Source organism: Artibeus jamaicensis, unplaced genomic scaffold (genome assembly GCF_021234435.1).
Source record: "Artibeus jamaicensis isolate MK-2021 breed Jamaican fruit bat unplaced genomic scaffold, CSHL_Jam_final contig_65, whole genome shotgun sequence".
NCBI lineage: Eukaryota > Metazoa > Chordata > Mammalia > Chiroptera > Phyllostomidae > Artibeus > Artibeus jamaicensis.
The window spans coordinates 1,283,294-1,427,472 of record NW_026521913.1 but is presented as its reverse complement, the minus strand read 5'-3'; the positions used below and the strand labels follow the sequence as shown (position 1 = coordinate 1,427,472).

General features: G+C 39.7%; 2 protein-coding genes, 1 non-coding gene and 5 pseudogenes across 6 annotated transcripts; 4 read left to right on the top strand and 4 right to left on the bottom strand.

Annotated features, from left to right (window-relative positions):
* Positions 1-11,464: 11,464 nt before the first annotated feature.
* On the top strand, positions 11,465-12,191 carry LOC119038512 (L-xylulose reductase-like; annotated as a pseudogene).
* Positions 12,192-64,649: 52,458 nt separating this feature from the next.
* Positions 64,650-64,954, top strand: LOC119038519 (cytochrome c oxidase subunit 7A-related protein, mitochondrial-like; annotated as a pseudogene).
* Positions 64,955-66,883: 1,929 nt separating this feature from the next.
* KAT14 (lysine acetyltransferase 14) lies at positions 66,884-122,424 on the bottom strand. Of its 4 annotated transcripts, none has more exons than XM_037131045.2 (10): positions 122,159-122,424; positions 119,628-119,746; positions 116,245-116,366; positions 109,848-110,029; positions 96,115-96,534; positions 95,427-95,992; positions 72,799-72,935; positions 71,707-71,882; positions 70,204-70,394; positions 66,884-67,627 (listed from the first exon to the last, which is right to left on the bottom strand). In XM_037131045.2, the coding sequence occupies exons 1-10, from the start codon at positions 122,415-122,417 to the stop codon at positions 67,454-67,456; spliced, it is 2,346 nt and encodes a 781-aa protein (XP_036986940.1). In that variant the 5' UTR covers positions 122,418-122,424; the 3' UTR covers positions 66,884-67,453. The 4 variants fall into 4 exon arrangements, with proteins under 4 accessions (XP_036986940.1, XP_053526908.1, XP_036986941.1 ...); XM_053670933.1 differs by having other exon boundaries at positions 96,115-96,531; XM_037131046.2 differs by lacking the exon at positions 122,159-122,424 and adding an exon at positions 117,869-118,035 and having other exon boundaries at positions 119,628-119,716.
* LOC119038517 (elongation factor 1-alpha 1-like) lies at positions 76,093-78,033 on the bottom strand (annotated as a pseudogene).
* On the bottom strand, positions 91,732-91,838 carry LOC119038530 (U6 spliceosomal RNA). The gene has a single exon (XR_005080434.1). It is a non-coding gene; the product is annotated as a U6 spliceosomal RNA (small nuclear RNA).
* Positions 100,975-101,092, top strand: LOC119038529 (uncharacterized; annotated as a pseudogene).
* Positions 122,425-122,709: 285 nt separating the features above from the next.
* Positions 122,710-126,306, bottom strand: LOC119038518 (protein PET117 homolog, mitochondrial). The gene is made up of 2 exons (XM_037131048.2): positions 126,125-126,306; positions 122,710-122,878 (listed from the first exon to the last, which is right to left on the bottom strand). The coding sequence occupies exons 1-2, from the start codon at positions 126,218-126,220 to the stop codon at positions 122,720-122,722; spliced, it is 255 nt and encodes an 84-aa protein (XP_036986943.2). The 5' UTR covers positions 126,221-126,306; the 3' UTR covers positions 122,710-122,719.
* Positions 126,307-136,257: 9,951 nt separating this feature from the next.
* On the top strand, positions 136,258-137,256 carry LOC119038521 (glyceraldehyde-3-phosphate dehydrogenase-like; annotated as a pseudogene).
* Positions 137,257-144,179: the final 6,923 nt, after the last annotated feature.

Sequence of the window (144,179 nt, the reverse complement as noted above, 5' to 3'; positions counted from 1 at the left end):
GTAGATTTATTCTCATCCTCAGTGGCCAGGAGAGCTCTGCTTGATGGAGTTCACCCATAGATTCCTCCTCTACATACAACTCCACAACAGCGAAATAGGTTGCTCTATCCTGGCAAATACCTAAGGCTCAGTTCCTTACAATGTAACAGGTGTGCTGAGATGAAGAAATATGGCCCAAATGAAAGAGCAGATCAAAGCTCCAGAAAAAGAACTAAGTGATGAGGAGATAGACAACCTATCAGATGCAGAGTTCATAATATTGCTTATCAGGATGTTCACAGAAATAAGTATGTTCACAAAATAGAGGAAGAAACAAAGGCTATGCAAAATGAAATGAAGGAAAATGTACAAGGAACCAACAGTGAAGGGAAAGAAACCAGGACTCAAAGCAATGATTTGGGACAAAAGGAAGAAATAAACATCCAACCAGAACAGAATGAAACAAGAATTCAAAAACGTGAGCAGAGGCTGAGGAAACTCTGGAATAACTTTAAGCGTTCCAACGTATGAATCATAGGGGTGCCAGAAGAAAAAGAGGAAGACCAAGAAATTGAAAACTTATTTGAACCCGAATGAATAATGAATGAAAACTTTCCCAATTTGGTGAAGGAAATAAACTTCCAGGAAGCCCAAAGAGTCCCAAAGAAATTAGATCCAAGGTGGAACACACCAAGACACATCATAATTAAGTTACCTAAGATTAAACATAAAGAGAGAATCTTAAAAGCAGCAAGAGAAAAGGAGACAGTTACTTACAAAGGAGTTCCCATTAGACTATCAGCTGATTTCTCAAAAGAAACCTTGCAGGCAAGAAGGGGCTGGAAAGAAATATTCCAGGTTATGAAAGGCAAGGACCTTCACCCAAGATTACTCTATCCAACAAAGCTATCATTTAGAATTGAAGGGCAGATAAAATGCTTCCCAGATAAGGTCAAGTTAAAGGAGTTCATCGTCACCAAGTGCTTATTATATAAAATGTTGAAGGAACATATCTAAGAAATTGAAGAAGATCAAAAACTATGAACAGTAAAATGACAGCAAACTCACAACCATCAACAACTGAACCTAAAAAACAAAAACTATAACTAAGCAAACAGAACAGGAACACAATCACAAAAAATGGAGATCATGTGGAAGGTTAACAGTGGGGAGAGGAAGGGGAAAATTGGGGGGAAGATAAAGGGAATAAGAAGCATAATTAGTAGGCATAAAATAGATAGGGGGAAGTTAAGAATAGTATAGGAAATGTAGAAGCCAAAGAAGTTATATGTGCAGCCCACGGACATGAACTAAGTGTGGGAGGAATGCTGGAGAGAGACATGGTGCAGAACAGAGGGGTAATATAGGGGAAAAATGGGATAACAGTAATGGCATAATCAATAAAATATATATTTAAAATAAATTATACTACAAAGCTACAATAATCAAAACATCATGGAAATGTCAGAAAAACAGGCACACTGACCAGTGGAACAGAACTGAAAGCCCAGAAAACAAAACCACACATATATAGGCAAGTAATTTTTAAAATTTTATTTATTTATAGACAAATAGGAAGGGAGTGAGAAAAAGAGGGTGAGGAACATCAGTGTGAAGTTCTGGCCAAGATGAAGATGTAGGTAGAAACCCTTCACTCCCTCACAAAACCAAAAGGAGGATTACAACCAATACAAAATCAATAAACAACCAGAAGTGCCAGAAAATCAAACTTCAGGGAACTCCGACAACCACAGAATTAAAGAAATGGTCAAACAGAACAACCAGACCAGTAAGGCAGTGGACGGAGAGAAATCACGGTGTGACTATGGAACTTGCAGGCAGGGCTGGCTGAACAGGAAACTGAGGCTCAGAGGTAGCTGTGGACTATGACAGTTACTGCAGTGGGAGAAACTCCCAGTCTCACACAAGAGTTCGTTGTAAAGTGGGCTAGAGATGGGTAGGCAAGCTGCATTGTTTCCTCTCTGGTCCTTCCCCCACAGTCATTGCCCCAGTGAAGCAAGGAGGTTTACCCAGCCTGGGTGAATACCCAAGGCCCCACCCCTTTACAATTTACAAGGACCCCAAAAAAAGAAATAGGGCCAAAATGAAAGAACAGTGCAAAACCTCAGAAAGACAGCTAAGTGATGAGGGTATAACCAACTTATCTGATGGAGAATTTAAAGCCCTGGTCATCAAAATGTTCACAGAACTGATTGAGCTTGGTGGAAAAATGAAAGACACACAAAATGAAATAAAGCAAAATATTCAGGGAATCAACAGTGACAGGAAGGAAAACAGGACTCAAAACAACAATTTGCAACAAAAGAAAAAAATAAACATCAGAGCAGAACAGAATGAAGAAACAAGAGTTCCAAAAAAATGAGCAACCTGGCTGGTGTAGCTCAGTGGATTAAGTGCGGGCCTGAGAACCAAAGGATTGCTATTCAGTTCCCAGTCAGGGCACATGCCTGGGTTGCAGGCCAGTTCCCAGCAGGGGACACAGCAGAGGCAACCATACTTTAATATTTCTCTCCCTCTCTCCTTCCCTTCCCCTCTAAAGATAAATAAATAAAATATTTTTAAAAACAAATTTAAAAAAGTGAGCAGAGGCTGAGGAAACTCTAGGATAGCTTTAAGCATTCCAACATATGAACCATAGGGGTGCCAGAAGGAGAAGAGGAAGATCAAGAAATTGAAAACTTATTTGAAGATATAATGATGGAGAACTTCCCCAATCTGGCAAGGGAAATAGACTTCCAGGAAGTCCAGGAAGTTCGGAGAGTCCCAAAAAGGTTGGACCCAAGGAAGCACACACCAAGGCACATCATAATTACATTACCCAAGATGAAAGATAAGGAGAGAATCCTAGAAGCAGCAAGAAAAAAGGAGATAGTTACTTACAAAGGAGTTCCCATAAGGCTATCAGCTGATTTCTCAAAAGACACCTTGCAGGCAAGAAGGGGCTGGAAAGAAGTATTCCAAGTCATGAAATCCAAAGACCCACATCCAAGATTGCTCTATACAGCAAAGCTTTCGTTTAGAATGGAGGGACAAATAAAGTGCTTCTCAGATAAGATCAAGATCAAGGAGTTCATCATCATCAAGTCCTTATTGTATGAAACATTAAAGGGACTTATCTAAGAAAAAGAAGATAAAAAAAGATGAACAGTGAAAGGACAGCAAACTCATAGTTATTAAGAACCACACCTAAAACAAAAGCAAACCAAGAGAACAGCTAGATCGAGAGTAGAACCATAGAAATGGAGATCACATAGAGGGTTAGCAACAGAAGAGTGGGAGGAGGAGAAGCAGAGAGAAGTTACAGAGAATAATTAGCATAGATGGTAGATAGAAAATAGATAGGGGGGAGGGCAAGAATAGTTTGGGAAATGTAGAAGCTAGAGAACTTGTGACACATGGACATGAACTAAAGAGGGGGAAGGGGGGAGGGGGCGTGCAGGGGGGAGGGGAATGAAGAGGGGGAAATGGGACAATTGTAATGGCATAATCAATAAAATATATTTTAAAAAGAGACTAAAATATTCCCATAAGAAAAAAAAAGAAAAAAATTGCTAGAAGCCACGGGGAGAATTGACATGTGAACCCAACAGTACATGAAAAGCAGGTTTTTCTAGACTCTGCCATACCTTTTGGGGGACTTACTAGGAAAAAAATTCTCTGAGTCCATGTAAACTTTTATTTATTATTTATTTTGGAATAGTAAACCTTTACTTGTGGTTTACTTTTTGGTAAAAAAATTATCATCAGAATTTAATATATCAACCTAATTGTCAGAGCTTCCAGGCACTGCATCTAATTTGTTTAATTATTTGGTGATTTTTCGAATCCATGCAATGCACTGATGAGTCCCCTCCAAAGTGCTTGATAATGTGCTCAGGTTTGAATCAATATAATGGAATCTTCTTGAATGTTTTTTTTTTTCAACTTAAAGTTTTCCTGTATGTAAACCTTAAATGCTTGGTCTAAGAACATGAGCAAGACTTTTCAGCATCCATTTAGTATAATATATGAACAAAATGAGGTAGTGAAAGTTAGTGATTTCAAAAGTTTTTTAATGTATAATGTTCCTTGCTGGTCTCACAATGTTTTATTTCTTCCCCCAGTGCCTGAGCTAACAACCTTTCAGGCACTTTGCCTATATCTCTTCTGAGGATAATAACAAATGCAGATTCTGGGCCCAGCCCCTCTAACTGTATCCCAGCTTCTAGGGATGGAGCTGGGTTCAACTATGTTAAGAATTTTCCCAGGTACTTCTAAAGGCAGGGTTGAGAACCACTCACACAAAGGTCTTCAGTGTTTCATTCACTGGGTTTCTCATCTTTCTAAATTTTCTCTTGAAAATCACAGTCCCAATGGGAGTGGTAACACTCCCTAGCCTTGATAAAAGAAAATCCTAAATTTAAATCCATTGGTCGATTCATACTTGAGTTAACATGTTTGAAGATTAATCTTGCCCAAAGGGAAGAAATGAGTTTCTTTTTTCCAAAAAAGCAAACTCTTATCTTATGTGAGAAAACAGCAGGAAATGGCATTTTGCCCTTTTAAAATTCTGTGCCCCCAGCCTGAATCAGCAATTCGCATGTGATCACAGTCACCTTCCATGTTTACAAATCAAAGCTTTTACCTGCCTGGGGTAGAGGCATATCTTTGTCTCAGATCGCTTTGTTACCTCCTATAAACCCTCCTATTATGCTTTTTGAGTGGAGCACTAGGTGGGCCCCACAGCCCTTACTCATCTTCAGGCTGGTTGCCATTAGGGAGTACTTGCCCTGAACAACTTTATCCTGCAGACCTCCAGTGACCCATCAAAAACTTGCTTAACATTCATTTTTTTTTTTTTTCACTAATGGGTTCCATACATAGTTGCTGCCTTTTGATTAAATGGAGTCACACTGATTATATTTTCTACATCATAAATACTTCCTAAGCCCCTTTCTTCTCCATCCCACACACCTGGTTCTCTGCGATGCTCATTGGCTCTTACCTGGACATCTGCAGTAGCTCTCTAATCAGGCTTAACTGCCTAAACTCTCATCCCCTTCAAACTCAGCCCACACATTGATTGGCAAGAATCAACTACCATATTTTGCTATGTATAATGTGCACTTTTTTGCTCAAATGTTTGAGGGAAAAATAAGGATGAGCATTATACATGGGTAGTACAAATTTTGTATCTATATAAATGCTTTTATTTCTTTTACTTATGCTTGTGTGTTAAAAATGTAACGCTAGAAAGCAATAATGATATCTGTGTGCAAAATAATACCCTGGAATATGATAATCAGTTTTATATATAAATAAAAAATTGAATTAAAAGTTAAAATGAAAGTTTTTTTCCTGAAAGTTTGGGCCCAAAGTGTGGGTGTGCAGTATACATGGGAGGGAATTATACACAGCAAAATACAGCATTTAAAACTCAGATATGGTCAGTTCTTATCCCTGCTTAACACCCTCCAGAGGCTCCTGCTACTATTATCCCCACTGCTCAGTTAAGTCACTAGGACTTTTATGACCTGGTCTCAGCCCACTTCCTTAGCAGCCATCCCATTGCTCTGGCCTCACCAAATCCCCTAGCAAAGTTGATTTACGGCTCTCCATGCACCCTATGGGTCCCTATGGGTATTGTTTTCATCACTTCCTGTCATCCTGATGCTGAGGAAGGGATAGTGTCCTCTGGTTATGAGCAGCCAAGTATATACATGGCCCTGGACAGATGAGACTGATAGCAGTTAACTGGTCACATATACTCACTGCCCAGTGAGGAGGACACCAACACTATGCAGGGCTACACAAAGGCTGCACTTGGAAACAGAGCAAACATGTTTCCCGAGGAGGTTGATTTTATAGTATCAAAAGAATGGGGTGACCTCTGGTTTATGGAGGAGCCAGTGATTGGCTTCTTTGAACAATTCTAGGGGCTGACTGGAAACTGAAACGCGTTTCTGAGAGATAAGTAGGAACTGTGATTGGTCCCCTTGACAAGAAGGGTTGTTTTGCAAGGGGACCTTTTCCCTAGGAGCAGGATGTGGAAGGGAACTTGTGGTTAGGGCATTTGAGTCTTTCCCAGTTTTACCAGGTATCAAAAGCAGCACCTAACATTGGGCCTTATATTCACAGGCATGAGGGCTTCTGCCCCCTATACTTTTCCATCTTCTCATTCCTAATGACTCTCCAGGCTAACTACTGGTCGCCCTTTATTTGTCAGCTCAGACAGCCTCACCAGCAGACACTTCTCCTGACCTCTCTCCTCCAGCTAGGTCACTTATCCATCCTAAATAGCCCTCATTGCAACCTCTTGCTAAAAAATTACATTACATTTTCTGTCTTTCCTCTGTACTATAATCTTGAGGAGTGGGACCCTGAAGAACTTACTTGTTTTCGAGTCCTCAGTGCCTGTCCAAGAAAAGATAGACATTTTAAGAATATAACTCAAAAATTTGCTTTTACAAAGAAGTTCCAATTTGCTTTTACTAAATTTTACACTGTCAGATAAAGCAACCCTCAGAGAAAACAAGCAATGACAAAAAATGTTAAACTGTAGTAGAAAACTGTGAAGGGAAATTATTTAAAAATTGTTCTGCTAATATATCCTGTCCCTCCTCTTTTTCACAATGTTTCATTTGGCCCCATTGAACTGTCTTCCTTCAGACTGCCTTGGAGATTGTGCTGTCCTCCTCTTTAACTGTTAAGTACAGGTTCAAAGAGAATTTTTAATCCCAAAACACCATTTCAAAACAGTGTATTGGTAACCAGTTCCTATGGCGAGGATCTGAGCTAACCTTTATATCCTATAGAGGGTATTCCAAACAGCAATAAATGTCATACCTGGACCAGTGAATCTAGGGCTTCTGGCCTGAGGTATTTGGGATCACTACCTCCAAAAACTTTCAGGTAAGAAACTAACACACGCACACGCACACACACACAAAGCTTTTATAATCCCCAACCTACCCACAGAAGTACCCAATATCTCATGACTGGTAAGAAGCAGAGCCAGATTCAAACCCAGGTGTGCACAACCACTGAGACTGTGAAGAGCTAGGCTCCGCCGGGAAGTGATTCTAGTGAGCAGGCTGATGTGGAGGATCATGTACAGCAAGGAGGACACACCAGCAGCCTGGGGATCTGCTGAGCCCTAACACGTTTTGTTGGGCCTGCACTGTATTTAAATATTTTCCAATTTTTATACTGTTGTAGAATACCCATAATAGAAAATTTACATCTTAACTGCTTTAAGTGTATAGTTCAATGGTATTAAGTACATTTATGTTGTTGTGCAATCATCATGACCATCCATCTCACAGAATTCTTCACCTTGTTAAACTGAAATTCTTTCCCCTTTAACACTCACTCCCCACTCTCCCCTCTACTAGTGCCTGGCAACCACTATACTTTCTGTAGAATTTCTACACATTAGACAATGCTAAGTACCTCAAATAAGCAGAATCATATAGTACTTGTCTTTCTATGACTGGCTTGTTTTTCATAGCATAATGTCCTCATGGTTGTCCATGTTGTCGCATGTGCTAAAATAATCCTTCCTATTAAGGCTGAATAATATTTCATTGTATGTGTATGCCACACTTTGTTTACCGATTCACCCACCACTGGACACCTGGGTTGCTCCCATGTTTTAGCTATTGTAGATAATGATGTTATAAAGTTGTATGTGCAAATAACTCTGAAACCATTTTCCATTCTTTTGAATATATACCCCAAAATGGAATTGCTGAGTCATAGGTAATTCTATTTTCAATTTTTTGATAAATAACCACACTGTTTTCCACAGCAGTTGTACTATTTGGGTGTCCCATCAATAATGCATAAGTGCCCCAATTTGTCCACATTGTCACCAACACTTTTTACAAAATAACAATTATCCTAATGGGTATGAGATGGTATTCCATTGTAACTCAATTTGCATTTCTCTAATGATTAGTGATGTTAAGCATCTTTTCATACCCGTATACAATGTTTTTCTAAAAATAGTTACCAACATGAAAAATCTGGAAGTTGCACAACTCAAAATTCCTGGTCTCTTTTGACAAATCAGAAGACCTGGCAGAGCTGGACACTTATTCACACAATGCAACAGCTGGAGAGGCAAGCATTCTCCCGCTCACCACACTCACCAATACTCCCTGTTTCCTGACCTGTGGGAATGTTCAGCATTGCCCTCAACTTGTCCATGTGTCCAAATGTTTAGGTAAATGATTCACCCCCAATCAGTCTCATATGCCCCAAGTCCTCTGGTCAGGCTTCTGGAATACTGCAGGAGCAGCTCTGGGGACCACATGTGACTGGAGCCTCCACTTTGAGCCACCACTTCTTTTTTTTAAAATATATTTTATTAATCATGCCATTACAGTTGTTCTGTTTCCCCCCTTCATTCCCCTCCACCCTGCACACCCCCTCCCCCACCATTCCCCCCTTTAGTTTATGACCATGTGTCTCAAGTTCTTTAGATTCTATATTTCCATACTATTCTTGCCCTCTCCCCATCTATTTTCTACCTACCATCTATGCTACTTATGTACCTTCTCCCCCCTTCTCCTTCTCCCACTCCCCTGTTGCTAACCCTCCATGTGATCTTCATTTCTATGGTTCTGCTCCCGATCTAGCTGTCCTCTTAGTTTGCTTTTGTTTTAGGTGTGGTTGTTAATAACTGTGAGTTTGCTGTCCTTTCACTGCTCATCTTTTTTATCTTCTTTTTCTTAGGTAAGTCCCTTTAACATTTCATATAATAAGGGCTTGGTGATGATGAACTCCTTGAATTTGATCTTATTTGAGAAGCACTTTATCTGTCCTTCCATTCTAAATGAAAGCTTTGCTGTATAGAGCAATCTTGGATTTGGGTCTTTGGATTTCATGACTTGGAATACCTCTTTCCAGCCCCTTCTTGACTGTAAGGTCTCTTTTGAGAAATCCACTGACATTCTCATTGGAACTCCTTTGTAGGTGACTGTCCCCTTATGTGTTGCTGCTTCTAGGATTCTCTCCTTCATTTTAATCTTGGCTAATGTAATGATGATGTGCCTTGGTGTGTTTCTTTTTGGGTCCAACTTCTTTGGGACTCTCTGAGCTTCCTGGATTTCCTGGAAGTCTATTTCCTTTGCCAGATTGGGGAAGTTCTCCTTTATTATTTGTTCAAATAAGTTTTCCACTTGTGGCTGTTCCTCTTCCCCTTCTGGTACCCCTATAATTCAGATGTTGGGACATTAAAAGATGTCCTGAAGGTTCCTAAGCCTCTCCTCATTTTTTTGAATTTTTGTTTCTTCATCCTTTTCTGTTTGGTCATTTTTTCCTTCCTTCTGGTCCACTCCCTTACTTTGTGTCCCAGTTTCCTTTCCATTAGTATTGGTTTCCTGTGTATTTCCCTTCATTTCAATTAGTTTAGCCTTCATATGTTCCTCTAATTTGTGACTAAAATCAACCAGTTCTGTGAGCATCACAATCACCAGTGTTTTGAACTGTGCATCTGAAAGTTTGGCTATTTCTTCATTGCTTAGATTTATGGGCTCTGGGGCTCTGAGTTGTTCTTGAGCCATGTTTTGATCTGTTAGCGCCTGTTATGTATGAGGAGCGGAGCCTTAGTTGTTCGCCAGGGCGGGGCCACCCAGGTCTCTAGTTTGTGTTGCTGTATGTTGGGGAGAGGTCAGAGAGGGACAATAGCTGTTCCCTCTGCTGCTTCCTGCCCTGGGGCCTGCTAGGTCCGTCTCACTGCTCGCTCCTTCACTGGTTTATCTGCTCGCAAATGTGTGACTGTGATCTGCCCTCAGTGGGTCCACCCACTTCTCCACACCTGGGATTTGCCTACAGCTGCTGGTGCAGGGTCTAGTGCCTGGGTTGGTCCGGTGGATCTTTCCTGCCCCACCCTGCTCTGCTGCTGGCTCTGCCCCTCTTACTGGTTTGGCTGAAGGATTCATTGTTGTCAGACTTCCGTGTAGTTCAATTTTCTGTGGTTTGGCTGTATTTTTGTTGCTAAAACTTTGTTGTTTTTAAACTTGGTTGTGCGAGAAGGCACAGTGCTTCCGCCTACACCTCCATCTTGGCAGAAGTCTCGAGCCACCACTTCTTCTCCACATACCTCTTGTCATCATCTCTGAACAGGAGCCAAGCAAGTAATAGAGTAAAACCTTTCCCTATAAAACTTAATAAATCAGTCAAGAATCTGGGCATGACCAGGGAGTGACAACCTGAGCCTGAACGATTTTGGGAGGGCTCTGAAATAAAGAGCAGTCTGAGTGTGGCAGAACCAGGCATGCAGCCCAAGTTCCTGGCATTGTGCTTTGACGAGCACTGTACTTTTGGGTAAATGGCAACTACTCATTTAGGCTTTCTGGAGATGACAGAGTTTGGAATACCAAAGAAATTGCCAGCATAGAATATTTCTGTTGCTACATTAACTAAATAAATGCTCAAGGGCTCTCCTAGGTGACTAATGTGCTATCAGCGCCCCATGGGAAGGAGCTGGTGAGTACCCTGCTCTCTCAGGGTTTGCAGCCAGAACCCAGGAATTTTGGCTGAGGACACCAAGACTTGGAGAGTGAAACCTGAGATCTTGCATGTCTGGGAAGAAAGGCAGAACCTTCAGTGCTGCTCCCAGATGAGCCTGGTGAATCATCCAGTACCTTGCAGTGAGAAAGGCAGGAGCAGAAGTTTCTGGGGCACACCCAAAAAGGAGAATTATTCAGGGACAGCTTCCTGGGACCTCTTATCAAGGACCTATTCATACTAACACCAGAGTGGCATCTTCTTCCTACCACTATGAGGATGTGTACCCATTTCACAGAAGAGGAAATGGAGGTTTGTGTTACAGTGGCCCATCACCTTGGATGTGAACCATGAAAGCACTATTAATGGTCTGTTTGGCCATTTTGAAATTCTAAGTTCCTAGCTAAGTTGATTAGGTGCAGCCTGAATCAAAAAAAATATGCTCAAGCTATCCATGGCACAATCTTGCCATTTTGCAAATGAAGGCCTTGCCCCAGAAATACTTAAGGAGGCCATACACATAACACATATAAGGCTCAGTTGCAGGCATACACTGGGGTGTTGGAACCTGTCCCCCATGGATAAGGGACGCACTATTGTACTATAATATTAGGGTTCTGTATGCTTCTCTAAAAACCTTTCCAGAGGGAAGGGGGTTTGGGAGGGCTGGGTGAAAGAATAAAGGGATTAAGAAGTACAAATTGGTAGTCATAAAATAGTCACAGGAATGTAAAGTACAGCATAAGGAATATAGTCAATAATATTGTAATAACCATTGAAGTGCCAGGTGGATACTGGAAATATTAGGAGAGCCACTTTATAAAGTATATGATTGTTTAACTACTATGCTCTGAACCTGAAACTAATACAAAATAATATTGAATGTAAACTGTCATTGAAAAATAAAAGTTAGCCCTCCCGACCCCGCTGGCAGTGAGGTGACCAGGTCACAGTGTCAGGCCGCGCCACCATGGAGCTGGGGCTTTCTGGCCGGGTGCTTGTCACTGGGGCAAAGGCATAGTGCGCAGCATGGTCCAGGCGCTGCACGCAGCAGGTGTGGAGGTCGTGGCCGTGAGCCGGACCCAAGATAATCCGGACAGCCTGGTCCGAGAGTGCCCCAGGGTGAAGCCTGTGTGTGTGGACCTGGGTGACTTGGAGGCCACAGAGCAGGGGCTGGGCGGCGTGGGCCCCGTGGACCTGCTGGTGAACAATGCCGCTGTGGCGGTGCTGCAGCCCTTCCTGGAGGTCACCAAGGAGGCGTGTGACATCTCCTTCGATGTGAACCTGAGGGCTGTTATACAGGTGTCCCAGATTGTGGCTAGGAGCCTGATTGCGTGGGGAGCCCCAGGGTCCATCGTGAACGTGTCTAGCCCCGCCTGCCAGCGCGTGATCCGCAACCACACCACCACTGTGCCTCCAAGGGCGCCATGGACATGCTGACCAAAGTGATGGCTCTGGAGCTGGGGCCACACAAGATCCGTGTGAATGCAATGAACCCCACCGTGGTGATGACAGCCATGGGCAAGGCCAACTGGAGCGATCCCCAGAAGTCCAAGAGCATGCTGGACCGCATCCCGCTGGGCAGGTTTGCTGAGGTGGAGAATGTGGTGGGTGTCATCCTCTTCCTGCTGAGTGACCGGAGCAGCATGACCACGGGCTCCATGGTGCCAGTGGATGGGGGCTTCCTGACCCCCTGACTCTGACGCTCACACGCAGCCATACTCCATGCTGAGCCCTGCCCTCCCCCTCCCCCAGACCCCTGCAATAAACACGATTCTGCTGCTCAAAAAAAAAAAAGAAAGAAAGAGAAAAATAAAAGTTAATAAATAAGTAAGTAAACAAATTGCCTTTGTTTGCCCTGCCTGCTCAGAGTATCGTTCCAAAAGCAAATCTATCCCTATGCCCTTTGTGGTTTCCTACATGAAGGAAAAGCACCTTCATCCATTATTCTCTTTATTCTTCATAATACAGTGAATGGTACCTGGAGAACATTAGCAACATGGTCACAGCTGTGTGGTAGAAGCAGGGCGACCCTCTGTGGCCAGTGCCTGGGTCTCCGATGATTCACGAACAGTTATTTACTCACAAAGCTCAGATGGAGGAATAACCTCCTGGAAGAGTTCTTCTCTGCTGCTGATGACTTTACCCACTACTCCTCCATACAGCAAAAACTACCTAAATAATATTTCAGACTAACATTTTCTTGTAAAATACATTACTTTTTCCACATTCATCTTTCTTCTCCTTCCTTTCTTTCCTTCCTTCCTTCCTTTCTCCCTTTTCTTTTTCTCAAAGCAATTGTGATGGGAAAAAATGTAAAATACATTACATATTTTCTTTTTTCTTTTGGAGCAGCTGTGTTTTTAAAAAAATGTTATCATTGTCACATTACAATTGTCCCCATTTCCCCCCATTACTCTTCCTTGTCCTATCCCCAGCTTATCATTGTCCATGGGTCCCTTATACAGGTTCCTTGACTTAATCCTTCCCCATCTTTCCCCATTATCCCCCTTCCCCCTCCCCTCTGGTCACTGTCAGTTTGTTCTTTATTTCCATATCTCTGGCTCTCTTTTGCTTGCTTGTTTGTTTTGTTGATTAGGTTCCACTTATAAGTGAGATCTTATGGTATTTGTATTTTACTGCCTGGATTATTTCACTTAGCATAATATTTTCCAGTAGCAGAAAGAAGGAGGGAACTCCTACCCTTCACAAGAGCATGGATAGAACAGCATGGATAGCAGCTTCTTAAAAATCAGTTTTATGCCCTGGCTGGTGTGTCTTAGTGGATTGAGTGCTGGCCTGTGAACTGAAATGCTGCCAGTTCAATTCCCAGTCAGGGCACATTCCTGGGTTGTAGGCCAGGTCCCCAAATGGGGGCATATGAGAGGCAACTGATCAATGTGTCTCTTACATTGCACATTGATGTTTCTCTTCCTTTCTTTCTCCCTCCCTTCACCTTTTTCTGAATATAAATAAGTAAAATATTTAAAAAATCTGTTATATGGACTTCCAGCCAAGATGGAGGCGTAGGTGGAAACATTGTGCCTCCTCGTACAACCAAGTTTAAAGACAACAAAGTTTCAGTAACAAAAATGCAACCAAAACAGAAAATTGAACTGTACCGATGTCCGACAGCAATGAACCATTCAGCCAGACTGGTAAGAGGGGCGGAGTCGGTGGCTGGCGGAGCGGGGTTGTGCAGAAAAAAGCGGCTGGACCGACCAGCAATGCAGGCAGTGATTGGCAGATCCCAGGTGTGGGGTGGTAACGGGCAGACCCAGTGGAGGCACAGGGTGGCTGGCTGACCACAGTCACATGTTCACACTCAGATAAACCGGGCAAAGGAGTGAGCAGTGGGGCAGACCGCAAAAACTATGGCCCCAGTGACAGGAATTAAAGCCTAAAAGCCCCAACTGGAAAAACTTTTGGGGTCAAGGTGCCGGGAAAGGCTCCCAGGCTCACAGAGAGTTCATTGGGGAGACCCAGAGGGGCCTGGAGGGTGCACAGGCCCACACACCTGGGAACCAGCACCAGAAGGGCCCAATTTGCTTGTGGGAAGCAACAGAGGGGACCAAAATCTGAGAGAGAGCAGAACAGATGCCCTTGCCCCTCTCTGACCCTGCCCCCACATACAGCATCACAACCCAGAGACTTGGGTTGCCCTGCCCTGGTGAACACCTAAGGCTCCACCCCTCATATATAACAGGCACAAACAGACCAGAACATTATGGCTCAAGAAGAAGAACAGCTCAAAGCCCCAGAGCCAATACTTCTAAGTGACCAAGAGATAGCCAACCTATCAGATGCACAGTTCAAAACACTGGTGATCAGGATGCTCACAGAACTGGTTGATTTTAGTCACAAATTAGATGAAAAAATGAAGGCTACACTAAGTGAAATGAAGGGAAATGCACAGGGAAACAATAGTGATGGAAAGGAAACTGGGACTCAAATCAATAGAGTGGACCAGAAGGAAGAAAGAAACAACCAAACAGAAAAGAATGAAGAAACAAGAATTTTTAAAAAATGAGGAGAGACTTAGGAACCTCCAGGCCATCTTTAAATGTTCCAACATCCGAATTATAGGGGTACCAGAAGGGGAAGAGGAACAGCAACAAGTGGAATATTTATTTGAACAAATAATAAAGGAGAACTTCCTCAATCTGGCAAAGGCAATAGACTTCCAGGAAATCCAGGAAGCTCAGAGAGTCCCAAAGAAGTTGGACCTAAAGAGAATACACTAAGCCAGATGATAATTACATTAGCCAAGATTCAAATGAAGGAAAGAATCCCAGAAGCAGCAAGAGAAAAGGAGACAGTAACCTACAAAGGAATGCCCATAAGACTGTCAGCTGATTTCTCAAAAGACACCATATAGGCAAGAAGGGGCTGGACAGAAGTATTCCAAGTTATGAAATCCACAGACCTACATCCAAGATTGCTCTATTCAGCAAAGCTTTCATTTAGAATGGAAGAGCAGATAAAGTGCTTCTCAGATAAAGTAAAATTGAAGGAGTTCGTCATCACCAAGCCCTTATTTTATGAAATGTTAAAGGGATTTATCTAAGAAAAAGAAGATAAAAAACATGTATACTAAAATGACAGCAAACTCACAATTATCACACCTAAAATACAAACAAACTAAGGAAACAACTAGAACAGGAACAGAACTACAGAAATGGAGATCACATGGAGGGTTAGCAACAGGGGAGTGGGAGGAGGAGAGAGGGGAAAAAGTACGGAAAATAAGTAGCATAGATAGTAGGCAGAAAACAGGGAGAGGGCAAGAATAGTATGGGAAGTGTAAAAGCTAAAGAACTTAAGGTACATGGACATGAACTAAAGGCGGGGAATGTGGGAGGGAGAGGATGTGCAGGGTGGTGGGGAATGAAAGGGGGCAATGAGACAACTGTAATAACATAATCAATAAAATATATTTGGGAAAAATAAATAAAAAATAAAAGGCTTTGTGGGCAAAGGGGCAAGATAGAGGTAATTATCTGGGTACTACTTTAAAACTATTTTCTGCTCAGGTACCAAAACAGGCTAGAATATCCACACCATGAAATGCTATTCAGGGTAGATATAAATATTGTTTTTGTGGGAAAAACAACATACAGTTGTTTTTAAAAGCAAGAGATAAAGCGGGATACAAAGTCAATATACAAATACTAGTTGCTTTAATGCACCAGCAATGAATAATCTGAAAAGGAAATTAAGAAAATAACTTTATTTACAGTAGCATCAGAAAGGATAAAATACTTAGAAATCAACAAATGAGGTGAAAGATTTACACACAGAAAAGCATGAAACATCAGTAAAAGAAATTAAAGAACACATAAATGAAAAGATGTTTTGTGTTCATGGATTAGAAGACAATATTTTCAAAGTATTAATATTACCCAGAGTGATCTACAGAGTTAATGTAATCTCTTTCAAAACCCCAATGATACTTCTTGCAGAAATACAAAAATTCATCCTTAAATTTATATAGAGAATCTCAAGGGACCCCAAATAGCTAAAACAATCTTGAGAAAGGAAAAAAAACCAAGTTGAAATATTTATGTTTCATGATTTCAAATGTACAACAAAGCTACAGTAATCCAAACTGTATGGTGCCGACATAAAGACACAAAAACCACTGAAATAGAATAGAGAGCCCAGAAATAAACCTCATGTATAGTGTTAAATGACTTTGACAAGGGTTCTAAGACCCTGCAATGGGAAAAGGACAGTGTTTTCAACAAATGGTGCTAGGAGAACATTTCTCCAGAGAAGATATACAAATGGCTAATAAGCACATGAAACCATGTTCAACATCCCTGATCATCAGGGAAATGCAAATCAAAACTACAATGAGATACAACCTCACATCTATTAGGATGGCTACTATTAAAAAAACAGAAAATAACAAGTATTGGTGAGGATGTGGAGACATTGGAATCCTTGTGCACCATTGGTAGGAGTGTAAAGTGGTACACACCCATTGAGGAAAACAGTATGGCAGTTCCTAAAAAACTTAAAAATAAAATATCATCCACTTCTAGGTATACACCCAAAAGAATTGAAAGCAGGGTCTCAAAGAGATATTTGTACACCCATTTTCATAGCAGGATTATTCACAGTAGCCAAAAGGTTGAAATGTTCATTGACAGATGAATGGCTAAATTAGAGTGATATAAAGATATATATAATATATTTATATATTATATTCTGATAATATATTATATTTTATATAACATATAGGTATATTATAATGTATAGATATATAGATATATAATATACAGATCTATAATATATAAATTTATATATACATATATCTATGTATCAGATATATAGATATCTACAGATATATCATATATAATATCTATAGATATATAGGTAGGTGCCTATATGTTAGACCCCTATATGTATATTTGATATATAGATATATAGATAGATATAGATATATAAATATCAGAGTATTATTCAGTATGAAAAAATGCTATTTTGATATATACTTTGACACAGATGGACCTTGAAGACATTATGCTAAGTGAAATAAGACACACAGAAGGACAATTGTATGATTTAATCCATATAATGTACCTAGGATAGTCAAATTTATTGAGACAAAGTAGAATTGTGGTTGCCAGAAGCTGGGGAAGGAAGTATGGGCAGTTACTGTATAATGTGTGTAGTATCATTTGGAATGATGAAAGAAAACATAGATATTGGTTATGGTTGTACAACAACATAAGGTACTTAATGCCATTGAAGGGTATACTTAAAAATGGTTTAAATGGTAAATTTTATATTATGCATACTTTATTAGAATAATAAAAATATTATTAAAGTTGTTCAAAAGCAAAGGTTATAATATTAAGCTGTCATTTGGATAAATTAATATGTGTGTACACAAGTATATATTTGTATGTGTATAGGAAATTTCTGAAGGACACATGAGGAGTGATAGTGAGTTTCTGGGAAGACAGAGGCTTACTTTTTCAATAAAAAGACTAGATTTAGAAAGGAATATGTGCCTTAAAATGGTAAAGAGTTTTCAGTAGTCATAGGTCATCAATATCACTTTTGCCAGGCCAAACTTAGATTTACAAATCTGCTTCCCCCGCAAGTCGCACAGGCACATCATACCTACTGTTGGAGCCAACATGAGCGCAATCAACATCTTTTTGTAATTAGAAAAAAGCAGCCATTCCTTTGGGAGGATGTAATCCCCTAGGCATACAGCTTGGGAGTGGAGAGGAGGATGGGTTTCACCCCCATTCCCTGGGTACCTTTCAACAGCGCACCTGTTTGTGGTAGCTCTAGCTGGAGCCACATTTTTCCTATACAACCAGTGCTATTATTTATAGACCAAGAAAGACACGTAGAACCTGTTTACTTTAAACACAATTTTCCTAAAAATAAAGGTTTCTTGGAAAAGCACACAAAAGGTAGAAGTAGGGGATATCTCACTCTTTTCAGTTGTTTCATTGATACAATACAAAAGCACTGTCCAAATTTCTTGCTGTTTTTTGCTGTGACTTTAATAACCACAATGACCTGCCCACAAAACTTTCTGGTCAGTACTTGAAATTTGATTTTTTTCCCCTTAGAAGGTTCTAATTGTTTTGATCATAGAGAAAAATCCTTTGCTCTTTATTTTCCTTTCCATAAATTGGGTCCTGTAACCAAAGCATTGTATTAAAGAATGTAGTCTTTCACTCTGACTGGTGTGATTCAGTGGATTGAGCACTGGCCTGTGAACAGAAAGCTCACTGGTTCAATTCCTAGTCAGGGTATGTGCCTGGGTTGTGGGCCAGGTCTCCAGCTGGGGGCATGTGAGAGGCAACCGATCAATGTATCTCTTACACATTGACATTTGTCTCCCTCTTTTCCTCCCTTCCTTCCCCTAGCTCTAAAAGCAAATATATAAAATCTTAAAAAAAAAAAAAGAATGTGGTCTTCCTAGATCTGGTCTGAGTACATCAATGCACCAATGTGAGGCCAGAAGTTATAGGGTCAACATGACAGGTGATTTCAGGTAAACAAAATTCACATCAATTGGTTTTTGTGTTATCTTATTTTTTAGAACAAAGTATTCTAATAACCCAAATCACTCCATGCAAAAAAAATAAGTAATAAGTTTCTTGGGGGAGATACATGAGATTGCAAATATTCTGTTTTTTTCCCCTCAAACTTTTGCTAGCTACTTTTATCATTCATCAATCTGACCATTATTATTATGGTTTCCTCAAGGTGAGTTTCTATTTTCCTCCTTTCTACAATCATTAATTAGAATTCTTCTAGAAGGAAGAGGTCCTTTATCCCTCATTTATTTACTTACTGATTAGTATGTATTCATAGATACTTATTCTATGGTATGGGTTACAATCCAACATTATTGTTATTTATTTTGTTGCTTTAATGCCTCCAGGTTAGGCCATTAGGAGTTCTTTCAGGTTGATATTTGTGCCTCTTGACATGTCTCCATCTTTTTCAAGTATTTCCTTCCTTACTGGCACCACAAAATGCTTCAGGCTCATCTTGTATTTTCTCTGCTTCTTCCCTGGAAGAGAAATGCAAATGATATTGCTGTTTAATTAACTATCAATAAAACAAAATATTATTACTGATATCTGCATGATATAACTAAAATAATATCCCAGGCCTTTATATCACTACCACTTAGAGACTCTGTAATTAATTTAAATGCTCTGGTTTTATTTTGCTTTTTAAAAATTTATATTATTTTTTAGAGAAAGGGGTAGGGAGGGAGAAAGAGAGGGAGAGAAACATCAATGTGTGGTTGCCTCTCATGCACCCCCTACTGGGGACCTGGCCCACAACCCAGGCTTGTGCCCTGACTGGGAGTTGAACCAGTAACCCTTTGGTTCACAGGTGGGCACTCAATCCACTAAGCCACACCCACCAGGGCTTATTTTACTTTTTTGTTTACTTAATTAACATCTAAAACAGTACATGACAGAGCTATAACATAACAACTCTGAGGATGCATGTTCCACGCTAGAATTCTTTGTCCTTATCCTCAGATGACTTACCCAGAAAACTGAATTTGGGTTTCTCTTCTTCGGGATACTGGAAAGATGATTAGAGCACATCTCTGCCGACCTCAGGGCTTATGCTCAGAACAGCCCTCAATTCTGAACCTGAATTGTAGAAACAGGGTGGGAAAGGTGAAGGGAGAGAGGGCAGGACGCAGGAGGGGTTTGAGTAGGAGTCCAAAGTCACCACCTCTGGAGGGCTTGTGAGCCTGCCGGCCCAGCCAGTGGGCCTCGCCAGCTTATTTCCACGTGGTTGTTGTTATCACTGTTTTTCTGTGGATCTGCTCATCCTCAACCTCAGCACTTCTTAATTTTGATGAGAACGAATAAGGAAGCAAAGCAAACAAGCACAGGGATTTTTCTCTGCAAGTGTTACCTGGATGTTCCTTGTCTGTGCCACCCAGCCAAGAAAAATGTGGATGATGCAAAAGTAATCACACTGCAGGACCTACCACCCTTCAACTTGAAGGTTTCCTTCTAGAGTCTGGGGTGAAGAAGTTAGAGGCTGGTTTATTCTCTACTGAGGTTCCTCAGCCTGCTGCTGTGCCTCCATGCACTATAAGCTTGTCAGGGATGTGAGACAGGGTGCTGAGGGCATGTTTCCTATAGGAGCCCACAGAAAAGCCAGGTGGTGTTCAACTTAGAAGGAAAGCAAAGTAAAAACAAACAGAAAACTGAGGTTAAAGAGTCATCCCCATGAGTTAAGGTAGGGCTAAGAGAGTGTACAAAGCCAGGGTGATGCAAAGATACCGCCTACTTTCTTGGTTCCTGAAGCTGATTTGGGGGTACCTGTTAGCCAATAGGAACTACCAAAAATAGGAATTCCTAGTCAGGTCAGGTTTAAAATGAACTTAAACTTGGGGCTTTTGGCATAGACACTATTTTCCTAGCCAGTGAGAGAGCTTGCTGCAAAGAAAGTATTACTTCAATTCTTAAAAGAAGAGTATAAGAGAACCCTCATGTTTCTTTACATCTTTATAGACTTTTATGTCTTCATTTCTGGGAAACTGGGACCTTGTGAAAAAAATTTGCTGAAATCATTGAAAGTGTGGACAGCTGTTACAGACTGAATTGTGTCTCCCCATCCCTGTTGCCCTGAAAAATGTGTTAGAGGCCTAATCCCTGATACCTCAGAATATGACCTTATTTGGAGATAGGGTCTTTGCAGATTTAACCAGATTAAGATGAGGTCACAGATGCCCTTATAATAAGGGAAAATTCGGACACAGACACACCAGGAGAGTGTCATGTAAGGCTGAAGGACTGGAGCAATGCATCTACAAGCCTAAGAACACCTGAAGCTATTAGGAGCTAGGAGAAAGGAATGAAAAAAATCCTGCCTTAGAATTTCACAGTGAGCATGCCCCTGCTGACGTCTTGATTTCAGATTTCTTGCCTCCAGAACTCTGGGATGATAAATTTTCATTGTTTTAAGCCACACAGTTTATGGTGTTTAGTAACAGCAGCTTTAGGGAACACATATAGCAGAACTGAATGGCTGTGAGTTCACTGTTGGAAGATTATGTTGATAAGACAGGCTCCAGGCTCTTTGAGGGTTTCTAACAATCATCTATTGCCCAAGCAAATCCTCAGGAAGCAGCTACGGAGACAGACACATGGCTGTGTGATCTTGGGAAGCTCCAAAATCTCTCTGAAGCTCTTTCTACATCCTCCTCCTTAAAAGGAGGCTAATAAAACTTTCTTCCCTAGGGTAGCTTAATGACTAAACAGGATAATGGTTTTTTTTTAAATTACCTATTGTGGGCCTCACACATGGTGACCTTTCAACATATATTGGTTCCTTTTCTAAAAAATATCAAGGAAGGCCCCACCCTGAAGCAGCCAAGCTGGTAATGGTGTTAGCTGAGAGCCTCATGTCTATGTCTATTTATCCTAATAGATACTAGTAAGTTTAGTAGACCTTGTCAGGGCTCTGTCCAGATCCCCTTGAACCCTTGTAACTGTTTTGGCTATCCCACCTTGAGTATGCTTCCTGTGGTTCACTCTTGAGATTATTAATTGGTGAACTGTTCTCAGGCTACTAGGGCTACTTCTTCCACACTCAGGTTGATAAAAGTGAGAATTAATATTCTTAACCCAGGGTAGCCCATGACCAAGGCCTGGAGGATGTCAGAGTTTCTTTTCTTTGAGTCAGACAAACTCTGAGGCACAATTTACACTCTTGGATTCTCCTAGGATGAAGTCACAAGACTTAACTTGAAGATCAGAGTTGCTTACCCTTTCCTGTGCTGCTTCTACTCCCACACCAGCATTTTGAGTGAGTATATCCTTAATAAATTACTTACACACAAGTCCTCAATCCAGAGGCTGCTTTGGGGGCACCTGATAAAAGACAATAAGCTTTTGAATAACTTGTACAGAAATACAGCATAATATTTAAGTTGTTATGGTCAGAGCTAAATAACCGATCAGATTATACACTTAAATCATTCATTATTTTAGCAGATATAATAATCATACTAGTAACTACTTATTCATGTGCCGAATCCATGCATTATGTTCAACTCTTATCCTCATAACCCACCTACAAAATAGGCAGTTTTATCCCTGTGGCTGTTTTTTTAAAAAGTGGCAATCAACAATCAATCAATCACTAAAACTAGAAAGCAGAAATTTAAAATGGCCATTAATTCTTTCCATTAAGTTCTATGTCCTCTCCTCTTTAATCTTGTTATTTTTAGAGACAACTTCTCTATTTTGATAACTTTTCCCTCTATTGCCAAGACCTGGCAACCCTAAGATACCTTTGCCAAGTGAGGACATCCAGCCATGTGAGTTGATTAAACTTAAATTGTACATCTAATAGTCTGGATATAGTTAAGTCTTGCTTTTAAATTTAGTCTGATAATGTCTGTCTTTTGATTGAAGTATGTGGTCCATTTATATTTAATGTAATTATTAATATAGTTAGATTTGGGTTTACTATTTTGCTATTTGTTTCTTTTTTATTTGTTTCATCTGGTTTTTGTTCTTTAGATCTCTTTTCTTGCCTTTTTTTTTAGTTAAATAAAATATTTGATTAAACTGAGACTTTAGAATCTCAGATTTTCAAATCACACAAACCTCCTCCCAGGACTAATCTGGAATTACAACTAAATTGTAGAGAAATCACCAGGAACAAAAAATGAATAATAGTGAGAGAGAAGCCTTATAACCTTGGACAGACAGAAGAATCAACTTCAGCACAACCTGACTGCTAAGGAGTGTGGTGGAGACTGGAGAAGGCTCACTGGGTGCCCACAGGTATCAGGGAAAAACTGGAGGGATTTTTAAGTGGCCAGTTGGATCCCCTGAGAAGAGTAGGGTCTAAACCCTAAGCTGGGATCCCCAGCCTAGTGCACCACAGCCCAAAAAGTACACAAATAACATGCAGTGGTAAAAAGTAGTAGGGTTGCTTTCTGCCAGAGATGAATGGCTAGAGACACAAAGAGCCGTCTAAAGAGCCAAAGCATAAATTTTCATTTGCAGCCACTTACTCTAGGCACCATCAAGGAGCAGAGGACAGAGTGGACTACAGACTCTTGAGGAGAGACTGGGTACAGAAGATTTGGGGAAAGAACTGAGAGAGTAGCTGCCAGGATCCTGGCATTGAGTTGTTCCCCATATAGAAGCAGCCATTGTGCTTAGCAGCCCACTCCCCTTCCACCCTTTTCCTAGGAGGGATTCTGCCCCTCCCTGTGGTGCTTAAGCCTGACTGCTTAGTGCAGAGTGACTAAATTAACAACTGAAGGAGTCAGCCACAGACAGTAGATCCCTGGAAGTCTTGAACAGACTGCCTAAGGTTAAACAGGGTCAACATCATGTCAACATGTGACATCATCAGAGGTGAATCCAGAAAGAAAAAACAGTGGTAAATGCTAGATGCTACAGAGATAAACTCCACCACGGTCTTCTCCATGATTTGTGATGTTTTTTAATGTTCGTTTCTTGTCCATCAAGCCTGTGCATATTAAGGCACTAGATTTTACACTATAATTTGTTTCAATTCACATATTTTGCCACCCCCTTCTCTTACCCCATTTTACCTTCTTCTCTCCCCTTATTATTTTCATATTAAATGTTGTTTTCTGTCGTGTTACAGATTGTTTCCATTCCACACTTGTACTATTTCTTCCCTGTCCAACCTCTAGAAACCAATTTTCCTGTCAATGGTCATCTCATATTCTTTTTCTGGTTCTTTTTTTGAGGTATATTTTATTTTTTTAAGATTTTATTTCTTTATTTTTAGACAGAGGGGAAGGGAGGGATCAAGAGAGGGAGAGAAATAGCAACATGGACAGATAAATCAATTGGTTGTCACTCACAACCCTATCACTGCATTTTACCAGTGAGTTGGAGGACAAGGTAGAAAGAATTCCCAGAATGAGCAAGAAAACAAAACAAAACAAAAAAGACTCAGAAAGAATGAAGAGAGGTTAACGGAGCTGCAGGACAATGTGAAACATAATAATATCCATTAATAGAGATACCAGAAAGACAAGAAGAGGAGTGATGTATAGAAAACCTGTTCGAAAAAGTAATGATGGAAAATTTCCAAAATATGATGAAACAAAAAGTCACACAAGTCCCAGAAGCACAGAGGATCCCAATCAAGATGAACCCAAAGAAGCCCATTCTAAAACGCATCATAATTAAAATGGCAAAAAACAAAGACAAAGAGAGAATCTTAAAGGCAGCAACAGAGAAAAAGGAAGTCACATACACGGGCACTCCAATAAGACTAGCAGCTGACTTATCAACAGAAACACTACAAGCAAGAAGGGAATGGTAAGAAATATTTCAAGTAATGACAAGCAAAGATTGGTTTCTTTAAACCAAGACTACTCTACCCAGCAAGGTTCTCATTTAAAATGAAAGGCAAAATAAGGAGTTTCCCCAACAAAGGAAGGCTAAAAGAATACACCTACACCAAATCAGTATTGCAAGATATGCTAAAGGGACTGTTTTAAGAAGATGAACAAAAAGAGTGAGAGAGAGATGGGCACAGGTAAAAGGACAAAACGGCAATGAATACGTATCTCTCAATAATAACCTTAAATGTAAGTGGAGTAAATTCTCCAATTAAAAGCCACTGGGGAGCTGAATGAATAAGAAAGCAATGACCCACACATATGCTGCCTACAGGAGACCCACCTCAGAACAAAAGACCTACACAGATTGAAAGTGAAGTGTTGGAAAACAATATTTCAAACTAATGGACAAGGAAAAATTAGCTGGGATAGCAATACTTACATCAGACAAAAAGGATTTCAAAACAAAAGACATAAAAAGAGACAAAGAAGGACACCACATAATACTCAAAGGAAGTATCCATCACCAAGATATAAATATGGTAAGCTTATAGGTACCCCACATATGAGCACCCAAATATATAAGGAAAATCTTGGAGTACTACAAGAAAGATATAGACAACAACAACAACAGTAGAGGATTTTAACACTCCACTGTCAACAATGGGTGGATATTCTGAGCAAAATACCAACAAGGAAATTGTGGAACTGAATGAATCACTAGATCAAATGAACTTAACTGACATATATAGAACTTTTCATCCCAAAGAGATAAAATACACATTCTTTTCAAATATGCATAGAACATTTTCAAAGATAAGACCCCATGATAGAACACAAAACAAGGCTCAAAAATTTAAGAAAATTGAAATTGTATCAAGCATGTTTTTAGACCACATGGGCTTGAAACTAGAAACCAACCTCAAGGAAAAAACTCAAAAATATTCAAACTCATGGAGACTGAATACCATGCTATTAAACAATGAATGGTTCAATAATGAGATCAAGGAAGAAATTTAAAAGTTTCTGGAAACAAATGAAAATGAACACACAACAGCCAAAATCCTATGGGACACAGTGAAGGCAGTCCTGAGAAGGAAGTTCATAGCAATACAAGCCTACCTAAGAAAAGATAGAAACATTTCAAATAAACAACCTAACCCTACATCTACAAGAACTGGAGGAACAACAACAAACAAAGCCCAGAGCAAGCAGAAGCAAGGAAATAGTCAATATCAGAGCAGAATTAAATGACATAAAAACTAAAAAAAAAATTTCAAAGGATCAATAAATCCAGGAGCTGATTCTTTGAAATATGAACAAAATTGACAAGCCTTTAAGCAGACTCATCAAGATAAAAAGAGAAAGAAGACTGAAATAAATAAGATTAGAAATGAAAGAGGAGAAATTACAACTGATACCACAGAAATACAAACGTTTGTAAGAAATTACTTTGAGCAACTATATTACTATAGCTGAAATTGACACATTTCTAGAAACATATAATCTTGCAAAACTGAGTCAAGAAGCAGAAAGCCTGAACAGACCAATAATAGCTAGTGAAATTGAAGAAGTAATGAAAAACTCATGGCACAGAAAAGCACTGGCCCAGACCATTTTACAGGAGAATTTTACAAAACATTTAAGAAAGAGCTAACCTGTATTTTTCTCAAATTATTCCAAAAAATCCAAAAAGAGGGAATACTCCCAAACTCTTTTTATGAGGATGGTATCACCCTAATCCCAAAACCAGATAAAGACACAACAAAAAAGAAAACTTCAGGTCAATATTGCTGATGAACATAGATGCTAAATTCCTCAACAAAATATTGGGAAAGCACATCAAGTAATATGTTAAAAAGATCACACACTATGACCAAATGGGATCCACACTGGGATGCAAAGATGGTACAGTATTCTCAAATCAATAAAAGTAATATGTCACATAAACAAAAGTAAAGAGAAAAATCACATGATCATATCAATAGATGCAGAAAAACCATTTGATAAGATACAGTGCCTATTTATGATAAAAACACTCAGCAAAGTGAGAGTAGTGGGAGCATACCTCAACATAATAAACACCATGTACAAGAAACCTATAGCCAACATCATATTCAACAGACAAAAACTAAAAGCTGTCCCACTAAGATCAGGAACAAAACAAAGTTGTCCACTTTCACCACTTCTATTCAACATAGTAATGGAAATCCTAGCCACAGAGATCAGACAAAAAAAAAAAAGAAATAAAAGGCATCCAACTGAAAAGGAAGAAGTAAAATTGTCATTGTTTGCAGTTGAAAGATGAAGTACATAGAAAACCCTATAGACTCTACCAAAAAACTACTCAACCTAATACGTGAATTTGACAAAACAGAGGGATACAAAGTCAATATTCAGAAGTTAAAGGTATTTTGTACACCAACAATGAAATATCAGAAGTAGAAATTAGAAAAAAACCCATTTGCTATACCAACAAGAAAAATGAAGTACCCAGGAATAAACTTGACCAAGAAAGTAAAAGACCTGTACTCAGAAAACTACATAACATTGAATAAAGAAATGAAAGAAGACAAAAATAACGGAATCATATACCACATTTATAAATTGGATGAATTAACATAATCAAAATGTCCACAATACTCAAAGTAATTTTTAGATTCATTGCAATCCTTATTAAAATACCAATGACATATTTCACAGACATAGAACAATCATTTCACAAACTTATATGGAATCATAAATGACCCTGAATAGCCTCAGCAATTTTGAGAAAGAAAGACAGAGTAGAAAGGATCACAATACATGATATCAAACTATAGTACAAGGCCACTTTAATCAAAAGAGTGTAGTACTGGCACAAGAAAAGACACATAGATCAATAGAACAGAATAGAGATCCCAGAAATAAACCCATGTTTCTATGGTCAATTAATATTTGACAAAGGGAACAGAAACATGAAATGAAGTAAAAATAGCCTCTTCAACAAATGATGTTGGGAGACCTGGACAGCTGTATGCAAGAAAATTAAACTTGGCCATCAACTTACACCAAACATAAAATAAACTCAAGATGGATAAAAGACTTAAATATAAGTTGTGACACCATAAAAGCCCTAGAGGAGAACATAGGTAGGAACAATTCAGATATTCCATGCAACAATATTTTCATCGATATCTCCACTATAGCAAGGTTATATAAAGGAAAGAATAAACAAATAGACTATACCAAATTAAAAAGCTTCTACACAGATGAAGAAAACATCAACAAAATGAAAAAGGAACAAACAGTATGGGAAAATATATTTCCCAGTGATATATTGGACAAGTGTTTGATCTCCAAAATATACAATGAACTCGCATGACTCAACACTAGGAAGACAAACTATCCAATTAAAAAATGGGCAAAGGACTTGAACAGCCACTTCTCCAAGGAGGACATGCAGAAGGCACATAGACATTTTAAAGAATGCTCAACATCACCAGCCATCAGAGAGATGCAAATTAAAACCAAAATGAGGATACACTTCACACTGGTCAGAATGGCCATCATTAACAATTCAACAAACACAAATGCCGGCAAGGTTGTGGAGAAAAGGGAATCTTTGTGCATTGTTGGTGGGAATGCAGACTAGTGCAGCCACTGTGGAAAACTATGGAAATTCCTCAAAAAACTAAAAGTGGAACTGTCTTTTGACCCTGTAATTCCACTGCTGGGATTATACTCTAAAAATCCTGAAATACTAAATCAAACCTGTGCACCCCAATGTTCATAGCAGTGCAATTTACAATAGCCAAGTGCTGTAATAGCTAGTGCAGCCTAGGTGCCCACCAGTAAATGAATGGCTCAAAAAACTGTGGTACATTTACAAAATGGAATACTACACAGCAGAAAGAAAGAAGGAGTTCCTACCCTTCACAACAGCATAGATGAACTGGTGCATATTATGTTACGTGAAATAAGCCAAGTGGTGAATTATAAATACCTTATGATCTCACATATAAGTGGAACCTAATGAACAAAACAAACAAATGAACAAACTAGAACCAGAGACATGGAAATAAAGAACAAATTGACCGTGACCAGAGGGAAGGGGGAGGGGCATAATGGAGGAAATAAGGGGAAGTTTCAAGTCAAGGAACATGTATAAAGGATCCATGGACGAAGACATCAGGGGAGAGAATTGAAAGTGAAAGGTGGGGAGTGCGTAGGACAGCGGAGAGTAATGATGGGGGTAATGGAAACAACTATAATTGAACAACAATAAAAAAAAGATTATTTTACAAAAAATGTTAAGAAAAAAAATTAAACGTACAGAAAATTTTTCCAAAACAAGCTCAGTATTTCTAGGTAATTCCTCGGGTCATTGTGTCCCAAACCCAGTGTTATGAACTCTTTTTATTTTTTTAATAATAACACTTTTTCTTTACTATCCAGTATAATGTTTATAAATTCAACAGCAGGCTGTATTCAAATGTCAAACATGATAAGTAAAATTTTCAGAAGTTCTTCATCTGGGAGTTGACTAAAACAGTAATTTGTGTGTTATTGCTATATAGAAGTATTTCTAAAAGATTTATATATCCTGACCCAGGTGGCTCAGATAGTTGGAGTGTCTTCCCATACACCAAAATGTTGAGGGTTCAATTCCTGATCAGGACACATACCTATGTTGCAGATACAATCCTTGGTTGGGGTGCATATGGGTGACAACCAACTGATTTTCATCTCTCACATTGATCTGTGTGTGTGTGTCAAATTAATAAGCATATCCTTGGGAATGTGTAAAATTCATAAACACATCCTTGAGAATTTTTCAAAATGATTTATATACAGGAGAAGATACATAGCATAAGATAAAAATTAGAGAAACCAGCTTGCTGGCAAGAAAAAAAATGATCAAGAACAAATATTATCATCCACCCAGGTGGCACTATATATTCAGGTTTATTAGTGCTCCCCACAACCAGATGGCATGTCTGTAATACATCTAGTTTGGGGAAAGATTGGCAAAAAAAATTGCTGACTTTTTTTTTTACCTATTTGCTTTATGTAAAATAAGTCAAACTTGAGGCTACATCTCTTGATATCCCCTCTTATTTGGTGACTGGGGTGTGGTCACAGAGTCTATAAGTGTCTAACAAATACTAATTGATTAATATTTGCAGCTTTAGTGTTATTGAACAAAAAGTGAAAATATGTCAAGATTAATTTTTGCAACTTGGTGATTGGATAAACATGGGAAAGAAGACAAGCTGAACTGGACAATTAACATCCCTTATGTCCTGATATTTTCCCAGTAAGGTGTTATGAGTATTTATAAGATGAGGATAGATCCACGGGCCCTTATGTGGAGTTTGGGCATATCAAGTGAGGAAATGCACATGAAACCTCCTTGAAAATTATCAGTGGAGTAAATGCTATCTTTGTCTGAGTTTTCCTGAGCAGAGATTGACTCAGGAACTCAAGGTACACAGGGTAGACTGAGGTGGTGTGCTCAGAAGAGAGGGAGGGAAATTCTATATCTTCATCTCTTCGTTTGCACTTTGGAAATAAGTATCAGAATTTATTCACTTATTCAACAACTGTTTTTGAGCACATGCTACCGGGTATAGTTCTTGGTACTGGATATAACACAAACAAAAGAAACCAAGGCACTTCCTCTTGGAGCTGACACTCTTGTGCAGTCCATTACTTTCAGGTCCCCTTAAACCCTTACTGGGAGTGCACTGATTAAAGTACCTTGTTCCAAGGTAATCATCCTAGAGTCAGTAGTAGGTGGCCTGGACTGGCATCTTCTGAGAGGCCCGGGGTTCTTGGTTGACCTATGTCCTCCTCATGGATCCCCAGGGAGCTAGAGGTGGGGTGGGTATTATTTCCATGTTATGAACATGGGAATGGTGGTCCCAGAAGCACTTCACAGTCACTCTTGGAATCCATGGCACTACAGATTAAAAGTGATGTTTACTGCTTTCTAACTGCTTCCTTCAGTCTGTCAGCAACCAGCATTTGAAGTGAAGATGAATTCATATTGACTGTGAAGATGAGCTCATCTGATGCAGACACCAGCCCACAGTGTCCAAGTCATTATGGATGAAACGAAACATTCACATGAACTACTGAGTCTGGTGGAGGAAAAGGGACAGGATGGCTTTTTTCTCCTAAGGAGAGCAAAAGCTGTGACCAGCCTTTATTGGGTTTCTTGGCATGTTACATGATGGTCCTCATTTACTATGCACAGGTTGCTTAGGTGGTTACCTTTTACAGAAAATAAAGGAGCCAATGCTACTAATCACATCACAGAAGAAGGATATTTGCAAATGAAAAGGCAAAAGTGGTTGAAATAGTTACACTCATCCTTGGAAGGTTTAGCATGGATTTTAGGAAGTTGCTTTGCAGTAAATGTTTGCTACAAATCTGGGTGAGGGAGTTTTTAGCAAAAAGCAAGACTCAAAGTGGCCTAGGTACACTGCAGGCCTGATTCCCCCCAGGAGAACCTATCCATGGGTGTGGGTCCTATGCAACTCTGTGTGGGAGCTGGGCCCACACCATACAGAATGGCCTCCTACACTAATCAAAATTCTTCTGTAACATTTCAGATTCCTAGTGATGAATACCTGGGGCCACAAGATCCATGTTAGATGTGGATATTTGTGCTGCTTGCTATTGAAGACCTTGAGCATATGCCATACTACCAAGGCATGGAGTCAAAGCAGGTGCACCTAATACATAGAAACAAACACAGGGAGGCTGTCAAGATGAGGAGACAAGGAAACATGGCCCAAACAAAAGAAAGACCAAAACTTCAGAAAAAGAATTAAATGAAATGGAAATAAGCAATCTATCAGATGCAGAGTTCAAGACACTATTTATAAGGATGCTCAAGGAACCTAGTGAGGACCTCAACAGCATAAAAAAGTTCCAGTCAGAAATTAAGTAATCACTAATTGAGATAAAGTACAATTTACAGGGAAACACCAGTAGAGTGGGTGAAGCCTAGAATCAAATAAATGATTTGGAGCATAAGAAAGTAAAACAAAGCAAACAGACAAACAAACAAACAAAAAAACCCCAGAACAACAAGAAAAAAGAATCCGAAAAAAATGAGGGTAGTGTAAGTGGACTGTGGGATAAATTCAAGCAATCCAACATTTATATCATGGGGGTTCCAGATGGAAAAGAGAAAGGGCAAGAAATTGGAAATTATCTGAAAGAATAGTGAAAGAAAACTTCCCTAATTTGGTGAAGGAAATAGACTTGCAAGGTAGTCCGGGAAGCACAGACAGTCCGAAACAAGACTGATCCAAAAAGGCCCACTCCAAGACACATTATAATTAAAATGCCAAAGGTAAAAGATAAAGAGAGAATCTTAAAATCTGCAAGAGAAAAGCAGTTAGTTACCTATAGGGGAGTTCCCATAAGACTATCAGCTGATTTCTCAAAAGAAACTTTGCAGGCTAGAAGAAATTGGGAAGATATATTCAAAGTAATGAAAAGTAGGGTCCTACAGCCAAGATTGCTGTACCTAGCAAAATAATCATTTAGAATTGAAGGGCAGGTAAAGAACTTCCCAGACAAGAAAAAGCTAAAGGAGTTCATCATCACCAAACCATTATTATATGAAATGTCAATGGGACTTATTTAAGAAAAAAAGGAAGATCAAAACTGTGAACAATAAAATGGCAAAAATACATGTCTATCAACAATTGAATTTAAAAAACAAACTAAGCAAGCAGGAAGAACAGAGACATAATCATGGATACAGAGAGTGTTTTCATGGTTGTCAGATGGGAGGGAGCTTTAGGGGAATGGGTGAGGGGATTAAGAAGTACAAAAAAAATAGTTACAGAATAGCCATGGGCATGTAAAGTACAGTGTAGAAAATGATGTAGCTAAAGAACTATACTCATGGACCATGGACAAGAATGATGGTGTGGGGATTGTTTGAGAGAGTGGGAGGTGCTGGGTGGAGGGTGGAAAAATCAGGACAACGGTAATAGGTAATCAATAAAAATACAATTTAAGAAAATAAATTTTATCTCAATAAGACTTCAAAAAATCTTTGCATTAAAAGTAGAACCTGATAGTTTTTATAGCAAAGACAATAGGTAGAGAAATATACATGAGCCAAGAATATGAACAGTTTTAGCCCATTTTGGTCTTAATAAAAGGTTTCTTTGCTTCTAATTTCCAAGTCTTGGTAAAACAAAATAATTGACTTGTTTTGCCTAGTTTAGCGCTTTTATAAATGATATATTTTGTTTTCTCAAGTCTTTTCACTGCTGTGGAGCCCCTAAATCCATAGCCCTAGGGATGTTAAGAAATGTTTTTTATCATGATTGGAACTGTTAAGATCAGTAAGAGAAGAAAGCCCCAGTGTATTCCCACATAAACCCTTGAGGTAATGCAGAGAGAAAGCTATACAGCCGTTTACAGATGCTAACACCATGGGGAAGGAGACTTCTCCACTTAATCTCCTGGTGCCTTGGTTTCCCCAGGTGTGAAACATGATGGAGAGATGTCATATGAGATGGTTTTGTTACATACTGTCCTAGTCTCAGTCTAGTCCTGACTCATGACCTCTCCCAGACTGTGAGTTTATTGTTCTCTTGGATATTATATGAAAACCTAGGGTGGAAGTTCTTGAGGGTAAGACATTCAAGTTTCCATTTATTTGCTTACATTCAACTGATCAACTTGTTGAAATAGAAGTCTTCTAGTGATATTACAGGTATCTAATACTACGGCCTCCTGAATCATTACTAAGACAGCACACCCCTCCCATGAGGAGAGGGAGAAGTGGGCTGTACACTTTTAGACTGTAGTTCCCTTCTTCACTTCACTGGTAGTTTCTAACAATGGGTCTCATCAAAAATGTAACAATGAGTCAGTCTACTTCTTAGAGGTTAGTTCATCTGTGGAGATTTATTGTATCAGGTAATTCATCATATACTAGGAGAGACAGTACATTCACCATAATGATTAGTTCTGAATAGACCATCAGGGCTGTTTTGACATGACCAGGAAATTTTTTAACTATAAGTATGGAAGACCATGGTGTGAGTCCAGGATAAAGCCTGTTCTAGAAGGACCTATGACAAACTTTCTCAGGTGGACAACTTTAGATATATCTGGCGCTAAGGCACAGGGTTCTTTTGTGAAAGAACGTCCCACCTCATGGCCCTGTCACAGTTGATTGAAGTCATTTAAGGAGCATGTTGTGTCCTTGGGCATTTGAGAAATGAGTTGTCAAAAATAAAGTATCTTTTAAGAAAATCAGGTCAATGAGGAAATCAACAGTCGAGACTGTCAAGTGCAGAGCGGAAGCTCTGCTTGAGGAGTGGGAAGTGGAGGGAGAAGAAGGGACAGTCTACTCTCAGAAGTCTGCTGAACAAGTTGGGCAAGCATCATGAATGCACCAACTGCAAATGACAAAAACATTTTATTCATTGAAGACTTAAGGAACTCCAGATAGAGTGGTGAGTGGTTAAGCCCTGAGATATTAGGGAAAACAAAGATGTGAATTTAAGGGGGAGGGTACTCTGCTCTCCAGATAAGAGAATGACACCAGGGCATGTGGGACTTGTTGTCCCTGGCCTTGGTGTGGCACCAGGCAGGCACTCAGGGCATATGCTGAAACAGATGTGCTAATAATCATAGTGATTGAGAACCAGAAAGAGGTAACCAGAAACAGCTCACAATAAAGGTGGGAGTCATCCACAAGTGATACCTACAATTAACGATAGCCAGCAGCACTCCAGTTTGGATGGAGGAAATAAGAAGGGGATAGCTTTTTTTATTATTATTATTATCACTTCCAGCCCAACAGTGTATTGTCCCATTACATTGTCCCATTTATTCCTGACAACAACCACAGAACTGTGTATTAATATTGCTCTTGTGTGCACTGAAAACTGAAATTGGGCAAGGTTAAATAACTTTCCAGGGTCACATGCAGGTTAAAAACTAGTAAATAATAGAATCAGGTCTCAGACTCAGGTGTTTGATTCCATACGCTCCTCCTTTTCCCACTCTGCTCTTGTGGTACAGAGGGGAGAGCATTAGATAGCAGTCAGGAAGTCAAGGAGAGCCAGTACTGCCTGGTTATTTTAGTAAAACAGCCTCTCTATGTGTTTTTTCAACTTCTGAAATATTTCAGAATCCCTGTTCCCTACCAGCAGAGGTGGAAAGGTTATTAAGCTACACCAAATATATTTTAATAAAGTCAAATTAATCACATTTTCCTTTATGGTTAATGTTTTTGCCTATATCAAGTACCTCTGGAAGCTTTATTGTTTTGCCTTTTATATTTCTGTCTATAATCTGCCTTCTATCAATTTTTTTTACATTTCTCTGCAATTTACTGTGTGTGCAGGTATCACCTGACCCTAACTGTGTTATCCCATGAAGACTGGAACTTGAAGAACAAGTGCAAACTCATACTCTGGCTACAGCTATCACTGTGATTAATAGACTATCCTTCATCTTTGACCCAGAAGACTCATGTCTCCTACCAGCCTCCATGAAACACACAGGCTAATTTGTTAACTTGGAAATAAGGTAAAATCTCAAACCCTTCACAGTTCTTGACACTCATGTGCAAGAAAACTGTTTATTATTATAAATCACTGAGTTTGGAGTTAGTTGTTACACAGCATGATAGTGTAATAGCTAACTAACAAAGGCATCATTTAATTAGTATAATTTGACAGATTTTGTCAAAGGCTATGACTGTTTTAAGGTTCTTGATACATACTGTCAATTCGCTTTCCAGAAAGATTGATCCAAAATCCATTTTCACCAGCCAGTGATACTTGAGTTGATTTTTCCACAGAAATGCCAACGTCATCTGTCCTTTTCCCCCTGCATACCTCCTCTCAAGTAAGGCAATGGGACCCAGGAAAGAAGGCAAAGTCATGAGTTAGTCTGTAAAGGCAGAAGACTGTTATCTTGTGAACAGCGGGTGGGTCTGTTGCCAGGAATAGCATCATGGCAATTCTCTGCAAGGCTCTGAGTAAACCTGCTAAGACCAGCCCCATATTTACATAATATCATCAACTTTTCTCTGGCACCTTCCTGAATAATCTGCAACACAAGCTTGGTGGAAAGTGCTAGATAAAATGGTAGGCTTGCCAGAGCTTCACCCAGAAGCCAACATTTAATAACCTACTTCAAACAAGACTATTTTTGTGACTGTGCCCCTCATGACAAGGAGGGAGCCAGCTATCTGTCCCTCTCTGTGTGGGCCTTTAATTCCCAGAAGGTATGTTTGCTCTCTCCTCACTTGTCCCCACTCTTAGAGATTACAAGTTCAAATCCACACCACCTCCCCAAACAAAGGACCACCAAAAGCTTGGCCTGTCGAGGCTTTCAAGGACCAGGATGAAAGCCAGAGATTTTTTTGGAGTCCAGGGGGTTTTCAGGAGAGGATAACTGAGGCATTTAAACGTGGAAACTCCACAGAAGGCCACCCCTCCTAACACCCCAGGTCCAAGCAGTTTGCATTAAAATTACAGTATAACCTTGTTTATGCAGGGTTTACAAAACTCAGGACAGGAATCAATACACTTATTCTGGAAAAGTCCAGACAATAAATGTTTTAGGCTTGTAACTGAAAGAAGCTGTAGACAACACAAACCAACGGGTGTGGCTATGTGCCAATAAAACTTTATTTACAAAAACTAATGACTGGCAGGTTGTAGATTATCAACCCTGACTCAGGAGGAGGTAGTAAAAAAATGAAGGCTTAGCCCTGCCCTCAGCTGCTGAGGTGTACGTATATGTTTTTCTTCATGTCTTCATTTAAAAAACACTTATATAGCCCCAGTATGTTTCAAACATTTGGGACAACTTTTAAATATTGATGCACTTAATTATCACAATGATCCTATAAGGCAAGTACAACTATTCTTCCTGGTTTGGTACAGAGAGGTTAGGTAACTTGCCCAAGGCCACAGAGCAGAAAGTCAGAGTGTAAAGATTTGAATGTAGGCAGCTTATTCTCTTACTCATCACCCTGTGCTATGGAGAGGCAAGCTGGCCTTCACTGAAGAACACCCACTGTACAGCCTGCTCTATGTTAGACTGGGAGCAATGGGAATGAGCATAGAGGTGATTAAGACTCAGTCCACTCTTCAAGAAGCTCCAGTCCTGTTGGGAAGAGAGTAGTGCAAATTAACAACGCATATAACCACAACGTAGCATGGGATAAAGGATGATTCCATTTACATGGAGGTCAAGAGCTGGCAAAAGTCATCTATGGGGATAGAGGTCAGAAAAGTGATGACCTTGGAGAGTACTGATTGGGAGAGGCACAAGGAACCTGCTGCAGTGCTGGATAGGGCTGATGTCTTCATCAAAGCATCTGGTATAACTAGGTAGAAAATCATAAGTAGACTAAAAAAGTATAAAATTTTAAAAGAAAAAGAGCATGGTGGTGTTGGGAGGAAGCTGTTCAGATTGCAGTTTCCTGAGGCCTCATCTGAGAGGCTATCACAATAGGTCCTTCTGGGAGCTGGAGAGTCTGTTGGCCCCAATCCTGTCTCCCCAGAGTTTTATGGGAGGAAATGGGGTCCTGGATGAGGGATGAACCAGTGTATTTTGGGGCAACACTGATGGCCCCACTTGGCAGACAGCCCCAGATAAGTGCTGGCGGCTTCTAGGCTAGAGTCAAGGCTTTTCCCACAAACCCTTTTGGACTGGGCTTGGGTCCTTGACCAGAAACCTGGTCACAGATATAGTATCTACAATGTAGTCATCCAGGTGCCCCCTCAAAGAGGGATGGGGAAAGCCTCTATCTGGTCATCAGCCAAGACTTGAGTCTGCAGGCCAAATTCCTGACCTTTCCCAAGGCCTTTTGAGGCGGTGCCCAGGCTGTAAACTTCTTTAAGGTAAGAGTCCTCTTAGGAGTCCCGACACTCTACATAGAGCTAGAGACATAGAAATTTATCAGTCCAAACCTTAAGACTGAAGAATAAAATTGACTCTGAGCACTCCCTCCTTGAAAGGAAGGAAGGCTCTGCCCTCACCCTTCCCAGCTCAGAGATGCAAAGTTGGTCATGTCTCCCTGATTGGAAAGGCTGTCTTGTCATGGTGGGGACCTCAGACCTCAGGCCCTCAGCCAGAAGGGCCCAAGAGAGGCAACATGGAGGCTCAGATTTCTTTATTTCACACCCCTCACCCTCAGTATTACCCAAGTACAGATGAGATTAGTTCTGCCTTCAGGCCCCTCACATCATCTGCTTGTCCACCACTCATCTCCCATCCATCCAGTCACTCACCCAGCACGTCCACTTGACTCCCCATTCACCTACCAAGACATTTATCCACAAACCCACCTGCACAATACCTTGAACTTGTCATACATCTCTCCTTCAAGGAGATAAGGATCTTTGGCAATAATTTTCAGTTTGAGGTTGACTGTATGTGCTGGGAATTTTCAGAGAGGGCAAGTTATAAGGGTTGCAATAGTCAGGAAGCCTTAACAGACACAGAAAGATAGGAGGGCTAAATGCTTAGGTACTGCTCTTTGACTTCTCAGGTTCACATGTGACACTTGGCTTTGTGAACTTAGATAATTTCAGGTAACCTCTTTGTTCATTGCTCTTCTGAACTACAAAAGCCAGTGAAGTAAATTATCAAAATGGTGACAAACCTTCACTCCTTCTTGTATCATTGCCCTTTGTAATGTGACTGTAGCTTTTCCCATCGAGGGATAGAAGTCTATTTTCCTACCTCCTGAATCTAGGATGGCCTTGTGGCTTGCTTTGGCCAATAGAATGTGGCAAAATGATGTGCCAGCTATGAGCTAGAGTTTAACAAGCCTTGGCACCATTTGTCTTTCTCCCTCTTCTTCTGTATCTGTCTCCCACTCTCAACCCTGCCCCCATCACATAAACAAGCCCAGGCTAGTCCTGTTGGAGGATGACATACTACATGGATCAAATTTTTCCATTGCTCCAGTCAATAGCCAGCCAACTATCAGAAGCAAGCTCCTTAGTTGAACTGGACCCCAGACCCATAAGGGTTCCCAGATGAGACTAGAAGTCCTGTCCAGCTCAAATTATTCACTCACAGAATTACAAGCATACAATTGGTGGCTATATTAGACCACAAGTTTTGGCATGGTTTTATATAGAAATACTGTAGCAGTAGGTAAGTGATAGACCAACATTATACAATAGCACTGTGGAAGGAATTAAATGAGGTGGTCTGTGTAAAAATGTTTAATTCAGTGCCTGACATGAAACAACATTCCCTGCATGTTAACTATTATTCCTGGTGTAAGGCATTGTGTTTATGTGGAGATCAAAACTATGATCTCTGCCAAATTATTTGTGCTAGAAGTTGACTCTTCCTGAGCATCCAACCTGCTGCTTTTGGATCATATGTATCCCCACCTACAAAAGCCTGGGCTCTGCCTAAAATCTCTAGCAAACCTTTTTAAAGTTATACAATTAGCAGGCATCCTTGAACTAGCTGAGAAAGGATGTGTGAAGTTTGGTCAACATGTGGTAATGTTGGACTCATCTGCCATCTAAAGATGAGGCATCTACCACAAGACAGCAGACAGGTTTCAACAGTGTCTTCATGTTGAAAGAGAAACATGGTGTGGCTAGCCTCTGAGAGGTTGCTTCCATCCTTCTCTGGAAAATGGCAGGCTTGCATGCTACAGGACATGAGGCATGAGCAGACGGTCTCTAGAGATCAGCCTTACTCCTGCTGCAGAAGATCTCTGAACATAACAGATCGGGAAGAATTGGTGGTGCTGCTTGACAGGTTGAAATTCTAATTTCAAAAGTCAGTCACAAAGTATTCAGCTCCAATACAATGAGTTTTATGTACAAGGATGGTTTTTGGTGCCTTGTTTTATAGTGGCCCAAAGTGGAAAACTATCAGAATATCCATCAATAGGGGGATGGTTGAAAAAATTGTGATACTTACCCACCTATGGAATGTTTTTCAGCTCTGTTTAAAAGGAAATTAAACCTATGCTTTTTGACCTGGAGGGATCTCTTTGATTTATTAAGAGAGAAGATTAAGCTGCACAATAATTAATGCACAAAGAATGATCCCATTTATATAAAGCAACAAAATCCCATCTAAGTGTATAAATATTAGCATATGTCTGTGGCTAAGGAGACAATATGGAAGGATACAGACTTGGAGGATTGGAGTGGGAGCAATATTAGCTTTTCCTGTCTATGTTATTTGGAAATAATTTCAAACTTAAAAAAAAGTTGCAAAAACAAAAACAGTACAAAGAACACCTATATATGTTTTACCCAGATTTACCCAATGTTACCCCTTCAGTTGTAATATTTGTACATGTTCCCCCACCCTCATTCATTCACTCATTCCTTCTCTCTCTCTCACTGGCTCATCATCTCTCTCTTTACACACACACACACACACACACACACACACAATTTTTTCCTGATACATTTGAGGATAGGTTAAATATATCATGGCAAGTTACCCCTAAATCTTCAGCATGCATTTTCTAAGACCAGAGCTGTTTTGTAACATAGCCACAGCATAGTCATCTATTTCAGAAATTTAACATTGATACAAAGTATGTTCTCTGAACACAAAAGACTTAAACTAGAAATCAATAACAGAAAGCTATATACGGACATTCCCCCAAGATAGAGAAATTAAATGACTCACTTCTAAATAACCCATGGGTTAAAGAGAATATCACAATAAAAATTAGAAAATATTTTGAACTTAACTCTGTTAAAAATAAAATACTTTACATAGCATCCCTGTTGTACAGGCTGCAGTATTGCCCTGGGAGCCAGAAGGAACACGTGTGGACCTGAGCCTAACCTGACTGTGGTCACAGGCCAAGATAGAGTGGCCCAGCCAAGCCCCGCCCATGTGCAGACACATGAGAAATACTTACTGCTACTGACCACTAACATTTTTGTACTTGTTTGTTCCATAGCAAAGAGCAATCAATGAAGTAGTTAATGTTTATAAAAATGCTTTCTTTATGTTATACATTGTACACGTGACAAACCTTTTTCACAGATGAAGAAACTGAGTTTAAGTAACTTTTCCCTCTCTGATTCTGCCCCCACATACAGCATCACAACCCAGAGACTTGGGTTGCCCTGCCCTGGTGAACACCTAAGGCTCCACCCCTCATATATAACAGGACTAACAGACCAAAGCATTATGGCTCAAGAAGAAGAACAGCTCAAAGCCCCAGAGCCGGTACTTCTAAGTGACCAAGAGATAGCCAACCTATCAGATGCACAGTTCAAAACACTGGTGATCAGGATATTAACAGAACTGGTTGATTTTAGTCACAAATTAGATGAAAAAATGAAGGCTACACTAAGTGAAATGAAGGAAAATGCACAGGGAACCAATAGTGATGGAAAAGAAACTGGGATTCAAATCAATGGAGTGGACTAGAAGGAAGAAAGAAACAACCAAACAGAAAAGAATGAAGAAACAAGAATTCAAAAATATGAGGAGAGGCTTAGGAATCTCCAAGACATCCTTAAACGCTCCAACATCTGAATTATAGGGGTACCAGAGGGGGAAGAGGAACATCCACAAGTGGAAAAGTTATCTGAATAAATAATAAAGGAGAATTTCCCCAATCTGGTGAAGGAAATAGAATTCCAGTCACTCCAGGAAGCTCAGAGAGTCCCAAAGAAGTTGGACCCAAGGAGGAACACACCAAGGCACATCATCATTACATTAGCCAAGATTAAAATGGAGAGAATCCTAGAAGCAGCAAGAGCTAAGGGGACAGTCACCTACAAAGGAGTCCCCATCAGACTGTCAGCGGATTTCTCAAAAGAGACCTTACAGGCAAGAAGGGGCTGCAAAGAAGTATTCCAAGTCATGAAAGGCAAGGACCTACATCCAAGATTGCTCTATCCAGCAAAGCTTTCATTTAGAATGGAAGGACAGATAAAGCTCTTCTCAGATAAGGTCAAGTTCAAGGAGTTCATCATCACCAAGTCCTTATTATATGAAATGTTAAAGCGACTTATCTAAGAAAAAGGAGTTAAAAAATATGAACAGCAAAAGGACAGCAAACTCACAGTTATTAAGAACCACACCTAAAACAAAAACAAACTAAGCAAACAACTAGAACAGGAATAGAACCACAAAAACAGAGATCACGTGGAGGGTTAGCAACAGGAGAGTGGGAGGAAAAGAGAGGGGGGAGAAGGTACAGAGAATAAGTAGCATAGATGATGGGGAGAAAATAGACGGGGGGGCAAGAGTAGTGTGGGAAATGTAGAAGCTAAAGAACTTATGGCACATGGATATGAACTAAGGTGGGGAAATGTAGAGGGGAAGGGGTGTGCAGGGTGGAGGGGAATGAAGGGGGGAATGGGACAACTGTAATGGCACAATCAATTTTATATATATATATATATATATATAGTAACTTAATATATATATATATATATATATATTTTTTTTTTTAAGTTACTTTTCCAGGGTCACGCAGTTGACTATGGATATATTGCTTCTGGACTTCTGCTGGGTGAGACAGTAGTAGTAGTAGTAGTAGTAGTAGTAGTAGTAGTAGTAGTAGTTGGTGGTAGCAGTGGTGGTTTGAGCCAGTTTGAATTAGGGCTTACGTGCTTGCCTTAAGCATGCTGTCCAATCTACCTATGTAATCTTCTCCATTTCAGCCTCATCTTCAGCAGCCCCAGAATCTCTGGCAAGCTTGGGGAGAAAACTTTGCATTTCCCCCAAGGGAATCATTTTACACCCAGGATTCTTCAAGATGCCCAAGTGTTTAGATACAAAGGCACAAAAGCCCGTGAATCTAGTTTTCTGTCTATATAAGTACAGGAGGTAAAAGAACAACCACCAATATGATATAAGAATAAAAGTGGTTGTGAGACTAAAATGAAATTTAACACTTTCTCCTTAATTAGTACTACTTAAAGAAGCTCTACTTAAAAAGGAGAAAGTGGGATCTCCTGCTTCATTCAGAGCGGGTCTGTTACCAAATGCTCAGACAGGCCCTCAGGTTTAGAGGAGAAATGCATTTTGCAAAGTGAGATGATGAACCTCATACCTAGGAGTTCTTTAAGGACCATGATTAAGCAGAGGTCTGGAATTGTGGGGTGGGGAGGGGTGTGAGAGGAAGTGCACAGATCTTCACCCTTGATTAGTCCCTCCAGTCTGTGGTTTCAACCTCAACCATCCAGAAGAATCACCTAAGTTGGGAAGTTTTTATAATCCCTATGTCTGGGCTACCCTCTAGACAAACGACTGTTGACTGTTGAACAACTAAAGGGCATTAGGAGCACCCAACCCTCACCCTTCCACCCCGTGCAGGTGAAAATTTGCATGCAGATTTTGACTCCTCAAACACTTAACTATGTTAATAACCTACTGTTGACTGGAAGCCTTACTGATAACATAAATGTTCAATTCATACATATTGTATATTATATATTGTATACAATAAACTAGAGAAAAAAGTTAAGAAAATCATATATAAAAATTTACAGTGTTTATTGAAAAATGTTTGTGCATAGGTGGACCCACATAGTTTAAACACATGTAGTTCAAGTATTCAACTGTACATCAAATTCTCTGAGGATGGGATTGATACTGCAGTTTTTGCAGCCAAGGATGATATTTACAGAATTCCAGCCCCATTTTAACTAGGGTTTCTTCCACTCCTCTAGCCACCATTAGTGAGTGCCCACCAGCTACCAGGCAAAATGCTAGGTACTTCACATGCTATCACAAGTGCTATATTTTTAACACATTAGGGAAATTGAAGCACAGCCAGCAAGTGGCATATGCAGGATTCAAGTCTAAATGGCCCAGAGGCCAAGTTTTTTATATATTTCTGTCACACACCTCTGTGAATCACATGGCCAGAGAATTAGGAGAGAAAACAGATTTTCCAAGAGGTTCAGAAAGGAGCGAGAAAACAACCCACTGTTGTTGTCTGGAGTGAGCCTGGAGAAGTGGGTTCCTGGGGTGGCCACTAGGCTGAGAATAATGCAGGCATTCTGGGGGTCAAGGGGCCCGGGGGGGTCCACAACCCATTGTGGGTTCTTGGCTTCATGCAGGAAAGAATTCAAAGTGAAACCAGCACAGAGTTTAAAGTGAAAGTGAATTTATTAGCGAAGCAGTGAGATAGAAAAGGCTTGCTTTTAGTGGAATTTGCTTCCTTCATTGAGGTTCATTTCATCAGTGGTAGAGGATAGGGTGTTTGATAAGGGGGAGGAATATTCAGGACCTTCCAGAGAAAGGGGCGGAGATTTCTCAGAGAAGTTCTGTAAGCCATTTTATATCCTTTCTCATCATGGTGTCTGAGGGTGTGTTGTTTAACATGCTAATGTGTTACAATGAGTGTATAATGAGGCTAGGAGATACCATTAAGTGAAATTAGTCACAGTGTTGGATTAAGCCGGTGCCTGCCAGTTTTAAACCCTAAATCCAGTGGTGGAAATTGTCTTACAATCTTCTTGGCAGTTCCTGTAGTTTTTATTGATTGCAGCTGTTTCCTCACATACCCTATCTCAGGACCGGGCCTTCATGGACAAATAATGGAGGTGATTGAAAGATCGAATTGGACTAAGCAGGTAGAGCAAAAGGCCCTCTGAGGCAGAATTAGATGCCCAATTTTCCCTCACAGCCCTTTCTCCCAGGACTCAGAAACAAATATTGCATTTGGTTGAGGACCTGAGAGCCTGGAAAAAGTGCTGCAAAATCTGCTTGTGGATTATTTCGTTTTTGCCTTGGTTTCTCCCTTCCCTTACCCTCCGTCCCCACACCACATCCCTCTTTAATAGTCATAAAAAATACTTTTGATGGATCTTCCCCACAAATTCCCCAGATGGAACCAGCCATTTTAGACTCAGATGAGAATCACTACTTGAAATAACTCATATAAATAAATGTGGAGAAACATCAAGAGTCCCCTATTCCCCTGAGATTAATAGGCAAAGGATACAATTTTTAAAAGAAAGACTAGTACTAGAAAACAAACAATGGGAAGCGTTCAACCACATTAATAGTTTTTTAATGACAATTTATTGCCTTTTTAAAAATTCGAAAAAATACTTTAAGTGATAATGCCTATCCTGGTAGTTTTGAGGTGAGATTGGTACCTTAATGCATTAATGATTAGATTGGCAATAAAAATTGGCAACAAAAATGTTTGAAGACTTTGAATTAAGAACTTCATTTCTGGCCTGGATGGTGTAGCTCAGTGGATTGAGCGTGGGCTTGAAAACCAAAGGGTCACCAGAAGCACATGCCCCAGTGGTGGGCCAGGTCCCCGATAGGGGGCACGTGAAAGGCAACCACACATTGATGTTTCTCGCCCTCTCTTTCTCCTTCCATTCATCTCTGGTTAAAAAAAAAATCCTTTTTAAAAAAAGAAGAGAAAATAGTCACTAAAAATTGGTCATGAGACCCATTTAGCAACTTGAAAAAAGTGACTGTGATATAACATGAAATGATGAAAGTAGGACACAAAACTCTGTATGCACTATGACTACATAAGAGTTAAAAATAAACTTATCCCCCAAATGAAAGCAAATTTAGATTGTCAAATTAGGTTTTTCCTTTGTTTTAAAAATGTTCTATATTGTGTTGTATTACTTTACATATAAAACATTTGATTTATTTTGAAGAAGCACAACCACCTAGATGCAAGATGGAAGATGAATTGAAATAAAACAATGAGAAGGCCAGCACAGTAACTAAGGCAAAACCTGCCCAAAGAAGGTGACAGAAAAAGTGTGAAGAGGGTGGGTCAGAGTTACACATTTAGAAAGTTGAATGGAGAAATTGGTCCTGATTGGCCAGGAAAAAGAAGGGTAGAGTAAATCAAGGCTCAAGATTTGAATTTGGGCAATGCATTGACTATTGAGTGGTGCTTCTCCTGAGTTAGAAACACAGCAAGAAGAGAAGACTAGAAGCAAAAAGGGCCTGGGATTTCTTTTTCTTTTTGTAAAAAAAAGAACAATTTTATTATGGTTTAATTTCTATACCATAAAAGTCACCCATTTTAAGTGTATGACAATGATATTTTTAGCATATTTACAGAGTTGTGTAACCATCACCACAATCCCATTTTAGAACATTTCTGATTAGAAGCCTTGCACCCATTTACAGTCACTCTCCATTCCTACCTCCACACTGGATAACCCCTAATCTGTTTCCTGTCTTTGTAGACTTGCTTTTTCTGTATACTTCCTATAAAAGGAATCACACAGCATGTTGTTTTGCACCTGGATCCTTCCATTGAACACAATGTTTTGATGGATGATGTTTTGTCTGTGTTGCAGCATTTATCAGTGCTTCACTCCTTTTTACTGGGTAGTATCCCATTGTATTTAAATACTACATTTGTTTATCCATTCATCAGTTGCTGTACACTTGGATTGTTTCAATCTAGGCAGTCTTGTGAATAACACTGCACTTACCATTGATGGAAAAGTCTTTCTGTGAACATATGTTTTCACTTATCCTGAGAGGATTGCTGAGTCATATGACCTTCTATGTTTAACATTTCAAAAAACTGCCAACCTGTTTTCATTTTACTTTCTCACCAGCCATGTATGAGGGCTTTAATTACTGCACAGTGCCTCAACACTTACTATGTCTTCTTTTTTAAATTATACTTTATTGATTGTGCTATTATAGTTGTCCTATTTCCCCCCTTTTGTCGGCCTCAACACAGCATCCCCCAAATCCCTCACACAATCCCCACACTGTTGTTCATGTCCATGGGTAAGGTGTAGGTTCTTTGGCCACTGCATTTCCTATACTACGCTTTACATCCCCATTGCTATTCTGTAACTACTGATTTGTACTTCTTAATCCTCTCACCTCTTTACCCATTCCCCCACAGCCCTTCCCATCAGGCAGCTATGAAAATATTCTCTGTGTCCATGATTCTGTCTCTGTTCTTGCTTGTTTAGTTTGTTTTTTAGATTCAATTATCAATAGATATGTATTTTTACCATTTTATTGTTCACAGTTTTGATCTTTTTTTCTTAAGTCCCATTGACATTTCATATAATAATGGTTTGGTGATGATGAACTCCTTTAGTTTTTTCTTGTCTGGGAAGTTCTCTATCTGCCCTTCAATTCTAAATGATTGCTTTGCTGGGTACAGCAATCTTGGCTGTAGGACCCTACTTTTCATTACTTTGAATATATCTTCCCAATTCCTTCTAGCTTGTAATGTTTCTATTGAGAAATAAGCTGATAGTCTTATGAGAACTCCCCTATAGGTAACTAACTGCTTTTCTCTTGCTGATTTTAAGATTCTTCCTTTATCTTTTACCTTTGGTATTTTAATTATGATGTGTCTTGGAGTGGGTCTCTTTGCATCAGTCTTGTTTGGGACTCTGTGCTTCCCGGACTTGCAGGTCTATTTCCTTCACCAAATTAGGGAGGTTTTCTTTCAATATTTTTTCAGATAGATTTTCAATATCTTCCTCTTTCTTTTCTCCTTCTGGCAGCCCTCTGATGTAAATGTAGAAATGCTTGAATTTGTTCCAGAGACTGTTTATACTGCCCTAATTTTTTTGATTCTTTTTTCTTCTTGTTGTTTTGATTGTTTTCTTTTTTACTTCCTTATATTCCAAGTCATTGATGTGATTCTCAGCTTCATCTACTCTACTGGTGTTTCCCTGTAAAGTGTTCTTTATTTCAATTAGTGTATCCTTATTTCTGACTATATCATTTTTATGATGTTGAGTCCCTCACTAAGTTCCTTGAGCATCCTTATTAACACTGTTCTGTACTCTGCATCTGATACCTTGCTTATGTACATTTAGTTTAGTTCTTTTTCTGGAGTTTTGATCTTTACTTTCATTTGGCCCCTGTTTCTTTGTTTCCTTATTTTGGCAGCCTCCCTTGTTTGTTTCTATGTATTAGATAGAGCTGCTATGACTCCCTGTCTTGGTAGCATGGCTTAATGTCTTGGTAGCATGGCTTGGACTGTCCTGTAGGGTTCAGTGGCACAGCCTTCTCTACACCCAAGTAGGATACTTGAGTTATACCCCTCAAGTTGACTGAGTACACCCTCTTCCTGTAGTTGAAACTTGGTTGCTATTAGCATGCCAATGGGAGGGATTTGTCCAGGATAGTCAATGGCAAGGACTAGCTGTGACCATTGACCACCAACCTCTGCCCTCTGTAGAGGATCAGCTCTGTCCTTTGTGGAGGATCAGGTGGTGGTACTCTGACATGGTCTGTGGCTGTCCAGTGGGCGTTCAGGCTCTGGGGTTTTCCGGGTAGTACAGGCCACGTTCAGCCCCCACCTATGTGTTGCCTGGAGCCACCTTGCCTGAGCTATAAAGCAATCTGAGATAGCTGTTGCTTGTGCTGGACCTGAAGATTCCTATGCAAATCCAGGATATGAATCTAAGTTGGCTGCTGCTCATGTAGGGCCACTTAGCAGGAGGTACAGAGCTTGGGGACTCACTGAGGTTGATTGTTGCTTGTTTGGAAGTTGTGAAGCATGAGCCAAGACCAGCCATTTATGTGGAAAAGCAATTTGGGTGGGCCTATATGTTGGGTGGGATGGAGTCTTTGGGAACTCCAGGGCAGGACAAACTCCAGGTTGATGGAGTCACAGAAATTACATCAGCCTGCCTACTCTGTGGCTTTGTGGGGACAGGATTCAGAAAAGGGGCCATGACCTCTGCTTGCCTTTCCTTCTGGGAGAAAGCTGTCCCCCAGCCCTCATCTTGATGCCATACACTTCACTTTCTCCCTGTATAACACTGGTGCCTTGCAAGCTGCTACACTCAGTGCTGGAGCTAAGAGGGAGTGAGTCTGAGTAAGTCTGTGTGTGAGTTCTTTAAGAGGAATAGCTTGGGGCTCCATAAGTTTCTTCCACTGACTCAATCATCACTGGTTTTTGCAGCCAGAAGTTTTGGGGATTTATCTTTCTGGCACTAGAACCATGGGCTGAGGGCCCAATGTGGGTCTTGTACTCCTTGCTCCCAAAGTATTCCTCCCAAATTTTTACCTAGCCCTTATGGATGTGGAACCAGCCCAGTCTGCGTCTGCTCCCCTTCTACAAGTCTGGATGGATGTGGTTTCTTTAATTTCGTAGTTGTCAGACTTGTATCCCTCTTGATTTCTGACAGATGTGATAGTTTTTTTCTATATTTTAGTTGTAATTTTGATGTGGTTGTGTGAGGTGAGCCATGTTTACCTATGTACACCACCATCTTGACTGGAAGTTTTTAATTATTGTCTTCTTGGGAGGGAGCTTTCAAGATGGCGATGGAGTAGGACGGAGCAGATTCCAGTTCCTTGTACATAAGGGAGAGAAACCTGTCCAATCGGCAGAGGAAAGCCAGGAAACCAGCAGTTGCCCAGCATATATGAAAATAAGGGACCAGAAATCTCCACAGTCACGGAGGAACCAGATGGTAGGGAGACATCAGCAGTACAGTAGAGTCTCGGGGACAGAGCAAAGAGAAGAACAGCAGGGAATTTGGTGGGTGCACAATCCAGGGACTAGTGCTCAGTGCACGGTGCCCCTTGATGAGCGCCCAGCATTCTGGACCAGTTCCCCATGCAACTTCCTATTTTGGATTCGTCTGGAGGTTGGGGTCTGCCGAAACAAAGACAGGAGCTGAAGGGATGTCGGCAGGTGCATGTTCGGGAGACCAGCGCCCGGTGTGCGGTGTATCTGGGCGATCACCTGATGAACCTGGGCCAGTGTTCAGCACCCGGACCAGTACCCCGTGCTGTTCCCCGCCTAGGATTTTTCAGCCAGGGCCTTACAAGGGACCCAAACAAAGACAGGAGCAGAAGGGGTTTCAGACAGCGCACAGTTGGGGAATCAGTGCACACCTTGACCTGCGCCCAGCGTTTCTAGGTCAGCTCCCAGCCCTCAGATCAGCTCCTGGCTTCCAGTTCATCTCCCTTGGACTATATGGAAGCCCTGGGCCTCCTGAGGAGTCCTTGGGAAAGAGCTGAGATCCTCAGCTCCCTCCCTTTCTGGCCAAGCAAGGTTGGGTGCCAGGAGAGACTTGTTTGCAAGAGTTTACAGAGAGGGTGCTGAGGACAAAGGGCCCCAACCGAGGACTCTATGGTCGCCAGCCCCAGATATCTGATAGGCATAGTGTGGGGCTCTGACTCCAATAGACACAACTGCCCGGTCTGCTCCACACCCAGCCTGGCAGCGAACCCAAGGTTGGGCAGAGGGCCTGGAGTTCCCCCACAGAACAGGGGCAGGTTTGTGCGCAATCCAGTGGGAATCAGGAGACTTGGCCGGTGCAGGCGCCCGAGCGCCCCGCAACCCAATCCACAGTGGTAACCCCTGGGAAAAGAGCGCTGTGAGGAAGTCCTAGTTCCCCATTGTAGGGAGCTGGGGAGAGACACCAAAGGTCTGGCTCCTGAGACAGGGCTGGCAGAAAAATCACAATAATCGATCCTCAGCCAAATGCAGCTAGAAAAACTGGTTTGGCTAGTTTGAAACCAACAAGCGACGTTACTTTTATTTTGTTTTGTTTTTTAATTTATTTTATTTTCTTCTTTTTTTTTTACTTTTCTTTTTTTCTTTCCCTTTCTTTATCTTTTTGCTTTTTAAAAGTAATTTGTTATTTCTTTTAAATTTTATTATTGTTTTGTCTTTCGATACTTTTGTCCTCTTTTTTTGATTTTCTGTTTTATTCCTTCTTCCTTTCTTTCCAAACTTATCGCTCTTTCCTCCATTCCCCTGCCTTTTTTTCCTTCCTTTTATTTCTTTCCTTGTCTTTTCTTTCTTTTATCCACAAGAGACACAAACAACTTGAAAATACAAAAAGACCAGAGCTGGACCCATAGAAGAGGCCTCCCAACAGTAGAGTCAGAGAGACAAATTTCACTTTGCTATAGGAGAAAAGCCACAAGTTGTTGTATATTTGAGTAGGTGGAAGCAGAGAATGACAGGATAACTGAAAGAGACTGCACCACTGAATTTCACAGGCATTCCACCACAGAAGTTCACACTATAAACCCAGGGAGTCAAAAGATCAATCTAAGAAGCTGAGGCTAACAAGAAGAGTCTCACAAACAATGGGAAGACAAAGAAACAATCCCCAAATGAAAGGAAAAGAGGAACACTCAGAAAGAATATTAGATGAAATAGAGGCAAGTCAACTATCAGATATTGAATTCAAAGCACTGGTTATCAGGAAGTTCAAAGAGCTCACAATGAGCTACCAGAAACTACAGGGGAGCTACAATGATCTCACCGCAAACTATATCAACATGAAAAAGGAAATGGAAATTATTAGCAAGGGCCAAGAGGAAATGAAGAATACAATTTCCGAATTGAAGAACACAGTAGAAAGTATAAAAATAGAGTTGATGAGATAGAAGATTGGATTAGTGAGTTGGAGGACAAAGTAGAAAGCATCTCGCAGAGAGAACAGGAAAGGGAAAAGAGGCTAAGAAAGAATGAAGAGGGATTAAGAGAAATGCAAGACAATATGAAACATAATAATATCCGAATAATAGGAATAACAGAAGGAGAAGAAGAAGAACAAGGGATAGAAAAAGTATTTGAAAGAGTAATAAGAGAAAACTTCCCTAGTTTGATGACAGAAAAAGTCACACAAATCCAGGAATCACACAGAGTCCCAATCAAGAGGAACCCAAGGAGGCCCACTTCAAGACACATCATCATCAAAATGGCAAAATTCCAAGACAAAGAGAGAATCTTAAAGGCCGCAAGGGGGAAAAAAGAAGTAACATACAAGGGAGCCCCAATAAGGTTAGCTACTGACTTCTCAATGGAAACACTCCAAGCAAGAAGAGAATGGCAAGAAATATTTCAAGTAATGAGAACCAGAGGCCTACAACCAAGGCTACTTCATCCAGCAAGGCTCTCAATCAAGATAGAAGGCCAAATAAAGAGCTTCCAAGACCAAAAAAGTCTAAAAGAATATGCTTCCACCAAACCAGCCCTACAAGAAATACTAAAAGGACTGCTTTAAGGGAAGGAAGGAAAAGTGAGAGACAGAGAGGAACAGAGATACAAAAAAGGCAATGAATAAATACCTATCAACAATAACATTAAACGTAAATGGATTAAATGCTCCAATCAAAGGACACAGAATAGCTGCATAGATAAGAAAGCATGACACACATATGCTGCCTACAAGAGACCCACCTCAGGACAAGAGACCACCACAGACTAAAAGTGAAAGGCTGAAAACAAATTCTCCAAGCAAATGGGCAAGAAAAAAAAGCTGGGGTAGCAATTCTCATATCGGACAAAATAGACTTCAAAAAAAGGGTCATAAAGAGAGACCCAGAAGGTCACTTCATAATACTCAAGGGAAGAATCTACAAAGAAGACATTAACATTGTAAATATATATGCACCCAACATAGGAGCATCCAAATATATAAAGAAAATCTTAGAGGAATTCAAGAAAGATATTGACAGCAACACAATTATAGTAGGGGATTTAACACCTCAGTATCAAAAATGGACAGATCTTCCAAACAAATTATCAACAAAGATATTGTGGCAGTGAACAGTGCCCTAGATGAAATGGACTTAACTGATATATATAGAGCCCTTCATCCCAAAGAAGCTAAATACACATTCTTTTCAAATGCACATGGAAAATTCTCAAAGATAAATCACATGATAGAATACAAAACCAGCTTCACCAAATTCAAGAATATTGAAATCATACCAAACATTTTCTCTGACCACAAGGGACCGAAATTGGAAACCAACCCCAAAGGAAAAAATCCAAAACACCCAAAATCATGGAGACTGAATGGTATGCTATTAAACAATGAATGGGTCAAGAATGAAATTAAGGAAGAAATCAAAACGTTTCTGGAAACAAATGAAAACGATCTCACAACAACCAAAAACTCATAGGACACAGTGAAGGCAGTCCTGAGAGGGAAGTTTATAGCAATACAGGCCTATGTAAAGAACACAGAAACATTTCAAAAAAACAACCTAACCCTATGCCTGCAAGAACTCAAGGAACAACAACAAAAACAGCCCAGAGCAAGTAGAAGCAAGGAAATAGTCAATATCAGAGCAGAACTAAATGACATAGAGACTAAAAGCACAATTCTAAGGATCAATGAATCCAGGAGTTGGTTCTTTGAAAAGATAAACAAAATATATAAGCCTTTAAGTAGGCTCATCAAGAAAAGAAGAGAGAATACCCAAATAAACACAATCAGAAATGAAAGAGTAGAAAGGACAACGGATACCACAGAAATAGAAGGGATTGTAAGAAATTACTATGAAGAACTGTATGCCAAGAAATTTGAAAACCTTGGGGAAATGGACACATTTCTAGAAAAATATAATCTCCCAAAACTCAATGAAAAAGAAGTAGAACACCTGAATAGACCAATAACAGCAAAAGAAATTGAAGCAGTAATCAAAAAACTCCCATCACACAAAAGCCCTGGACCAGATGGTTTCACAGGAGAATTCTACAAAGCATTTAAGGAAGAGCTGACCCCTATTCTTCACAGACTATTCCAAAAAAACCAAAAGGATGGAAAACTCCAAAATTCTTTTTATGAAGCCAGCATCATCTTAATTCCAAAACCAGATAGAGACACAACAAAGAAAGAGAACTTCAGGCCAATATCGCTGATGAACATAGACGGTAAAATTCTCAACAAAATATTGGCAAATCGCATCCAACAATACATTAAAAAGATCATACACCATGACCAAGTGGGATTCATCCCAGAGATGCAAGGATGGTTCAACATTTGCAAATCAATAAATGTAATTCATCACATAAACAAAAGCAAAGACAAAAACCACATGATCATATCAATAGATATGGAAAAAGCTTTTGGTAAGGTACAACACCCATTCATGATAAAAACACTCAGCAAAATGGGGATAGAGTGAGCATTCCTCAATATAATAAAGGCCATATATGAGAGACCTACAGCCAATATCATACTCAATGGGCAAAAACTAAAATCTTTTCCATTAAGATCAGGGACAAGACAAGGATGTCCACTTTCACCACTTCTATTCAATATAGTACTGGAAGTTTCAGTCACAGCTATCAGACAGGAAAAGGAAATAAAAGTCATCCAAACTGGAAAGGAGGAAACAAAACTGTCACTGTTTGCAGATGACATGATAGTGTATATGGAAAATCCTATAGACTCTACTCAAAAACTGCTCGAACTAATAAGTGAATTTGGTAAAACAGCGGGTTACAAAGTCAATATCCAGAAATCAAAGGCATTTTTATATACTAACAATAAATCAGCAGAAGCAGAAATCAAGAAAAAAATACCATTCGATATAGCAAAAAGAAAAATTAAATATCTGGGAATAAACCTAACCAAGGAGGTGAAAGACCTGTATGCAGAAAAGTACACAACACTGAATAAAGAAATCAAGGAAGACACAAACAAATGGAAACATATACTGTGTTCATGGATTGGAAGAATTAACATCATCAAAATGTCCATACTACCCAAAGCAATTTAAAGATTCAATGCAATACCTATTAAAGTACCAATGGCATATTTCACGGGCATAGAACAAACACTTCAAAAATTTATATGGAACCATAAACAACCCTGAATAGCAGCTGCTATTTTGAGAAAGAAGAACAAAGTAGAAGGAGCAGTATCACAATACCTGATATCAAATTGCATTACAAGGCCACTGTAATCAAAACAGCATGGTACTGGCACCAAAACAGGCACATAGACCAATGGAACAGAACAGAGAGCCCAGAAATCAACCCAACTCTCTACAGTCAATTAATATTTAACAAAGGGAGCAGTAACATAAAATGGAGTAAAGATAGACTCTTCAACAAATGGTGTTGGGAGAACTGGACAGCTACGTGCAAAAAAATGAAACTTGAGCACCAACTTACACCATACACAAAAATAAATTCAAGGTGAATAAAAGACTTAAATATAAGCCGTGACACCATTAAAGTCCTAGAGGAGAACACTGGCAAGAAAATCTCAGATATTCCACGCAGCAACATTTTTACGGATATGTCCCCTAGAGCAATGAATATAAAGGAAAGAATAAACAAGTGGGATCTCATCAAAATAAAAAGCTTCTGCATGGCTAAAGAAAACAGTATTAAATTAAAAAGACAACCAACTGTATGGGAAAACATATTTGCCAATGATACCTCAGACAAGGGTTTAACCTCCAAAATATACAAAGAACTTACACGACTCTACTCAAGGAAGACATCTAACCCAATTAAAAAATGGGAAAAGGACTTGAACAGACACTTCTCTAAAGAGGACATACAGAATATCCAGAGACACATGAAGAGATGCTCAATATCATCAGCTATCAGAGGGATGCAAATTAAAACCACAATGAGATACCACTTTACACCGGTCAGGATGGCTATCATGAACAAAGCAACAAACAACAAATGTTGAAGATGGTGTGGGGTAAAGGGTTCCTTAGTTCACTGTTGGTGGGATTGCAGACTGGTACAACCATTATGGAAAACAGCATGGAATTTTCTAAGAAAACTAAAAATGGACTTGCCTTATGACCCAGAAATTCCATTGCTGGGACTATATCCTAAGAATCCTAAAACATCAATATCAAAGAACCTATGCACCACAATGTTCATAGCAGCACAATTTACAATAGCCAAGAGCCGGAAGCAACCTAGGTGCCCATCAGTAAATGAATGGATCAAAAAATTATGGTACATATACACAATGGAATTCTATGTAGCAGAAAGAAAGAAGGAGCTCCTACCCTTTGCAACAGCTTGGATGGAACTGGAAAGCATTATGCTGAGTGAAAGGAGCCAGACGGTGAAAGACAAATACCATATGATCTCACCTTTAACAGGAACCTAAACAACAAAACAAACAAGCAAGCAAAATAAAAACAATGACACTGAAATGGAGAATGGGGACAGCGACCGGAGGGGAGGGGAGGGAATTTCAGGGGAAAAAGGGGAAGGATTTACGGGAACTAGTATAAAGGACACATGGACAACAACTAAGGGGGGTGGAAAGGGGAGGGGGCTGGGGAGCACTGGTGGGGTTGGGTTGGGAAGGGAGTAAAAGAAAGAATACTGTAGTTAAAAAATAATTTAAAAATAAATTAATTAATTAAAAAATTATTATGTCTTCTTTATTTTAGCTTTCTTGGTGAGTATAATTTGCATTTCCCTAATGACTAATTATGCTGAGCATCTTTTCAGGTGCTTCTTGGCCATTTGTGTATCTTCTTAAGAGAACTATGTTTTTAAATCATTTGCTCATTTTTAAGTTGGGTTGTTTGTTGTTTAAATTGTTTTTTAGTAGGCGTATTTTAAAGCAGTTTCACATTCATAGCAAAATTGAGCAGAAGGTACAGAGATTTCCCACAGATCTACCTTGCCCTCATATACACCTAGCCTCCTGCATTATCAACATTCTACACCTGATCAGAGCATTTGTTAGAGTGCAACCTACATTGACACATCATTATCAACCAAAGTCCATAGTTTACATGGGTGTTCATTCATGGTGTTGTGCATTCCATGGATCTGAACAAATATATAATGACATATTGTTGGGGGCTGGGATAAGCCTGAAACAGGCTGATACAATCAGGCCTGAAGGTTGCGCCTGAATAACAGGATGCTGCGGTTAGGAGCCATAGAACTCCCCCTCCTGGACATGCGGGTGCACCAGCCTTGCGCCCCTCTGGCTGAGACGCCTTGAAGCCACCTATCCTGCGTTTCCTCTACTGCCCTCCTCTATATAACTCCCTCCATTTTGAAATAAAATTTGCAGCTTGATCAGAATCCTTTGTCTTGCTGCCATTCTTCGCGCCTCCTGTCCCATCCCCCTTCATCCGTTACAGGTATGTCGGCGGACCCCGTTGACTGCCTCGCGGGCCGAGGCAACATATATCCACCATAAGAGTATATTACAGTTGTTTCCCTGCCCTAAAAATCCTCTGTGCTCTGCCTGTCAGTTCTTCCCTTCCCACCCCCAGAGACCACTGATCCTTTTATTTTCTCCACTGTTTTGCCTTTTCCATTTGTAGTACAGTATCTAGACTTTTCAGACTGGCTTATTTCACTTAGTAATATGCATTTAAGTTTCCCCCACATCTCTCATGCTCAAGAACTCATTTTTTAGTACTAAAATATATTCTGTTGTTGGATGTACCACAGTTTATCTATTCATCTACTGAAGGGCATCTTGGTTGCTTCCAAATCTGGGCATTATGAATAAAGATTCACATGTGGGTTTCTGTGTGGACATAAATTTTCACCTCAAAGGAGTGTGATTGTTGGATCCTATGGTAAGAATATGTTTAGTTTTATAAAAAGCTGTGAAGTGGTCTTCAAAAGTGGATGTGCCATTTTGCATTTTCAGCCAGCAATGAATGAGAGCTCTTATTGTTCCACATTCTCATCAGTATTTGGTAGTGTCAGGGTTTGGGATCTGAACCTTTCCAATAGGTGTCTAGTGGTATTTAATTGTTTTAATTTTCACTTCCCTAATAACATATGATGTAGATCAACTTTTCATATGCTAGTTTTCTGTATATATACCTTCTATGGTGAAGTGTCTGTTCAGTCTTTTGCTCATTTTTAATTTTTAAAATATTTTATTGATTATGCTATTACAGTCGTCCCATTTCCCTCCCTTTATTCCCCTCTTCCCTGCAAACCCGACACCCACATTCCCCTGCCTTAGTTCATGTCCATGGGTCATATGTGTAAGTTCTTTGGCTTCTACATTTCCCATACTATTCTTAACCTTTCCCTATTTTCTACCTACCATTTATATTACTTCTTCCCTGTACCTTTTCCCCCAATTCCCCCTTCCCTTCCCTGCTGATAACCCTCCATGTGATCTCCATTTCTGTGATTATGTTCCTGTTCTAGCTGTTTGCTTAATTCATTTGGTTTTTTGTTTTATGTTTGGTTGTTGATAATTGTGTTATTTTACTGTTCATAGTTTTTAAAAATTATTTTATTGTTGCTCAATTACAGTCGTTTGCGTTTGTCACTCACCACTCCCCGACCCTAGCCAAACCCGCCTCCCTCCCTTGCTTCCACAAACCCCCATGGTTTTGTCCATGTGTCCTTTGTAGTTGTTCCTGAAAACCTTTTCTTCCCTTCCCCCCATTATCCCCTCCCACTTCCTCTCTGCTTACCGTCAGATTGTTCTTAATTTAAATGTTTCTGGTTATACTTTCTTGCTTTTTTCTTTTGTTGATTAGTTTCCAGTTAAAGGTGAGATCATATGGTATTTGTCCCTACTGTTCCTGTTTTTTATCTTCTTTTTCTTAGATAAGTCCCTTTAAAATTTCAAATTAGGGCTTGGCGATGATGAACTCCATTAACTTGACCTTATCTGGGAAGCCCTTCCATTCTAAATGACAGCTTTGCTGGATAGAGCAATCTTGGGTGTAGATCCTTGCCTTTCATGACTTTGAATGTTTCTTTCCAGCCCCTTCTTTCCTATAAAGTTTCTTTTGAGAAATCAGGTGATAGCCTTAAGGGAACTCCTTTACAGGTAACTGTCTCCTTTTCTTTTGCTGCTTTTAAGATTCTCTCATCTATAATCTTGGGTAATGTAATTATGTGTCTTGGTGTGTGCTTCCGTGGCTCCAACTTCTTTGGGACTCTCTGAGCTTCCTGGACTTTCTGGAGGTCTATTTCCTTTGCCAGATTGGGGAAGTTCTCCTTCATTATGTTTTCAAATAAGTTTTCAATTTCTTGCTGTTGTTTGTCTCCTTCTGGCACCCCTATGCTTCAGATATTGGGACATTTAAAGTTGTTCCAGAGGTTCCTAAGCCTCACATTTTTTTTTTTAATTCTTGTTTCTTCATTCTGTTCTGATTGAATGTATTTCTTCCTTCTGGTCCACAGTTGATCTGAGTCCCAGTTCCCTTCCAGTCACTGCTGGCTCCCTGTACACTTTCCTTCATTTCACTTTGCATAGCCTTCACTTTTCCCTGTATTTTGCAACCATACTCAACCAATTCTATGAGCATCCTGATTACCAGTGTTTTGAACTGTGCATCTGATAGGCTGGCTATTTCTTCATTGCTTAGTTGTATTTTTTTTCCCCAGGAGCTTTGATCTGTTCTTTCATTTGGGTCAGGTTTTTTTGTTTGTTTTGTTTTGTTTTGGTGCACCTGTTACATAGTAAGGGGATGAGGCTTTGGTATTTGCCAGAGTGGGGCAACCCAGTCACTGTGTTGTGGTGCAGTATGTGGGGGAAGGGTATGAGAGGAAACAATGCTGCTTGTTCAGTTCTCTGCTGCCTTTCAGTTACTTTCTCCGCTACCCACAAGCAAATTGGGCCCTTCTGGTGCTGATTCCCAGGTGGGTGGGTTTGTGTACATTCTAGGACCCTGTGGGTATCTCTAACAAATTCTCCTGTGAGGCTGGGAGTTTCTCCTGCCACCTCAATCAATCCCTGCAAGTTTTTTCAATCAGAGGTTTTGAGGCTTTATTTACCAGCATGGAAACCCTAAGTTACATGATCTGTCTTGCTCCCTAGTTGTTCCTCCTGGTTTATCCACATGCAAACATGGGACCACCCACTCTGTCAGCCACCGCCTTGCCTCCAGTCTTCTCTGCCCACCTGCCTGTCTCCCCTCTCCTACCAGTCTGGATATATGTTTCTTCTTTAAGTGCTTGGTTGTTGGACTTCCATATAGTTTGATTTTGTCAGTTCTGATTGTTTTAAATTGGTTGTTGTTGTTCTTTTGGTAGCATGAGGAGGCAGTGTATCTACCTATGCCTCCTTTGCTCATTTCCAAGTTAGGTTGTTCATTTTCTTATTGTTGAGTTTTAAGTTTTCTTTGAATATTTTGGACAACAGTCCTTTATCAGATGTGTGCTTGCAAAGACTTTCTGTCAGTGTTATGCTTGTCTTTTCAATCTCTTGACAGTGCCTTTTACAGAGGAGAGGTTTTTAATTTTAATGAAGTCTGGCTTATGAAAATTTTCTTTCATGAATTGTGTCTTTGGTTTGTAACTAAAAAGTCATTTTCATTCTCAAAATCTAAATTTTCTCCAAAATTTTTTAGTTTTACAGTTTTGCACTTTATACTTTACATTTATGATCCATTTCAATTTTTGTGAAGGGTATGTTCTAAGTATATATATATATTAATGTGGATATTAGCTGTTCCATCAATTTGTTGAAAAGACATGTTTTCTCCACTATACTCCTTTTGCTCCTTGTCAAATATTGGTTGGCTATATTAATGTGGGTCTATTTTGGGCTTCTGTCTATTCCATTAATCTTTTTCTTTTCACCAATATCATAGTGTCTTAATTACTGTAGCTTTGTAATACAATGTCAATCTTCCAACTTTGTTCTCCTCCAATATTGTGTTGGCTATTCTGGGTCTTTTGGCTCTTCATATAAAATTTAGAATCATTTTGTTGATGTCCAAAAAAATAGTAAGTTGTCATTCTGAAATTCCATTGAATCTATAGATTAAGTTAGGAAGAAATGACATCTTGACAATATTTTTTTCTATTCATGAACAGAATCATTTCCCATTTATTTTGTTCTTTGATTTCCTCCATCATAGTTTTGTAATTTTCCTCATAAAGATCTTGTTCATGTTTTGTTAGATCTATACCTAAGTGTTGCATTTGGGGGTGGTGTTAATATAAGTGATATTGCATTTTTAATTTCAAATTCCAGTAGTTCATTGCTGGCAGATAGAAAAGTAACGGATTGACCTTGTATCCTGCAGTCTTGCTATTCACTTATTAGTTCCTTTTCGTGGGTAGGGGAACCAGTTCTTTCAGATTTTCTACAAAATAATGTCAGCTGTAAAAAAGAGTTTTATTATCTGTCCCAATATGTATACCTTTTATTTCATTTTCTCTTGCATTACTTAGAACTTCTAGTATAGTGTTAAAGGAATGGTGCAAAAGAGCATTCTTGTCTTATTCTTGATCTTAGCTGGAAATTTCTAGTTTCTCCCCATTAAGCAAAATGCTGAGCTGTAGGCTGTCTGTAGATATTCTTTATCAAGTTCAGGAAGTTCCCCTCTATTTGTTCTTTGCTGAATTATCATGAGTGCTGGATTTTGTCAAGTGCTTTTTTCTGAATCACGGGGTGTGATCATGTGATTTCTTTGGCCTGTCGATGTAATGAATTACATTGACTTTCTGATGTTGAACCTATCAATCTAGCATAGCTTGAGATAAATCCCACTTGGTCCTGATGTGTAACTTTAAAAATTGTTGGATGTTTTACTAATATTTTGGTGAGGATTTTTGCATCTATATTTATGAGAAATATTGTTCTACAGCAGCTGTTTTCAACTGATATGCCACAAGAATTTTTAAAACATGCAATATCTGACTAGTCAGGGACACTAACCTTTTTCCCTTTGTCAAATTTTAAAAAATGACAACAGCCAATACAATAATAGTCATGCAGTGTGAATGAATTAAATTTATTCCTTTTTTTGGTCAGATTGGCAAAAAATATATTTTCTGGAGTGCTGGAGCATTTTAATTAGTTTATGTGTGCCATGAGATGAAAAACTGAAAATTAATGGTCTATAGGTTTTTTTTCCCTTGTAATGTCTTTGGTTGGTTTTAGGATAATGCTGGGCTCTTAAAAGATCATTACCTTGATCATGGTAGCTTCATAGTAGTAATTTTTAAAATGACAAGTGTACTTTTCCAACTCTGCTCTGAAATTTCTTCTTGAACTACATAAATTATTTGTGTAGTAAGAATTGTAGATATAGTACAATGGGTTGAATTATATATTTAAAAAATTTGTGTGGTTAAAGGTTCTAGAGGCAGACTCTTAGGTTCTGTCAGTTACTAGCTGTGAAGTTTTGGGCAAGTTACTGTAAATTTCTCTGTGCCTCAGTTTTTTTCACTGAGAAACATGAGAATTATAACAGTACTCCCCTCAGTGAACTACTGTGAGATTTAAATATATTTCTGAATTCTTCAAGGCTCTTAGAATGGAGCATGCACATGAGAAACACTCAGCAAACAATAGACATTATTATTGCTATTGACTGCACTTTGAGACATTTTATCTCCTTTAATACAGCAATTTCACTTCTTGGGATATGTTCTAAAGAAAAAGTCATATTCATCCAGATTTAGCTTCAAGAATGTTTAATACATTAATCTTTACAATAGTAAAATTGAAAACAAGGAGAATTTTTAAAATTATGATACACTCCTGTAATAAAATGCAATCTTATCATACATGATTTTTTTCAATGTTTGATCATTTAGAATGTTGTTTATGATCACTTAAAAAATAAAGAAAATTATATATAATAGAACAGGATATAAAGTATAACAGTTAATTTTTTAAATTAATATGTGAAAAAAGTTGGCAATTGCAAAGGCTTATGTGCATAAAACAAAAGGACTTGGTCGCTTTATGCCAAAATATCTAAAGTGATTGGCTCTTTTGGGTTAGAGAAGACTCCAGTAGCTGATAACAGAAACCACAAGTTGAGGTAAAGCAAACAAATGTCAAACATGTTGCCTAGGAAAGGCAAATCTACAGACAGAAAGCAGATTAGTTTATCTAGGGCTGGGGTGGGTGTGGGACTGGCTGGAAATGAGCACCAGTGATCTTTTCAGCCCTATTTCTTAACACTGACCTGGGTGATGGTTATACAACTCTGTAATAATCTACTAAAAAATATCACTGAATTTTACATTTAAAATTAGTGAATTTTATAGTATGTAAATCATATTTCAATAAAACTTTAAAAGGGGGAGGGGCCATTTACTATAGGATGGGTATAAGGGGAGGTCTTTTCAGATTCTGAGGAGGAACCACAGCCAGGCCTCAGGGAGAGGCCTCCCTCTCATCTCATCTGTCTCACTCTTCTGTCCCATTTCCATTTGAGACTGGCCCAGAGACAAAATAAAAAACAAATGACTGTGCCCACCCCAGGACTCCTGCACTATGGCCACTCATAGCACTCTCACTAAAATCCCCAACATGGTTGAGGCGTCCACTAGCTATGCTTACCTAGAGGTCTCAAAGGGGAGCTAGTCTCAGCTGGGCTGCTGCAATCTGGGTGTTAGAGCTTTAGATGACATTTCTATAATAGCCTTTTGTGGTTGACTGTACTTTGAAGGCCCCCCTCATGAACATATCCTGGTATTTGTCCCTCCCGAAGCCCTCCCCTGTGGACTAGAAGCTTGGGCATGTATGTGACTGGTTCCAGCCAATGGGTCAGTAGTAAGTATACTATGAGCAAAGGCTTGATAAGCACTTGCAATTGAAGTTTGTTTTCTTGGAATGTCAGAATGCTTCTTTTTGGAACCCAGACTCCATGTCATGAGGCAGTCTATGTAACCCTGTGCAGAGGCCCACCTGGAAGAGGACTGACCAAGACCCCTGGGCAGCACTACCATCTTAACTCCCAGGTACTGGCTACCTCCCCAGTCACCCAGGAGGCACCATGTGGAGAGAACAACCCGGAAAACCCACACAACCCGAAGAGAAAATATACAACTATAGTGTTAAAACACTAGATTTTGTGCGTTTCTTATGTAACATTAGGTAGCTAACAAATCCTTTATTCTTTTTGTCATCAGATAGCTCTGGTAAATACTCACATGTAAAAGCTACAAAGCACCAAATAACTGAAGCCAGACTGAAGTACCTCCACTTTCCTATGACACTGCTGCTATGTCCTGAAGCAGCAGTGGAAATGCAGGAACACTAGCCAACATATTACTGAAGGGTGACAGATGTGAAAGACCTACTTACTTAATATACTAGGTGTCTCTTGAGCTCAGTGCTCAGTGTATCACCACGCTAAAAAAAAGAACAGGCATTGCTAATCCAGCTTTAAAAGGGGCTTCCTCAAGGAAGCCTGGACAGCTTTCCTCTGCACAGCGGGCCAAAAGAACATTGTTTGGATGCTAAAACTAGTGTTGGGATGTCTGAGAAGTAACAAAACATTACATCAACTTTGTGAATCTCCCCACAAAATACTTATTTGCAAAAACTAAGAAATCAAAGTTAAATTTGCTAGAAATGGAACTAGTGGACAGCATGTGCTTCCTAAATGATGGGCTGAGGAGAACTCAGAATCATGTTGTGGTATTTCTGCCAAAGTACCTAACAGAATGCTAAACAGAAGGAAACAACAGGCACCCCCAAGTTCAGGGACATTCTGCAAATCAACTAGCCAGTACTTATAAGCAAATGTGTAAAATATTAATATTTAGGGAGCAGGGATAAAGGGTATCTGGGAATTCTTTGTCCTCTTGCAGATTTTCCATCAAGCCTGAAATTATGTCAAAAAACCCAAAACATTTTAAAGGTAATATTTGCTGGGCCACTCCTTTCGAAACTGTCACAACCACCCAGCCTACTCTAGAAAGTTCTCTCCTCCAATCTGAACAGGGTTTGTTACTGCTTTTTGGTTCACACACCCCTTTGAACATCTCTTGATGCTTCAGGCCCCTCCCCTGAAAAAAATTATACTTATACTTACTTTTTTGCACACAACCACCTCAAGTTATGAACCCTTATCTGGGAGACCAGCAAAGAACTATCCACACACCAAAGGTGGGAGGTCCAAGCAGCACATATAGGAAGTGACTGGCTCAGCTCAGAATCACAGGTCCCCATTCTGGGTCCAAGGACCCTTTGGCCAGACCCTTTGGCCTGGGAGAGCTCCTCCTCCATTTCACACCACACTGCAGACTGGGCAGGGCCATTGCAGAGACAGGACCAGTCTCTGCAGTCTGTGTGCTATTTTACTCAACCTCTCAAGCCTGTTTTCTCTTCCATAAAAGAAGACATTATAGCATCACATCATGGAGTCCTTGGGAGAACAGCTCAGTAGGAGCAGCCATTATTTCCATATTTTTAGCACCTAGAATGTTATCTGCTCAATGTCTTACAAAGTTATATTTCAGCCCTAGCTTCGGCTCTGGAAATGCCAAGTGTTTTTCTGCTGCTATATGGAAACACAAGACTATCACCCAAGGCCTAAGACCCAGACACTTAAGTTCCCAATAATTCTTGCTTTTCCAAGAACCTCTGAGATCAGGCCTTTGCTTTTCATACCACTTAAAGCTTAATCCCTTTTGTTGGACATAACTTTTAATTTAGCCTAAAGACTATACTCAGGCCATACTCAGTTTAACTAGAATACTAGAACACTTGACATTTTGACTAAATGTGAACATATTAGTAATGTGTTTGCTTTTCAACTGCTACTCAATTTGACCTTGACGTTTTCTCTCAAAATGACTTGAATTATAAGGTGTTATTTAAAGTGAAGATAGGGAAAAGCTATGAATAGCTGGACAAAGGGCATCATGTACTACAAGTTTAGGGGTTTCACACAGAAATTGGCGGGAGCATGAGCTTCCTACAGCTACAGCCCACAGGGATTAATGCCTATGGTTTCCACATGAGCACCACCTATCGTATTTGCCACACCAACTAATCTGACTTCCAGTTATTGTACACGTCATGCTGGGAAAAACAAAGTTCCTGAACTGAAGTTTTTCCAGAAATCAATGGTGTGTCCATCCACCTGAAATAAGGCCTGCCTGAGCCACCATGGGAGGGACCATCTAACGCCTAACTGCCCTCTTGGTGGCTTTACAACCCAGGAACAAATAGGCTGCAAAGGACTGGTTTGCTTTTTGGCATAAACCCTTTGAATTTTTATTTTTCACTGTTTCTGTAAAATATTTTTTTACTCAAATAACCTGCTTAACATTTTGTAAGAAAAAAGGATATTAAGATACTATTTCCATTTGTTTATGAAATGCACATGGCCTATTAGAGTTAATTCAACAGTTAATACAATTGTTTAAGAAATGCTGCTGCTCTTATTGAGCTCTTGATTTCCCTGGAGGTTCTAGGTGAAGACTGCATACAGGCTCATTAATAGCAGTCTCTGCTGAGGTCCTTGGGGAATGAAGGTGGCATTTCTGAGCACAGATTTGATGTGACAGGTAGGACAACAAACGCCAAGATCAGGTAGATGAAACAAAGGGGGTTTGAGTTAGTAGTCACCGTATTTTGCCGTGTATACTGTGCACTTTTTTTGCCAAAATTTTTAGAGAAAAATAAGGATGCACATTATACATGAGTATAATGATTGATTACATACCATCAGTATAATAATCACATATATAATGCATACAAGATACATGAGTGCACATTATATACAACACAATATGATACACTTTGGACATTTTTCAATCTTGCAGTAATATATTAATAGAAATTATGCAGCATGCCTCTATTCATTGGGAAGTTTGTTTCAAGGGGTTATTTTCCTCATCTCAATCTTTAGTGAATTTTTATGTGTAATTGTTATGTAGTTATTCCATCATGGGAACTGCACACCTGTTGAGTGTTGCATTTTAGACTTATATCTGTTTTATTGATGCAGCTGTAATACAAAGTCTCCTTAACCTTATAAAAATGTCATGGCTTTTAAATTATGATTTATTTTGATTATGGAATAAATACATGAATAAAAAAATCTAAAAAAATAAAGTGAAGACAGGTCTGTCCGGACCCCTACAGTGTCACTGCTGTGGAGAGGAGTGTGCAGCTCTGTGATGCACATCCATGTAACCTAGGAGCTCCTCTGTGCAGAGGTTCAAACCGCCCATCTTCCTCGAGTGTCAACACTACTTAAAGCTTTTGGGTTAAAAAAAAAAAATCCATTATTTTAACATTAAAACACATATACCCAAAGAGTAAACGAGTGAGTGTTAGGTTACAACTGATCCCACCCTCTCTGTTGCGTCCTTGCAGGGTGAGGCTGGGTAAGCTCTCTGGAAGGGGAGAAAGGTGGTAAAGAGTCCAGAGGATTCATTCTCTGGAGGCAGGCCACCACAGCTTTGGTGAACTTGGCAAATGAGTGACTCTTTGTCCAGTCCTGGGCTAAGTGCTAGGGAGCCCCGAACCTCGTTAGGAGAGAGAAGTGATAGAAAAACTTCTAGAGTATATTCACATGAGGGCACAATGCATTCCCCTTGAACAGAAAGATTCAAGCTGGTGATTCAAGCTGGTGTAAACTCTAACTACAGTCTGTAGAACAGAGGTTCTTAACCTGTGGTCCACATCTCTGATGCAAAATTTTAAATGTGCCAGCATTTAGATTTCTTTGGAATCTGAAAGGGATACATGTCCCAAAAAGTTAAGAGCCACCACTCTTAATTAAAGAAAGTTTAAAAGAAAATGATTAGATTGAAGATCTAGTTGTTACAAGAAAAGATTTTTATTTGAGAATAGCCAATACTTTCGGAAATACTCCTTCTGGATCCCCAAAAAACTTATTGAGAGTCTGTCTCCAACACTCCCCATACACACACACCAAACAGCCTAGTCCTGAAGACAATATAGGTCTGTCCAAGGCCGATTCCCCTTCTACCACTGTACAGTTCCACCCAGTGGTGCAATCTAAATGCAGGCCACTCAGCCACTCAACACCAAGCCAACTTCATAGGCACAGGGAAACTGAGACCCTCAACTCCCAGACCAAGCCCCTGGTGGGAGATGCTAACAGAACAGGTGAAGCAATGTGTAGACACAACATTTAGTTTATTTCGACTGTGACCAAAGTCAGAGAGAGACAACAGAACCTCACTGACTTAGAAATCCTGCAGGTTCACTGACAACACATCAAGGCTGGGAAAAGGGTTGGCATCCCTTTGTGTAACCATCCCATAATCCCTCATCATCCCAGGACAGGATAGTGCCTCTCAGGCACTGCATGAATCTTTATAGCAATCACATTTGCTCATCCTTTAAATTAGGATGGACAGATTCTCTCTCACTATCAGTTTGATACTCATTCTTATAAACTGTCCAGTGGAAGGACAGCAGCATCTTTTAGCATTAGTTAACTGTGGAGTCCAGATTCCCAAGATGTGGTTTGACAGCCTCTCCAGAAGGGACGGACTGGACCTCAATTTTGCTGATAGGCTGCTCACTACTCATTCCATCGCCTACCTCTTTTCTCAGCTCAGCTGAGAATTTGAATGAATGTCTAATCGTAGAGATTAGAACTCACAGTGAAATGAATAAGGTCTATGTGAAGACCCATCTCTAACAGCATATGTGTTTCTCTGTAAAGAGCTACATTCAAGTCACATCAGCGTCGGAGCCTCAGGAAGAACGCATGTTTACACTCTGTGCTCTCCAAGGGGTAATACTTATCATAAAAATCTAAAACATATTCCTCAGTCTTGAATCCAAACTTCTGGTACAGCAGCATAGCGGGGTTGCTTGCTGAGACGTGAAGGGTTACATCCTTGCCCATGCAGGTCTGCCAAAAGAGTGGGAAAATACAAGATGAATAGGAGAAAGCCTGAGGGGAAAACAAGTAGGTGAAGAAACTCTTTCAAGTGTAGGTAGTTTAGGAAACTGGAGAAGTCAAGGACTCAGACTTTGTAACAGCTAGGTGTCACTGGGGAAACTGAATGACATTTTACCTCGATCAAAACATTCACTGAAGCATTCATCAATACTAAGGAAACTGATGGTAGGCTGAATGTTCTTTTTTCTCTCTGAAGCAAAGGGCCAAAGGAGGTATTTTATTGTCAACTGTATTATTTGTACTTCAATTACATGTAAATGTCAAACATATCCATACCAAACACTATGTCAATCTTGAAGAAATAGTGAATAAGGTAAGCTCTGCTTCTAAAAACTAGATGTTAAATTATGTGACCAGATATAAAATATTAAGACTTTAATTTTTCATGTAATTATAAAACCTGAAAAATTTACACGGACCTTCAGAATCCCAATCCCATAGACCTCCCATCCCTTCCAAACTGACAGAACTCACTATTTGAACTGAGATTTCTATAGGATAGGCCCAATTCTAGGAAAAAAGAATAATAATTACTCTAACAATATAAGACAAGTCCTTGGATTCTTTAATTGTCTACACAGGCTAAATTATCCCAAAAGTAATATAAATAAACAACTTGTTTTTAATGAAGAAAGCATCAAAATACTGATGTTGACAGGTCCTTGAGAGTTTATACTTCATGGTTCCCCCAAGGCCTCTACTTAAGAACTCTGTCAAAAGTAGACAGCCACCTTCTATTTTCTGTTGAATTCACATTCTATATCCAAAGGCATTTTAGGACAAGAAAGAACTACCAGTATACCAAGGACAAGAGTGTATCCTATGGTAAGGCTGGTATTCCTTCTAGTGCAAATATGCACGGTCTGATCATGGTCATCACCAAGTACTACTGACTGTGTCTGGGCCTGGGCTGGCTGGGGGCCAGGCACCCATATACCAAGATGAAGACTGTCCTCTCACTCAGGAAATGCTCTGTAAGGACTGACTGGACCAGGCCTTGTGTCAAGCATACACATCAAACTGTGTCATCTGTGCCCTGCCCTCAAGCCCTTGCCAGAAGGGAAAGGCAGAATTCCTGTAGGCATTCGGCTAGGTTGAAGGATGAACACAGAGTAGAGGTCAATTCTGTGACTGGAGTAGGCAGAGAAAAAGGAGGCATAGGAGAAATAACTGAGAAGATCTCAGTTCAAGACAACACAAGGTAGCACATATAAATTGTTGACAGAGGTCAGAAGAAAGCAATTTCTAGAAGACAATTCCCAAGGTTCTGGCCAACACTTGGAATTATTGAGCAAGTTTCATTAAAAACTGGAAAAACAACATTTTATCAACTCCATCCTCCATTTAATACTGTGCTGTATACTTGATAGTTGCTAAGAGAATAAATCTTAAAAATTCTCATAATAAGAAAAACAAAATCTTATAACTATGTTTGGTGATGGATGTTAATGAGACTTAATGTAATAATGATCATTTTGCAGTATGTACAAAAATTAAATCATTACATGGTACACTCAAAGCTAATATTTGAAGCTAATTAATATAATGTGGTTATGTCAATTATACCTCAATAATAATTTAAAAAATCCCAAACCAAAAAGGAATGTAGACCAGTAACAAAATCATCCATACCAGATGGTTTCTAAACAACAGTTGCCAAAAATATGCTGGGTGAAATAAAATCCTTGCATGTTTTTCTGATGTTAGTATATAAATATATGGTATATTTTCTTCAAAGGTGATAAAGATATTATTAAAGGATGAATTATAATTTGATATTAGAATTAAGTTTTAGAAGGTTCATACCAGGTTATACAGTGATAGTAAAATGAAAAGTAATTAAGAATTACAAAATATGTACTACTAGTGATTGATACAGCTTAGCTACATATGTTTTAAAATATTTGAAAACTAAAAATCATAGTTCTACTTTCTGTCTGAGTCGTGGTGGCATTGATTCTAAGAGCAGCAGCGTTACCAATATGGACAGTTTAACTGCTTCAAGCTTTCACTTTTGCTATTTTCTCATTTATTCACTACACATATTCACAAACTGGCTTCTTCAAAACCTGGATCTAAATAGCAATTTTATTTTAGAGGGTTGAAGATTTTTGTCTAGGTGTTTTGTTTTTTTTCTTATAAAGTTATTTTCACCAAAAGAAACACACGGACTATATACACAGTGCACACCAACAGAAGTGAAAAAAAAAGTACATTATACATCTTCTACTGCAAATTCACAGCACAAAAGATACTGCCTTTTAACTATATACTATAAAAAAAAACAAGAAAAACAATATAATAAGAGAAAACGGATAACAGTACACAACACACCAGAACCCACTGGAGCTTCTGAAAACCAAAGGGCAACCCATCTTGTGGAGAAGGATGGTAACTGGCATTGTCACTTGGTCTCATATTCCACTAGGCCCCGCAGGGAGGGCCCTGCTCAGATCCACTCTTCCTCCAATTCTTTCCAAAGAGCCCAGAAGCAAGTGTGTAGAAGATGAGCACAGACAACATACCTGAATGAGATGATAAATCATGAAAGTTGCAATCCCTGCTCTTCTCCATTCAGGATGGACAAACAGAAATGAAATGTAAGCTTCATTGTACTTCACATCAGGAACCATGAAGCCAAAAGCAATGATGACTTTTTTATACAGGACAACAACACTGAAGTCTGGGTACTGCAAGCACTCAGACAGGTCAATGCCTAAAGAAAAGAAACAATTGGAGATTCAAAACCATGGGCCTTTTGGAATCAGTGAACACCAAGCTGTCCGGTCTGTACTTACAGCTGTACCTGCATGCTAAAAAACAAAACAAAATAAAATGAGACAAGGATATTACCATAGATAGCATACATTCAGATCATAAAATTAAAAGTGAATTTTAGAATATACCAAAATTAACATAATTTTTTCTAAGTACATATGTTAAAAGAGGAGAGGCAGGATAGGATGGATAGTAGCAGTGAACAAGTTGAGAACTGGACACACCTGGTTTTCAATTCAGCCTCCTTGGTCACGTGTTATCAATGGGCACATCTCTAAATGTCTTGGCCTCAGTTTTACCTTGTTTAAGATGACAGTGTACCTAGACCTCACAGAGTAGGAGTAAAGATCCCCTGAGAGTGTCCATTTCATTGTATTCTTTATCTCAGACATATTCAATTTATAAGCTCTTTTGTACAAATGCTACATTTTACAATAAAAAGATTAAATAAAAAATGAGTCCTTGCATAGGGCATGGAAGTCACCTAGTGTAAAGGCAGGAAGTAGTGAATGCTCCTGAAATTTTCCTTTCCACTCACACAGCTCTGCCACCACACGTACTCTGACATGATTATCAGACAATAAAGATGACAAAGCTCGTATCCTGATGAAATCTTATCTAACATTCCAGACAACAGAAATCTTACCTGGAAGACATCTATATTTCACAGCACAGTGGTAAAGCAGATCCACAAAAAATGTGTTTATATTTATCAATGAAAATGTGTTCTTTTAACTGACAGCTTTGGTATTTAGATATAGTATATTATAAGGCTGATAAAATGACAAATCATATTACGTTAAAGTCTGTGATTGGCATATTTGGCTTTTTAAAAACATCTTTTGGCTGTACTAACACTCTCTATGAAATAGCTCAATAAATAAAGCACATAGAATTTTTAAGCAAAATTAAAAGTCTCCAAATGCCCCAGCTGCCAGTCTGTGTATGGCTGACAGACATTACCTGGTATCTAAACATATACAGAAACAAACAGGATGGATCTTTTATTCTGGAAGCAGAGGAAAATAGGGAAGAGAAAAAAAACACTATTACTTTAAATGTAGGCTTATTCTTGAGCTTAGGGAAAATAAAGAGATATTTATATTTTAATATTTTCTAGTAGTAGAGACAAACTATATAAAATCATGAGTAAAGGTTTTAGGGTTACATAACATACAGTAATTTAAAAAATTACTAAAGTTAACTATACAGAAAACTGATCTGCCCAGTTTGAAAACGGAAGAACATACCAGGCCAGAAAAACTCCTGACACATGGAGTTTATTGTTGGGATGTGATTTGGCCGGACATAGCAGTAATCAAGAGGTGCATCAGGCTCTGGAGTCCAGTTAGGGTCACTTCTGTGCAGATGAGAACGAATCTGTGACAGGAGTTGAAGTTTGGGTGGCTTTGTTTCATAATCACGCCTCCAGTACCATGGAAGATAAACAAATTCAAGTCAAAAAATACCCAACATTACTCCTAACCATTTGATTCATGCAAACTCTTTGATGCGCTTGAAATTTTGAACTAACTTGAATTACTTTATATGGCAATTAGCTTGACTACAGTAAAGTACTTTTTGGTATGAATTTAAAATTAATTCTTTAAACATTTGTTGACCAAACCCCTCTGCACCCCCCAGTAACTGTTGGTGCTGGTGAGCCTTATGAACAGAGTGAGGAAATAGAATTAGCATCTAATTTAACCCTCTGAGTGTTCTCACCAAGACAGAGTCCAGGGCGGAGAAGGTTCAACCCTGCTAAGGTAGGTGGGAACCACCAGAGACCAGAGGAACCAAAGCAGGCTCACACACTGCCCTTCCATGTGTCTGCCTGGGAAGCAGTGCTATGCAAGGAGGGTCAGGTGACTGCAGACCTGCAGAGCAAGTACGGTCAACAAAGACTATGTGCTCTGTTAATCACAGCCAAGATAGCACTGGGGACCTCTCTTGTCAGCTCTGCTTCAGAGCAGAAACTGTCCCAACATCCAATCCAGCTATAGGTCCAATCTGAGACATCTCTCCCATTTTTTAAAATTTCACAGACTATTAAATACATACAACTTTAAATTTAAAATAAAACAATGAGTATGGTCATCTTAATGAAATCCAACAGTTAACTTATCCTTGCTTTTTCTGTTTCTATCAAAGGATCATCCTTTCTGCAAAAAAGCATAGCAGAAACAAGTCAGGGCTAAGGCTAGATACAAAGCACAGGTAGTTCTTGCTGACTCCTGCTCACAGGTTTTGGTATTTCTTCACTCCAGGAGAGGGGTGGGGGACAGAAAGCACAAACATTACTTGTCATGACACAATCAACATCATGGCTCTTCTCCATATACCTGATGTACGGTTTCAAGATCCGAGAAGTATAAGGGCTCACAATGCTCTGGTCCACAGCCAAATCTTCCGATCCCACCAAACGATACAAAAACTTGGTGGTCTGGTGCCGAAATCCTTTCCTGGATGGCAAGGCCGTCTATGAGAAAGAAACACTGGTTATATATAAACAATATTATTTAAAAGATCGATTGAATTTCCACAGATAATCAGTACTTACGACATTTTAATGTATTAGAAGGGTCTTTTTTACATCATATTTTAAAAGCTCACATCAACAAAAAATTTCAGTTACCTTTGTATAAAATTAAATACGAAAAACTCATCCTGGTTGTAATAGTTTAAAATCAAAATAACTTAAAAGATTTTAAAGTTTAAATTTTAAAGTGTTTAAAGTCATTTAAGTGAGTGAAATGCAGTATTGAGCATGGGATTTACAGCTTCTATAGGTTTCATTTTATCTATATTACACTTTCAGTCCATTTGACAAACATTAACCAGCACTAGTGTTGTAAAGGTAATGTATAGTTATTCAAACAGCCATGGGGGCCAATTATTGCAGTACCTATATATTGATTGATTAAAATATGTCTCTATTCCAATGAGTAAACTTGACAAAAAAAGGTTATCATCCTTAAAACAAATTACAATAATGGAGAGGCCATACCAGAGTCAAAGAAGATGTGGTCTCTGCTCCTTAGGCAGGTACCCTAACTGAACTGGTGTGTTTCACCTTGGGCGCCTGATTGAAGATGTCTGTTCTCACTGAGTGCCGCTCTAGGGCCCTCAGTCATGTAGTAACAGAACACATGGCAATTGGGGTTTTATAGCAAAGAGGTGACATTAAAGATTAAAAGACACACTTATAAAATGGTTTGCCAAGGGTTGGATAAAGTTTAAGAACTTGAGTTGTTTTTGTAGAATCAGTTTGCTTCTAGCCTAGCAAATAACTCTGTTGGAAGAGCAAGAATTCTTTCTTTTATAATTTGCTCTCATCATTTTCCCAAACTGAACACCAAACTTTCAAAAGCCAACTTTGAAATTCTTCCAAGACTTTAAAATAAGTTTCAAAGTGAAATTGCAAGCTGTCTTATATAGTTTCAAAATATGGCCCCAACACTCCCTCCTATACTTTTGGGTATTTGTGGCTCCTCATATCAAAAGGCAGAGTCAATTTCTCCTCCCCTTGAATCTGGGTAGGCCTGTAACTGACCAATCAGAAAGTGACAGAAGTATCATTCTGGGACTTTTGAACCCAGACCTTAAGAGGACTGGCAGCTTCCATTTTTTCCCTCTTTGAGTCCAGCTGCCATTGTGTTCAGGCTGGACCCCTGAATGACTAGAGGACGTAGAAACAGGTTCCAGGGGAAGAGAAGCCACCCTGTTCATTACAGTCTTGACCCAGCTCTCAGCCGAATGCAGCCACAGAAGAATCACCCAATTGAGCCCAGTCAACCCACAGCATCAAGAAGAAATATTAAATACTCATTGTTTAAAGCTACTAAGTTTTGGGATGGTTTGTAATGCAGCAACAGGTAACTGAAATGCCAGCCACTGGACCACCAGCCCACAAAACACTATCCAGTTAATATCTCAAGATGAGTTCATGGAACTCTATAAATGTTATATAGTGCCCCAACTTCTCTCCATCGCCCCGTCTTTCTCCCAGGTCTAAACCACACTCAACTTCTGTCTAGATCACTATCACTGCCTATCAGTCTCCCTGCTGCCTGTGGTCACTCTTACCCCGTATCATCTGTTCTTCACACAGAGCCAGATTCTTTCTTTAAAAACTAATTAAATTCACCTCCCTTGATGGAAACTCCTACCTGCCTTCCCACTGTACGTTCATAATACAATTCAAACTCCTTGCCGTGACCTATGGGATCTGGCTCCATTACTTCCGTGGCCTCATCTCCCATCATCACCTTTCTTGGTCATCACCATGTTCTAGCCCCAGACACCAAACTAACTCCTGCCTTAGGCCCTGTGCCAGGGTCGTCTGTCCTAAATCTTCCTCAGCCTGGCTCTTCCTTGTATATCAGAACTTGGTTCACGTGTTACCTCCACAGAAAGGCTGTCCTTAACTACCCTGTCTGAAGTGGTGCTACTGCTTTCTGCTCCTCCACTCCACTGTAGCCTTGTGGGAAGTCATCCTGTTCATTAAGGGAGTTAGTATTGTCACCTCCCTGCTCACCAATGGCGGCTCCATAAGGCTGGGAAGCCTTGTCTGTCTTAATTCATTGCAGTAATGCTCCAAAGAATAGTGCTTGGCACATATGAAGTATTCAACTTAATGTCAGTTGAATGACAAAATGGTGGGCAGGGGTCCCAAAGTCAAGTAAGTTTGGAAAATGTTAAAAGAGCTTCTTCACACTTCTGGTTCTAAACAAAACAGGGAGATAGGTGGGCTGCTAGGTCCCTTCCCCAAACCCAATCTAGGAGAGGTCAAAAGAGAGAAAGGGAAGATGGAACACGAAGCCTGTGGGAAACCCCAAAGAGCACCAAAAGTGTCAGGTAAGGTGGCAGTGGGCAGTCTAGAGCACAGAAAGGCATTTCACGATGATGGGGACAGGGATATTTCCTGACTGGACCACTTCCTCAGCTCTGGCAAACGACTTTGCCAGGACACACCAACTAGAGGGGTGATATCAGAGCAGTGCTGATACCTTCCTGAGGTAGAGGGCAGACACCCTTGGGACAGCCCTCGCATATTCTCTAATCCAGTGACAGGAGAGGGAGGTGTAAAGGAGCACAGGGGACAAATGTCCGGGGAATTTCTTTAAGGTGAGGTTGCATGATTGTGGAAAAAGGTGAGGATGCTAAATGATTGAGCCCAGAGCCTCCCATTTTACAAAAGTTGCCTAGAGGGTGGGGTGACAAGCTGAAACCAGACTTCTCTTCTCTCTCCAGGTGTACACTGCCAGCAAAGGTAGCTGGTAAGACTAAGGGATTATATATATACACAGGGGAAACAAATCAAGACATGTAAATAAGGAGTATAAAACAAAACAAAAGATAAAGTAAACAAAATGCACTGGGAAAACCAGAAATGATCAGATAAGCAAGAAAATTTTTAAAGCACAATGAAGGATCATCAGGAAAATGCAAATCAAAACTAAAAGAAAGATACCAAAACTAAAAAAAAAAAAAAAGATACCACTTTTTTTTTCTTCATTAAACTTTGTTTTAATGGGTTTCAAAATTCTGTGACAGATTTTTGGTCAGGTTATTTCCATTAAAAAGTACTGATTTAAAAAACTAGTAACTTAGCCCTGGCTGGTGTAGCTCAGTGGATCGAGCATGGGCCTGCGAACCAGAGTATTGTGGTTTGATTCCCAGTCAGGGCACATGCCTGGGTTGCAGGCCAGTTCCCAGCAGGGGACACACAAGAGGCAACCATACATTGATATTTCTCTCCCTTTCTCCTTCCCTTCCCCTCTAAAGACAAATAAAATATTTAAAAAAAACCTAGTAACTTAAAAACTTCCACAAACACAAAAAGGACATTGTCTACAAAACATTCATCTCTCCTTCTGAAGGTTAATGCATTATTAAAGTCTTTCACTATTAAACTTAAATGGCCTGTTGAGACAAACAGTTCTAAGACCTTTCTTCCATCACTGATTAAGACTAGGGTGACAGGTATTGGACATAATATTCATTTAGCCTTCTGAGCTTTCTGGGCAGACTTGGTGATTTTCCCACTCCAGCTGCCTTCTTGTCCACTGCTCTGATGACATCAACAGCAACTCTCTGGCTCACGTCACAAACAGCAAAGCATCCCAAAGGAGGATAGTGAGAGAAGCTCTTAACGCACATGGACTTGCCAGGAACCATATCAACAATGGCAGCATCACCAGACTTCAAAAACTTTGGGCCAACTTCCAGCTTTTCCCCAGAGTGATGATCAATCTTCTTCAGCTCAGCAAATTTGCAAGCAATGTGAGCTGTGCGATGATCCAGAACAGGTGCGTATGAAGCACTGATTTGGCCTGGATGGTTGAGGATAATCCCCTGAGCTGTGAAGCCAGCACCTTCCATTGGTGGGTCATTTTTGCTGTCACCAGACACACTGCCATGATGAACATCTTTGACAGACATGTTCTTGACATTGAAGCTCACGTTGTCCCCAGGAAGAGGTTCGCTCAAAGCTTCATGGTGCATTTTGACAGACTTTACTTCAGTTGTGACGTTGACTGCAGCAAAGGTGACCACCATGCCAGGTTTGAGAACACCATTTCTCCACTCAGCCCACAGGGACAGTACCAATGCCACCAATTCTGTAGACATCCTGGAGAGGCAGACTCAGGGGCTTGTCATTTGGACAAGTTGGTGGCAGGATGCAATCCAGAGCTTCAAGCAGCATGGTTCCACTGGCACTGTCATCTTTCTGGGTAACTTTCTATCCCTTGAACCAAAGCATGTCAGCACTTGGCTCCAGCATACTGTCACCACACCAACCAGAAATTGGCACAAATGCTACTGTGTCAGGGTTGTAGCCAGTTTTCTTACTATAGGTGATGTCTTCTTTAACAATTTCCTCATATCTCTTCTGGCTGTAGGGTGGATCAGTGGAATCCATTTTGTTAACACCAACAATCAGCTGTTTCACACCCAGCTTGTAAGCCAGAAGGGCATGCTCATGGGTCTGCCCATTCTTGGAGATAGACACTTAAATTCACCAACACTGGCAGAAATAATCAGGACAGCACAGTCACCCTGGGATGTGCCTGTAATCATGTGTTTGATAAAGCCTCTGTGTCCTGGGGCATGAATGATGGTCACATAATACTTGCAGGTCTTGAATTCCCATAGGGAGATATCAATTGTGATACCACACTCATGTTCAGCTTTCAGTTTATCCAGGACACAGGCATACCCGAAGGAGCCCTTCCCTATCTCAGCAGCCTCCTTTACAAATTTTTCAACAGTCCTTTTGTTGATCCCATCACACCTGTAGATGAGATGGCCTGTAGTGGTAGACTTGCCGGAATCTATGTGTCCAATGACCACAATGTTGATGTGAGTCTTTTCCTTTCCCATTTTGGCTTTGATTAGCGGTGGTTTTCTCAACACCTATGTTCTGGTGGTGAGCCTATTGAGAAAAAGCTACCACTTAATCCCCACTAAGATGACTATAATCAAAAGACAGATAATAACAAGCATTGGTAAGGATGGTGGAAAAATCAGGATCTTCATACAACACTGGAGGGAATGTAAAATAGTATATCCATTTTGGGAACTAGTCTGTAGTTTTTCAAAAAGTTAAACATCATGCTACCATTTGACCAGGCAATTTCACTCCTGGGTATATACCCAAAAGTGAAAACATATGTCCACACAAAAACCTGTACACAAATGTTCACAGCATTATTTATAATAGCCAAAAGGTACAAACAACCCAAATGTCTATCATCTGTTAGATGGATAAATAGAATGTGGTAGAGCCACACAATGGTATTGATTATTTAGTTATAAAAAATTAACAGCGCTAATATATACAACATGGATGAATATTGAAAACATTATGCAAAGTAAAAGAAAGCAGTCAGAAAAGACCACATATTATGTGACTCCATTTATATGAAATTTCCAGAATAGGCAAATCTATAGAGACAGAAAATACATTAATAGGGGCTGGGTATGGAGGGTAGGGCAACAACAGCTAAAGTTTAGGTTTCTTTTTAGGATGACAAAAATGTTCTAAAATTGACCGCGGTGATATTTATACAATTCTGTGACTATATTATAAACCAATGAATTGTACACTTTAAATGGGTACACTGTATGGTATGTGAATTTTATCTCAATAAAACTATTTTTATTTATTTTTTAAATTTTTAATTTATTAATTTTAGAGAGAGGGGAAGAGATGGAGAAAGAGAGGGAGATAAACATCAATGTCTGGTTGCTTCTCATGCACCCCCTACTGGGGACCTGGCCCACAACCCAGGCATGTGCCCTGACTGGGCATCAAACCAGTGACCCTTTGGTTTGCAGGCTGACGTTCAATTTACTGAGCTATACCAGGCAGGGCTCAATAAAGCTATTTTTAAAAAACATAATATTAGGCTCAAAAGTAATGAAGGAAGCTGGAAATAGGAATAGTAGTCATGAAGCATCTATTATCTATTATCAGATATTAAATACAACATCACTGAAATAAAGTACTCAGTGAATGAATGATGTTAGGGACAGGTGGAGGATTGCTTCAAAAAAGGCAAAGTAAGGGAGACTCAAGATAATAGCAAAGTAGGTGAAAACGATACTCACCTCCTCCCAGGACCAAATTGGAATCACAACTAAATTACAGAACAATCATCCTGAATAAGCAACTGAAGACTAGATGAAGAGACATCTTATAACCAGAGGTTTACAGAAGCCACATGGAGACTGGTAGTAAGGGTGGAGACACAAAAAGCACTGGCCCTGCTCCCACAGGTGGCAGCTGAGGTTCCAAAGGGGTACGTCAGCTGGTGGGGTGGGAGGTATTGCCCCTGAGAAGATGTGGTGTAAACACCAAGCAGGGTTCCCTAGCCCAAAGCACCAGAGCCAGGAAAAAGTGCCTACATAATATCTGGTTGTGAAAAGCAGCAGGTTTCTATACACCGGGGAGAGGTGGAAGTCTACTTAAAACACATGTATCTTTTTAAAAGGCTAATGCACAAAATTTTACTCATAGCAACTCACCCTGAGCTTCAGCGGAGGAAGGGCAGGGCAAACTAGAGATGTGTGAAGAGAATCTGAGATCTGTGACTCTGGAGAGAGAGCTGAGGGACAGCTGCCAGGATCCCTGTGCTAAGTCATTCCCCTATGCATAATAAGATGCCATAGTTACTGGGTGGGGCCCTCCTCGACCAGGCATCAGCCTGGGGGAAAGATGTCCCCACTCTTTGGATTCCCTCACCCCCCACCCTGCTGAACAGTACAGCCAGAGGTTCTTTCACTGACTGAGCCTAAAAGGCAGCTGGCAAGCAGAGGTTAATCTAGGGATGCCTTGGGACTTTTGCAGATCTGCCCCCAGGCCTGGTGCTGTTAAAAGTCAGCCTTGATAACTAACTTGGTCCTTGTCTGCATCTAGGACCAGCAGAGGCAGCCAGAAACTGGATCTCTTGTAACTCCAAACAGGTTACCAAGGGCCAGTCACAGGCAGCACTTTACACTAGTCTGCACCATAGTCCATCCCAAGAGGCCCAAAATCAATACAGGCAGTGACCTGTATCAGAAAACATCAGAGCAGGATCGAATAAACTTCACAAGTGACACAGCTAAAGGTAAATCTTGGCAGGAACTAAACTTTACTGAGGTGAATTCTGTTCTGTGTGGTCAGCACCTACAGAACTGCTGGCAAGCCATGGCTGGGGCTGAGCCTCGCAGCCAGCCCAAGGGTCAATCCCATGTTCAAATGGGCCAATAATAATCAACACTCAATTGCAACAGGAGGGCCCACATAACTCATACAAGGGACATTCTGAGAGCACCCAGCTGAGGTGATGAATGAGACTGCACCACGGGAACCCACAGGACCCCTACTACATAAGGCCACCCCACAAACACTGAGTCATAGCAGATCTACATAATACATAGAAATAAACACAAAGAGGCAGCCGAATTAGGGAGACAAAGAAACATGCCCCAAGTGAAAGAACTGGAGAAATCTCCACAAAAGGAGCTCAACGAAATAGAAGCAAGCAATTTATTATATAAAAATTTTAAAAAATGGTTAGAAGGATTCTCAAGGAACTTAGCAAGAACTACAACAGCATTAAAAAGGACTGAGAACCATACAAAAGGACCACTAAGAAATGAAGAAGACATGCCCTGGCTGGTATAGCTAACTGAATTGAGAGTAAGCCTGCAAACCAAAGGGTCACCAGTTTGATTCCCAGTCAGAGCACACAACTGGGTTGTGGGCCAGTAGGGGGAGGCAACTACACACTGATGTTTCTCTCTCTCTCCTTCCCTTATCTTCTCTCTAAAAATAAGTACAATCTTAAAAAAAAAAGAATACAATTTCTGAAATGAAGAATACACTGGAAGGAATAAACAGTAGGCTGGATGAGGAAGAGTAATCACTGATCTGATATCAGTGATTTGGAAGACAAGATAGAGAAAAACACTCAATCAGAGCAGCAGATAGAAAAAAACTTCAAAAAATGAGGATGGTATAAGGGACCTTTGGGAAAACATAAAGCAGAACATCCACATCATAGTGGTACAAGAAGGAAACTTTAATAAAATTACCTAATCTGATGGGGGGGGGGAAAAGAAGCATTCCACACACAAAAAAAAAAAAAAAAAAGGATAAAAAAAAAAAAAAAAAAAGCTACATCCTCTGTGTATTTTGGAGGGGATAAAAATTTTTTCTCCCCCACCCCCCCTACCAAAATAAGATTTTAGGAGGTTAAATCCCGATGGTACTTCTTCCAAAAAAAATAAAAAAAGGTTGGGTATATAAAAAAAAAAAGAAAAATAAATATTTATTTTAATAATTTAAGATAAAAAAGAAGAGACGGGGGGGGGAAAAAAAAACAACATATATATTCTCCAAAAGGGATAGAAGAAGATATGCAATGCAAATGGAAACAACAAAAAGCTGAGGTAGCAATACTGACAGCAGACAAAACAGACTTCAAAACAAAGGCCACAACAAGAGCCAAAGAACATTACATGATGCCAAAGGGATCAACGCAAGAGGACACAGAGGACATAACCCTTGTAAACACGTATGCACTAAGCACTGGTGCACCTAAATACGTAAAACAAACCTTGATGGACACAACAGGAGAGACAGACAGAAATACAGTCAGTAGTTAATTTTTAACACCCCACTGACACCAATGGATAGATCTTTTAGACAGAAAATCATTAAGGAAACAGTGGCCTTAAGTGACACACTAGATCAGATGGAATTGATATCTTCAGAGCATTTCACCCAAAAGCACCAGAATATACATTCTTTTCAAGTGTACATGGAATATTTTCTAGAATGATCACATGTTAGCACACAAATTAAGTCTCAATAAATTTAAGAACACAGAAATCAAATCAAGCCTCTTGGTGTGAAACTACATCAATCACGCGCACACACATGGAAAAACCCTGAAGAACACACAAACACATAGAGGCAAAGTAACACGTTTCTAAACAATGAATGGGTTAACAATGAGATCAAGGGAAAATACAAAAGATACCTTGAGAAAAATAAAAATGAGAAGGTAACAACCCCAAATCTATGGGACACAGTGAAAGCAGTCCTAAGAAGAAAATTCATCACATTATCTCAAGAAACAAGTAAAAGCTTCAATAAATAATCTAACTTTACACGTAAAGGAACTGGGGAGAAAAAAACAAAGCCCAAAGTGAGTAGGAGGAAATAAAGATCAGAGCAGAAGTAATCAAAATAGTGTCTAAAAAAAAAACCAAAACAGCAATAAAACCAAAAGCTGGTTCTCTGAAAAGATAAGCAAGATTGAGAAACCTTTAACTAGACTCATCAGGAAAAAAAAGAGGACCCAAAGAGATAAAATAAATAGAAGAGAAGTAACAACTGACACAAAAAAAAACACAAAGGGAAGATGGAGTCATAAGTAGAAACACTTCCCTTCCTTGCGCAACCAAAAGAAAGATAACCACCAATTAAAAAACAAAAAACAACCAGAACTACCACAAATTCAAATTGCATGGAAACCCAACAACCAAGGACCTGTGGCGGAGTGGGGGGCAGAGAAAGGCAGCTAGGGCAGAGAGGACAAATGGCAAGGAAGCAGCTAGTGGACCAGTTGGTACCACATTTGCATGCCAAGAAGCCAGGAAGAACAACTGGGGAGTGAGAGAGACTGAGGAACCCAAGATTTCAGTAAGGGAAACTAAAGACCCCTCTGACTGTAAAAATCTGTGGGGGTTGTGGCAGCAGGAGAAACTCCTAATCTCACAGAACAGTACGTGAAAGAGGCCCACGAGGTCTTAGAATGTATACATACCAACCCACCCAAGAATCAGCACCTGAAAGGGCACAATCCACTTGTGGGAAACAAGGGAAGTCACACAGAAAGTGGGGCTAGAATGGAGCAAACAAGAGGCATTGTTCCCTCTCTGACCCTCCCCCACAGACAGCACCATAATGCAGCCACATGGGTTGCCCTGCCCTGGCGAATAACTGAGGTTCTTTGCCTTACAATGTAAGAGCTACACTGAGACAAAGAAATACGGCCCAAATGAACAAACAGATCAAAACTTCAGAAAAAGAACTAAGCAACGAGGAAACAGACAACCTATCAGATGCAGAGTTCAAAACACTGGTAATCAGGATGCTCATAGAAATGTTTGAGTATGGTCACAAAATAGAGGAAAAAGTGAAGGCTATGAAAAGATAAATAAAGGAAAATATACAGGGAACTAATGATGAAGGGAAGGAAACCAGGACTCAATGATTTGAAACAAAAGGAAGAAAGAAACATCCAACCAAAAGAAAATAAAGAAACAAGAATTCAAAAAAAATAAGGAGAGGCTTAGGACCCTCTAGGACAACTTTAAATGCTCCAACATCTGAATCATAGGGCAGCCAAGAGAAGAGGAAGATCAAGAAATTGAAAACTATTTGAACAAATAATGAAGGAAAACCTCCCCAATCTGGTGAAGGAAATAGACTTTCAGGAAGCCCAGAGTCCCCCAAAGAAATTGGACCCAAAGAGGAACACACCAAGGCATATCATCATTAAGCTACCCAAAATTAAAGATAAGGAGAGAATCTTAAAAGCAGCGAAAGAAAAGGAGACAGTTATCTACAAAGGAGTGCCCATAAGGCTATCAAATGATTTCTCAAAAGAAACCTTGCAGGCATGATGGGCTGGAAAGAAGTAGTGAAGTCACGAAAGGCAAGGACTTATATCCAATGTTACTCTATCCAGCAAAGCTATCATTTAGAATGCAAGGGCAGATAAAGTGCTTCTCAGATAAGGTAAGGTTAGGGTTCACCATCACCAAGCCCTTATTATATGAAATGTTAAAGAGATTTATGTAAGAAAAATGGTAAGATCAGAACTATGAACAGTAAAATGACAATGAACTATCAACAACTGAACCTTAAAAACAAAAACAAAAACAAACTGATAACTAGAACAGGAACAGAATCACAGAAATGGCCATCACATGGAGGGTTATCAGTGGGGAGAGGAAGGGGAGAATGGGGGTAAGTTACAGGGAATAGAAGCATAATAGGCAGGCACAAAATAGACAGGGGAAAGTTAAGAATAGTATAGGAAATGTAGGAGCCAAAGCACTTACATATATAACCCATGGAGATAAACTAAGGGGTGAGGGGTATGCTGGAGGGTAGGCTGGTTCATGGAGGAAGAGAATAAAGGGGATAAAAAAATTGGGACAGCTGTAATAGCATAATCAATAAGATATGCTTAAAAAAAGAAACACAAAGGATTGTAGAAAAATACTACAAATAAACATATGCCAACAAAATGGACACTCTGGACAAAATAGGTAAATTCCTAAAAACATACAATTTTCTAAAACGAAATCATAAAGAATCAGAAAATCTGAATCAACAGAACACAAACAGTGAAACTGAAGCAGTAATCAACTCCCAACAAACAAAAATCCTACACCCGATGGTTACACACAGGTAAATTTTACCAAACATTCAAAGAAGAACTATCACCTATCCTTCTCAAACTATTCCAAAAAACTCAAGAGAAGAGAAAACTGTCAAGCTCATTTTACGAAGCCAGCATTATCCTAACTTAGAAACCAGATAAAGATACTATGAAAAGAGAAAAGTATAGGCCAGTATCCCTGATGATACATAAACGCTAAAATCCTTAGCAAAATATTAGCAAGCTACATCCAGCAATACATTCAAAAGTTCATACACCATGACCACCTAGGATTTATTCTGGGGATGCAAGATTGGTACAATATCTGCAAATCAATAAACATGATAAACCCCATAAGCAAAATGAAAAAACCATACAATCATATAAACAAAGGCAGAAAAAAATGTGATAAAAGTCCAGCTCACATTTGTGATAAAAATTCAGCAAAATGAAAATAAGTGGAACATACCTAAACATAATAAAGACCATATTTGACAAACCCACAGCCAAAGTAAAACTGTCATTACTTACAGAGGACATGATACTGTGCATTGGGGTGTCCAACCTTTTGGCATTTGTGCCACAATGGAAGAAGAGTTGTTTTGTGCCATTATCTCAAGAAACAAGTAAAAACTTCAATAAATAATCTAACTTTACACTTAAAGGAACTGGGGGAAATTTTTTGTGATTATGACACATAATCACATAAAAATCTCATAATATTTTGAGTAAATTTATGATTTTCGGTTGGGCCACATTCATAGCCATCCTGGGCTGCATGCAGCCCACAGGTTGGACACCTCTGCTGTATACGGAAAAACTCTTGCCATGATACTATATATCAAAAACCCTAAAGACTCCACCAAAAAACTTATAGAACTTATAAATAAAATCAGTAAAGCAGCAAGATACAAAATTAAGTCAGAAATTGGTACCATTTTTATACACCAACAGTGAACTACCAGAAAGAGAAATTAAGAAAAAACTCCCATTTACAATTATAACAACAACAAAAAGTAAGGAACCTAGGAATAAATTTAACTAATAAGGTAAAAGACCTGTACTTGGAAAATTATATGATACTGAAGAAAGAAACTGAGAAAGATGCAAGTAAGTGGAAGCATACACTGTTCATGGATAGGAAGAATTAAGATCATGAAAATATCCATACTATCCAAAGCAATCTATAGATTCAATGCAATTTTTATTAAAATACCAATGGCATATCTCACAGAACTAGAACAAATATTCTAAAAAATAATATGGAACCACAAAGGAACCCTAATAGCCTCGGCAATCTTAAGAAAAAAGAACAAAAAATATCATGCTACCTGATATCAAACTACACTACAAAGCCATAGTAATCAAAATGGCATGGTATTTACAGAAAAACAGTCACATAGATCAATGAAACAGAATAGAGAGCCCAGAAATAAACCCACACTTTAATGGTCAACTAATATTTGATAAAGAAGGCAAAAAAAAATACAATGGGGTAAAGGCAGTCTATTCAATAAATGGTGCTGGGAAAATTGGACACGTGCAAAAAACAATGAAAGTAGACCCCCTTCTTACATAACACAAAAGAATAAACTCATAGTGGAATAAAGACTTAAATGTGAAGCTTGAAATCATAAAAATCCTAGAAGAAAACAAAAGCAGCAAAATCTCAGACATTGCCTATAGCAATATTTTTTCTGGTATATCTCCTTGGGTAAGGGAAACAAAAAAAAACAAGTTGGACTATATCAAACTACAGAGCTTTTGCAAAGGAAATCATGAAGAAAATGAAAAGACAACCCAATGACTGGGAGAACATATTTGCCAATGATATATCTGATAAGGGATTAATACCCAAAATTGATAAAGAACTGATAAAACTCAACACCAAAACACAAACAATCCACTTTAAAAATGGACTAGTTCCAGTCCAGATGGAGGCATAGGTAGCAATGCTTCACTTCCTCACGGAACCAAAATAAGATAAAAACCAATCTAAAAACAATAAACAACTAGAAGTGGCAGAAAATCAAACTGCATGGAACTCTGACAACCAAGGAGTTAAAGAAACATTCACCCAGACCAGTAGGAGTGGTGGAGACAGGCATCCGAGCAGATAGGACTCGCGGGAAGACAGTGGACTGTGTGGGTGAGACAGGGCTGGTTGACAGGACTTGCTGCAAGGTGGCAGACAGTGTGGGCAAGGCAGAGCTCGCTGAACAGGAAACTAAAGACTCAAAGCTAGCTGTAAACTACTGCAGGGGTGGCCACAGTGGGAGAAACTCCCGGTGTCATATGAAAAAGGTTGTTGGGAAATGGGGCTGGAGCTGAGCAAGCAAGTTCCATTATTCCCTCTCTGACCCCTCCACCACAGACAGCACCACAATGCAGCAAAGAGGTTGCCTGGCCACGGTGAATACCTGAGGCCTGGCCCCCTTACAACATAACAGGTGCACCAAAACAGAGAAATATGGCCCAACTGAAAAACAGATCAAAGCTCCTGAAAAGAGATAGACAACCTATCTGATGCACAGTTCAAAACACTGGTAATCACAATGCTCACAGAACTGATTAAGTTCAGTCACAAAATGAAGGAACAAATGAAGGCTTCCCAAAGTGAAATAAAGGGTTCCCAAAATATACAGGGAACCAACAGTGGAGGGAAGGAAACTGGGACTCACATCAACAATTTGGAATAAAAGGAAGAAATAAACATCCAACAGAACAGAATGAAGAAACAAGAATAAAAAAACCGAGGAGAGGCTTAGGAAACTCTGGAAACTTTAAACACTCTAACATCAGAATCACAGGGGTGCCAAGAGGAGAAGAGGAAAAGCAAGAAATGGAAAACTTACTTGAGCAAGTAATGAAGGAAAACTTCCCCAATCTGGTGAAGGAAAGAGAGTTATTAGGAAGTCCAGGAAGCCCAGAGAATCCCAAAGAAATTGGACCTCAGGAGGAATACACTAAGGCACATCATCATTAAGTTACCCAAGATTAAGGAGACTTCCACCAAGATGGAGGTGTAGGTGGAAACACTGTACCTTCTCACACAACCAAGTTTAAAGACAACAAAGTTTTAGTAACAAAATAGGCAGCCAAACACAGAAAATTGAACTACATGGAAGTCCGATAACAACGAACCTTTCAGCCAGACCAGTAAGAGGGGCAAAGCCAGAGTGGAGCGGGGACGGGCAGGAAAGATCCACCAGACCAATCAAAGCACGTGACCCAGGCACGCAGGCAGATGTGGGCGGGCGGATCCCAGGTGTGGAATAGCAATGGTGGACCCACTGAGGACACAAGGTGGCAGGCTGACTGTGGTCACACATTCGTGTGCAGATAAACCAGCTAAGGAGTGAGCAATGAGACAGACCACGCAGGCCCCAGTGGCGGGAAGCAGCAGAGAAGACTGCTATCACCCCCCTTTGACCCTGTGCCCACATCCAGCATCACAACCCAGCCACCTGGGTGGCCCTGCTCTGGTGAACACCTTGGGCTCCATACGTAACAGGTGCGAACAGACAAAACTATGGCTCAAGAAGAACTCAAAGCCCCAGAGCCTGTAACTCTAAGCAGCAAAGAAATAGCAAAACTTTCAGATGCACAGTTCAAAACACTGGTGATCAGGATGCTCACAGAACTGGTTGATTTTACTCACAAATTAGAGGAACATATGAAAGCTAAACTAATTGAAATGAAGGGAAACGCATAGGAAACCAATAGTGATGGAAAGGAAACTGGGACTCAAATCAAGGGAGCAGACCAGAAGGAAGAAAGAAATGACCAAACAGAAAAGGATGAAGAAACAAGAATTAAAAAAATGAGGAGAGGCTTAGGAACCTCCAGGACATCTTTAAATGTTCCAACATCAAAATTATAGGGGTACCAGAAGGGGAAGAGAAATAGCCATGAGTGGAAAACTTATTTGAACAAATAGTGAAGGAGAACTTCCCCAATCTGGCTAAGGAAATAGAGTTCCAGGAAATCCAGGAAGCTCAGAGAGTCCCAAAGAAGTTGGACCCAAGAAAGAACACACCAAGGCACATCATCATTACATTAGCCAAGATTAAAATGAAGAAGAGAATACTAGAAGCAGCAAGACATAAGGGGACAGTCACCTACAAAGGATTCCCCATCAGACTGTCAGCTGATTTCTCAAAAGACACCTTACAGGAAAGAAGGGGCTGGAAAGAAGTATTTGAAGTCATGAAAAGCATGGACCTACATCCAAGATTACTCTACCCAGCAAAGCTATCATTTAACATGGAAGGGCAGATAAAGTTCCTTCCCAGATAAAGTCAAGTTAAAGGAATTCATCATCATTAAGCCCTTATTATATGAAATGCTAAAGGGACTTATCTAAGGAATAGAAGATCAAAAACTATGAACTGTAAAATGACAACAAATGCAACTATCAACAACTGAACCTTAAAAAAAAAGAAAACAAAAACTAAGCAAACTACTAGAACAGGAACAGAATCAGAGAAATGGGTTGGATACCACACAGAGGGTTTTCAGTGGGGAGGATGAGGGGAGGAATGTACAGGAAATAGCAAGCATAATTGGTAGGCATAAAATAGACAGGGAGAGGTTAAGAATAATATAGGAAATGGAGAAGCCAAAGAACTTATATGTCCAATCCATGAACATGAACTAAGAGTGGGGAATGCTGGAGGGGGAGCATGCAGGATGGAGGGGAAATAAAGGGGGAAAAATTGGGGAAACTTTAACAGCATAATCAATAAAATATACTTCATAAAAAATAAAAATGGGCTAAAGACTTAAAATAAACACTTCTCCAAATAGGACATACAGATGGCCGATAAACATATGCTCAACATCACTCATCATCAGCGAAATGCAAATTAAAACCACAATGAAATATCACCATACATCTGCAGGATGGCTATCAGTAAATCAAGAAACAACAAGTGCAAGCAAGGATGTGAAGAAAAGGGAACTCTCCCTCTGGCTGGTGTGGCTCAGTGGATTGGGGGCTGGCCTGCAAACCAAAGGGTCACTGGTTCAATACCTAGGACACATGCCTGGGTTGCAGGCCAGGTACCCAGTGAGGGGTGCATAAGAGGCAACCACACAGCGATGTTTCTCTCTCTCTTGTCTCCCTCCTTTCCCCTCTATCTAAAAATAAATAAACAGAATCTTTGAAAAAAGAAAAGGGCACCCCCATGCTCTACTGATAGGAATGCAGATTGGTGCAGCCACTGTGGAAAGCTGTATGGATTTACCCCCCAAAATTAAAAACTTATGACCCAGTGATTATACTTCTGAAGATATATCTGAAGAAACCCAAAACACTAATTCAAAAGAGTATATGCACCCCTATATTCATTACAGTGTTATTTATAATAGTCAAGATTTGGAATCAGCCCAAGTGTCCATCAGTAGATGAGTGGGTAAAAGAGTTGTGGCCAATTTACATAATGGAATACTACTTGGCTGTGAAAAAAAAAAAAGAATTTACCCTTTGTGACAGCACAGATGGACCTGGCGACCATCATGTTAAATGAAATAAGCCAGCCAGACAAAGACGAGGACCATATGATTGCACTCATGTGGACTGTAATGAGCAAAATGAACTCATAAGCGAAACACAGACACACAGATAGAGAGCAAGCATGCTGACTGCTGCCTGAGAAGGAGGCTGGGTAAGAGGGTGGAGGAATGAAGAAAAAAAACTCATGGACATGAATAACAGTGTGGTGATTGTCAGTGGGCACATGGAGAGCGGTGAAGAATATAGGGGGGATAAATGGTGATGGATGGAGACTTGAGCTGGGTTGGTGAACACACAATACAGCATACAGATGATGTGTTACAGAACTGTGCACCTGAAATCTGTATAATTTTCTTAACCAACATCACCCCAATATGTGCAATAAAAAGAAAAAAATGAAATAAAATTAAAGGAAAAGGAAAAGGAAAAGCCCTGGCCAGGTGGCTCAGTTGCTTGGAGGGTCATCCCATGCACCAAAAAGTTGTGGGTTTAATTCCCAGTAAGGGCACATAGCTGGGTTGTGACTTTGATCCCTGCTCAGGGTGTGAATGGTAGGCAACCAATCAATGTTTCTCTCTCATATCAATGTTTCTTTCTCTTTCTCTCTCTCTCTCTCCCACTATTTTCTTCTCTCTCTAAAATCAATAAACATACCCTCAGGAGAGGAAAAAAGAAAGGAAAAGGAAGAGATAAAAGAACTAATGGTGTCAATGTCCATATTAGGAACCCACAAAAAGGAGAGGAAAAAACATAAAAGAGTAATATATTAAAGAAGCAATTATAAAGAATTTCCCTGATTAAAGAAGCACAGAAGAGAACATCCCGTTTCTCTCATATAAAGAGACAACATCCTAACAAGTAAAAGTTGAACAAACTGAAAATCAGACTTCTTGGATCCATCAGAGAATTGAGGTCACAGGGCAAACTGCTGCCTCCAAACAGGAGAGAGAGACAGAAGGATATAGAGAATCACAACTTACGGAAGCAGAAACCCATGAATAGAAAGCTGTGGGAACAAGTACCAGGTGGGAAAACCTAAACTACAAATGCAAAATTGCTGGAGGATCAGTGTGAGCAAATCCTAGAGACAAACCTCTGGGGGGAGGGGGACACATTTTTGCAAGTTTTCTTGATACTTCCAGGAGCTCTACCAAGTTCTTGTGGTAAAAAGCAAGAAAAATTGCTTCATGCTTCTGGCAAGAGGAGGGGGAAAGTAGCCATTTTGAAATACACCAGAGTACAACATACTCTGTTCTTCTTAACAAGGCCTGTCCTTGAAAGAAACCATTTTGCCAGAGCCTACCCTAATGTCTTATTTTTTTTTAAGTATTTTGTTAGAGACATCCCCCCCACAGTTTTACTGAGAAATAACTGATATATATCGGTCCATAAGTTTAAAGTACACAACATGATGGTTTGATATACATTTATTGTGAAATGATTGCCACAGTAGGTTCAGTTAACATCCATCGGGTAAGTATCATAAAAAGAGAAAAAAGAAAAAAATGTTTTCCTTGTGATGAGAATTCTTAAGATTTACTCTGTTAACAACTTTCCTATATATTATACAGCAACGTTAGCTATAGTTACTAGGTTGTATGTTACATTCCTAGTATTTATTTTATCTTACAATTGGAAATTTGTACCTTTTGACCACCTTCCTCCAATGCCCCCTCCTCCCATGCTCTGCCTCTGGTAACCACAAGTCTGATCTCTATCTATGAGTCGTTGTTTTTAAGTCCACATAGGAGATAATACAGCATTTGCCTGTCTTGTCTGACTTACTTCCCTCAGCATAATGCCTGAACAATACGAAACGCTTCACAAATTTGCCTATCATCCCTGTGCAGGAGCCATACTAATCTTCTCTGTATTGCTCCAATTTTAGTATATGTGCTGCCGAAGTGAGCACACTGAGGTTTTACCAGAGCCTAAACAACCTGTGGAAAGGGAAATATCTAACTGCAGCTCCCTCTAGCCATCCCATCCCTACTAGCTGGGGAGGAAAAACTGAGAAGCCCTTGTGAGATTCAGAGCCCAAGGACACATGCTCACCAAAAGAATGATAGAAGTTGTGTGCACAACAGTATGATCCCTATATCCTACCTCAACTTCCTGCTGCCAGATGGTTGCCCTCCTCCCCACAGAAGTTGGGTGGTCTGATCTGTAGACAAAGTATGACTGGGCCTCTGGACAGGGCAGCTAACATAGCATTAAGGTGTGAGTACTGTAAAGCTAAAGGCTAAGGTCCCCTTTCCCTACTTGGTAACCAGAGTCCTGAGTCTGAAACAATCCTCTATGGCAACTCTGACAACAGAAAACACCTCAAGGAAGAAATACTGGAGGTCCTCAACAGAGAACTATTCCATTGTCTAAATGCTTCCACCATTGCTGTTAAACTGGCCCTCAGCTTTACCCAATGCTGGCTTGGGATTCTGGCTTTAAGTTCAAGGCCTTTCAGGCAAGGAAGGCCTCACATTTTACTTCCCAGGCAGCTCTCCTCAGAAAGCCACTAACTATAAGCTCTGCTAAACCAGAGGGTAAACATATAAAAAGGTAAAGATGGAGCACAGGAACAGGAGATTCAATACAAAGAAGGAACAAATGAGTCCCCAGTGAAAGGTGATCCCAGGACCAGAGTACCACACACAAAAGGCAGCCAGTAGAGTGGTAAGTGTGACTCAAGGGGCCAACATACTGAGGCTACCATCACTAAGTCTCTGCCGCTACCGAACCATTTTTTACCCCTGAGAAGTAGTGGCTCAGAATCTCTCTGTGCCCTGCTTGGCTTCACCATGTACTCTGAGACTCTACTCCATCCACTCCCTGGCTCAGCGGAGGACACATGCCCCACACCTGACCTCCTATGACCTGGAAGAAAGCATATCAGCACAGGCAGGAATACAGAGGACACCATTTCCACAGTCCAGACTTCTGTCACACTGCCTGGTATATACTGCAGCTCAGGTGATAGTGAGCCTTATGTTTCCTAGGACTCCTTAATGACCTTGACCACTGACTTCTCCAGGATGGGCTCATGGGAGGTGTAGCCAGAACATGACTATATGAGTTTCCTGGAGCTGTTGTATCAATGGGGTGACTTAAAACAGAAATTTATTCTCTCATAGTTCTGAAGTCAAGAAGTCAGGAATCAAGATGTCAGCAGGGCCTTGCTCTTTCTGAACACTCTGAGGGACAATCTGTCCCATGCCTTTTTCTTGGCCTCTGATGTTGCCAGCAATTGTTGGTATTGCTTGGCTTATAGACACATCACTCTGCCTCAGTCATCACATGGTACTCTCCCTGTGTGCCTGTGTCTCTTCTCTTCTTATAAGGACACTGGTCATACTGCATTAAGGGCCGAGCCTACTCCAGTATGATCTTATCTTAACTGATTATATGTACAAGAGGCCTATTTCCAAATAAGGTCTCATTCTCATATACGGGGATTAGAACTTTAATATATCCTTTTGGGGAACACAATTTAATCTATAGCAATGACCCTCAGCTTATCTTCTCCTGGAAGCCTTCATCTGAGAGTCAATTTCCTTATACACTAAGTGCTTTCCACTTCATTTCTTTTTAAACTGGAAGTGTACTGTTTAGGAATACAGACATGGAAAAAGTAGAAGAATGCTTAACAAGTAAGAAAATGACTCCCTCTGAGAGGAGCAGGCAGTGCACAGGATTTCACAGGTGTTTATTATGCTGTTTCTTAACCCAGGAGCTAGAGGCACAGGCCATTATTTTATTCATCTCTATAAACTATACTCATGTTCTATGCATTCTTCTATGGATATGACACATTTCATAATTTAAAAAAATAAAGCATAGATGTTAAAAAAGAGAACCCATGAGAAAAAAAAACAGATGGTGGCAAAAAAAAGTATATGAATAAGTGGCAAATGACTTAGACCAGAAAGGCAAAACCTAAGGCAGCAGTGAGGACAGGCCAGGCAGGAGCAGCCTGACTGATAGGCCAGAGCCTCAGGAAAGGGCAGCAACTGGGGACACCAGGTCCTACTAAAGTGGAGTGTCTCTTGATTTAAGGGGTTAAAGCCCCCACTACTCATATCCAGAAGTGATATTCCCCTCCATGGGAAGAAGACTACACTCTGTAGAGGCTCAAAAGAGATTCTGGACACAAGGGCACCTGACACAGCCAAGGGTGGAAGTACTGTCCTAAAAACAGGGACATTCAGTGGAAGTTTTCCAGCTGATGGGGTGGCTCCCAGCCCCTCACTTGCTCCTAGGATGCAGGCAGGCAGGTTTTTATTCCCCAGGAAAGATGGGAACTAGGAGAAAAAATATGAAGGGGATCCATCTGGAGTAAAGGTCACTGACAAACTACAGCCCATATGCCAAATCGAGTCTGTTTTAGTAAATAAAGTTTTACTGGAGTACAGCCACGCCCATGCATTGTCTTCAGCAGCTTTCACAATACAACAGTAATGCTGGACAGTTGCAACTGAGACTGTGTGGCCTGCAAGGCAGAAACTATTTATTATCTGACCCTTTACAGAAAATGTTTGCTAACCCAAAAGTTTGCTAATAGTAGTGCTCTGAAAAGACAGAACAGAGAAACCAGAAGATAAGAAATTAAGAAGACTTTCTATAACTCAAGGAGAGTTTCAAATTGAGAGGGCCCACATATGAAACACTGAGTACAATGAAACAAAAAGCCCTAACTACTGAATAATATCAGAATAGTGGCAACAAGGAGAAGAGCCCACTAGTTGCCAAAGAACAAGATAGAAGAATGTGTAAAGAATACAAATAGGCAATTCACAGAGAACAACTAGGGAACATGAAAACTGTTTAACCTTACTGATAATCTTACAAACAAATTCACTTTACAGCTCTCAGTTAGCTGACTAGTCAACTGAGACTTAGTCTCAGTTGGTAAGAGCAACTGAGTCAAAGGCTGGTAAGAGCAAGTGCTAGCAAAGATACAGGGAACATAAGACCTCTCATTCCTGCTGTGTGAAGGTATGGTTCTGGCAGTTCAAATGGAATTCACTGCTACAGGAGTACACCTAGACATGGGTTCCCCTAAATCATCTCAAGCAACACTGACACCATACTGATTCCTTGGCTGCTATGTCTCCATGCTGTCTCCTAACTACACAGATGTTTACATGTTTTCAGATTCTGCTAAGCACAGGGTCTGCTACACTAATGTTCTCAATACAACTATTGATCAAAGCTATAAAACAAACCATGGACAGCTACCCTCAGGGAAAAAATGATACAATGAAAATGTCTAGGTTCTGTCTTGAATGCCCCAAGAGGGAAAAACCCCAGATGTATGAAGGGGTATTCAGACTGAGCTATTTCAAAAAATTAAGCCCAGCAATTTTTGTATTTTTCTTTCTTGCTGTTTTCGTTTCTCTCCCCAAATTATTCAGGACTTTAACAGTCACAGCATAACTGTGTCCACTCCATCGTGCCTACCCCACCTCTACTCCCACCCTGAGTTTGAGAGTGTGTGCTAACTCACCTGGTATCTGTCGAGGATTCTGAAGTCCTGACAGGTGGTTCTGTATGTGGCTTGGGCTGCTGGAAGACTGGAAACTCCTTCTTTGGCTCCATAAATCCCATCGACTAACAAAAGAGCAGCATTAACTACTTGATCCAAGTCAAAAAGTGGTAAGCCCCTCTCCCTTTTCGCTTGTCTGATAATCAATTTCCGCTTCAGTCTCCGAGCTTCCGGTGTCATGGCAACAGCACTGGGACAAGCTTCCAGCCTTTTCAGAAGAAGTTTTTCCTCATAGATGCTCACAGGGGTGTATTTGGGCCCTTTAGGTTTCCTGTCCTTCTCCAGCTGTGGCTTCCTCTTTTCTCGAGCCCTCATTTGCAAAGATGTGTTGGAATCTGTGTCTTCGCTGTCAATGTCCATCCTATCGGGTTTTTCCTCCTCACTCTCTACCTCCTGCTTTATCTGCTCAGGAGCTCTGACCTTCTTTCTGCCCGCAACCACTGTCCCAGAAGCTGCTGACCCAGCAGGGGGTGGGACGTACTCCATCCCTGGATCTATGACTCCATCACCTTCCATCTCATCATCATCTGTGCAGAGCATAAAACAAAGCAGAAGAAATGCAAAGCACACTACATGCAAGGTGAAAGCATACACTTTTACATCATGGGCCGTACATAAAAGAAAAGACCCATGAAAGGTTAAGTCTTACCATGAAACAAGGCTTGTGGTGGCATCACATCTGGAATCAGATCTGCTTCTGAAAGCAAGCTAGGCGTGGCTGAGTGAGAAGCAGGAGTCCCGGGGGCAGAGAAATCCAGAGATGGAGAAGGAGATGGGCTTGTCAGCGGGGTGCGGTCAGAGGAGCTCAAGGATGAAAAGTCAATCACTTCTCCTTTTTCTAGAATCACGTCAGGCCGGCGACCTCGGCTTATGAATTTCACTGGGGTTGAAGAAGTGCTCCTGTCAAGAAAGCCAGCTGCTTCCTTCTGTGCTCTTCTAATGTCTTTTGCTTCCTGAGTACGAGACCTTTTCTCTTTTAATTCCATGGCCGATTCCACGGGATTGCGACTCACACGTTTTCTAAGGCCCTCAACAGTAATGATGGGATCTAAAGTTGGTTTTGAGGCTGCTGGAAAAGAATAAATATCTAAATTTTTTGAAATTGTATTTTATTAATTATGCTATTACAGTTGTCTAGATTTCCCCCCTCCTTTACCCACCTTCACCTAGGACTCCCCACTCACTCAGGGAATCTCCACACAAGTTCATGTCCATGGGTCATGCATATAAGTTCTTAGGCTATTCCATTTCCTGTACTGTACTTCGTATCACCAAAGCTATTCTGTACCTACCTATTTGTATTTCTTAATCCCTTCAGCTCTTTATCATTCCCCCACACCCTACTCCCATCTGGCAAACAACCAAATGCTCTCCACACCCATGATTCTGACTCTATTCTTCTTGTTTGCTTAGTTTGTTTTTTAAATACAATTGTTGACAGACATGTATTTTTGCCATTTTATTGATCATAATTTTGATCTTTTTCTTAAATAAGTCCCTTTAAAATTTCATATACTACTGGTTTGGTGATGCTGAACTCCTTTACCTTTTTTCTTGTCTGAGAAGCTCTTTATCCACCCTTCAATTTTAAATGTTCGCTTTGCTAGGTAGAGCAATCTTGCCTGTAGGGCTCTGCTTTCCATGATTTTGAATATTTCTTGCCAATCTCTTCTAGACGGCAAAGTTACTTTTGAGAAATCAACTGACAGTCTTATGAGAACTCCCTTACAGGTAACTAACTGCTTTTCAGATTCTCTATTTACCTTTCACCTTTGGCATTTTTATGATGATGTGCCTTGTAGTGCTTTGCATCCATCTTGTTTGGGACTCTGTGCTTCCTGGACTTGTATGTCTATTTCCTTCACCAAGTTAGGGACCTTTTCTTTCACTCTTTTTTTCACGTATATTTCCAGCTTCTTGCTGTTTCTCTTCTCCTTTTGACACACCCATAATGTGAATGTTGGACCACTTAAGCTTGTCCCAGAGCTGTTTATAATACTCTCATTTTTTTAAATTCTTTTTTCCTCTTGTTGTTCCAATTATTGTTTTTTGCTTCCTTATGTTCCAAATTATTGAGCTGATTCTCGGCTTCATCCACTCTACTGTTGTTTCCCTATACATTTTTCTTTATATCACAAGTATATTGTTCATTTCTGACTGGATCTTTTTTGTTCTGCTGAGGCCCTCACTAAGTTCCTTGAGCATCCTTATAAACAGTGTTTTGAACTCTGCACCTGATAGCTTGCTTATCTCTGTTCCCTTTAGCTCTTTTTCTGGAGTTTTAATCTTTTCTTTCATTTTGGCCATGATTCTTTGTCTCCTTTTTCGGCAGCCTCGTTGTGTTTGTTTCTATGTATTAGGTAGAGCTGCTTTGACTCTGTGTCTTGGAGTGTGGCCTAATGTAGTAGGTATCCTGTAGGGGCCAATGGTACAGCCTTCCCTATCACCCAAGCTGGGTAACTCTAGATGCAGCCTTAGTGTGTGGCTGTGTACACTCTCCTTCTCCAGTTGAGCTTTGATTGCTGTTTGCAGGTCAATGAAAGGGATTTACCCAGGCCAGTCAGCTGCAAACACTGGCTGTGACCACTAACCACCAACCTCCACCATCCATGGAGGATCATCTGTGCAGGAGCAGGGTGGTGGTGCTATGACATGGTCTGTAGCTGCCCACCAGGTTCACAGGCTTTGGGATTTCCTGGGTGGTGCTGGGCAAGGTCAGCCCCCATGTGTGTTTAGCCTAGGGCCACCTTGCCTGAGCTATAAAGCAATCTTAGATAGCTGCTACTTGTGCTAGGCTTGGAGCTTCCCTGGAGAAGCCATGCTGTGAATTTAGGCTACCTGCTGTTAATGGCAGGCATGACACTCACTGAGGCCAGCAGTTCCTTTTTTGAGGATTTAGGGAGTTGTGAAGCATGCGCCAAGACCAGCCAGTCATGTGGAAAAACAGCTTAGGTGGGCCCATAGTTGAATGGAGCAGGGGGAGAGTCTCTGGGGATCTTCAAGGTGGGTCAAACAGTGTTATCCAAGTTGATGGAGTCTCAGACATGGCCCTAGCTTGCCAGCTCTGTGTCTCAGTCAGGGAAAGGTTTAGAAAACAAATAATGGACTCTGCTCACCTTGATGCCAGACACTTCAATTTTGCCACGTGACACTGGTGCCTTTCAAGCTGTTACCCCAGTGCTGGACTTCAGAAGGATTGTCTGAGTAGGTGAGTTCATGTGTGAGTTCTTTAAGAGGCCCTGCTTGGGACTCCAGCAGTTTCTTCCACCAACATAAACCCCACTGGTTTTTACAGCCAGAAGTTGTGGGGACTTATCTTCTCAGCACTGGACCCTGGGCTAGGGTTCTCGTGTGGGGCTGAGACTCCTCACTCCCAAGATACCCCTCCTGAATTTTTATCCACCACCTGTGGTTGTAGGCCCAGACCATTCCAAGGCTCTGCATCTATACCTCTCCTACCAGTCTGGATGGATATGATTTCTTTAATTCCACAGTTGTTAGACTTCCATTCAACTCGATCTCTGATGGTTCCGAGTGATGGCTGTTCTGTATTTTAGTTGTAATTTTGATGTGGTTTTAAGAGGAGGCAGGTCATGTCTGCCTGTGCTGCCATCTTGACCAGAAGTCTCTCTAAATTTTTAAATAATCATTCAGCTTTCATTTCTTTTGCTAATTTATTGTTGTAAGCCTATTATCACCTTCAAAGTAGAGAAATACTCAATGAATGCTTTATATTTTTTCCTTTTGTTTCAGTCATTTTTACTTCTGGTCACTAGTTTAAGAACCTTTTCTGACTCCTCTTTCCTATACCCCATCAATAATCTCACATTTTCTTTTGGGTGGCTTCTCCTAATTATACTTCCACTTTCTTTCTGTTATTTCATTAACATCCAACACTTGGTAAGTCAATGAATACTTTAAATGAGGACTTAGATCTATCTGTTAGGAAAAAAATTATAATACACATTAAACAACTAATTATCTTTTACCTACTGGGATTGGTAAACATTAAAAGTTTAATAATGCTCAGCAAGCATAAGGGAAAATGAACATTTTCATACTAGAATATAAATTTTACTACAATTTTTTGGAGGGTAATTTGGCAATATTAATAAAAAATTTTAATTAGCATAGTTTTTGATAAAGCAACATGCTTCCAAGAATTTATCACAAAAAACTGTACAAGTACACAAATGTAATATTGTAATACTATTTAAAATAACAACAAAAGGTTCTAGAAATAAGCAAAATGTCTACCAACAGGGGTTAATAAATTACCATGTAGCCATTCAAAGGAATGCAATGAAATAAAAAATCTGCATGTACAGGTATAGAAAAATATCCAAGGTATACTTACTTATAAGCAGGGGGATAACTGAGGAACAAGTATTATGGGTCCATTTACAGTTTTTCTCAAAAAATAACAAAATGTTTAAATGTACAGAGACTATTTCTAAAGACGTCATAAGAGTGAACAGTGGGGAATGAAACTGGAAGAAGAGGTATGTGCAGAGGGGCACCATCCATAATTTATATCCTTCAATCCTATTTGATTTTATTCACAAATATGTTTTTTAAAACATAAAAGCTGTCCTGTACAATCTTCTTAACCAGTGTCACCCCAATAAATTTAATTTTAAAAAGTAACAATAAAAAAATTAAAATGTAAAATTTGAAGCTAGGTGAATGATATGTGGGGATTCATTGTATTACTCTCCAAATTTGCATATATTTAAAATTTTTCATGATAAAAAGATTAAAAACAGGATGAAGACAAAGGTGTAGGTAAACACACTTCACCTCCTCACGCAACTACAGAAAATATACATCTAGACTACAAAATAACTACTAGAACTGTCAGAAAATCGAGCTGTAAGGAAGGCCAACAACCAAGGATTTAAAGAAGCCACATTCATCCACATGGGTAGGAGGGGTAGAGATGTAGACAGAGGTAGAGAAGCACAGAAAGGCACGATGCTGTAAAGGCAGTGTGGAGAGGGAGCCAAATGGTCCACCCCACATTCACATGTGGTAAATAAAAACTGGTGTACAGGTGCACAGGTGCACAGGATCACTGGCCCAAACCAGACTACCCAGCAGCCCAGGGTTCCAGCGCCTCATAGATAAATCACCATAACTTCTGGCTATGAAAAAAGTGGGTGTTGGGGTGTGGAAGAAACCACCAGATTATCAGGAGACTCATCTTAAAGGTCCTACATAGACATAGGATTTACACAGACCCCCTCTGGGATTCAGCACCAGGGCAACAGCTGGAAGGACACAGTGGCATATGGGGAGAAAGCAAGGAGACTGGAAACAGGGCATGGGCTGAGAGACAGCTCCCTCCCAGGCAAACCACCAGAAGCCAGGCAGCCACAGTGTCTCCTCTCCGAGTGCTCTCCCCTCACAGAGACACAAAGTGGTAAAAGGATTGCCCCACGCTGGCAATCATCTAAGGCTCTGTCCCATACTATTAACAGGTCCTCTCCTCTAAATAGGCCAGGCTACTATTGCTTCTCAACCTTTTGGCTAAGATCAAGTGTAGTGTCTGCTCTTATCAGTTTAAAATAGGCCAGGCTACTAAGACAGGGAATCAAAGTAGCTCTACAAAATACACAGAAACAAACACAGGGAGGCTGCCAAAATGAGGGGACAAAGAAATATGGTCCCATTGAAAGAACAAAACAAAACTCTAGAAAAAGAATTAAACAAAATATAGATAACCAATCTACGAGACGCAGAGTTCAAAATACTGCTTATAAGGATACTCAATGAACTCACTCAATATGGCAACAGCATGATAAAGACCCAGGCAGAAATTACAAGGTCACATTATGTAAAATAAAGAAAAATCTACATGGAACCAACAGTACAGTGGATAAAACTGAGTATCAAGTAAACAAATTGAAATATAAGGAAGAAAAAAGCATACAATCAGAATACCAAGAAGAAAAAAAATTTTTTTAAATTAGGATAGAATAATAAGCCTCAGGGACATCTTCAAACATACCAATATCCCAATCATAACAATGCCAGAAGAAGAAGAGCAAGAAACTGAAAATTTATTTGAAAAAAAATGAAAGAAAATGTCCCTAACTTGGTGAAGGAAATAGACACACAGGTCCAGGAAGCAGAGAGTTCCAAACAAGTAGGACCCAAAGAGTACCACACCCAGACACATCATAATTAAAATGCCCAAGATTAAAAATAGAGAATCCTAAAAGCAACAAGAGAAAAGAAGAAAGTTACCTAACAAAGGAGTTCCTATAACTGACAGCTGATTTCTCAAAAGACACTTTGCCGGATAGAAGGAACTGGCAGGAAGCATTCAAAGTGATGAAAAGTAAGATCCTACAACCTAGAGTACTCTATTTAGCAAAGCTATCATTTAGAATTGAAGGGCATATAAAATGCCTCATAGACCAGGTAAAGCTAAAGTTTTTCATCATTACCAAGCCATTAATTACTATATGAAAGGTTAAAGAATCTTATTTAAGAAAAAAACCAAAACTATAAACATTAAAGTAGCAATAAATTCACAACTACCAACAACCGAATCTAAATAAACAAACACAAGCAAAAAACCAGAAGAGGAACAGAATCATATATACAGAGATCATTTGGACGGTTATCAGTTAGGAGGGGGAAAAGATGCAGGGATTAAGGAGCATAAACTGGTAGGTACAAAATAGACGGGGATATTAAAAATAGCATTGGAAATGTGAAGCCAAAAAAATTATATGCACAAATCATAGCCATGAACTAAGGAACTGGACTGCAGGAGGGAATGACGGTACCACGTGGAGGGGGGTCAAAGGGGGCAAAACTGGGAAAACTGTAATAGCATAATCAATAAAATATATTTTTTTTAAAAAGCTTTCAAACAAGGGGAGGCAAGATGGCAGAGAAGTGAGTGGAAGCCACACTAACCTCCTCCCAGGATGAATCTGGAATTACAACTGTGGAGAAATCACCTGGAAAAAACAACTGAACAATAGCGAGAGAGAAAGCTTATAACCTCAGACAGACAGAAGAATCATCTTCAGCACTGACTGACTGGTAAGGAGTGTGGAGAAGGCTGGCTGGGTGCCCACAGGCAGCAGCACCGGAGGGATAATTAAGCAACTGGCTGGATCCTCCTGAGAAGTGTGGGGTCTAAATCCTCAGCTGCGATCCCCAGCCTAGAGCACCAGAGCCCAAAAGGTACACAGATAACAACAAAAATTGTTGTCTATACATTGGTGACAAAAATTGGCAGTTACTCTCTGACACACATGGACAACTGGAGATACGAAGAGCTGTTTGAAGGAGCAATGCACAAATATTCATATGCATCCACTTAGCAGGGGCTCAGGAAAAGGCAGGGGCAGAGTGGGCTAGGGACGCCTGAGGAGAGACTGGGGACAGAAGCTTAGGGGTGAGAACTGAGAGAATAGCCTCTGGGATACTGGTGGTGGTCATTCCCCATTTGGAAACAGCCATCCTGCTTAGGCAGACTACTGCCCCTCTGATCTGCAGCAGCCTGATGGGAAACAACAGCCCCACCCCCTGGAGAGACTCTGCCCTGGTTCTGTGGTGCTTAAGTCTGACTGCCAAGTGTAGAGTCACTAAATTAACAAATGATGGAGACAGCCACAGAAAGTAGATCCCTGACAGTCTCAGAGCAGGCCATCTAAGGTCAGACAAGTTCAACAACTGACATCACCAGAGGCAGATCCACATTTACAGTGGTAAATAGTAGAGGCTACCAATGTGAAATCCACTGTGGTCTTCTCCATTATTAGTGATATTTTCTTTCCACCAAGCCATTATTATATGATATGTTAAGGGGACTTATGTAAGAAAAAGAAGATAAAAAAATATGAACAGTAAAATGATAACAAACACAATTATCAACAAATGAAAAGAAAAGAAGAGAACCTAAAAGAAAAGAAAAACAACTAAAACAAAAACTAAGCAAACAGCCAGAACAGGAATAGAATCAAAGAAATGGGTATTACATGGAGGGATTTCAGTGGGGAGGGGGAAGAAATAGGGGGGAAAAGGTACAGGGAAGAAGAAGCATAATTAGTAGGCATATAATAGATGGAGAGAGATAAAAATGGTATAAGAAACATAGGACTCACAGAACTTATATGTATAACTCATGAACATGAAGTAAGTGGGGGGATGCTGGAGGGTTGCAGGGCACAGCAGAGGAGGGATGAAGGAAGAATAGGGAAATTGGGAAATTTTTTATCGATTATGCTGTAATAGCATGATTATGCTAATAAAAAATAGTTTAAAAAAAGGAACCCAGGACAATTCATAATACTGAAGGAAAGAATCCATCAAGAAGATACAAACATTATAAACACATATGTACCCAACATAAATGCACCCGAATATATAGGAAAAATCTTGGAGGATTTCAAGAAAGATATAGACAATAACACATATACACTAGGACATTTTAACACTCCATTGTAAAAATTGGATAGATCTTCCAAACAACAAGGACACTGCAACACTGAACATTGCCTTATATCAAATAGACTTAACTGATAATATATATACATATATATATGTGAAAGTTTATATATTTACAAACTTTATAAATATACAAATATATGTTTATAAATATAGAAAATGTATGTGTTTGTATATAAATATATATATTTATATATATATATGTGAACTTTCATCCAAAAGAAACAAAATATATATTCTTTTCAAATGCACGTGGAACATTTTCAAAGATAGACCACATGACAGGACACAAAACAAGCCTCAACTAATTCAAGAAAATTAAAATATGAAGCATATTCTCAGACCACAAAGGCCTGAAACTAGAAACCAACCTCAAGGGAAAAACTCAGAAACATTCAAATTCATGGAGACTGAATATCATACTATTAAACAATGAATAGGTTAAGAATAAGATCAAGGAAGAAACCAAAAAGTTTCTGGAAACAAATGAAAATAAACTCACAACAGCCCCAAACTTATGGGACAGAGCAAAGGCAGTTTGGAGAGGGAAGTTCATAGCAATACAGACCTACCAAAAAAATAAATAAATAAATATTTCAAATAAGCAACCTAATCCTATATCTACAAAAACTAGAACAACAACAACAAAGCCCAGAGCACACAGAAGGAAGGAAATAACCAAGATCAGAGCAGAATTAAACAACACAGACACTAAAAAAACAACTCTAAGGATCAATAAATCCAGGAGCTGGTTCTCTGAAAAGATACAGAAAATCAACAAGCCTTTAAGCAGACTCATCAAGAAAAAAAGAGACAACCCAAGTAAACCCAATCAGAAATGAAAGAGGAGAAATTACAACTGATACAAACAAACACAAAGGATTGTAAAAATTTAATATGAACAACTATATGCCAAGAAATTTGAATACCAGGGTGAAATGGACAAATTTCTGAAAAAATGCAATTTTCCAAAACGGCATGAAGAAGAAGCAGAATGCCTGAACAAACTGGTGACAGTTGGAGAAATCAAACCAGTAATCAAAAAACTCCAGGCACTCAAAAGACCTGGACTGACCCATTTCACAGGAAAATTTTACAAAGCATGTAAGGAAGAGCTAACCCCATTCTTAACAGAATATTCCAAAAAAATCCAAATAAAAGGAAGACTCCTAAACATTTTTATGAGCCAGCATCATTCTAAACCCAAAACCAAATAAAGACACAACAAAGAAAGAAAACTACAGGCCAATATGGCTAATGAACAGAAATGCTCAAATCCTCAACCAAATATTAGCAAACTGCATCCGGCAATACAATAAAAAGATCATACACCATGATCAAGTGGGATTCATCCTAGGGATGCAAGGATGGTACAATATTCACACATGAACAAATGTAGTATATCACATAAACAAAATCACATGATCATATCAACAGATGCAGAAAAAGCATTTGATAAGGTATAGTACTGATTTACAGTATAAACACTCAGCAAAGTGGGAGTAGAGGGAGCATACCTCAACATAATAAAGGTCATACATGAGAAACCTACAGCCAACAACATACTTAATGGACAAAAACTAAAAGCTTTCCCACTAAGTTCAGGAACAAGACAAGGATGTCCACTTTCACCACTTCTGTTCAACATACTAATGGAAGCCCTAGCCACAACAATTGGACAAGAAAAAGAAATAAAAGATAATTAAATTGGAATGGAGGAAGTAAAATTGTCATTGTTTGCAAATAACATGATAGTGTACACAGAAAATCCTGTAGACTCCACTAAAAATCTACTTGACCTAATAAGTGAATTTGGCAGAACAGTGGGATACAAAGTCAGTAATCAGAAATCAGACGAGATCGGGCACGTTCAGGGTGGTATGGCTGTAGACAGTAATCACAAATCAAAGGCATTTCTGTATACCAACAATGAAATATTAGAAAGAGAACTCAGGTAAAAAATCCCATTTGATACAGCAACAAGAAAAATAAAGTACCTTGGAATACACCTAACCAAGGAAGTAAAGACCTACACTCAGAAAACTACACAACACTGAAGAAAGAAATGAAGGATGATATAAACAAATGGAAGTATATACCATGTTCACGGTTGGAAGACTTAACATCCTCAAAATGTCCATACTACCTAAAGCAATGTATAGATTGAATACAAGCCTTATTAAAGCACCAATGACATATTTCACAGATATAAAACAAACACTTCAAAAATTTACATGGAACCATAAATTACTCTGAGTAGCTGCAGTAATTCTGAGGAAGAAGAACAAAGTAGGATGAATCACAATATCTGACATCAAACTATATTACAAGGCCACTATAATCAAAACAGTCTGGTACTGGCATGAGAACACAAACACAGGTCTCAATGGAACAGAATAGAGAGCCCAGAAATAAACCGAAGTTCTCCACTGTCAGTTAATATTGGACAAAGGGAGCAGAAGCATAAAATGGAGTAAAAATAGCCTCTTCAACAAATGGTGTTGGGAGATCTAGACAGGTACATGCAAAAAAATGAAACTTGACCACCAACTTACTATATATACAAAAATAAACTCGTGATGAATAAAATACTTAAATATAAGTCACAACACTATGAAAGTCCTAGAGGAGAACACGGGGAGAAAAATCTCAGATATTCCACCCTGCAATTTTTTCAGATATGTCCCCTAGAGCAAGGGACATAAAGGGAAGAATTAGCAAATGGGACTTCATTAAAATTACAAGCTCCTGCACAGCTAAAGAAGCAAAACGAAAAGGAAACCAACTGTATGGGAAAATGTATTTGCCAATGATGTATCAGACAGGGGTTTGATCTCCAAAATATATAAGGAACTCACACAACTCCACACCAAGAAGACAAACAATCCAATTAAAAAATGGGCAAAGGAGGACTTCCGGCCAAGAGAAAGGCATAGGTAGGTAGGTACACTGTGCCTCATCACACAACCAAAAGGACAACAGGAAATTTAAAAAGAAACAACAACCATAACTGCCAGAAAATCAAACTCCAAGTCCAACAACCAAGGAGTTAAAGAAGAAATATTCATCCAGACCGGTAGCAGCAGTGCAGAGGATATGTGGCAATGTGGCAAGGTGGCAACTGAAGGACCGGGGTGGAGGGGGTTTGGGGGTGGCAAAGGAAGCGGCTGGCAGAGCAGGTGATTCCACATTTGCATGTGGGTAAACCAGGAGGAAAACTGGGGAGTGAAACCAACCACACAACCCAGGGTTCTAGTGTGGGGAAATAAAGCCTCAAAACCTCTGACTGAAAAAATCTGTGGGGGTTGAGGCGGCAAGAGATACTCCCAGCCTCACAGGAGAATTCATTGGACAGACCTATAGCGTCCTAGAACGTACACAAACCCATGCACAATTTGTGGGCAGTCAGGGAAGTGACTAAAAGCCAGCGGAAAGCCCAGCAAGCAGCACTGTTCCCTTTAGGACCCACATACAGCACCATAATGCAGAAACATGGGTTGTCCCAATCTGGAGAATACATAAGGCTTAGCCCCTTACAACATAACAAGTGTGCTGGGGGGAAAAAGTGGCCCAAATAAAAGACAAGATCAAAGCTTCAGAAAAAATACAACTAACCAATGAAGAGATAGCCAACCTATCAGATGCAGATTTTAAAACACTGGTAATCAGGATGCTCACACAAATGGTTTAAGTATGGTCACAAAATAGAGGAAAGAGTGAAGACTATACAAAGTGAAATAAAGGAAACTGCACAAGGAAGCAACAGTAACAGGAAAAAAACCAAGACTCAAATCAATGATTTGGAACAAAATGAAGAATAAACATACAACCAAAACAGAATGAAGAAACAAGAATTCAAAAAAATGAGGAGAGGCTTAGGAACCTCCAAGACAACTCTGAACGTTCCAACATCTGAACCATAAAGGTGCCAGAAGGAGAAAAGGAAAAGCAAGAAATGAAAAACTTTGTTGAACAAATAGTGAAGGAAAACTTCCCCAATCTGGTGAAGGAAACAGACTTCAAGGAAGTCCAGGAAGTTCAGAGAGTCCCAAAGAAGTTGGACCCAAGGAAGCATACACTACGGCACATCGTAATTACATTATCCAATAGTAAAGATAAGGACAAAATCTTAAAAGCAACAAGAGAAAAGGAGACAATTACCTACAAAGGAGTTGCCATAAGAAATCAGCTGACTTCCCCAAAGACAACTTGCAGGCAAGAAAGGGCTGGAAATAGTATTCAAAGTCATGAAAGACACAGGCCTACATCCAAGATTACTCTATCTGGCAAAGCTATCATTTAGAATGGAAGGGCAGATAAAGTGCTTCCCAGATAAGGTCAAGTTAAAGGAGTTCATCATCACCAAGTCCTTGTTACATGAAAGGTTAAAAGGACTCATCTAAGGAAAAGAAGATCAAAACTATGAATAGTAAAGTCACAATAAAATCACACCTGAACCTAAAAAACAAAAACATAAACAAACAACTAGAACAGGAATAAAATCACAGAAATGGAAATCACATGGAGGGTTATCAGTGGGTAAAGGGAGGGAGGAATGAGGGCAAAGGTACAGGGAACAGGAAGCATAAATGGTAGGTACAAAATAGACAGGGGGACGTTAATAGTATAGGAAACGTAGAAATGAAAGAACTTGTATGTACAACCCATGGACATGAACTAAGAGGTGGGAATGCAGATGGGGGTGGGGCAGGACAGAGGGAATTAAAGGGGGAAAAATGGGACAACTGTAGTAACGTAATCAATAAAATACATTTTAAAATATAATAAAACATGGGCAAAGGACCTGTACAGACACTTCTCCAAGGACATTCAGAGGGTCCAGAGACATAAAAGGATGCTCAGCATCACTGGCCATCAGAAAGATTCAAATTAAAACCACAATGAGATACCACTTCACACTGGTTAGAATGGCCATCATAACCAAATCAACAAACAAGAAGTGGTGGTGAGGCTGTGGAGAAAAGGGAACCCTAGTGCACTGCTGGTGGAATGCAGACTGGTGCAGCCACTGTAAAAAAAAGTATGGAATTTCCTCAAAAAACTAAAAGTGGAACTGCCTTTTGACCTGGAAATTCCACTGCTGGGATTATACACTAAGAATCTTGAAATACCAATTTAAAAGAATCTATGCACCCCAATGTTCATAGCAGCACAATTTATAATAGCCCAGTGTTACAAGCAACCTCAGTGCCCATCAGTAAATGAGTGGATCAAACTATGGTACATTTACACGATGAATATCATACAGCAGAAAGAAAGAAGGCACTCCTATACTTTGTGATAGCATGGATGGATCTGGAGAGCATTATAAGTGTAATAAGCCAGGCGGTGAAAGACAAATAAATATCATATGTTCTCACCTGTAAGTGGAAGCTAATCAACAAAACAAGCAAGCAAAATACAACCAGAGACACTGAAATAAAAACAAACTAACTGTAACCAGAGGGAAGGTGGGAGAGGATAAAGAGGGGAAAAGCAGGTAGGGTTGTCAAGGAACATGTATAAGGACACTTGGACAAAACCAAAGGACGGTGAGATGGGGGATGGGAGGTAGTGACAGCTGGGGTGGACGGAGGGAGGGAGGTATAAAATGGGGTCAACTGTATTTAAACAATTTAAAAGAGAGAAGTTTAAAATAAAATCTGATTAAAATAGAGCACCTTTCAGACATCGAAAGAAATTTTACAAACTGGTAACTTGATTGAAATTATCAAGTATTTTAATATAATTATTATTTATGGTATACCAAAAAAAAAGTCTCACAGTAAATTGCCAAGCAGTGTCACTCAGGAGGCAGATGAGTTATCTGGTAAAAATGAAATTGTTTCCTAAGCTCACACTTGCTTGATTTTGGTCTGGTTAGCACCTTCTATACTGTGCTCACAACAGTACCTTTCACTTTCAAGGTAGAGGCAGACAACTTCTCTCCTTCAGGTTTCATTGTTGGGGGCTTGTTGTGAACAAGTTTCCACCATCCTGGTTCTCCAAATTCCTGAGCACCTGAACGGAAATACATAGGACTTCCCACACTGAGGCAACCTGCTACTGTGCTCCACCAGGTTGAAGTCTTTTTCCTAGACAATCCAAGAATATAAAAATTACTGGTATTTTAATTCAATCATTATATAAAAAATATACTGTATGTGTACTCTACAAAGCCTAGACTATGATATGCTACAAAACCTGCAATCTTTGAAGGAACATAAGTCAAGACAGAGCCTCTGAAGTCTGTCTGCCTTGGCAAATACTGGTTCTACAACCTTCTAGCTGACTCAGTTTCTTCATCTTTAAAATTAGGACCATAGAACTTGCTTTTATATGTGAATTAAACACAGCTCTCAAAAAGCAAGCAGGAGAATCAATCGCCCTGGTAAATACTTCATGCTCTCACCCAAACAGTGTGACCACAGGGAAAGTCATTTCACTTGCTTTCTCACACAATCACTATTAGTCCAGTTGGTGGTATCTCATAGGTCCCTTAGGTTCTGGTCGCTTCTCCTTGATCTTTTTTCTTTCTGTTCCTCAGAATTAATACTTCCCATTGTCCTATCCTCAAGTTCATTGACTCTACCTTTTGCCTGTTCAAATCTACCTTTGAATCTCTCCAGTGAATATTTTACTCCAGTTACTGTACTTTGCAGCTCCAGAATCTCTTTCTGACTTCTTTTTAGATTTCCTACCTCTTTGCTGATATTTGTTTTGTTCTTACATCATTTTCTCAACTTTTTTATTTTAAGAAAGTATCTGTTGGATTATTTTTTTCCTTTGAATGGACCATACTTTATTGTTTCATTGTATTCCTTTTAATTTTTTTAATTTAAAGTAGGACATGTGAATTTAATAACATAGTAACTCTGGAAATTAGATTATCTTCCTTTCCCAAAGTTTGGTTTTAGTTTTTTGATTGATGTAGGCTGTCCACTGTGCCAAAGATCAGCATGAATTGTATAAACTTAAGATCTTCTCAGGTCATTTCTGAGCTCGTGCCTTCCCCTGAGCATGTATAGTGACCTTCTAATTTTCCCTGTATGTGTAGTTGTTTTTGAATGTCTTAGTCTTGAATGTTTGGCTCCAAAAGGGAAACAAAGAGACAAATGAAGCAGGGAGGGGTGGAATCAGCCTATTAAATCCCTTAAAGTTGGTTCAGCCAGAGAGGAAGTGGCCTGCAACTCCAGGGGAGGTGAAACAATGGCCACCCACCTCTTTGCACCTCTGTTTTCAGGAACAGCAGTGATCTGAGCACAGATCACAATATTTGGAGGACAGGGTCCTTTTTCTCTACCCTGGCTCCCATAAGCCGTGTGCAAGCTGCTCTGCGGACATGCATATTGTTGCCTGCCACAGCTGAAGTATGTGAGATAGGCAGAAGCTACAGTGAGTGCTAAAAGTTCAAACTGATCGAAATTGAAAGCAATTTACTATCCAAACCTTCCCCTGGAAGTTGCAAGCCTTCAACGGAATCCAAAAACCCTATTTTTGGAGTTACATCAGACAGATTCTCCAATTGTAATTACTGTCTAGGTAGGGAGACAAATTTCTGGTGCTTGCTACTCTGCCATCTCCCTATAATCTTCACATAATTTTTTGAATTGTAAATACTATGAATGTGTTATTTCATATTTCATCAAATATAAGACCCACTAATTTTAAAATATATCATTTTATATTTAAGAAAACTATCAAACTTTGACATATCATCACTTGTAAGATATTTTCAGCTGTCAGAGAAATCAAAATTTAAAATATTGTGCACCTTAAAATAAATAAAGGATAAGCTATTTAAACTGTTCTTCACTAATCAGAGATATGCCTTCTGGAAGAATTCAAGGCTGAAATTGTACAAGCAAATTAAATATTCACACACACAATGGCAATTAAACTGTGGTAATTAATAAAGCTTCTGTACATATTTAAATTTATTTCTACAAGAGGTACATAGTTATTTAGATCATCCCCAAATAATCCTGTACACACTTAAACTAATAAAAATTAAAGGCAGCTTCCATCAAGACAGTGACACAGGGAGGCATGATTCACCTCTTTGCATAGCCACATCAAAATCACGATTCAAGTATAGAAGAACCATCACTTAGGAATGTCAGAAATTGAGTTGCATGGAAGTCTGACAACTACAGGAATGAAGAAACCACAACCATCCAAACTGTTAGGAGGGGCACAGAAGTGGAACGGGCTAGCCCCACACCCACACAGATAAAAATTCTGAAGGGATATCTCAGGAGTAAGGAGTCCCAGACACACACCAGTCGCCCCAGCCTAGGATTCCAGTGCCAGGAAGGTAAGTCCCCACAACTTCTGGCTGCGAAAACCAGCAGGTGGAGGAGGCAACCGGATCCCAGAGCAGTTCATCTGGGGGAAACCACACACAGATTTACATACTCAGACTCACTTCCTCTGAACTCTAGCACCAGGGTGCCAGCTTGAAGGGCACCAGTGTTACACAGGGAGAGACTGAAGTCTCTGGCATCGGGGTGAGCAGAAGTCATTGTCCCTTTGCTGAGTCCTACCTCCACAAAGCTGGTAAGCTGGTGCCATATCTGAGATTCCATCAACCTGGCTAACACTGTGTGACCCACCTTGGAGATCCATAGAGGCTCTACCCAACTCAATTTACGGCCCACACAAACTACTTTTCTGTAAGAATGGCTGGTCTTGGCTCCCAAATCCTATCAAACAAGCAACAGCTGGCTTCAGTGAGCCCTAGTAGCAGTCAGATTAGAGCCACAGCTTGGCTACACCTGGGAATCTCCAAGCCCAGCCCAAGTAGAAGCCATCTCAGATTGCTTTATAGTTCAGGCAGGGTGCCCTGGATAAAACACAGGTAGAGTTTGATCTTAGGCTACACCACCTGTGAAATCCCAGGACCAACACACCCAGTGGACAGCTACAGACCATGTCAGATCACCACCACCCTGTCCCTGCACATCTGACCCTCCACAGAGGGCAGAGGTTGGTGGTCTGTGGTCATAGCCAGGCTTTACAGCTGACTGGCCTGGGTAAATTCCTCCCATTGATCTGCCAATACAAAAGGAGGGTGTACTCAGCCCACACAAAGGGCACACTTCGAGTACCCAGCCTGGATGATAGGAGAGGCTGTGCCACTGGACCCTACAGGATACCTATCCATTACGCCACACTACCAAAACATGGAGTCAAAGCAGCTCTACCTAATACATAGAAACACACACAGGGAGGCTGCCAAGACAAAGAAATAAGAAAACATGGCCCAAATGAAAAAAACAGATCAAAACCCCAGAAAAAGAACTAAACAAAATGTAGATAAGCAATCTGCTAGATGAAGAGTTCAAAACACTGTTTTTAAGGATGCTCAAGGAACTTAGTGAGGACCTCAGCAGCATAAAAAACCCCAGTCAGAAACAAATGATACACTAACTGAAATAAAGAACAATTTACAGGGAAACAACAGTACAACGAAGCCAAGAATCAAATCAATGATTTGGAACATAAGGAGGCAAAAAACAACTATTGGAACAACAAGAATAAAAAAGAATACAAAAAAATGAGGATAGTGTGAAACAGCCTCTGGTCCAACATTTGGCTCATAGCTACGCCAGAAGAGAAAGAGTAAGAAATTGGAAATCTTTCTGAAAAAAATAGTGGAAGAAAACCTCCTTAATTTGGTGAAGGAAATAGACATGCAAGTCCAAGAAGTGCAAAGACCCAATTATGATGAATGTAAAGAGGTCCACTCCAAGACACATCATTCTTAAAAGGCCAAAGGTTAAAGATAAAGAGAGACTCTTAAAAGCAAGAGAAAAGAAGTTACCTCGAGGTTGCCAGATGACAGGAACAAGGAAGAGAATGGGTGAAGAAGTGAGGAAATTAAGAAGTACAAATAGGTAGTTACAGAATAGCCATGGGGATGTGAAGTACAGTACAGGAAATGGAGTAGTCAAAGGAATTATCCACATGACCCATGGACATGAACAATGGTGGGGGGATTGCCTGATGGAGCAAGGGCCGCTTGGTAGAAGGGTGCAAGGGGAGATAAATCAAGATAACTGTTATAGCATAATCAATAAAACATAATTAAAAAGTAAAAAAAAAAATTAAAGGCACAAAATCAAAACCTGTAAATATCTGAAAGAAAATGTATCCAAATTTAGAACTTCATCACATAGTATGCTATTCTCCTCCTAGCTTTTATAGCAAATAAGAAATGGTTATTATTGTTAAGAATTTAAAATATGTTCTATGAATAGCAAAATTCAAATCTTTATTAGCTATCAAAAAAGTCTGACTGCAAATGTTCTTTGCAGCCTGGTTCTCTGGGGTGTAGTGATTGACTCTGTGTATGTTCATTCAGAGACATTAGAGCCTGTGGTGACTCCATTAAGAAGCAGTTTCAGATGACCTCCCAGTCACTGATGTTTAAAGCAGAGTTCCAAAATAAAGGTTAGCACTGGTCAGAAAATGAGTGACAAAAAATCATAGAGTAAATTTTAAGTGTCTTTCACTCCTCTGGTTAGATCAAGGAGTAACTTGGTTGTTTGAAATTCTAACAGATGTAGTCTTCCCTTTGGATGAAGAAAGAGGGTCTCAGATCGCCTCTACAGGCCATGGGCTTCACTACAACTTAATGGCATTTTATTTCTAGTGCATTTATTTTTCTAGTTTCATTCTATTTATGACAAATGATAGGAGTTTTTCACTTCCCAAGGTGGTGTGAAGTTTCTTCATAAAATAAATGTATTTTAAGTGACTTGATTTAAATAAGTAAATAATAGTTCAAGTGATGCATTATTATGGCCAAAACCACTAGTCTAGTGGTTACACTATACAGCAGCTGGAAAGTAACTAATGCCTTTCAGACATATTTAAAAAGAACAGGCTGTAGAAATGAACAAATGAAACCAAAAAACTTCTGTTAAAATAAAGGCAACATCCTTAAAAATAGGCAATTTAAATTCAATTTCTTCCAGAAAACAATCCATTAACAAAATAGCAATAAGAGATTATGAAAACATTCTAAGATCTAATTTTATCCATTTTTTTCCTTTCTTGTCCCTTATAAATGGGATCTATTGAGTTCCACAAATAGTGCAAAATCATTAAACTAAGACAACAGATTTCCTTTCTTTGAGAAAAAGAACCAGTTATACTGTCAATTCTTTTCTTAGTACCACTAAAATACTCCAGAACAAAAATAACTCCTTTTGTAAAAGTGTATTGAGTGTATACTATTTTTAACTCAGAGCAAGCCTCCAGAAGGTCATCCTTCCTCATAAATGTCTTCCCTGAATTCCCAGCAATATCAGCAGAACTGTGACTTTTCAGCACTGGAGGAAATAGAGGCTGCAGTGAGTTCAGAGTGAGGACAGGCACAAACTGACAGCTCTGACGTGATGTGATCAGAGCCTTTATCTCATCTACGCTGACCCAATATGCAAGATTTATGAATTTCACACAGGACTTCAGATGGCAGTTAACAATCAGAACCTCAAACAGAATTCACAGATGCAGTTGCAAACTCACTAATCCCTAAATAGCAATAAAGATCTTCTTAGGTCCACACAAACATTCAGTTAAAACACATGGTCTCAATGTCTGTGCACTGGCATCCCTAAGTCTGATGAGCCAAAATAGCCACCACGGAAGAGTACACTCAGCAGCAAATTAAAAGAATTATTACAAAAAGAAGAATGAATAAGCCATATGTTTATTAATGTACCTAGACTTTGCTAAGCACTGTAACACCATATAAAACTGTTTCTCCTTTCCAGTTAATAAAACAAATACTAACAAGCCTCTATTAATGAAGAGCAATATTAATGGGTACAGTCAATAATTGCCATTATTTTTCTTCTTCTGATTGTCCATAAGGACATTTTCTGACTTACAAAATTCTCTGTAACTGCTACAAGCAAACATGTATTCTAATTCTCCAGAGCAACAATTTTTAACTGGTGTGCCACAAGAATTTTTAAAACACATAGTACCTGACTATTTAGTCAGGGGTACTGACCTCTTTTCCCTTGGATTGTCAAATAAAAACACATAAATAACAACAGCAACACAACAATAGCCATCCTATATGAATAAATCAAAATTATACTTATGTTTTTGGTCAGGTGAGCAAAAAACATATTTTTGTGTGTGCTGCAGAATTTAGAATTAGTTTATGTGTGCTATAAGATGAAAAAAGTTGAAACCTGCTACTGTAGGGGGCTGTATTAGGCTGTCTCAAATCTTACATTCTTTGTTCTTCACATCTTTGTTCGAGTAAAAGACTTTTTAAAAATCACATTACCTATTCCCTAGTAAAAAAGTCCAATGTTTCTCAATAAAAGCGCAGATATCCTCTTTCCACCTGAAATAACCTTGACGTCCACTTCCTTCCAGAGACAAGTTGTACATTGCCAACATGACAACCTGAAACACAAAGTAAACAATGAGTGGGAGAGAGGCAAGATTAAGGGTGTTAATCTATGGGGGGGGGAAATATGTTTTATATTCTAGGTAGTAATGCTGGAGAAAGGAGGGGGGAAAGGAAAGATAATATTGGAATATTCTTAGTATAGAATTTATTTCCATAAGGAGGATCCTGAAGCTGTAAAGTTTAATTCATCCCCCCAATACCTGGGACCACAGCTTTAACTCCCAACAGTCCCATGAGAATGTCTATGACTCAAGGCAATCCTGATGCTTTCACTGAGTTTCAATTTCCTCCATCCTTAAACTTACAAAACTTTTGGACAGCCTAACAAATAATTAACCCCATGAACAGATTTTTCAAATTCTTTCACTTATTTTTGCATCAGGTCTACATCAACCAACAAGAATCTTCCTTTGAGCAGTTATTGTTCATGGGGAGTTACTGTTTAACGGATATGAAATTTCAGTTTGGGAAGATAAGAAAGTTCTGGAAATGGATGGTGGTGATGTTGCTGAACAATGTGAATACACTTTATTCCACTGAACTGTATGCTTAAAATTGTAAACTTTTATGGTATGTATATATTACCACAATTTTTATTTGTTTCGCAGGCCAGTGCTCAATCCACTGAGCCATACCAGGCAGGGCTTATTATTATAATTTTTAAAAGTTATTTTTCAAGAAGTACTTTAAGGAAAGAATGAAGTGAACTTCTGCCCACTTGCTGCTACAGTACCTCAGAAACATAATTCACTGTTAATCTCAGTGGCACATACATAAGTTTCTGTTAATTAATTTCCAATCTATTTTTTATATTTGAAACATTTCATTACTTTAAAGTTAAAAATTCACATGTACATGAAATAACTTTACCTATTATCACAATACTTACTGAGGAAAACTACAAGCTCAATATATAAAGGACATGGTTTTTCTCCTCTCCTGGAATTCATAATCTAAAAGAATGCATCCCAGTTTATTTTTCTGCTCTCACATGATTAGACACACTCATCAGTAACAAGCCCGCCTTGTAAAACAGTGTATCCCCAGGGCTTAGCTCAGGGTTGGCACAGACACAGCAGGCACAAGTATCTTGAAAAATAATCATGGTATCCTTCTTTACCTGTAAAGTAAGAATGACTGTCCAGGACAGGAATGTAAAAACAAAAAAATGTACTTGAAAAATAATTAAATAAAAATAAAAAAAATCTGGAAGGGGAAATAAAGAACAACAGAAAGATTTTTAAAAAATGTAAAAACTACACTGTCCTTCCCAAACATAAGATAAAGTTTCTCCTGCATTTCAAACTGTTGTTCACAAGTCACCAAAGAAGAGGACAGAAAATAAAAGGAGGGCATGGAAGAAAGAGGCCTTTTAGTCAGGAGACTAGACCTTTTTACTGTTGGTATTTAGTAATACAAGCAAGCATTTTCATTTATTACTTTGATAAAACAACATATACAAAGTTTAAGATTTTTTAAAAACCAGAAAACCCACATTCCAATGAAATCTATTCAAGACAAACTGAGTCTCTGTCAGCTCTTTGATGAGAAACTGAGTTTTTAAGATGCAACGAGAAACACTGGTCAATAGCTTGCCAAGAACCAGATGCACTTGATGAAGTTATCATTTCATCACACCAGTATTATCCACCACCAATGTGCCTTTGGAAGTAAAAGAAATCATTTTTAAGTGTTATTAGTCTAAATAAATGTGCAAATTAAGACAATATCATATTCTGAGCAATACAATCAAAAACTAGTTTTTCTTTTAAAAAGAACTGTCACAGAATACTCATATTCCTGAAAAGAACAAAATACATATATTTGCTTTTATTTTATAGCTTTTGAGAAGCTACTTGCAAGCCAAGTGCAAAGCTGCCTACAGGTGCACACATCAGAATAATCTAACATTAAACTGACCCTGCCTAGAGCAGATCACATGTGCTCTTAGAGAAAAATATTGGAATTACAACATTCACGAGACTGTATCCTAAACACAAACTTCATTTGCTACTCATATATTTTCAGACAAGTCAAAAAGACTCCCTCCATTCATGGCTGACAGATTTCATTAGGAGATGTCCTAATAAAGCTGATAATTAAGATAAATCTAAGGCTGCTAAAGCAAAAACAACTTGTAAGGAACACCTGAAGTGGCTTAGATGGTATAATTTACAATCTTTTCTCATTGCCCTGTTTTATTTCCTTCATAGCAAAAAAAGTGCAATGGGTAACTAACTTATTTGTCTACTTACAATCTAAAATAAATATCTAGAATGTCACTGCATGGGGCAGGGGTCTTAGCTGTGCAGTTCATCACAGTAGCCTCCAGGCCTGGTTCATTCCAGGTACTCAACATTTGTTGAATCGACACACATAAAACTGAATATGTATAATGTGTTTCTTTTTAGAACTAAACACTGTATATATACACATTATGCTTAGTATAGACATATTAATATAAAAACAGAACAAAAAAAATTAATACAACCAAAGATGGAAAAAAGCTATCATTCAGGCTATACGATAAGGCTATATATCAATCAGGCTAAGCTGGATTATGGTATTGGTACTCAAGATGACTAAAAGTGGACATAAGTATTCATCAGGCAAAAAATATTTAAACATGTTTGAGTTCAAATGCAGAAAAGCTGGACTGTGTTGGTTTCTATAATTAGCCACCTTATGTCTTCCTAATCTATTTCCAATAGGCCATCCTTCTATTTTTAAAAAAGGTATCATTTTTCAAAAAAAGGCTGCCGGAAAAATGTGAGCTTCATTTACAATTAAAGTCAGAGTTTGGTACTACATAAAAATGAAATTGTGCCCTGACCAGTGTGACTCAGTTGGTTGGCCATTGTCCTGCAAAGGAAAGGTTGCTCGTTGGATTCCTAGTCAGGGCACATGCCTGGGTTACAGGTTCAGTCCCTGGTCAGGGCACATATGGGTGAACCAAATGTGTTTCTCACACAGGTGTTTCTCTTCCTCTTTCTCCCTCCCTTCCACCTCTCTAAAAATAAATAAAATCTTAAAAATGAAATCGTGTGTTTTTAAGAACCTCAAACCCAATTCACTAAGTTAGCACTGAGTACCAAGAACTTTCTCCACACATTCAGTATATAACTTTCATGGGTAAATAAAAAGTGATCCTCGAAACAGCTCAAAAGCTCATATAAGTTCCTTTCTCCATATATTCCAATAAATTCCTTGGGGGACCAACCTCACGAGTAACACAGGAAGAGCCTTGTACTCACTTGCTGCCACGTTAGCTTCAGCCTTTCATACTGCTCTTTGCCATCTTCTGAGCAATCCGAACAAGTAAACCTAAAAAAATTATCACCCTTAAGGTAACTGAGCTGTTCCCTTAGCTGACCTAGGAGAAAAACAAAAACGTGTATCATAGAGCTGTGGTAACCCAAATGTTTAATTTTTATCAACCAGATTTTCCAAGTTTTCTATGCTGTTTTTCTTTTCCTCCCCCCCCCCCCGCCCCAGCCAATCCACAGTAGAAGGCAGGGGAGGGAGTAGATTTTTATTTTTTCCAAAACCAAGCATGTGCCCACTTAAGATCACTAGTTCCCTTACTTTTACGAGAAAGATACTAGGCAAAGCTCACTTGTTGCTCACTGGATTTTCCAGCTATTAACATTCCTGACTCTTACAGGTCTCTTTACATATTCAAACAATATCTGAACACCCACTAAGTATCAGGCACTAGGACTACTATGCCCAAGGCAGGTATAGATAGTAACTGTTCTCAGTAGCTTATAAATTCTGTAAGAGAAACATGAAGAAATGGGAAATCACAACAGTACAGTAGTTCTCCATCCTCACCAAACATCAGAATCACCTAGGGAAGGTTTTTGGTTTTTAATATGCATTGGCCTACCCCACATGAAATGAATCAATCTCTTAAGTGGGGCCTGGGTCTGCATTTTTTAAAGTTCCCCAGGTGGCACATATTCAATTATTAAGACATGAAAATCACTGTGGTGCTAAGGGCAATGTGAGGGCACATAAAAGGGGTGCATGACCCATACTGAAAAGATAGGAGAGCTAGAAAAAGTGAGCTCTTCAGGATAATTAGAATTGGCCAGGGGAAGAGAGATGCTTGTGTATGTGGGGACTGGAGGCTATAGTGATGCATATTCCAGAAAGGAAATTTAAATTTGCTAAGTCCTAAGGATAAAAAAGATTTGTTTGTAGAGAGTGATTGGGTTGGCCAAAAAGTCCATTTAGTTTTTTCCATAAAATAAAAGACACATTTTTTCATTTTCACCAATAACTTTATTGATTTGGATTATTTTGAGCATGTCAGTTATCTCCCACTACTGGTTTCTAGTGCGTTGAGGCCAGGTGTGCTGCTAAACATGTTTCAATGCATAAGACAGCTCCACAGCAAACTGTTTGGTCAAAATGTCAACAGTACCAAGAAACTTCACAAACCACTTTTGATACATCCTTCATACACTGCACAAATCTTTTATTTTTCATTTCAGTCGTATTCTTACCTTTCTTAAAATAATAAAGCGTAACAAGTCAAAAATGTTGCTTATTTTCTTCCATCTTCAGTATTAAAATGGCTACACAAATTTTCACCAATTTTAATTTTTTTAAAGCACACTGATATGACAGCTGATTTTCACAATACAATCAAAGAAAATTGTTTCAAATGAAGATAAAGACATCTAAGCACAACTAGAACCATCTTACAGAAAAAAACTAAACGAACTTTTTGGCCAACCCAATAAAAGCTCCCCCTAACAAAGTTCTCTTTATATGTGAGGATAAGAAAAATCTAAAGAGAGAGGCTAAAGAAAGTAGCAAGGGCACAATCATAGAGTGCAGTTGAAAACGTATCCTGTGAAAACAAGGGGAAAGCTACTGAGATCTTTAGGCAGGACCCTGAACTAATAAGCAGAAAGAGCTCACGAGTAAAAACCACCTAAGATGTAATAAATTCTAGGTTTGTCTTCTATGAAAAGTTATGTATTAGCAGTAACTATTACCTAAATAGATGAGTCTTTAACAAAAACATTTCTACACACTAGAAAATGCCCTACTTCACAATTACAAATATAAAACATTTTTTTCTCTGACCTGGTTACGAATTCCATTACACAAAGAATTCCTCTAGTACATATATCTTTACTGGTCTCCACCTAATAGAAAAATCTTTTTTTTTGTAAAGAGTCATGATGACTGGTAAAGTATACTCTTCCTTAAGAACTAGGAAGCTAGCAGTTGAAAAGATTGAGTTGAAAAATTAAAGTATCAGGGAAGCATGTGTGTATATATCTCTTGCCAGTGCATCAAAGAGGCCAACAAGTAGAAAACAAGAATAGTCCTAGAAAAAAAGGACAAAACACTTTTACTCTGCTAATTCTAGCCTTACGTCAGCATACAATAGCAGTTTTCCATTAAGGTAAATATTAAGAGTAATTGTTATGAACTTGAACTTTAATTCTACACTAGGCCTAGAATTTGGCTTCAAATTCTTAATACAGCCTTGTTGGAAAAATTTGGCTAATTCTTTAAGTAACACAGAATTTACAATTTTCTAATTTTATTGAATTACCATCAAGAACATTTTACAACCTGATAGATGTTGACAGTGATTTTTGTTAGAATAAATGTGTTTTATATAAATATAGTTAATAAACTAAATATAAATATAATAATTATCTTTTTATTTGGGTCTATTTTACATTCATGTTTCTTTCATAGGTTAGAAAAACAAATCACATAGAAACCAACAAATCAAAGGAATCAAGAAGTTTCTTACTGGCTGGTATCCATTTTTGGCATTTGTCACAGAAGTAGGACAGCTGCTCCTCCATCCAGGATACATCTCCTTCATCACTGTTGAGGGAATCCCCACTATGATCATGAGACAAGTCCACTGATGCCTGGTCCTCTGATTCAACAATCAGCAGAGTCTCCCCCTCTACTTCACCCTCCTCCAGTCCTTCTGAGGTAGATGTTCTTGTGGCTTCATCATCATGGCGACTTATCAAACTACTCAGGTGAATGTTACTATCCATCCTTTTTCTCTCACAAGTCAGAAGTGCTTTTTATAACAATCCTAAGCTCTGGACACCACACTTCAAGGGACTTTTATCAGGATTACAAACAGAAACTCTTCAGAAGAGCACCCACTTCTGTACTCAGATGTAATGAACTTCTAAAGCAATAATTTAGATTATGCAATCCATTGTCCTTGTACTTGACTGAGTTCAAAAGAACAGTGACCAAAAAAAAAAAGGAGGAAGATCTCACTAAGCTATTCTCCATCAACACTCACACACACACACTCAACACTACTTATCCCACCAATATTTCACATTCATTTCAAGTCATGCTTTTTGACATCCTTTGCCAACAATGTCTTCTCTCTCTCTGCTTCAAGTTGCTCAGTCAAAATAATCTGTTCTCCCAAAAGGCGAATGTTTTCTTTTTTCCGATTTTGTCTCTCAATGTCTCTGATCACTCCGTCACGAAGCCTCTAAAAATGTAAGAAACAGATTTCAGTAACACCTTGAACAGGTGGTTCCATCCTTGTGCCATTCAAATCCAAATAACAGCATTACCAAAATACACTTAAAACTTTCAGACTCTATTTTAACTTCTGCATAAATGTAAAATGTAATAAAGGAACCATCAAATTAATCTGGTAGTGTGCTATCATGTGTGCTTAAATGTGCTTCAGTGTGCTTAAATGACTACTTAAGTATTTTACGAAATTCCTGAATATTCAGTATAGAACGTTTAATTGAAAATAACAATTTAAAAAGAGAAAACTGGTACTGTGTTGAATTTCAAAAGTTTGATATATGACACTTAAAAAATTGGTAAGAATTACTACAGTAATTCTCTGAACCTTTTTTTAAAAAAAATATTTTATTTTTTTATCTTTAGAGGGGAAGGGAAGGAGAGAGGGAGAGAAATACAATGTATGGTTTCCTCGCATGCATCCCCCACTGGGAACTGGCCTGCAACCCAGGCATGTGCCCTGACTGGGAATCGAACCACAGTCTTTTGGTTTGCAGGCCCGCGCTCAATCCACTGAGCTACACCAGCCAGGGCTTGAACTACTTTTTATTCTAGTTGAATAATAAATACCAATGAAAAAGAGACTACTAAAATATGAACAAGCAAGCTGTAAGGTGCTGTAAGAAAGTAAAAAACCTATCTTATGATATATGAGAAAAAATTTAAATTATACAATAGTATTAGTCAATTACAAAACAGAGAGAGAAGGAAAAAATGCTACTAACAAAGGGAAAAATAAAGATCCATCAATGTAGTTACCTTGTTAAGCACTAAAGAAAGGTAGAACATTCCAGAACATGGACCTAGCACTTAAGAGGAGACTTTTTAAACCATCAATCCAGTCATGACCAACATGTTATCATTACAAGTCACTAAATGCTCTAATAGGTTTTTAACAGCAGCTTTGCAAGGCAGAATTAATGGAGATAGGTCCCGGGGTCTGAATATTTTTGTAATTATTATTTTGTCTATTTGAAAGACTCAACGAGTATCTACCTGCTGGACCTCCTCCAGCCCTAGAATTTCACTCTATGTTATGGGGGAATAAAGAGTCAAAAAACTAATAACTTAACTGAAAACTAATTTTCTTGACCCCTGAACCCTTGGCAAGACCTCCAAAGACAGAAGTGGAGGTACTCATTCCACTCCACCCTCCCCAATTCTTCCTAACCAGTGCTCCTCATACCACTACATACCCACACACCCACTCCACCCCCTAAAGCCCACACCTTCTACTGGCATCACTCCACACCTGCCTGAGAGCATCATACCCTGCCTTTTCAGAGACTTTAGCATATACTTAGGATCTTATTTCCATACATCATTTGCTATCTTCCTCCAAGTTTCACTGTTTATGCTGAACTGCCTCCAACATCTTTCCTGTGATGTGCACTTTACTACCCTACCACCGACTAAGATCTCTTCACTATTCCAATTCTAACACCTAGAACTCTGGCTCCTCATGTATTACTTGTTTTTCTGGGTTCCTGTGAGAATTAAAGATGATGTATATAAAGTTCTTAGTGCAGTGTGTGGTACATAGTAGACTGTGAAGAAACAACAGTCATTATGTCTTGCTTCCCTTGAATCCTCCTACATACCCACCCATCAATCATTTGGCCAATTCTTTCCCACTGCTAGAAAGTAAGCCCACAATGAATAACTGAATATAAGATAAACACAGGTTATTCTGGTCAATTTTTTCTTCATTTCTAACTTCCAAAAATCTTAATCTTCCTTTCTTCCACCCTCCAACACAGTGATTCTCAACCCTGGCTGAGAATCCCCTGGGTCGCTTTTAAAACATAAGCAGGATCCCCATCACCAAGAAATTCTGATTTAACAGGACTGGAGTAGTGCTCAGCCTCAGCTACACTGTAAAAACTTCGCAGGACCATCGGGGGTGTAGCCAGGTTTCAGAACTAAACTCTAATAACCCAACACTACCTGACACTCTCTGATATTCCCTGTTCACTGACCACAGAACAATATCTCACATAACCATATTTCTACCTCTGTTACAAAAGCTACCCTCTTAGAAACCCAAATCTCTAGTCTCTTCCACACCCTTTCATCATTAATCATCCCTTTCCTCCCTCCGGAGAATTCATGTATCTTTACAGGCTTCCTCTCTTCTGATTTCCTTGGACTATGAACACGGAGGACCAAGACCTCATCTGCTTCACATCTGTATAGGGAGCACGCAGCAATAGCAAAGGCTTTTTTGGTAACTGATTACTTCCACCTTAGGCAAACTAAGCTCAACCAAAAACTGCACCAAGGTATTCTGTAACAGTTCACCAACGACCTAGTTCCCGTTCTCACACTCAACGTTCAGCACAGTTTTGAATCAGTCTCAAGAATAGTATGATTTCTTATCTTTGATCCCCAAAAGTGCCTGGTATGGTGCCGGGCACACAGGGAACAGTCATTAAATGTTTGCTAACCTTAATAAGAAAGAAAATATGGGCCGAGAAACTCTAAACGGACGGTCAGTCCACTGATTATTAAGTCTTCTTTATAGAAATGAGTATTTTTAAAGATAATTTGGAGGCTGGTATCGCTAACGTTCCCAGAATCTAGTTTTCATAGCAAAATTCCACCCCCCCCACCCCCCGCAGTAAAAAAACAATGTACAGGCATCTCACCAAATTACCTTGGCCATAGGCATGAAGGAAAGTGCGCGGTGCTTTTTTTTTTTTTTTTTTTTTACAAGATAAAGTCTTATTAGTATTTAAACGCAGTAGGACCCAACCTTGGGCCTGGAGGTGGAAAGGCTGGTATCCCGCTGAATGTACCCCAAGGAAATCCCTTCTCCTACTCCACTTTTCTGCGATCTCACTAACATTCTGGAAGGTCGTAACAGGACTGGGTGGCTGTGACTTGAACGGCTGTCCCGTAACGGGATAGCTGGCCACCCCACTGGCACGCGTTTCAGGGAGCCATGCAAATTCAGCGCCGAGGGCTGGGCTCCCAGGAGCCGGCCTGGTCAGGGTGGCCTTGGTCTCGAGGACGCACGCGGCCTGGGGGCTGACGCATCCAGGACCGAACCGGCTGACCGCAGTCGCCAAAACGTGAGGGTGCCGGGTTGCAGCAGAAAAAAGGAGAGAAGGAAATACCAGGACTAGCTGGAAACCACGCGGTGAGCCCAGGGCCGCCACCGCACCGGCCCCGGAAGAGGCCGTCACGTGACACCCACCTGCAGGTCCTGCCGCTGCTTCAGATGCACGCCGGCCACAGTGGCCACTGTCAGCACCACCGAGAGGCCCAGCACCAGCTTCGAGCTCCTCGACATCCCCACGCCGGCCAACTCTGCGACCCTCGACCACCCTCGTGGTGCCCTAACTGCCACAGGCCAGCGTGCGTCACTGACGGTGTGAGTCAGAACCAACAAGTAGAACGCAGAGCTCCAGTCACTTTGACTGCTGCCCGCCGCCGCCAGGCACTAGCAATCAAGAGCCGAGCGGCGACCCGGCTCCTTGGGAAGTGCAACTTTGGTCGAAGCCTGGGGGAAGGAGGGATGTCCCTCTAACCTGCGGACGGCTGGGTTGAAACACTCCCAATTCAAATTCTAAAGAAGAGCCGGGGCCCAAAGCTGGGGGTGGGGTGGAGGGGTTCCAGGCCTGAGCCACTGAATTTTATCACCCTACCACCAGCAGCGGCAGAGACCGTCGGGCTTGGGTGGAGGGAGGAATCCTACTGAGGTGCGTCGCTGACTCAGGTGCTGTTGCTCAACACCAGCTTCACCAAACTCACCCTTCATTGTCCCTTTGAGGGGGGACGTGCCACCAGGAGATGAGTTTTGCTAGTTAAATGTCGTAGACACAGTCACCTGCTTTCGACTTGCTGATTTTCTTAATCAGTCTGATTTTTCTTAAAATCGAAAAGCCTTCTTGCTAAAGAGCATGCTAACTGGGCAGAGACACTGCCTTGCCTCCTGATATGAAAAGCACTGGTCACCCCCTTGCCCATGTAATCCTTAAGAGATCACTTTTACACCCTTAGAGGCTCAGTTCCCGCCATTTTTAAGACTGTGTTCATGAGCCCACATCACTAGGAACATAAATGATGGGAATGGAGTGCTTCGAAGATATTGTAGCTTTAGGGACTATGGGCCAAGGCATAGAAAGATGTTTCGCTTTCTAATAAAGAGATAATCTCGATAAATTATTCTTTTTTCACTAGAATTCACAGAGAACAAACTTCTTCCTGTGGAAACAACTTTGGATGATATTAATTTGGGCTTGGTCTCAGCCTCACCCTAAGGGCTTCTTCCACGTTCATCTTTGTAGTGCTTTGCTATTCCAGCCTATGTTATGCAAGCATAAATGGCATGAAGCGATACTGCTCTTAGGAAATGTAGTATAATGAAACTTTAAATAATAGAAAATTTTCAAATACCCTTATCAAATGTCATTTTGTCTGTAATATGTTTCTCAACCTGAGGAATGTGTCATTGAACTGGAAAATGGGGTTTCTGCCATAACAGACCTTGAAGTTAGAAGCAATTTAATTTGGGGTGTATTTGCATATTTCTGTAAGGAATAAAAATTATATTATGCCACTTTTAATTGTGGTCTTCTCCACATATTTTTTCCATCTAAGGCAGTGAACCTTCAACATGTCCCTAGACTGTGGCCCAGAGAGTTAGGTGGTCTTTCATTCTATGATCACTATTTTTTTCAACTTGTCTTCTTGGAATATTTTGTTATTCTACTTTTGAGTGATCCTTTACATGGTAACAGTGTCATATTAAAAAATGGATAATCCATTGAAATATTTATAAAGCTAGGCAAGATGTATTGTGTTATTATTGTCTTAAATTACTGGGTTGTGAGAGAATGCATGCGATCAAATGCTGAAACCCACTTTTTTATTCATTAAAATAATATCTGTCTAGTCTAAGTATATTTTTAAGTGTGCCCAGTATGTTTAAACAAAAGCAGTTTTCTGAGACAACTTGAAAAGTTTCTGCTAATGAATACAACAAGTCCAGACTTGCTGATTGGCCTTTTTTCCCCAAGAAACTTTGACTGAATGCACTAGGAGAAATGGATTCAAGGTACCCCTGCCCCCATGCCATCCCTCAAGCAGCTCATTTCCTGAGAAGAAGACAGACTGGCATATCAGAGAGTCACAATAAAAAAAAAAAGTTTACAAGTAGCAATGTATAGACGGCATGTTTGTGTCTCCCTCTCCCTCCACATTCTTATGTTGAAATGGTAACCTCCAACGGCAGATGGAATGGTGTTAAGAGGTAGAGCCTTTAGTAGATAATTAGGTTTAGATGAGGCTATGCGGGTAGATTCCCTGATGACAGGATTAGTGTCTTAGTAAGAAAAAGAGACTAGAGCTTGCTCTCTCTACCATGTGAGGACACAGCAAGAAGGTGGCCATCAGCAAATGAAGAAGAGGACCCTCACTAAAACCTGACCATGCCTAATACCAGTGGCTTGACAGGCTGGAGCAGAGAGGCAGCATGGGAGGGAGCCTGCACTGAGGCAGGGGCAGCTTTACTGCCCTGGTAACCAAGCAAACACTCCCTGAAGTCCTGCAGCTAAGCATGTGGATGGAGGCTAGCAAGAGTTATTGACAGAGGGAAAAGCCCTCCATTCTCTTTCCCTTCCTGGATGTGGGTGGGACCAGGGAGCAGCTGCAGGTGTACCATATAGGTCAATATGATAACAAGGGGAGATGCTGTCCTGTCAGTCTAGCCTGAGAAAAGGACAGATAGGCTAGGGAAGCTGAACCCTCCCAGAGTGCAGAGAAGCTTGGGCTGGGAGATTTAAACCAAAGGAAGGGAGAAACGCACTCTCTTCCTCTGGAACCCACTATGTGGCCTGAAGTGGGCTGAACCAGTTTTAAATCGGCTGGTCCCAGAAGACATGTGGACCATAGTGGGTCTGAAAAGAAGGGAACCCGAGGCCCTGTAGTGATGAGGAAAGAGGCCAAACTGCTTGGATGATCATGCTGCTGCATTTGCAATTCCAGAACAGTATTTTGAATGGGAGAAGGAACTCCAGGCACAGCCTTGGACTGGTCTGGCAGGGGGTGGCTGGGTTTTCCTCTGGGTGCTCTGTTGGGGAAGGGCTTTGAAGAAGGAGGCTGCCATCCTCCCAGACTGTGCAGCTTTTGAATAAAAGATCTCTTTCCTTTTCTCCCAAACCTTTGCCTCCAGCATTTGTCCATGGGTGGTGGCAAGCAGCAGAACCCCAATTTCTGTTCAGTAACATGCCAGCAACTTAATCTTAGATATCCCAGGCTCCAAAGCTATGAGAAATAAATTTCTGTTGTTTAATCCACCCACTCTACAGTTTTGTTGTTGTTGTTGTTATTGTTGTTATAGCAGCCACAGCTAAGACAGCAGTAGACTATTCCCCCAAAGTTAAGTGTGGGTCTAGATCTACTGCTCTAGGGTCAGTATTGCTTGACACAGAAGATTCAAGACCCAGTGCTTTGTCTGAATCTTCCACCAACTCTCTTCCAGCAACCAGGTGCTGGGTGGTCTTAAATTTCTCACTCTCTTCCTCTCAGTGGTAAAAGATCCCTAATGTTAATTAAATGGAAAATTCCTCCCTAACTGTTGGAGACTCTAGGTGAAAGGTGCTTCTGAAATAATCACAGTAATACGTACAGATAGAGTTTCTATTACAAGAGCTAAGACTTAAAATTGAGGCCCACCCATCCACAGGGAGGGCAAAAACAAAATTACTTCATAATATTAGCAAACAGCACAATTCAGGCACATATTTGAGAGCTGTTTATCCTTCAGGTAGCATTTCCCCATTTCCAGCCACCCCTCAGCCCCTGGCAACCACCATTCCACAGTGCTTCTGTGAGATAAACTTTTTAGATTCCACATATGAAAATATAAAAAGCACTTGTCTTTCTGTGCCTGGCTCATTTCTCTTAGAATAACATTCTCTAGGTTTATCCATGTTGTTGCAAATAAGAGGATTTCATTCTTTTTATGACTGAATAATATTTCATTGTGTATATATACCATAGCTTCTTTATACATTCATCTGTCAATGAACACTTAGGTTATGTCTACATCTTGGATATTCTGAATAATGCAGCCATAAACAGGAGAATGCAGCTACCTTTTTGAGATCCCAGTTCCATTTCCTTTGAACATATACCCAAGGATTGCTCAATCATAAAGTAGTTCTATTTTTAATTTTTTGAGAAACCACCATACTATTTTCCACCTTGGATGTACCGATTATATTTACAGTGCACCAATTTACAGAGCACGAGGGTTCCCTTTTCTCCACATCCTCACCAACACTTGTTACCTCTTATCTTTTTGATAATAGCCATTTTGACAGGTGGGCAATAACAGCTCATTGTGGTTGTAATTTGCATTTCCCTGATGATCAGTAATACTGAATACCTTTTCATATACCTGTTGACTATTTCAGTTATAAGATGAATAAGTCTGGAGATCTAACATACACCATAATGACTGTAGTTAATACTATGTGTATACTTGAGATTTGCTAAGACAGTAAATCTGAAGTGTTCTCACCTCATACAAAAATTATGTGAAGTGATGGATGTGTATGATTAGCTTGATTATAGTAATCATTTCACAACATATAAGTATATGAAATGATCACATTATACACCTTAAATATGTACATTTTTGTTTGTAAATTATGCCTTGATAAAGCTGGAAACAAAAGAGATTTTAGATATTTTTTAAAGCACTAAGAAGAAAAATTATTTACGTATATACACACATACTCAGGAAAAAAAGAAACAAAGTTCTGGTACATGCTACAACATAGAAGAATCTTGATATCTTGAAAACATTATGCTAAATTTAAAAAAAAGCATACTCATGCCCTGGCTGGTGTGGCTCAGTGGGTTAAGTGCTGGCCTGCAAACTGAAGTGTTGCTGGTTTGCTTCCCAATCAGAGGAGATGCCTGGGTTACAGGCCAGGTCCCCTGTTGGACAGGTGTGAGAGGTGGCCAATTGATGTTTTCCTCACACATCAAGGTTTCTCTCCCTCTTTCTCCCTCCCTTCTCCTCTCTCTAAAAAAATAAATAAAATCTTTTTAAAAACTAGTCACAAAAGACCAAGTATTGTATGATTCTATTTACATAAAATGTCCAGAATAGGCAATGTCATAGAGATAGAATGTATTGATTGAACACTTGTTGCCAGGGGCTGGGAGTGTTGAAAGATACAGACTGCTAATGGGTTTCATTTTGTGGAGATAAAAATGTTCTAGAATTAGATCATGGTGGTGCGTACACAAAACAGCTGATTTGTAAAACTTTAAAAGGGTAAATCTTATGGTATATCATTATTTTAATAAAGCTATTAAAAGAATGTGAAAAACAAAGCTGTTTATATATAAAAACTCATTTCATCTTCACAGTAACACTATAAAATACATGCTATTATTACTCCTGTTTTCCAGGTGAGGAAACTGAGGCACATAAAGATAGGTAACATGGCTGGAGGCCAAAGTTATAGAGCAACCTGATTGGCTTTTAGTTTTGTTTTCAGAAGACATAAAAGATTAAATTTGCCCGGTTGAAAAAATTGAAACAGAAAACATATATCTTCAGTCACTAGATACAAGGAGAACATGTATATTTAGAATTGGAAAATAGGAGAACGTGTATATTTAGAATTGGAAAATTCTAAATATACACATGGGAGGAGAGAGAGGGCAATATGAGGAGATACACAGATGAGAAGGGAGAGAAAGATAAACAAAAGAGGACAGAAAAGTGGACAAGGACTCTCCATGTTCTAAGGTAACAGCATTTGCCCCACAGGTTGATCCCTTGAATGGACTTCTGAGAGACATGCCCATTCCTGTGGCCCTTTGCAATTCTGCTTTAGGATCTTCCATTCCTCCCTTCGATTAGGAGAGCCCTGCAGTCCTCCCTCAGAAGAGGCCAGACTTTGGCCTCTGGGAGCCAAGCTTTGCTGCAACAAAGAGGTGGAAAGCAGGATTTGTATATTCACTCAGGGGACAATCCCTTAGGCTTGGGAGGCCTCAGTTTTCTTTTCTGTACTATGGAGACAATGATATGTCTACTACCTAATTGGCTTGCTGGTTGAGATGATTAATTAGTAGCATGTCAGTGTCCCAGCCCATAAGCCTTGTGAGACATAAGACTCACTATGGAGGGGCAGGGGGGGTGGGTGGCACAGGGAGAGGGCTCCTGTCACTACTACTGGGGGCAGTGGCCCTGAATCCTTGTCTTCACATATTTAGGAGATGTCTGTTTGTTTGCAGCAGTTGGGCCTTTTGGTGACATCCCAGCATGAGCACTCTCACCTCCCTAGGTGCTTGCCCAAGCTGGTGGATTAGAGTTTTGTTGTTTCCAGATACTTGGTGTGTGATTGAGTTCTTTCAGATTCAATACAGTCCCATTGTCAGAAAAAATTATCAACATTACCATTGTTAATAGAAGAAAAGAACTGTTAGATTCTTTCAATTTAATTTCTGACTGCTGTAAATTTATGAATCATTGTTTTAAAAAAACAATGGCTTTAACTGACAATAGCATGTATTTGCAAAGACATGGAACAGCTGGAACGCTCTGTACTCTTGGTGGGAGTGTTACTGGAACTACTTTAGCTATATTTGCTGACACTGAACTGGTTTCAAACCTTATTAACCAGTAACTTCACCCCTAGATACAGGCCCAACAGAACAGCCTACATATAAGTAGCAAAAAACATATACAAGTATATCTGTATAAATTCCACTTACAGAGGTCAACATGGTGGTCACCTTGTTGGAAAAGGCCAAAGAACATTTACTGGGAGAAAGCAATGGGACTTTTGGATGCTTGTATCATTCTGTTGCTTGGCCTGGTTCTTGGTACTAGGTGTGTGTAAAAATTAATTAAGTGGTACACATATTTTGTGCTCATATCTATGTGTATAACCAACTTCTTTGCAAAATCATATGCAAAATTAGGAACTGAAAAAAATGTTTTAGTTCATAATTAAAAACTAACACCAAGAAAGTTTTGTTTCCCATGATGACTATCAAGAATTGAAGAGGTTACCATTTAAAATATCTTGATCAGAAATTATGTACACACATTTTAAACATAAAACTTGATATTAAAAGTTAAAGAAATAGCTTTAGTTTTTCTTTTTCTATACTGCCAATTTAAATAGTTTTATTTAAGACTTGTATTTTCCACTTTGCAATACAGTGTTTATAAAGTGCATTATTATTTCCTTTCCCTGTGTCTAGTTTTTCATTTTAAAAAATTACAGACTTGCTTTCAGAAAATTTTATATAAATTCAATATTTAAACTTGCCATAATACTTTTTTATTTTTCTTTTCATAAAATATAGTATCATGGATTTTTTGTTCATATTTTTGTGAGAATGTTATATACAGGAAATGTGAATAATTATTATCCACAAAATCCATTTAAAAGTATCCAAGTTCCCTCAAGTCCATTCCAGTGAGCTATACAAATACCCTTTTTAATGTTTATCAGGATGGGACAAAGATTAGGAAGCATGACTAATTTACCTATTTCAATTACTAATTTATCCTATTCTAGTCTCTTGGTATTCTGAGATCACATCAGCTCCCATCCCTCTCAGCTTTGAACTGACCCACATGTGACTGGAGTGACCACTGCTCTCCTGAAAAGGTCAGTGGTGCTACATTTACAGCTCCTGTCTCCTCACTGTCAGGTCTGATAGGAGGTGGAGAAGGAACTAGTGGTGACATTAAAACAGGAAGCCTTAGAAACAAATCCACTCAAACTCAGGTGTGCTGGAGGTCTGAGGACCTTCAGGAAATCCTACCCTCACTGAGTTGTTTTCAAATGTTGAAGTCCTTTTGAAATTGATTGCTCGCATAATAATTCTTCTTATGTAAAATCCCTGGGAGAAATAACCACTGCCATCAGATTGAATTTGCTCTCTAAGTCAAAAATATGAAGTCAACTTTCTTAAAAACTTCTCCGTGGCTCCCCATTTCTATAAGATAAAACTCTAAACTCTTTAGAATAGCATTCTACCCTATGTACTCCCTCCCTCCCCACCCCTTCAGCAACTTCTAAGTAAGAGGAAAGATCAAAAAGAAGACTTGGAGAACAACCAAGAAATAGAGGGGAGTACCCTCATCCCCCTGTGTTTGATCAACATGGTCACATAATGTTGTTCACCTTCACTCATACAAGGGTGGAACTTGAAAAATGCCTTCACCATGGAGTGTGTAATTTGGCTTGTGTTATGTAGGCTTGAATCAGGGCCAGGCCCTCACAGTTATTATGGGAAAGCTGGTTTCGAAGTCACTTCTGTCTTAGAGAACATTAATCATCAGTACTCTAGTGGGAGGTATTAACAGGAACACATTGCTAGATTTAAAGTGGAATAGATGATGGGAAGAACCATACCAGGTGAGCCCAGAAGCATAAGGCGATGAATTAGAAGGTTGTAAGAGATAGGGCTGAGAAAGTAAAAAGAGCCTTGAGGAGAGGTTTGCTTAGGAATAATGTGGAGGTTGTCAGCTGAATTGATGCCAATGATCAACTTTTGTGTAAATGTTACATGCAGTCTCAGCACCCAATCATTGCAGAAAGAGCACACCGTATGGTACCCTATAATGCACCATTATGACTATTTAAAAAGCAAAAACAGAGCCGTGCCTGGTGCATGGCCCTGTAGTGGGCTCCACAGGTGACTAATACAATGGGATCCCATCTTCTTCAAGCTTAGGTTCTAAAGTCAGCCATCAGCACGTAAGGCAAAAATCACAGTTGAAACTATTCTTGAAAATCCCTTAGGAAGGTAATATATTAGAGACAATAGACTTTCTCTCGGTGAGTCCAGCACAGTTTTTCCCCTGGCACTGGAACTGGTGATGGAATTCAGTGGAGGAGTTACATAATTGATTTGGAATTCTGCACAGGATATTTATCTTTTCCCCAATTATGAATTTATTCAATCATTTATATCAGTTTAGATTCATATAGGTAGGGTTTGTTCAGTTTAGATTTAGTAGGTAAAGTTTTCAACTTTTACCGACTACTTTTTTATATTTTGGGTTATAATGCAATGTTACTTTATTTTGTTGCTCAAATTGCTCCAGCTTTGGCCACTAGGAGCTTTTAGTTGGCTCCTGTGCCCTTTGACCAATCAATGTCAGTTTTTCCTTTTTCACACTCCCTTATTTCCTGGCACTACAAGATGCTCCAGGCTCATCTTGTGTATTTCCTGACCCAGTCCTAGAATTAGCTGTTTCTCCAAGGATCCCTGGTTCCTTTTATTTGAATAATTGCATTAAAAACCCACACTTGGGCCCTAAGTGTGCCTGTTGGTTGCCACTAGAGTATTAATTCGTTTAGGCTCTGTCAGATGACAGACCAAATAAATATATATGCATATGCTTAACCTGTGTACAGACACATAACTACAAATATTTCTCTATATATAACCAGCTGAATCTATATTAAGTTAAACAGTATGTCTCCAATTCTAATCCCTTGCCACATGGATCATTCTAGTTTCCTTATTATCTGTAAATTCCCACTCCGACAGTGAGAAACCTGGCTCCCATCACCCACCATCCATTTATTTAATTGTTCAATTTCAGTGTACTTGTAGAGCTGTCTCAAAATGTTAACCCTAACCCTCATGGGGAATCACTTTATCAACTAGAGTACCATGCCTTTTTCAGTTCCCTTGCTTTTAGTCTTAAGAGTCCATGAATCCAAAGTTACTAAGTCAGCACCTGTTCCCCAACTCCAGGCAGTGAGGTTGTTTCATACATTTATATATGAAATCTAGCCACAATACAGGTAGTGGTTAGATTTTCTCATCACAACATGCATTAATTCCTGGGATCTTCAAGAGTATTTTTTACTCACTTATATAAACACTATGAAATTGACGTAAATCCACTTTCCCCACACCCAATTTTAATGATAATATTGTTTTCAACCTTTACCTTTTAAGTTTTAAATACAGATCACTGTGCTTCATTTATCAACTTAAATGATACTTTTGACTGCCAGCTCTAAATATGGAAGAAATCAACGTACTTACCCTACTTTCCACCTTCTCTCTCTTTCTCAATTTTTGTTAGTTATATCATTTTCACTGCCTGAATTTATATTATTTATATTATATTCTATAACCATAATTCCCACATTCATTTTCAACGTAGTCCCACATTTGGATTTCATGGTCACTATCAGTTTTTTCAGTGTTGTTTCTCAATCATCTATTGACAACTTCAAAAAAAAGGTTATAGGCTCTCTGCTTCTCCTGTTCTACAGACAGCTATGTCTTCCTGCACAGGGCCAGACTCAACCCTGAGACATGATGGTAAAGGTTGGAGTGAACAGATTTGGCCATATCGAATACCTGGTCACTAGGGCTGCTTTTTACTCTGGCAAAATAGATATTGTCACCTTCAATGATCCTTTCATTGACCTCAACTGTACAGTCTTCACGTTCCAGTATGACTTTACTCACAGCAAGTTCAAAGACACAGTCAAGGCTGAGAATGGGAAGTTTGTCATCAGTGGAAAGCCAACGTCCACCTTCCAGGAGTGAGATCCCACCAACATCAAATGGGGTGATGCTGGTGCTGAATATGCTATGGAGTTCACTGGTCTCTTCACTACATAGAGAATGCTGAGGCTCTCTTGAAGGGTGGGGCCAAGAGGTTCATTATCTTTGCCCCTTCTGTGGATATTCCCATAGTTATGATGGGTATGGGCCATGACAGGTATGATAACTCCATGAAGATTATCACCAATGCCCCCTGCACCACAAGCTGCTTGGCCACCCTGGCCCAGGTTATCCTGACAACTTTGGCATCATGGACTAATTCATGACCACAGTCCATGCCATCATTGCCACCCAGAAGTCCGTGAATGGCCACTCTGGGAAGCTGTGGTGTGAAGGCCAACGGGCTGCCTAGAACATCATCCCTGCTTCTGCTGGCACTGCCAAGGCTGTGGGCAAGGTGATCCCTGAGCTCAATGGAAGCTCACTGGCATGGCCTTCCATGGCCCCACCCCCCATGTATCAGTTGTGGATCTGACCTGCTGCCTGGAGAATGCTGCCAAATACAATGACATCAAGAAAGTAGAGAAGCAGGCATCAGAGGGCGCCCTCAAGGACATCTGGGGTTATTCCAAGAATGAGGTTGTCTCCTGTGACTTTAGCAATGACACACACTCCTCCACCTTTCATGCCAGGACTGGCATTGCCCTCAATGACAACTTTGTCAAGCTCATTTCCTGGTATGACAATGAATTTGGCTACAGCAACAGGGTGGTGGGACTTATGGTCAACATGGCCTCCAAGGAATAAGAGCCCCCTGGACTCTTATCTCTAGTGACAGAAAGAGAGGCACTTGGCTGCTGGGGAGTCCTTGCCCCAAATTGATCCCCCAACACACTTGGAATCTCCTCACCTACAGTCTCCATCCTAAACCCCCTGAAGTGGGGAGCGCTTAGGGAGCTCTACTTTGTCATGCACCATCAAAAAATGTCCTGTACCCTCCAAAAAAGGGGGTTATAAAAACTGTATTTCTTGATATTTTTTAATTTTATTTTATTTTATTTTATCTATTTTTAGAGTGGGAAAGGGAGGGAGAAAGAAAGGGAGGGAACCATCGATTGGTTGCTTTTGCATGCCGCCAACTGTCCCGCAACCCAGGCATGTGCCCTGACCAGAGATCAAACTGGTGACATTTTGGTTTGCAGTGTAATGCCCAGCCCACAAGCCACACTAGTCAGGGCTGTATTTCCTGAATTCTTGAACACTCAAAAATATTTTTTGACTTCTGGCCAAGATGGAGGTGTAGGTGGAAATACTGTGCCTCCTCACAAAACCAAATTTAAGGACAAAAAAGATTTAGAAACAAAAACACAATCAGAACAGACAGAAAATTGAACTATACATAAGTCCAACAACAAACCATTCATTCAGACTGGTAAGAGGGGCAGAGTCAGCTGCCAGTGGAAAGGGGCGGTGGCAGGAAAAAGCGGTTGTTAGCAGACCAGGGCGCACAGGGGGCATGGGGCTAGCAGACCCCAGGTGTGGAACTGAAATGATCAGACCCACTGAGGCACGCAAGGCAGTTGGCTGACCATGTACAAACATTCGCACACAGATAAACCAGGCAAAAATGGGCAGTGAGACAGATTGCACAACCCAGGGCCCCAGCAACAGGAATTAAAGCCTAAAAGCACCAACTGAAAAAACTTGCAGGGATTGAGGTGCCAGGAGAGACTCCCAACCTCACAGGAGAGTTAATTGGAGAGACCCACAGGGTCCTAGAACATACACAAGCCCACCCACCCGGAACCAGCACCAGAAGGGCACAATTTGCTTGTGGGAAGTGGCAGAGGGAATTGAAATTCGAGAGAGAGTGAAACAAGCGCCATTGTTCCCTCTTTGACCTTGCCCCTGCCTACAGTGTCATAACCCAGCCATTGGGTTGCCCCGCCCTGGTGAATATCCAAGGCTCCGCCCCTCATACATAACAGGCATGACCAGGCCAAAAAATTATGGCTCAAACAGAAGAACAAATCAAAGCCCCACAACCAATACTTTTAAGTAACCAAGAGACAGCCAACCTACCAGATGCATAGTTCAAAACACTGGTGATCAGGATGCTCAAAGAACTGGTTGCTTTTGGTTGCAAATTAGATGAAAAATGAAGGCTACACTAAGTGAAATAAAGGAAAAATGCACAAGGAGCCAATAGTGATGGAAAGGAAACTGGGACTCAAATCAAGGGAGTGGGCCAGAGGGAAGAAAGAAAGAACCAAACAGAAAAGAATGAAGAAACAAGAATTCAAAAACATGAGGAGAGGCTTAGAAACCTCCAGGACATCTTTAAATGTTCCAACATCCAAATTATAGGGTTAGCAGAAGAGGAAAAGGAAGAGCAACAAGTGGAAAACTTATTTGAACAAATAATAAAGGAGAACTCCCCCAATCTGACAAAGCAAATAGACTTTCAGGAAGTCCAGAAAGCTCAAAGAGTCCCAGAGAAGGTGGGCACACCAAAGCACATCATAATTATATTAGCCAAGATTAAAATGAAAGAGAGAATTCTAGAAGCAGCAAGATATAAGGGGACAGTCACCTACAAAGGAGTTCCCATCAGACTGTCAGCTGATTTCTCAAAAGACACCTTATAGGCAAGAAGGGGAAAGAAGTATTCCAAGTCATGAAATCCAAAGACCTGCATCCAAGATTGATCTATCCAGCAAAGCTTTCATACAGAATGGAAGGGCAGATAAAGTGTTTCTCAGATAAGGTCAAGTTCAAGGAGTTCATCATCACCAATTCTTTATTATATGAAATGTTAAAGGGACTTATCTAAGAAAAAGAAGATAAAAAATATGAACAGTGAAAGGACAGCAAACTCACAGTTATTAACAACCACACCTAAAACAAAAGCAAACTAAGAGGACGGCTAGATCAGAAGTGGAGCCACAGAAACAGAGATCACATGGAGGGTTAGCAACAGGGGAGTGGGTGGAGGAGAAGTGGGGAGAAGGTACAGAGAATGAGTAGCATAGACGACGGGGAAAAAATAGACAGGTGGAGGGCAAGAGTAGTGTAGAAAATGTAGAAGCTAAAGAACTTATGACACATGGACATGAACTAATGTGGGGGGAGGGGTGTGCAGAGTGGAGGGAAATGAAGGGGGAAACAGGACAACTGTAATGGCATAATCAATAAAATATATTTAAATATATTAATTAATTAATGTATATGTGTTGGTACAGATAAATATATGTGCTGGCTTTGTACCAAAAGCACAGTTGGGCTGGGTATAAAATTTTGCTCATACTTTCTTTCCATTAAATTTGTGTAGACTTTGCTCTTCTATTGTGAAATATTAAATAGCTGTGGAGACTTGAGGGCAGCCTAATTTTCCCTTTCAGTTACTTAATTATTTTGCATGCTTTCATTAAGTATACTTTCTTTATCTTTTAAATCCAATAATTACTAGAATATGTTTTTGAGTCAATTTTTATTGGACATGATGCACCCATTTATTTTCTTTTTTTTTATTTTAAGTAAATTTATTTATTTTTTTTAATTGTTTATGCTGTTACAGTTGTTCTATTCCCCCCTTCATTCCCCTCCACCCTGCCCCCCCAACCCCACCATTACCCCCCTTTAGCTTATGTCCATGTGTCTCAAGTCCTTTAGGTTCTATATTTCCCATACTATTCTTGCCCCCCCCATCTATTTTCTATCTACTGTCTATGCATCTCCCCCCATCTCCTCCTCCCACTCCCCTGTTGCTAACCCTCCTTGAGATCTTCATTTCTATGTTTCCACTCCTGATCTAGCTGTCCTTTTAGTTTGCTTTCGTTTTAGGTGTGGTTCTTAATAACTGTGACTTTGCTGTCCTTTCACTGTTCATGTTTCTTTAACTTCTTTTTCTTAGATAAGTCCCTTTAACATTTCATATAATAAGGGCTTGGTGATGATGAACTCCTTGAATTTGGTCTTATCTGAGAAGCACCTTATCTGTCCTTCCATTCTAAATGAAAGTTTTGCTGGGTAGAGCAATCTTGGTTGTAGGTCTTTAGATTTCATGACTTGGAATATTTCTTTCCAGCCCCTTCTTGCCTGTAAGGTCTCTTTTGAGAAATCTGCTGACAGCCTGATGGGGACTCCTTTGTAGGTGATTGTCCCCTTAGCTCTTGCTGCTTCCAGGATTCTCTCCTTCGTTTTAATTTTGGCTAATGTAATTATGATATGCCTTGGTGTGTTTCTTCTTGAGTCCAACTTTTTTGGTACTCTCTGGGCTTCTTGGATTTCTTGGAAGTCTGTTTCCTTTGCCAGATTGGGGAAATTTTCTTTTATTATTTGTTCAAATAGTTTTTCCACTGGTGGTTGTGTCTTTCCCCCCTTCTGGTACCCCTATAATTCGGATATTGGAGCGTTTATAGATGTCCTGGAGGTTCCTAAGCTTCTCCTCATTTTTCTGAATTCTTATATCTTCATTCCTTTCTGATTGATCATTTTTTTCTTCCTTCTGGTTCACTCCATTGATTTCAGTCCCAGTTTTTTTTTCATCTCTATGGGTTTCCTGTGGAATTCCATTCATTTCCCTTAATTTAGCCTTCATATGTTTCTCTAATTTGTGGCTATAGTCCACCAGATCTGTGAGGAAGCTGATGACTAGTGTTTTAAACTGTGCGTCTGAGAGATTTGCTATTTCTTCGTCACTTAGATTTATCTCCGGGGCTTTGAGGTCCCCCTGCGACATTTTTGGTCTGTTCTGGCCCTTTAAGTGAGAGAAGCGGCGCCTTGGAGTCCCAGGTCGCTGGGTTGTGATGCTGTATGTGGGGGTGTGGTCAGAGCGGGTAAATGGCGCCGCCGCCGCCGCTGTCGGTCCGACCGCTCACTCGACCGCTCACTCCCTCACCCGCGCGCAACCGGGCAACCACAGTCAACTCGCTGCCACCGCTTCCCCACTGACTCCTCCGTAGTCGCTCACCCGGTGGGCCGCTCGGTCGCTCACTAGGTCCAATCCTGGGTTTGGAACCCGTGCGACTGGATTCCGCGCCTGGGTCGATCGAGCTCTCCTTTGTAACTCCTCACCCGACGCCGGTTTCGCCCCTTACCGGTCGGGCCGAAGAATTTGTTGTTAGCGGACTTCCGAAAAGTTCAGTTTTCCATGTTCTGGTTGTGTTTTGTGATGCTAATATTTAGTTGTCCCTAAACTTGGTTGTGTGAGGAGGCAAGGCACATCTACCTAAACCTCCATCTTGGCGGAAGTCCCCCCATTTATTTTCTATATTCGTACTTCCTTTATTTCCAAAACACTTCTTAAATTAAATATGTAAATATATTTTTTTGTTCTGTTACTTTAATTTTTTTAGAGACACCAATTATTTGTATACAAGATTTTTTTTCTGCCTGATTTTCATATCTATTGTTTTTTTTCTAATTCTTTTAAACTCTGACTATTTCAATTATGTTTCGTCTACTTTTTAAACTCTATTCCCTAGGTCTCTTACTTTGTTATCAGCAGTGTCTATTCTACACTCAGAGTAGTACTTAGAGTGTATACTCTTACAAATTTCATTTGCTGTTAACTTCTGAGATGCTCTTTTGAAATTTTACTTCTTTTCTCAACCCTACTACCTCATATTTTATCTTTTAAAAAGAGATTGTATTTATTTATTTATTTATTTTAGAGAGAGGAGAAGTGAGAGAAATATCAATCGGTTGCTTCTTGCATGCCCCCAACTGGAGACCTGGCTTGTAACACAGGCCTGTGCCCTGACCAGGAATCAAACTAGCAACCTTTCACTTTGTGGGCTGATGCTCAACCAACTGAGCTATGCTGGTCAGGGCTTCATATTTTATCTTTATATTGGGGTAAATAATAGTGACATTAAATACATTCACAACAGTTTGCAACCATTGTCCCTACCTATTTCTAGAACATTTTCATCTTCTCAATCAGAATCTCTGAACCATTAAATAATAATACACCAAACTCCACCCCCCAACCAAAGCCCTGATAACTTGTATTATACTTTCTCTACATATAAATTTGCTTACTCTAGGAACCTCATGTAAGTAGAGTTATACAACATCTGACTTGTTTATTTTTATTTTAATTTTTGATTTTAGAAAGAGGGGAAGGGAGGAAGAAAGAAAGAGAAATATCAATGTGAAAGAGAAACCTTGATCGCTTGTCTTCCATATATGCCCTACCAGGGACTGAACCTGCAACTCAGGCATGTGTCTTGACCAGGAATTGAACTGGCTGCCTTTCAGTTTGCAGGACAATGTCCAACACTGGCTGGGGAAACATTTGACTTTTTACATCTGACTTTTTTCATGTAACCTAATGTTTTCAAGATATATCCATAATATCATATATATCAGAACTTGTTCCCTTTTAAGATTGAATAATATTCTATTGTATATATATATCACATTTTGTTTATTCATTCATCTGTCAATATATATTTAGATTGTTTCCACTTCTGGATATTGTTAATAATGCTTCTAAGAACACTGTTGTGCATGTATTTATTTGGCTCCCTGCTTTTAATTTTTTGGGTATATACCTAGAAATGGTATTGCTGGATTACATAGTAATTCTATATTTCATTTTTTGAAGAACCACCATGTATATTGTTTTCCATTGTGGCTACACCATTTCACATACCTACCAACAATTCATGAGGGCTGTACGACAGTTCCAATTTCCACACATCCTTGTCAGTGTTAATTATTTTCTTTTCTTTATTCAAAACAGCCATTCTAATGGGTTTGAAGTGGTATTTCATTGTGGTTTTGAACTAGTGATATTGGCCACTATTTTATGATGCATAAAAGTTTTTAATTTTGTTGACATCTAATTTATCTACTTTTTCTCTGTCTTTTTTGATGTCACATTTAAGAGATCATTGTCAAATCCACGATCATGAAGGTTCTCCCCTATGTTTTTTTTCCTAAGAATCTTTAGTTTTAGTTCTTACACTTAGGTCTTTAATTCATTTTGACTTAGTTTTTATAAATGTATAAGATAATGTTACAACTCCAATCTTTTGCACATGAGTATCCATTTTTTAGCAGCATTCGTTGAAAAGACTTTTCTTTTTCCCAATTTTCTCAGCACCATTTTTTGTGAACTTGACACTCTTGTTGGAAATCATTGATCCAAGATGTGATCGGTTACTTCTGTGTTCTCTATTCTATTTCATTTGTCTATATGTCTGTCCTTATGCCTGAGGAAGAACCACACTACTTTGATTACTATAGGTTTATAATAGGTTTTGAAATCAGAGCATTTGATTCCTCCAACTTTGTTTTTCTTCTTCAAGACTGTTCTGGCTATTCTGGGTCCCTTGAGATTGCATATAAATGTTTAGAGTGGTTTTACTGTTTCTACAAAGAATGCCACTTGGATTTTTGATAGGGATTATCTAGAATCTGCAGACCACTTTGGGTATATCATCACCTTGACAATTCATGAACATAAGATGTTCTTCCACTTATTTATGTCTTCTATAAATTTTCGGCAATGTTTTGAGTTCCCAGTCTCTACCTTTATTAAATTTATTCCTAAGCATTTTGTTATTTTTGATACTATTCTAAGTAGAATTTTTTCTTAATTTCTTTCTTTAATTGTTCATTGTTCATGTAAAGAAATTCAACTGACTTGCACATTGATCTTGTATTCTGCAACTTTACTGAATTTATTATTTCTGTTTTACTGTATGTGGAATCTTTAG

Bases quoted from the DNA above. Each gene is read 5' to 3' on its own strand.
- KAT14 (XM_037131045.2), bottom strand. From the start codon at position 122,417: ATGGATAGTAACATTCACCTGAGTAGTTTGATAAGTCGCCATGATGAT. The intron at 116,367-119,627 runs GTGAGTACAAGG...TTTGTGTTTCAG, and splicing joins TGAAGCTAACGTGGCAGCAA to GTTGTCATGTTGGCAATGTA. The intron at 71,883-72,798 runs GTATATGGAGAA...ATGGTACTGGAG, and splicing joins ATCTTGAAACCGTACATCAG to GCGTGATTATGAAACAAAGC.
- LOC119038518 (XM_037131048.2), bottom strand. From the start codon at position 126,220: ATGTCGAGGAGCTCGAAGCTGGTGCTGGGCCTCTCGGTGGTGCTGACA. The intron at 122,879-126,124 runs GTGGGTGTCACG...TTACATTTTTAG, and splicing joins AGCAGCGGCAGGACCTGCAG to AGGCTTCGTGACGGAGTGAT.